At 43.4% G+C, this 121,896-nt stretch overlaps 5 protein-coding genes and 2 pseudogenes across 8 annotated transcripts; 2 read left to right on the forward strand and 5 right to left on the reverse strand.

Annotated features, from left to right (window-relative positions):
• Positions 1 to 25,640: 25,640 nt before the first annotated feature.
• LOC142832413 (RNA-binding protein EWS pseudogene) lies at positions 25,641 to 27,670 on the forward strand (annotated as a pseudogene).
• Positions 27,671 to 33,509: 5,839 nt separating this feature from the next.
• On the reverse strand, positions 33,510 to 48,960 carry LOC142832414 (putative ankyrin repeat domain-containing protein 26-like protein). Its single transcript, XM_075942817.1, has 8 exons — positions 48,707 to 48,960; positions 45,061 to 45,178; positions 44,151 to 44,324; positions 42,722 to 42,828; positions 41,773 to 41,839; positions 41,192 to 41,224; positions 34,625 to 34,721; positions 33,510 to 33,514 (listed from the first exon to the last, which is right to left on the reverse strand). Exons 1-8 carry the CDS (start codon positions 48,958 to 48,960, stop codon positions 33,510 to 33,512), a joined length of 855 nt encoding a protein of 284 aa, XP_075798932.1.
• Positions 35,042 to 36,204, reverse strand: LOC142832220 (N-alpha-acetyltransferase 11-like). Its single transcript, XM_075942528.1, has one exon. The coding sequence runs from the start codon at positions 36,202 to 36,204 to the stop codon at positions 35,545 to 35,547; it is 660 nt and encodes a 219-aa protein (XP_075798643.1). The 3' UTR covers positions 35,042 to 35,544.
• On the reverse strand, positions 36,303 to 36,553 carry LOC142832222 (thioredoxin-like protein 4A pseudogene; annotated as a pseudogene).
• A 13,652-nt stretch (positions 48,961 to 62,612) lies between the features above and the next one.
• On the reverse strand, positions 62,613 to 92,119 carry Clhc1 (clathrin heavy chain linker domain containing 1). Of its 2 annotated transcripts, XM_075942526.1 has the most exons (12): positions 92,064 to 92,119; positions 86,975 to 87,234; positions 83,046 to 83,233; positions 81,731 to 81,864; positions 79,108 to 79,309; positions 78,909 to 79,021; positions 78,345 to 78,429; positions 75,458 to 75,564; positions 74,467 to 74,641; positions 72,345 to 72,547; positions 65,918 to 66,097; positions 62,613 to 62,937 (listed from the first exon to the last, which is right to left on the reverse strand). In XM_075942526.1, the coding sequence occupies exons 2-12, from the start codon at positions 87,149 to 87,151 to the stop codon at positions 62,744 to 62,746; spliced, it is 1,758 nt and encodes a 585-aa protein (XP_075798641.1). In that variant the 5' UTR covers positions 87,152 to 87,234; positions 92,064 to 92,119; the 3' UTR covers positions 62,613 to 62,743. The 2 variants fall into 2 exon arrangements, with proteins under 2 accessions (XP_075798641.1, XP_075798642.1); XM_075942527.1 differs by lacking the exons at positions 78,345 to 78,429; positions 78,909 to 79,021.
• A 352-nt stretch (positions 92,120 to 92,471) lies between these two features.
• Positions 92,472 to 94,497, forward strand: Rps27a (ribosomal protein S27a). The gene is made up of 5 exons (XM_075942529.1): positions 92,472 to 92,647; positions 93,021 to 93,075; positions 93,389 to 93,474; positions 93,784 to 93,915; positions 94,309 to 94,497. The coding sequence occupies exons 1-5, from the start codon at positions 92,600 to 92,602 to the stop codon at positions 94,456 to 94,458; spliced, it is 471 nt and encodes a 156-aa protein (XP_075798644.1). The 5' UTR covers positions 92,472 to 92,599; the 3' UTR covers positions 94,459 to 94,497.
• Positions 94,498 to 95,175: 678 nt separating this feature from the next.
• Mtif2 (mitochondrial translational initiation factor 2) lies at positions 95,176 to 116,782 on the reverse strand. Of its 3 annotated transcripts, none has more exons than XM_075942523.1 (15): positions 116,555 to 116,782; positions 114,898 to 115,005; positions 111,142 to 111,367; positions 110,606 to 110,717; positions 107,470 to 107,641; positions 106,868 to 107,028; positions 105,565 to 105,741; positions 104,743 to 104,882; positions 101,862 to 101,986; positions 100,183 to 100,387; positions 99,614 to 99,866; positions 99,020 to 99,160; positions 98,100 to 98,264; positions 95,933 to 96,073; positions 95,176 to 95,367 (listed from the first exon to the last, which is right to left on the reverse strand). In XM_075942523.1, exons 1-15 carry the CDS (start codon positions 116,710 to 116,712, stop codon positions 95,195 to 95,197), a joined length of 2,457 nt encoding a protein of 818 aa, XP_075798638.1. In that variant the 5' UTR covers positions 116,713 to 116,782; the 3' UTR covers positions 95,176 to 95,194. The 3 variants fall into 3 exon arrangements, with proteins under 3 accessions (XP_075798638.1, XP_075798640.1, XP_075798639.1); XM_075942525.1 differs by having other exon boundaries at positions 115,778 to 116,584; XM_075942524.1 differs by lacking the exon at positions 114,898 to 115,005 and having other exon boundaries at positions 116,555 to 116,725.
• Between the last annotated feature and the right edge of the window lie 5,114 nt (positions 116,783 to 121,896).

Consider the following 121,896-nt stretch of genomic DNA (forward strand, 5'->3'; position numbering starts at 1 on the left):
CTGCTGCCTCCCCCCACAGGGTGTCACCTGCTTTATCTTAGGCGGGTAAGCGCCAGACACTGGGAGATACTGCTGCAAAGACTGGCCACCCCAGAGCTAAGTCTCAGACTGCCAGACACTGAGAATCTTTTGGCAGCCCTCCTGACAATTACTTATTCAAGACTCATCTTCCACAAAAGGCTGTGAGCTTCAGGACACTGGGGACCATGTGCCTTCTCGCTACAGCCTTGGAGTCAGCAAAGGACCTGACACCCACAGCACTAAGAGGACAGTCATCAGATTCAGTTTAAAAGGCTCCTCATGGATGCACTGTCAGAGCACCCAGCAAGAGAGCCCACTGGGTAGAGACAGACGTCCAACCAGATGTCTGCACTTGAAGAAAGGTGAGATCTGTGGCAAATCGCATGCTGAAACCTGCATTTCTCATCGCAAGGCTGACTGGAGAGTCTTTCTGGGTCTTTATGATTTCGGTCCAATGAGCAAGTGTGAACTGTCTTGTGTGAACTGTCTAGTGTGAACCGTCTGGTGTGAACTGTCAGTTTGACAGAATCTAGAAGCAACTGGAGGTAATCACTCAGGCCAAGCCTATTCCTATGGGGACTTCCTTGACTGTTAATCATGTGCAAGGTCCATCTCAATTGCCGGCGAGACCATTCCTTGGGCAGGGGATCCTGGACTCTCTAGAGTGGAGAGCAAGCTGAACACTGGCTTGCACGTGTTCATTCCAGTCTGTGTCTTAGTTGTGGCTGCCCAAGCCCCTGCTGCCTTGACTTCTTTCTGTGAGGGACAACGGCACCTTGACCTGGGAGAGAAAGTAAACCCCTTCTCCCGTAAGTTGCTTCTGTCAGAGTATTTTATCAGAGAAACTAAGATAGCCAGGAGCCAACCTGTGCCGCTGTGCTGACTAGAGATGTGACATGAGACATTGCTCTCACCAAGAATGAGTTTATATTAAACAACCATCAGGGTAGTGATCACCACAAACAGGTGGATGGGGGGCTGTCCTCACATATGCAGTCTTATTGGTGATCACATGATGCAGAATTTCACAACTATTTGCATGTTGTATAGGGAAAAAAACAAACCTTTCTAAAGAGCTAATGATAGGTCCTGGGGCATTCTATCATGTTTCAGTAAAACCAGCAGTTACTCCCCGGTTATCAGAGGCTGCGATCACTGAAGGGGTTGCCAGCAGCCCAGCAACTAAAGAACTACCCGGATGGATCCTGATCTTGCCAATGGCAACGCCTAAGTGGCTGGGGACGTTTTCTAGAGCTTAAATCTACAATTTAAGTCCATGGAGAGACATGATGGTTAGAACTCTCTAGATGGTTAAAACTCAACAGAATTTAGAGTCACCTGCCAGTGACAGTTAGGGGACACTGAATAATCCTGTGGTGGTAGCAGATGCCAGAGCCAAATTTCTGAACGGCAAAGCCTTCGCAGGAGCGGCAGTAGGGCAGCGCAGACCTGGCTATGCTGAGAACCATGGAAACTGTTTTGCAAGCTGCTACACTAAGCAGGTAATAACACTTCTCACGCCGACTGCAGTGCATAAGCAAGACAGGTTCCAACTCATCAGCCGCCACACCCACTGTCTGAAAACATCACAGAAAGAGTGAGGAGGCACATGATGGGATGAACCGGGGCAGAGTTAACAGCTTCTAGGTAAGTTACATGACCAGAAAACCGGGCCTCCTCGACTCAGCCGGGTAGAAACAAAACCCACATTTTGTGAAACCAAACAACCCCCCTTTCCCTCCCAATCTTGGTCAGATGGGGTCATAAGAGCGATGCTACATCTCTGGGGTATAAAAGGGGAGAAAGGACTCATGTTAGGACATGTGGGTCTCATACAACCCTTTCATGCCCTGAGCTCTGGTGTCATCCTTGGGGCTGGAAATCAGAAACACGTCATCTTCCACACAAGGGGGTTCAGTTTCAGAGGACGGCTCAGCCAAGGGCAGAGAAAGGTGACACCTCGCTTTGGACACATCTCTGCTCAGCACTGAACTCTGCTGCAGCCTTTTCTGCTAGGAGCTGAGGATCAGGGACAACCAAAATCTGGAGGGAAAGAGGAGTCAATCTTTCATACTTAAGAATTCAAGACGGGGGCTGGAGAGATGGCTCAGCTGCTAAGGGTTTTTGCTGCTCTTAGAGAACACAGGTTTAGTTCCCGGCTCCCACATGGTGGCTTACTGCCATCTGCAACTCTGGTTCCAGGGCATCCAGCATCCTCCCCTGACCTCGCAGGCACCAGTCATGCATGCGGTACACACACACACACACACACACACACACACACACACACACACACACACACACACATTCGGGCCAATCATTCATGCCCGTAAAATAAAATAAATAGATCTAAAAACAGAATTCGAGTAATAACGTCTAGCAGAATGACTGACCCATGAGAGTCACTTGAAAAGTGGTGTTGGAGACTAATAAAGTCTCATATAAAAGCAAAATTATAAAGTCTCATATAAAAGCAAACTCTGTTATGCAAAATGATTTAGGAGCAGAAAGGAACAAGATAGTGACTGAGATTATTAGTTGGGTTTCAGTCGGCAAGATTTGCCAGGCCACGTGGGCTCTCCCATAGCGAATGCTCAGGCCCGGGTAACTGCTGGGCTTGGAGTCGTGAGTAAATGGTCTTCATTCTCATTGAGTTACTTCCCACAGCCTTATGATCTGCAGCAGGCAAGTATCCACCTGTTTTCAGGAGCAGGAGAAACTGAGGTTAAAAAAAAAAAGATCACCTGGCTCTCTGTGAGTCAGAGGCACCTCCCAGAATAAACCAGAGTCCACAAGCTCTCTGCTCTCGCTGGCCTGGACCGGTTGTAATCAAGGATTCGCTTTGGTAGAAATCCCAGTGTGAGGTGAAGGCTGAGGCGCCTGCAGGGGCGACCCCTATGTTTTTGGTAATCAGGAAGCCCCGTGTCAGTCCCTCCTCCACTGGCTGCATCTGGTTCTCACAGGGGGACAAGAAGCATGACAAGCCCCAATCCCACAGGCGACCTTCTTCAATGGGGCCTCCCAACCCTCACAGGAATTCGTTCACTCTGGCTGCCTAGCCCTCAGATCCTACTTCCTGCCTCACCCATGCAGTTCTGGAGAACTGCACCCGCCCAGCAGGCTATCAGATGAAGTCATCAGAGCCTGGATCAAACCAGGCTGAGTTCCTCTCTTTGTCGTAGAGAGATAGCAGTTACTCCACAGGGAAGCCGGTCTAACTCCCTTGCAAGACAAACCCACTTTGGATTTTGTCCCCCCTACTCTGTAGATCATTCTCCTCCTTCTGGGATCCCTGTGTGATAGCCGCCTGAAGTCCTCAGGAGAAGGAGGATGAAGCCTATTATGGCTGTCAGAAGCTACTGAAGAATTAGTTCCCTCATCTCCAACTGTCCGTCACATGGACGTTCCAAATTCCCATTAGAACAAGTATCGCCAGCTGGTGGTGGCGCACACCTTTAATCCCAGGACGTGGAAGGCAGAGGCAGGAGGATCTCTGTGAGTTTGAGGCCAGCCTGGTCTACAAGAGCTAGTTCCAGGACAGGCTCCAAAGCCACACCAAGAAACCCTATCTCAAAAAAAAAATAAAAATAAAAAGCAAAAAAGAAGAAATCTTTGGGATGGATCCAACTGAGCAGTGCACTGACAGTGGGTGGGGCTTTCATAAACAGGTCTCGCACGCCACTGACAGCAGAGTGATCTGAACACAGGACAAAAGTATCGGAATGAATGTTCCTTGCTGGAACTTTATGTTCTTATTTTACACCTTTGTGTTTTTAACTGTGTTGCTTGGACGTGCCTGAACATCTCTATGGAGACCAGACTGACCTCTGCCTGACTCTGCCTTTACTTTGCAAGTGCTGGGCTCAAAGGTGTGTACCACCCACTATGCCTGGCCAGCCTTAAACTTACATCTTAAGTGATTATTTACCAGCTTTTCTATAAATCTAAGTTCCCTTAGAGAAGCCACTAGAACTTAGCAGTGTTCCTTAAAGAAACACAGAACTAAAGTATCTGTCTCAATAACTTTTTCGTGCAAAAATAAAATGCAGAGGCTGTTAATTGTTACCTCATTTGAGGGACCACAGACATTCCTCTGTAATCAGGGAGAGGAAAATCAAAGCAATGTTTTGGGATGAGTTCAAAAAGCTAAGGAATCTACCAAAACCTGGAAGATTCCCTGGGCTTGAAAGACTGCTGCCCCTGCCACTATGGGAACACACGGGCATCAGCTGGGGCTGGAAGCATTGTTATTAGAATATATGTGTGCTCGACCTGATGTCTTCTCTTGCCAGTTTGCTACCTTAATCTACTGCAGCGATCCGGCAGCTCGGCAGCACGGGCACATTCATTCCTCATGCCAATCCTCTGTGTAAATGTTTGCTTTAACCCAAATCTGCAGCTTCGCTAAGATTATGTCATCTGAGTTCTGTGCCGGGAGAGCTGGTAGCCCCTGCACCCTGTCCTTGCCTCTGGCTTCATACCTTAGATGTCCCCCAGGCCTTTCTGTTGTGCTGGGGACAGTTCACAGTCTGGGTCTATGAGAGGACAGAGAGCAAGAAGGCCAGACGCCCCTACTCTATCTGCCATGTGCCTTATGTGCCGAAGGTGCTTGGTAAGTATTTTTAGTAAACCAGTCTACCCGTTGTCCAAGAATTCATTAGACACATTCCTGTCCCTGACGCTTGCTGAACCTTTGCTTCCTGCCAACAATGCACTCGCTCCTTTTCATTTCTTCAAATCCCTCAGGGCCAAAACCGAGCTGCCTGAGATATTACAGAACCCTGTCCTCCTGACAATTAACACACTGTAAAAACGTGCGAGTGTGGGTATAGATCTTATCTCCTTCGTTAGAGCAATGCTCGGGAAGCTTCATCTAGGTCAAAACCACTTATGGGAACTCCCAGAAGGAAAGCTGGCAAAGGTGAGAAGGGAGATCGGGTAGGGAGATCGGGTACCGACTCCTCACCGCGAAGGTGAGGGCCGGGCTCTTTCCAAGCCTGAGACACCAACGAGAGGTGTGTAATCTGTGTGACTTGCTATCAAACACAAGAGCAAAGGAGCCAAGTCCAAGAGTTACAACTAGAGACGGTTAGCTGAGAATAACGCCCTCGCTTTAGGCATGCACGTTCCGATGCTGGCATTGGCAGCTGAGGCTCCTGCTTCAGTCAGCCAAACGTGGCCCTTAAGAAAGTGCCCCCCCAGCTATGTCACTGACGCCTTTGGACAGAATGTTGACTCCTTTATTATGACATACCCAGCTTTACCCAGAAACCAACAGGGTTACACAGATGGTGGGTTTTCACCTAGGAAAACAAAGCAAAATAAGGAAAAACAGCAAAGCAGAACGAGGGGAGGGAGGGTCTCTCTGCCGGTTCAGAGGCTGATGTGAGCTCAGGTCCAGCGGTGCTGCAGAGATGGCACCTTAGCATGGAGGGTCCCGCCGCACGGCTCCCAGGGCTCCCAGTAAGAGTGTGCGCACTGGGCCAAGGGTAGCTAGCGAGCCTGCCGGTGCAGTCATTCCATCTTCTTTCATTTCTTACTGAATTTCTTTTCAACCCCTAGTAAAAATACAAAACTATCCAAAGACAATCATGCTGAGTCGGAAACAGAGTGTCCTCCAGTAAGCCTTTCACGGGCTCCTGTCTATTGGGGGCCGGGGGTGGCAACTGTGCTCTGAGAGGATTCCCGGCAGCAGGAGTGGAGGGTCTGGGCCTGTGTCTAGGACCCTGTGCAGGCCCTGCCAGCTCGCCAGTATAGAGTTCAGACAGACAGACAAGGAGGAAGTCCAGAACGGTTCAAGCTCTTACCCTCCTTGCTATTTTATTTCTATTAAAAAAAAACTTGGGGGGGATGGCAGTAAGGTAATTCAGACGACAGCTTGTGGAGGTTCTCTCCTTCCATCATGTGGACCACAGGGACTGAACCGGGATTGGTGACAAGTGGCGTTATCCACCGAGCCATCTCACTGCCTCGCCCGACGGTGAGACAGGGTCTTACTTTGTAGATCAGGCCGGCCTAGAATTTATGTCACTCCTTCTGCCTCGGTTCCCAAGTGCTGGGATTACAAATTTGAGCTACCATGCCTGGCTCCTCCTTAGTGCTTTTCAAGGCAAAATTATACAGGGGAAAGGCCAGTCACCAGTCACCACTGTCCCTATAAAAGCCTGCCTTTCTTATCACATGCAGAGATGGAAAACTAAGCTTATTGGGTGAGTTCTGCTGTAGTTTTATTCTTTTCGAGGGAGTTCTGAACAGTGAAATAAAGTAAGGTTCAAAAATGAAATAAAGTCATGGGGTGGTGCACGCCTTTAATCCCAGCACTCGGGAGGCAGAGGCAGGCGGATCTCTGTGATTTCAAGGCCAGCCTGGTCTATATAGTGAATTCCAGGACAGCCAGGGCTGTTTCACAGAGAAACCTTGTCTCAGGGGGGAAAAAGGAAGGAAGGAAGGAAGGAAGGAAGGAAGGAAGGAAGGAAGGAAGGAAGGAAATAAAGAAGGGATTGAGCTAACTCAATGGTAGAATACATGCATGCCTAGCATGCATGAGGCCCTAAGTTAGATACCTAGTGAACAAAAGAAAAAGAAACAAGGGCTGGAAAGATGGCTCAGTGGTTAAGAGCACTGCCTGCTTTTCTAAAGGTCCTGAGTTCAATTCCCAGCAACCACATAATGGCTTACAACCATCTGTAATGAGATCTGGTGCTCCCTTCTTGCCTGTCGGCATGCAGGCAGGCAGAATACTATATACACAGTAAATAAATCTTAAAAAGAAAGAAAAAGAAACAAAGCAAAACCCAGACCCTCCTAAACAAAAGGGCAAAGAGATTCTGCTCCATTAGCTGTGGTCCAATTTCAGATCATGTGATTGTAGGAAACAGGAAGCAAAACCCCGTAGTAGGACAGTGAATTAAAGTGCCACATAAAACCCAAACAGCAGCCAGAGATAACAGGAAGGACACATGGTTGCTCATAAAATCATCAGGCAGTGGAAGCAGGTGCTGAGAGGAGAAAGGCCAGCCTGGACCTTGTCACAGCCCAAGAAGCAGCTCTCTGGGTGGGCGGGCCGGCCGGAGCTTGTCTCTGCCCCAAGCCTGCGTGTATCATCTCAGGGCAGACAGACACCTGTCTTGTCCCAGCTTGAGAAGTATAATAGCAGGTTTCACCCTGCGCCTGATCAGACAGGCTGCCCTGATGGAGCTGGAGGCCAGCTTGGGGAGGAGGCACAACACACAGTGGTACAGCTGCTAGGTGGACGAGAAACGTCGGTCTTGAAAGATTTTGCCCAGGTTCTAATCAGAAAAACCTGGCCTTGAAATGGTTCCTTGGGCAGCAGGAAGGAAAGGGACCGGGCTGAGTAGTTAGTTAGTGAGCCCCCTTGGGAACTGAGAGAAGATTCCTTCCCAACCCCCAACTCAACTGTAGTGTTCAACTTTACCCCAGGTTCGCCGGTCACAAATTCCAGAGTCAAGGTGGGTGTAAGTCACCCACAGGCTAGCCATGGCCCTCAAGGTCCAGGCTGGTGGGAAGAAATCCACGGGCCTGGCCAGCATTTTGTGGCACCGTGGGCTGGTGTGTTCCATTGTGATGAGCATCTGTGTAGTGGAGAAACGGAAAAGGAACAGGAGCGGAATAGTTTGCGTGCTGTGGAAAGAGCAGAACAGAAGAAATGAGGGCAGCGAGCAGCAGGCTGAGGTGAGAGGCCTTCTTGTCACCTAGGGTCAGGCTGATGTCCAGGCCCAGCTGCTGTCAAGGACCATCTCTGGGTCTGTGGCTTCACAGCAGCCAGGTCTGTGTTGGCGTCCATGGCTCATGTTGCCCTGAGAGCTGTGCAGATTCCCAGTGTCTGAGCCGCCACCTGGGACTGTGTTGGTGTGCGGGAGTCATGCGTCCATGGGGCCATGCCAGTCTGGGTGGTTTGGGCCGCCATCTGGAGCCATAGCGACATCTAGACCTAGGCTGTTGCTGAGTGCCATGTCAAAGGTTACATGCAAGCCTGGGGTCAGGGCTGCAACTTGTGACCTGGTAATGTCTGGGGGCTATACCACCGCCAGAACGATCCTGATCTGAGTAGCCTAGGATTCCACCCAGAGCCAGGGTTTTGTCCAGGCCCAGGTTGCTACTGAGGGTCATGTCTGGGTCTGTAGTCTTGCGACATCTGGGGTTTGTGCTGATGTCTGTCACCTGTGTAGCTTCGGGAGGTCAAGAGAGCCATGCATGATGTAATTAGAGGACCAGGCAAGCAGGCCATGCCCTTTGCTGACTGTAGGATAGCTGGCTCTGCCCCCTGCTGGATGCTGCGGCAACAGAGCTGGCCCTGACGAGACTGGACCCCTGCACTCAGGAGAGAGGGCCTCGCACCGTGGGAAGGGCATACGGAAACTGACTCTGCCCCTCACCTGAGAGGGGCGGCCCTCATTGCCTGGACTGATCTGGGTGTGACCGCCCAGGCCCACAACGGGTTTGGCCCACCCTAACGTCTACCCCATCCATGACCTGCTGGACTGGTCCTGCGAAATGATAACCACGGGATCCCCATGGGATATCCGAGGAATTTCAGCGAGGATCCAGTGATAATGGTGCGTCAGAAACCAGAGGCCTTGAACCAGACCAGTGATTCATTGCAACAGACATTTGCAAGTAGAGTCGATTGGACAAAGGGTCTACCGTGTGACACACCGCAGCTCCCAGTGCCAACCAGTCAAATGAAGAGATGCTGAAGAGATGGGGAAAATGGAGGAGCCGAGAGGTTTTTTTGCTTGTTTGTTTTTCTTTTTGTTTGTTTGCTTGTTTTGCTTTGCTTTTTAAATTTTTCTTTGGGGGGCACGGCGGGGGTGAGGGGAGGATACGGAGGGCCTCGGAGGTGAGTGGAATTGGGGTACATGATGTATAATTCCCAAAGACTCAAAAGAACAAAACGTAACAAATTCCAGTGCTCCTAAACTACCCTCAGCCAGTGATGTCCCAGACCCGCTAAGTCTGTGTCTGAACTTCGGTAAAAACAAGCCTATCAAGAGAGATCTGTACTAGTAGGCCCCGCCCATCCCGTAAAACAAGCCTATCAAGAGAGATCTGTACCAGCCAGGCCCCGCCTAGCCCGCCAAAGGGAGAGACTTGGCGGGTGATAAGGCTTCCTATGTTAGGAAACACAGCTTTCTATCTACAGAGCCTGGGCACGTGAACAGTGCGGCCCCCTAGCGAGGAGGAGTGAGGGGTTCGGGGACAGCTTTGGAGCGCTTCCTCCTCAGAGGCCCTAGGACATAGAAAAGGGGTAGCCTCAGCTCTGGGTCAGCACATAACCAATCTGACTCCATGTCTACCCACATGAGCAGGACTGTTCCTACAATGTAGCTCTGAGGCCACTGAGGAAGGCAGATGTATTCATGTGAGGGGGTGCAGCCCTTCCCCCGAAATCTGTCCAAGGAGATAGGCTCCAATTCCTCTACTTCCTTCCTCAGAAAGGAAGAGCCCTTGCAAAAGCTGTGAGTCCTTCACGGCTCCCTCATCCACAAAGTCATGGCAGCAAGCCAACTGCACAGACTATAATGAAGTAACTTCATTGTAATGAAATGTTCATGCACCAAAAGGACACGACTCGGAGCGGTTGTCCCTCTTCCCAGCAGAGATTTGTGGATTTTCATGTGTCCCTGACCCTTTGTATATTCTAAATATAACTTTCTCAATGCCAATTACATATCAGCTCCTACAGTCTCATTTCTGGCCCTCAGTTCTGAGAAATACATACATATATATATACACATATATACATATATATACATATATCATTATATAGCCCGGTCTGTTCTCAAATTCATCCTTGATGGAGGAAGGTCATTGGTTAATTATAATAAAGATACTGCTTGGTTAAAACATAGGTGGGAGGAGTAAACAGAACCGAATGCTGGGAGGAAGAGGAAGTGAGCTCAGAGGCCATGCTCCCCTCTCCCGGGCAGACGCATGCGATGAAGCAAGCCTCCAGGTCAGACATGCTGAATCTTTCCCAGTAAGACCAGCGCTACACAGTTTATTAGAGATGGCTTGATTGGGATATTGGAATTAGCCAGTAAGGGCTAGAGCTAATGGGCCAAGCAGTGTTTAAAAGAACACAGTTTGTGTGTTGTTATTTCGGGGCATAAGCTAGCAGGCGGCCGGGGTGCTGGGGACACAGCCCCGCCACTCATATTACAACACATCCTCCTGCTCGGCAGCCTCTTGAACGCACGCACCATCACACCCAACCTCTTGTATACCGCTGTCGTGGTACGCACCGTCACACCCAGGCCTGCAGTATATCAAGCACTCATGCAGTGTTTACTAAATACGCAGCTCGTTTTTAAGACCTTGGCGGATCTGTTTCTAAAACCGACTTCTTTCATAATCACCAAATGCTTCCAACGGTTTCTCCATGCTGCTAACTTCACAAAGAAAAATGTGCCTGCTAACCTTTATTTCTGCTTCTCAACACAGTAGGTCATATCTCTGGGGGAGGGGTAGTTCAATCATACTCTGCGGGTCTCTGATGCAAATATATTATCTTCCTATAAGAAGCAGTCCTAAGCTCAGCTCCTCACCACACACTCCAACACTGAAGCAATGTTAAGAGTCAAAGCCAAATTGCTGTGCTAGCAAATTATAAATGTGGACGCCCTTCTCCGACCTTTTCAGCTTAGACACAGACAATGACAAGTAAGTACCCCAGTCAGGCTGGTGGGGGCAGCCCAAGGAAAGGGAGTCAGAATCAGCAGCTTCCAAAACCAAATATTTTAAGTCAAAATCTCCACACGGGTCCCGGGCCATTGCAGCACAATGCAGCGTGATTACAGGACAATCTAAAAATCAATAATGAACGGGCAGCCAGTACAGCACCTATGAAAATAGCCAACCAATGGTCTTCTCCTTCGAGAATCTGGCAGCCACCACCGTCTGCAGCACTAGCAAGAGAGCTCTCGAAACCAAAACAATATCCAGGGACTGAGAAACAGTGAGAGACAAACCAGCAGAAACATGGGCGTCTCCTTCTACAAAGTCTTGAAGCACCTCTGTAAGACACGTCCCCTCAAGGCCTGTCACTCAGCATCTCCCTCGTCATGGCTCTATTAACTAAGGACAGGGAGGAGGAACAGCTCTTATAAGCCTACACACCATCCAATGCCTGCCCACCAGACGCATCTGCTCAACCCCCAGCCCACAGTGTGGGAAGCACAGCAGGAGGCTAGATGTGGGACCGACCCGGAAGCAGGGTAGGTGGAGAGAGATGCAGAAGTGCTAATTACCGGGGACTATTGCCAAGCGTTCGCGATGCCGTTGAGTCCTTGGCCTTCTAAAGGAAAGAGCACGGTGGAGGGCGGCCCTATGGAGTTCCCTCACCAGCACCTCTTCCTGGAGCCCCCGAGCTGGGTCCCATTTTCAAAGTCCCAAGAGACACCAACTTCCTAGAACTCTGCCTCACATTCCTCTTCCGTCTCCATTACAGTGGGAGAGAGAACACTGGCTTGCATCTGCTTGGCAATCGTTTACAAACAACGTTCTTGAGGATCAGGCTGCTTCTGATCAGATAGCACAAACAGCTGGTGGGTACCTAGCAACAGTAATTCCTGAAGGAGGAAACAAAGACATGCCACCCCCACAGAGGCGCTGGACTCAGGACGTGGAGGCAGTGTGCCTTTAGCCTTGGACCAGCTCAGGAGGGGACCCCTTCGGGACAGGCAGGGGTTCCTGAACCGCTCTGCCAAGGGAGAGCCCTTGGCTCCTTTGATTCTTTCTCCGAGTGTTGTGGAATAATCTTTTTGTACACTCTAGAGATGTGTCATCCTGACTGGTTTAATAAAAAACTGAATGGCCAATAGCTCGTCAGAATTTTCAGGCACACAGGACGCTGGGAAGAAGGGGGGAGTCACCAGCCAGATGGAGAGGAAGGAGGCTGGAGCGTATAGAATAAAGGTGACTGAGCCACATAAAAGAACATAGATGAAAAGATATGGGTTAAATTAAAGTTATAAGAACCACTTAGGAACAAGCTCAAGCTATATTGGCCTTAATTAATAAGAAGATTCCATGCCATTATTGGGGAGCTGACAGTCCCCAGCACACATAAATATCTGTTTACATCAGAGTCTAGCATCTCAGACAAGTCCCAAAGTCTAATAAATGAGGCCATGCATGTGTGTCTGCTTTCCTCCTGGATCCTAGCTTCGGAGCGACTGGCTGCCAGAGGCACTACCTAGTGAAGTACAGAGTCCCCATTGACGAATGACTCCCTGCTGATAGCCTGGGTGGTACCCACGGTGCCTACCAGCTTCCTCTGTCTCCTCCTCACAGAAGGGGAAGACTTCTTTCCCACCCAGGCCACAGCTGATGCACTTTGAAGTGAAACCTGACATGAACTCCCCGGCTCATGTGTTCATGTGTGCCTTGTGTGGTTGTCATGACACCCTACAGAGTTGCACAATTCCCTACTCCCTAGGCAGACCCAGCCTGCAGCTCCTTAGGCAAAAAAAAAAAAAAGGCAAAATGCTATTAAAACTTGAAGCAATGGATGGGAGACTCACACCTCAGCCAATGCGTTGCCTGTCACCTTTTGACAAGCATCGGACTTCTACATCCCCTCTTGTCCTTAGGGAGCAGGGGTTAAAACAAAACCTCCAAAGATCAGACCCAGTCAGTGGAGAATTACAGAGTCCTGCCAATCCACGAGGTAGAAAATGAGTTTCTTGTATAGCAGGCAGCGTGAAACGTCTTCTAAATAAAGAGATGGGAGCAGCCAAGATGCGGCTCAGGGCCCTTCGGAGGCACGTTCTACACCACCCGCCGACGGGACTGCTCATTGGGTCCTGCAGGCACCACCTTCTGCCTTCCATTTGCTGTGTCATTCTCCGTCTTCATAGGCCGTCCACCGCGTGCGGAAGACAGCACTAGAGCTGGCCTGAGAAATCATTTCTATTTTGTAGTTGATAAAATTAAAACAAAGCGAAGTGGCACAGGCATGTCACTCAGAAGGCAGATGGCGGTCATGAGGCGGGAACCCTGGCCTTAGCTGCTGGCTCCTGACCACTCTCTCCCACTTCCTCTGGGGTCTCAGCCACCACTCCCTTCCCCCCTCTTCCCTGAATGAAGTCATGGGACATTTGAGAGGAGACAGGATTCGGTGTGCACCCAAGTCCTGGACCTGCCATGGCTCAGCGAGGACTTGGGGGATGAAGTATTTATATGGAAGCAGACCTCGCATTTCAGATCAAATGTCTGCTCCTTCCCGAATTACCTCACAGTAGAATAGACTAATGCCAGTGTCCGCTGCTTGCTCCCTAGTCCCCCAAGTCACTGGAAGGTCACTCTAGCATGCATGCGAGCTACCCCACCACTGAGTCTGAAAACAACTATTGGGGATTTATAGCCCCAAGAAGCTGGAGATGCCGCCCTTAGCTGCATAGCTCCCGTGCTGTCAGAGGGCCCTGGCCTAGTTCTGTTTATGTTGCTGTGAGAAAAACCAAAAGTAGGCAGGGTGGTGGTGGCGCACACCTTTAATCCCAGCACTCGGGAGGCAGAGGTGGGTGGAACTCTGTGAGTTAGATACCAGCCTGGTCTACAAGAGCTAGTTCCAGGACAGGCTCCATAGCTACAGAGAAACCCTGTCTCAAAAAAGCAAAAACAAAAGCAAAACCAAAACAAAACAAAAAACCCAAAAGTAACTTATAGAAGACAGGGGTTTTATTTGTTTGGCATTAGTTGAGAGGTTACAGTCCATCATGAAGGAAGGCCAAGGCAGGAGTCATGGAGACACACCACTTACTTACTTGTTCCTGTGGGTTGCTCAGCCTGCTTCTTGTACAACCCCGGACCACCTGCCTGGGCTGGCCCCTCACACCATGGGCTGGCCCCTCACACTGTGGGCTGGCCCCTCACACCGTGGGCTGGCCCCTCACACCGTGGGCTGGCCCCTCACACCGTGGGCTGGCCCTTCTCACATCAGCTATTCATCAGGAATATGCCACTTTTCCCAGGTGACAAAACTAAGCAGCGTAGTCCCATGGGACTCCTCATGAGGATCACTCCGTGGGCAGAAGCCAACTTCCTGTGTACAAGACAGGAAATGAGAGAGCAGGGGGTTCTCAGAGGGTGGGCGGGGGACAAGTGCTCTCACGGGCAACTTCTGTTCTACTCTGTTCAGAGGCAGGGTTGGCCCCCTTTAGCTAGCGATGGGTTCTCCACACATCTCGTCTTTTTCAGCTCATTAGCTTGGTGTGTCTTGTGGAATATTTGTTTAACTCTGTAAAGATGTGTTTCTGTTTTACCTTGCCTGTCTAAGGCACCTGATTGGTCTAATAAACAGCTCAATGGCCAATAGTGAGGGAGGAAGTATAGACAGAACTTCCGTGTAGGGAGAGTAAGTAGCAGGAGGAATTTGGGCTCAGGGAAAGAAGAAAAGAGACACCAGGGGCCAGCTAGCCAGACCCACAGGAAGCACGAAAGTAGAACATACAGAATGAAAGAAAGGTTAAAAGCCCTGAGGCAAAACATAGATGAATAGAAACAGGTTAAATTAAATTAGGAGACCTAGTGAGGCAAGTCTAAACTAAAGCCGATCATTCATAATTAATAAGTCTCCATGTCTTTATTTGGGAGCTGGTTGGCCGCCCAATGAAAATCCCAACTACAGACATGAGTGCATTCAGTTCACCTGTCTTTTGTATCCCAGGAGATCCTGGATCTGCTGCTATACAGGATAATACTGAGGAGGACTGTGATAACATATAAAAAAATATGTTTGTTGTTGGCATAGGGGCTTGAACTGTGGGCCTTGTGAGCTTTAGACAAGTACTCTGTTCCTGAGCTATATCATCCACCCCTTTAAAACCATCTTTTGTTTTGAGACAAAGTTTCAAGAAGTTAAGTAGGCTACCCTTGAATTAGATTTGCAGCCTGGACTGGCCTGTAATTTGTAATCTTCATATCTCACCCTTTATCAGCAGGCCTGGCTTTTGAAATGTTTGCTGTAATAATACGTGATAATGATATAATTCATCATTATACTGCTGATTAGACTTATTTACTTGTGTGTGAGTGTGTATGTGTGTGTGAACATATGTGTATATGTGTGAGTGCATGCATGTGTGTGTGCATGCATGTGTAAGTGTGAGTGCCTGCATGTGTGTGTTATGTGTGAGTGTGTGTGTGAATGCATGTGTGTGTGCATGTATGTGTATATGTACGTGTGAGTGCCTGCATGTGTGTGTTATGTGTGAGTGTATGTGTGCATGCATGTGTGTGTTATGTGTGAGTGTGTGTGCATGTATGTGTAAGTGTGAGTGCCTGCATGTGTGTTATGTGTGAGTGTGTGTGTGCATGCACACGCACACAGATGTTTGCAGAGGTCAGAAGAGGATATTGGTCCTCTCCAGTGCTAGAGTGACAGCTGATTGTGAGCCACGTGACAGAGGTGCTGAGAATCCAGCCAGGGTCCTCTGGAAGAGCAGCATGTGCTTGTCACCACTGCGCCATTTCTGTAGCACCCAGTACTGGCCATTCTTCATTCAACCCACGTCTATGCAGGCTCAGTTCCCACGAGGCTGACCCTTGAGAAATACACCACCCAGAGCTTCCTGCTAGCTGCCACTGGGGGGAAGCACTTCTCCCAAAGTCCCTCTCTGCTTTGGTGGCCTGTTCCTGACAGGAGCCCACAGCCATGTGTCCCGGAGTGACTACAGCCTCAACAGAGTCTCAGCGTTCAATAGCCCTGGTTCAGGGTCTCTTTCCCTCTCTGTCCTTTCAACCTAAGAAGGTAATAACTTCCCACGGATGAGTCTCTGGGCACCTCAACATTCCTTATTTGTTCCTTTAACACTAACTGTCTACACACATTTACGACCATCCCTTTATTAACCTTCTAAGCATTGAGATAAATTCTGGTTTCCTGTCAGGCCCCTAACTGACAAGTCCACACGTCTGGGACCTCCAGCCGCTGGTCATTCTGCTGCCCTTTCCTTTCTTGGTAATGGAAATATGTTTATATCCAAATGGCTGAAAAGGTCAACCCCACCCTCAGTCATTACTCGGAGCTTAGACCAAAGTGTCCAACGCTTTCAAATTCCAGGCAAAAGGAGCTTGCCCTTCCTTCCCCCCACCCTCCTGGAGGCAGAGGCCTAGAACATTCTTATAAAGGAACTCAGCGTGGGCTGCCAGCAATCTGACATCAGGATGGAAGAGCACAGAGAAACCTCTGAGGCTCCACATTTTCTGGAATGTAACGATTCTGCTGATCCCCTGTATTTGGCAATAGCTATTCCAATTTCGAGGCACTTAAATCACTTCTTTGTTCTTTTGGCTGTGTAACGAGGGCACCATTGAGAGTCTGGGGGAGAGTTGCTCTGTGTGTGCGTGTGTGCGTGTGTGTGTGTGTGTGTGTGTGTTTTTGTCTTTGCCTTATTTTGGACAAGACAAACCCACTTACTTGAAAGAATGACAAGACTCTTAGGAATTTTCTCAGGCAGTAGTCTCCAGCTGACTCTTCCTCAAAATGGTGCTGCTTCTGCCCTCAATTTTTAATATTAAAGAAATGGCTCCTCTCACAACAGGAGAGGAGTCTTCTGTGGGAGCTTCAGGACCCTCATTTTCACCCTCCAATTCCCTGGTCACTGTAACCTTCTCTGCGACATCACTCAGCAGTGGCTTCTGTGACCTCATCCCATGTTTATTTATGAAGGCCTGGCACGGACCAGAGGAAAGAACAGTAACCAAACCCTGTCTCGGCTTTTCAAGACCTCAGGGCAAATAAACAGACCTTTGGATTCAGATGCTCTGGGGAGTTGTGGAGGATGGGTGGGCAGGGTGGGGAGGGGGTTGCTGGTGCTGATCCCTGATGCTCCTGATGAAGAGCAGTCTAGGGCAGGATAAGGTTCACACCTAGTCTAGGGCCAGGATCAGGTTCACACCCAGCCTAGGGCAGGGGCCAGGTTCACACCTAGTCTAGGGTAGGACCAGGTGCACACCTAGCCTAGGGTAGGAATCATGTTCACACCTAGTCTAGGGTAGGGACCAGGTTCACACCTAGGCTAGGCCAGGGACCAGGTTCACACCTAGGCTAGGGTAGGGGCCAGGTTCACACCTAGTCTAGGCCAGGGACCAGGTTCACACCTAGTCTAGGCCAGGGACCAGGTTCACACCTAGCCTAGGCCAGGGACCAGGTTCACACCTAGGCTAGGCCAGGGACCAGGTGCACACCTAGGCTAGGGTAGGGGCCAGGTTCACACCTAGTCTAGGCCAGGGACCAGGTTCACACCTAGTCTAGGGTAGGGACCAGGTGCACACCTAGGCTAGGCCAGGGACCAGGTTCACACCTAGTCTAGGGTAGGGACCAGGTTCACACCTAGGCTAGGCCAGGGACCAAGTTCACACCTAGTCTAGGGTAGGGACCAGGTTCACACCTAGGCTAGGCCAGGGACCAGGTTCACACCTAGTCTAGGGTAGGGACCAGGTTCACACCTAGGCTAGGCCAGGGACCAGGTTCACACCTAGTCTAGGGTAGGGACCAGGTTCACACCTAGGCTAGGCCAGGGACCAGGTTCACACCTAGTCTAGGGTAGGGACCAGGTTCACACCTAGGCTAGGGTAGGGACCAGGTTCACACCTAGTCTAGGGTAGGGACCAGGTTCACACCTAGGCTAGGGTAGGGACCATGTTCACACCTAGGCTAGGCCAGGGACCAGGTTCACACCTAGTCTAGGGTAGGGGCCAGGTTCACACCTAGGCTAGGCCTGGGACCAGGTTCACACCTAGTCTAGGGTAGGAACCAGGTGCACACCTAGGCTAGGCCAGGGACCAGGTTCACACCTAGTCTAGGGTAGGGACCAGGTGCACACCTAGGCTAGGCCAGGGACCAGGTTCACACCTAGTCTAGGGTAGGGACCAGGTTCACACCTAGGCTAGGCCAGGGACCAGGTTCACACCTAGTCTAGGGTAGGGACCAGGTTCACACCTAGGCTAGGCCAGGGACCAGGTTCACACCTAGTCTAGGGTAGGGACCAGGTTCACACCTAGGCTAGGGTAGGGACCAGGTTCACACCTAGTCTAGGGTAGGGACCAGGTTCACACCTAGGCTAGGCCAGGGACCAGGTGCACACCTAGCCTAGGGTAGGAATCATGTTCACACCTAGTCTAGGCCAGGGACCAGGTTCACACCTAGTCTAGGCCAGGGACCAGGTTCACACCTAGGCTAGGCCAGGGACCAGGTTCACACCTAGTCTAGGGTAGGGACCAGGTTCACACCTAGTCTAGGCCAGGGACCAGGTTCACACCTAGGCTAGGCCAGGGACCAGGTTCACACCTAGTCTAGGGTAGGGACCAGATTCACACCTAGTCTAGGGTAGGGACCAGGTGCACACCTAGGCTAGGCCAGGGACCAGGTTCACACCTAGGCTAGGCCAGGGACCAGGTTCACACCTAGGCTAGGCCAGGGACCAGGTTCACACCTAGTCTAGGGTAGGGACCAGGTGCACACCTAGCCTAGGGTAGGAATCATGTTCACACCTAGTCTAGGCCAGGGACCAGGTTCACACCTAGGCTAGGCCAGGGACCAGGTTCACACCTAGGCTATTTGCCACACCTCGGAGGAAACGTGCTTCCTAGAGGAGTGTCCATGCCTGGACAGCTACACAGACAAGCTCAGCTCTGCTCTTAGACGCCCAAGTCTGCTTTCTCACCAGCCTTCTCTCTCCAGCTTCTTCCTCTGTGGTATATTTACTCCGTGACTCATTTCTCCTGGTCTTTCCTTACTGAGTGAAACCAGCAGCATGGAACAGAAAAGACCAGACCTCCCTGAGCGTGAGCGTCTTTCAAGGGCAATGTGTGCTCAGTCTCATCCAGAAAGCAGGGGAGTGGGGGCGGGGGGAGAACAGAAGTCTAAGGAAATAGATCAACGAGAGGAAAGAGCCAGGATGTCACTTTGTGGCAGAGCTCCTGTCTAGCATCCCAAGGCCCTGGTTCTGTCCCCAGAACTGCAAAGGAAAAGGGCACCAAGGATGACAGAATGAAGCCAGCTGGACAGGAAGGCTCTCCCCCAACATTCCCAGTCGGTGTGAGTCCAATCCTCATTTGCTTCTGTTTACCTCCCTGACGAGCCTTCAGCCTTCAGGCAAACTCACGGTAGGTAAACAGAACTGCCTTCCAGTGCCCCAGAGTCCCTAGCACCACCCAGTGCCTCAGATTATACCACAGCTAACCCCATATCGTGCATGTGGTGGGGAGAGGAGGTTCTCAAACACTGGGGTAGAAAGGGTGACAGAGATCTCTTGTTTAGCTGTTGACAGGGGTTTCTGTCCTGCCCGGTCCCACAGCCGTCCAGTCCCAAAGAAATACACAAAGGTCTACATTAATTATAAACCAAAAAGCTACGGAGAAAGCCTGTCTCGAAAATCAAAAAAATAAATAAATAAAAATATGACGAAAAGGGCTGGAGTGATAGTTTGGCAGTTAAAAGGACCTGGGTTCTATTCCCAGCGCCAGCATGGCAGCTCACACTCACCTAGTTCTATAGTATGTGGTTCCCTCTTCTGGCCTCTTTGGGAACTGCACATAGATACTTAGGCAAAATTTCACCCACATACACAGACTATTAAAAACCTTAAAATATATGACTAACAAGAACAAGCCCTCATTTCTTCCCCCACAAAAATTCAAGAAGCCAGACTCAGTGGTTCACAATCATAATCAGTACAGTGGCGGTTAAGGCAGGAAGAGTGGGTGAGGAGGAAGCCAACCTGAGACAAACATCTGAACTGTTGGTTTGCTGCCACCTAGTGAGTCAGACCTGTAATAAATTCTAGTAAGGCCTACCCCAGAAAAGGTCTTATGCGGGCCACTGTACATCCCTCTCGTGTGAGTTTACATGAGATTTCAACTACGTACAAGTTAATACAGGGTGTCGTGTTTGTTTTTAGTAGGTAATCAAGAAACAACTGTTGTTGGATGCTACATGGTCTTGAGGCCTCCTCTTCCCGTACCCAGAAACCACTAGAATTATATGACGCAGGAGAGAAATGAGCTGGCTTTGTGTGAGTTCTTAAGAATAACTACTTTTCAGAGAGTCCAGTTTGATCACATGCTCTATCAGTTCCAGTCCAGTTGGCCTTGCTGAGCTCCCATTAGATCAGCCCTGCCATCTCAGTGGCCTGAGGCTCACCTAATTAGGCTAGGCTGGCTGACCAGTTAGTCCCTAGGATTCCCCTGTCTCAGCACCGGAATTATAAGCACATGCCAACACCCCTGGCTTTTAATAGGGTTCTGAGGATTGAACTCAGGTCCTCATGTTTAAGAAATAGCATTTTAACACTTTACCAACTGAGTGTGTATAAAAAAGCCGTGTGTGCCGACATGCCAGCTATCCCAGGTAGACCGTAATGAGGGGTCCAAATGAGAAGCCGAAGGAGAGAGAACATGACCAAGGAAGTCAGGACATGCACTAGCACGCGTAGGAACATATACACACGCGCGCGCGCGCACACACACACGCAGGCAAGCATATGCACACAAGCACACAAAACTCCTTTTACAACTTTTCTTGTTAAACCAATATCAGCCTTCACAGTCACCACCATCAGCAAGTTACTGTCTCAAATAAAAACAGTTTATTCCTGGGCTAGTAAGGTAATCCATTGGCAGAGCACTGGGCTGATGGAGGAAGGTCATTGGCTAATAAAGGAACTGCCTTGGCCCTTTCTTATTGGTTAGGACATAGGTAGGTGGAGTAAACAGAACAGAATGCCGGGAGGAAGAGGAAGTGAGGTCAGACTCAACAGCTCTCCGCTGGGGAGCAGACGCTTCAGAGAGAGACGCCATGCCCCGCTCCCGGGCAGACACATGCGATGAAGCTCCAACCCAGGATGGACTTAGGCTAGAATCTTCCCGGTAAGACCGGTGCTATACAGATGATAAGAAATGGGCTAGTCCAGGTGCGAGAGTTAGCCTAGAAGAGGCTAGGTGGAAATGAGCCAAGCAGTGATTAAATGAATACAGTGTCTGTGTAATTATTTTGGGTAAAGCTAGCCGGGCAGGCGGCTGGGGTGTTGGGGATGCAGCCCCGCCGCCACCACCCTTATCACTACACTGGGCATGCACAAGGCCCTAGGTTTTGTGTGAGCGTAAAAAATAAATCAGTTCATCTTTTAGCCCTTTGATTGTGCACCAGGACGCACTTCCATGTTCTTCTGAGTCAGAATGTCCATCTCTCAATAGCTCTGTCTTCACTCTATACACGCTCAAGGTTTGTACTGACTTTCTAACATGAAGCTTCAACACTATTAGTGTTCTAGCACCCAGGCAGAGAAGGCCATGCTGTGGCCCCTGCTTTTACCCTGGCTATACCTTTCACATTAGCAAAACCTAACATTACAGGCAAATAGACTGATTTCAGCACATTTCCAGTCATATTTCTTCAAAAAGACTATTTCAGTGTTATTAAAAGTTCATTTATAGGCTGGACAGATGGCTCAGCAATTCCCACTCTTCCAGGGGTCTAGAGTTCTGTTTCCAGATCCCAACTGCCTGTAATTCAAACTCCAGGAGATCTGATGCCTCTTCTGACCCTTCCAATCTCCTTGGGCACCTGAATTCATTTGACACATATTCCCACAGACAGATAGATGCTGCTATGAATTATAAAGTAATTAATCACCCTCATATCATAAGGTCAACCCACCAGAGTCAAGAAATCTATATGGAGGAATAAACTAAAATTTAAGGTTTTATAAACGAAGACTGCTCGTTCATTTCCCGACCACCCGGAAACGAAACTAAATTAATTACAACACTGTTTGGCTAATAACACACACACACACACACACACACACACACACACACACACACACACATATATATATATATAAGCTAACTTTTACATCTTAAATTAACCTATTTCTATTAATTTGTGAATCACCATGAGGCTATGGCCTACCCATAAGGTTCTGGCTAGTGGCTGGCATCTTTCTCCTTTGGCAGCTACATGGCATCTCCTTGACCCTGCCTACTTTCTCTCTATATCTGTTCAGATTTCCCGCCTGGCTTTACTCTACTAAGCCATTGGCTGAAAGAGCTTCTTTAATAACCAATGATAATAAAAAACATTCATAGCATACAGAGGGGAATCCCATATCAGCAAGGCAAGTTGGAATTATCGCCTTGTGAATAACGTGGCTGTTTCCTGCTGTATATTTCTCTGTAGCTTATCCCCTTCTGTTACAAATTTGGGATTTATCTCCCACAGTTCAGCACTAATTGATCATTTATCGGGTACAATTTCTCCTATGCATTTGGAGTTTACGGATTACCTCCCCTAGCTATGTGTGAAAACAGTTACACAGTCAAGAAACCTACTTCCCTCTATGAGGTCTCTGTTCCTGTCTTCAGTGTCAACAAAGAGATCTGCCTTTCTGCAGTTATCTTTATTGGCAGGCATTTGGTCAGCGTTAAGTGTCCAGGCAAAAGGATTCATTTAAGACATTCCCAGACATCCAAGGACAGAATTGCTACTGCCTAAAGCTGTTGATTAATAGCTGCTCAGACAGAAAAAAATAGCAAGTTTTGGGTTTACCTCACTTATAGATAAGAAAAGTGATAACCTAAAACTAACTTTGCATTAAAAGGTTCCTAATTCTTCACTCTCGTCTTCACTTCAGTTTTCTGGTGACTTTAGTTCATGAGATTTACTGCTTGTGTTTTACTATCAGAGATAGCAGGAAAAATAATTAACTGTCTACCCACAGCCTGGAGGAAGACAAACCTTCACTGGCCCCTCTGATAGGCATCAAGCTTATCCGATAATTTAGAGGCTTGGGTCTCCTCTTTGTTTAACCTCTTAAGAGCAATAGGTGTAAACTTCAAATGTAAAAGGCCCTCAGAGCTCACTACAATTGGAAGAATGTACTAATGGATCAAGGGCCATAAACTTCACTTGTCTGTTTACATAGGTTGCCTGGTTACTCTCTAGGCCTGCAAGATCTTGTGGGTCTTTATAGCTGGGTAAGAACAAAGAGAGTTAACAGAAGCAGGGACAGAAGCTGGAGCACAAGTTGGTGCAGAAGCGTCCCAGAAATGATCAAAAATAGGAAAATGAAGACGGAGGAAGAGGAAGAGAAGGAGAAGAAAAATGTAGCAGAGAATTGGAATTGCAGTTAGAATTGAGACAGAGTTAGAGCTAGGAAATTATAGACAGGACAGAAGAATAAGAATGGAGAACAATAAAGGGAGAACAACTGAGAGACGTGGATAGAAAGGACATGTCAACACAGGGTTTCTTTGTAGCTCTGGAGCCTGTCCTGGAACTCACTCTGTAGACCAGGCCGGTCTCGAACCCATGGAGATCCGCCTGCCTCTGCCTCCTGAGTGCTGGGATTAAAGGCGTGTCCAGCTCATGAGTAGATTTCCTAACCCTCAGATGTTAGTCCTTTTGCTTATTGTCGCATCTTTTATTGAACCCTGAGAGAAGACTTTAGAGGCTGACCCTTTAAAGTTTTCGATAATATGTACACATAAAAATAAACATTTTTCATTTATAAGATTTTCACTCTATGAACAATCTTTCATGGATTACATCTCATATAAAGAAATAACCGTAGCCCGACTGATGTCCTGTTTAATCTGTGTGTCACCTGGGTTTAGGATGTGTCTGTGCTTTTGTACGGTATCCTGCCCCTCCCCCAATCAAGTCCCCCTCTCTCCTCAGCCCAAAGACAATCAGGGTTCCCTGCCCTGTGGGAAGTCCAAGGCCCACCCACCTCCATCCAGGTCTAGTAAGGTGAGCATCGAGCAACTGTGATCCGTAATGAGAAACGTTTCTTTAGTCAATGGGCTCTGGTGAATGCATAGACTCACACCTGGCCGAAGTTTAGAGAATGCATAACTGTGCAGTTCTCAGACCTCAGCAAGACATCTGAACTACAACACCCTCCAAGGCTCAGGGACTACTCTGAAAGAGAGAGGCAGAGGTTGTAGATGGTTTCTGTGAAATGGTGTCAAGGACACAATGATCATCACACACAGGAAGGGGTTCTTAAGGCCCCACCCTCAGTGAGGAACTTTTCTCACTTAATGTGTGCTAGGGGATGGGATGCCATAAAATTACAGGAAAAGGAAATTCACGTAAGCAGCCACACTTTAACTCTTTGGATTTTAAGGCCAATAGAGTAGTTTGGGTGGTGCTTTTTACTTATGTTAGAGTTGAGTATGGAAACCTCAACAAGGCTGGTCTGTGACTTAGAAAATCCACTAAAATTCATTGACGCCTATTATTGAACTCCAGTTCCCAAAACTGTAATGGCAGTCTCAGATACCCAGAAACGGGCTCAACCTGGACTTTGGAGGATTTTTTGGAGGATAGATAAAAGCCAACATTCCTTAAAAACTTGTGAAACTAGTTCCTCTACCCAAAGGTGTCATTTCTCTTATCACTGGAAGTAGGGAATATTGGCTGCCTGTGGTGTCTATTACCATCATAAGGTACAGACCGGCCTCCAGGCTCCTTCAGTAGCACAAGTACCTGCTGTACAGTTCAAAGTCCATGCTAGTGTTCTAGATCTTCTACCCTCCTGCCCTCCCCTAACCTTCCTCTAGTTCAGAAGAATCCCTACCCCAGCTTCTCATTCTCTTTCTAAACCTATCTCTCTGTCTCCTCCTGTCTCTATGTTCCTCTCCCTCTTTCTGTGTCTCCTCCTCTGTCTCTCTCCCTCTGCCTCTCCTTTTTCTTCTTTCATAGTCAGGTGTTCAGCCAACATCTGTTTGTGGTCTGTCTGATTTGATATGCCACTATCTTTTCTATCCCTGATAGGTATTATAGAAGCTTTCTCCTTAAACATGTCACCAAGACATCATGTCAACAGTTTGTACAATACCAAGAAACAGTTTAAAATATTTTTAAATCATTTTAATGAAAAAACTATACTGAAATCAGTATATACGGTGTCAAGAAATATTGAACATTAAACTTTAGAAATTTTTTAAAATATTCCTGAAATTGTCATTGTTATTGGTAGCTCCTCATAGGCTTCAGCGGCAACTAAAAAGAAAAGCAAGAATTATCAGTAGTATCAAGAACATCATTGGTGGCAGCGTCAGGATGAGCAGTAACAGAGGCATCACCAGTAGAATCTTATGTAGTGTCATGTCACAAGGAATGTCGTTGTATTTGAGAAGTGGTGACAATGTGGAGCCTTATTTCATTGGTTTTATTCTCACATGTTGCTTCTTTGGGGGTGTTTATTTCCAAAATGATGCTATCCACATAAGTCACAGTTTATAAACAGAGAAAAATAGAAACTAATATCTAACAGTTACATTTCTCTGCTTAGCCATTCAGACAATACAAGTTTCATGTTAGATGTATTTTCAATATGATTGGAAAAGATAAACATTTTTTCTAGTTTTAGGTAATGGCTAAAGAGTCCTATATATAGCACAAAATTTATTTATGATATGTATTGGTGCCAAAGAGAATTGAATTTCTAGTGCATAAATCATCATCTATTTTAAAGCACTGCTGTGGTCGGACTTACCTTCTTAAACTCATTTTAATGCATGTCACATGTTAAATTAGGTTGAATGCCCACAGCATCACTGTTGATACAAATCTCAGAAACCATATTCCGGTGGTTAACATCAGCAGTGCCATTGTTGCTTCCCAAAGTGGCAGAACCTTGGAGTGAGTTGCATAGTGGGTGTATTCAGCTGGATTGGTAGCGCTGAAATACTCATTAGCACTCTGAGGGTCGAAAGCGTCACCTGGCACATGAACAAGAGCAGATTCCTGGTCAGTAGTGAAGCTATCACGCTTGTGTTCTCTTCTAAGCAAGTTTCAAGAACAGGGTCAGAATGTTGTCGAGGGGGAGAGAACGAGGAGGAAGGAGAGAAAATGGCGTCCGCAGATTACAGTACCTACAGCCAAGCTGCAGCCCAGCAGGGCTACAGTGCTTACACAGCCCAGCCAACTCAAGGATGCACAGACCACCCAGGCCTATGGGAAACAAAGCTATGGAACCTATGGACAGCCTACTGATATCAGCTCAGAGCACTGCCACCTACAGGCAGACTGCATATGTGACTTCTTATGGACAGCCTCCCACTGGTGATACCACTCCAACTGCCCCCAGGCATACAGCCAGACTGTTCAAGGATGTGGCACTGGTGCTCATGACACCACCACTGCTCCAGTCACCACAACCCAAGCCTCTTGTGCAGCTCAGTCTGCATATGGCACCCAGCCTGCCTACCCAGCCTATGGCCAGCAGCCAGCAGCCAGCAGCCGCTGCACCTGCAAGACCACAGGATGTAAAGAGCCCACTGAGACTAGTCAACCTCAATCTAGAACAGGGGGTTATAACCAGCCCAGCCTAGGGTATGGACAGAGTAATTACAGATATCCCCAAGCACCTGGGAGCTACCCCATGCAGCCAGTCCCTGCACCTCCACCCTATCCTCCTACACATCGTATCCTACACATCCTATCTTTCTCTTCACAGCCAACTAGTTAACGATCAGAGCAGTTAATCTCAGCAGAGCATCTATGGGCAACCGAGCAGCTATGGACAGCAGAGTAGCTATGGTCAACAAGGCAGCTATGGGCAGCAGCCTCCCACTAGTTACCCCCCTCAGACTGGATCCTACAGCCAGGCTCCAAGTCAATATAGCCAACAGAGCAGCAGCTACGGGGAGCAGAGTTCATTCCGACAGGACCACACCACATGGTGTCGGGGGCAGGAGTCTGGAGGATTTTCCAACCAGGAGAGAACCAGAGCATGAGTGGCCCTGATAACCGGGAGAGGAGAAGAAGGGGATTTAATCATGGAGGCATGAGCAGAGGTGGGCGGGGAGGAGGACGCGGTGGAATGGGCTCTAGAGAGCGAGGTGGCATCAATAAGCCCGGTGGACCCATGGATGAAGGACCAGGTCCTGATCTAGGCCTTCCTATAGATTCTGATGAGGATTCTGACAACAGTGCAATTTATGTGCAAGGTTTAAATGACAGTGTGACTCTGGATGATCTGGCAGACTTCGGTAAGCAGTGTGGGGTTGTCAAGATGAACAAGAGAACTGGAGAACTCATGACCCACATCTATTTGGATAAGGAAACAGGAAAGCCTAAAGGTGACGCCACAGTGGCCTATGAAGATCTGCCAACTGCCAAGACTGCTGTGGAATGGTTTGATGGAAAAGATATTCAAGGAAGCAACTTAAAGCTTCTCTTGCCTGAAAGAAGCCTCCAAAATTAGCAAGTGGAGTGGCATGCCACCTCATGAGGGCAGAGGGATGCCACCACCACTCTGTGGAGGTCATAATAGCCCAAGAGGTCCCAAAGGAACCATGGGTCCCATGGGAGGCATTGGAGGAGAGGAGGGGGCTTCCCAACATGAAAACCCTGGGGCTCCTGAGGGACCCCCTTGTGGAGGAGGAAATGTCCAGCACTGAGCCAGAGATTGGCAGTGTCCCATGGCGGGCTGTGGAACCCAGAACTTGACCTGGGAACAGAATGCAATCAGTGTAAGGACCAAAACCTGAGGGCTTCTGCCCGCTACCATTCCAACCTCCAGGATGTGATCGTGGCCGAGGCGGCAGTGGTGCCATGCAGGGATGAAAAGGTGTCCTTATGGATCGTGGTGGTCCTGGAGAAATGTTCTGAGGTGGCAGAGGTGGAGAGAAACATGGCTTCTGAGGTGGCCATAGCTTGGACCGAGGTGGACTTGGTTGAGGAATACGACATGGTCCTGAGGATCTTCCTGGACCATTGATGGAACCCATGATAGAAAGAAGTGGTGGACCTGGAGGTCCTGGAAGGCCTGCATAAATGGAATAAGGTGAGCACAGTCAGGAACTTAGAGACCGGCCGTACTCGAGAGACCTGAACAGCTGCATGGATGACCAGATTTATTTGTTTTGCACCAGAAAATATTTTAAATGTATAATTCCATATATATAATGTTGACCACAACATCATGATTATTACTCTCTGTACTTTAGTATTTTCACCATTTCTGAAGTAACATTAAAACAAGTTAAATCCTAGTGAGCAGAGTTTTTATTTGATTTTAAAGATGCTTGTTTTAGACTTAGCAATGGGAACCCCTTGTGAGCATACTCAGTATCGTTGTGGACTACCAAGGGAGCCTCAAATTGTAACAAGGTTCATGGTTGTGATTGTTTTCAAATACATTCCAAATGTTTATTAACTGTCAAAAACAAATGTTGCAGAGGGTCCATGGTGTCACCAGTGTGGCTACCAAGAGCAAGCTTAGGGTCAGCATGTGGTCTCCCCCTTGCATGTCCAGTGTAAGTCCTAAAGAACGTGTGTGATCCATTGTGGTGTCGTGAAGTGCAATTTTCTCAGAATCCTGAAGAGTGCCACCTTCGTGACTTGTACCTGGAAATGAAGGTAATTCAGTGTCGGCAGTAGGCTGGGGCACGATGCCATCATCATAATTTTCAGGAAGAACTCCTTCAGGCTTGGTTTCTTCAACCTTTAAGGAAATTTTGAGATCTTAGTTTTCATTAAAAATGTCACTGATTTTTATTCACTTTAGAAGAAATTATCTGTTCATGCCAGAGTCTTGATTTATAGGCCTCAAATATTTGTTGGCACAGGGAATTTTATCACTATAACCACTAATATTGTGTAACCTTTGATTCCTTTCTGTTTGATTCCAAGGCCAGAGATTGAGAATCTTGAAATGGGACCTGCTCAGCTTTATGTGGGGGGGGGGGGTGGGGGGGGGAAGAGGAAAACCTTCACAAGGTGGATCTCTATTATCAGCTGGTGAGGCTGTCCTGGTGGCATGCAGCGAGGATCAGGCAATCTTATAGACCCTGGTGGTCCTGGAGAAATGTTCCGAGGTTGCAGAGGTGGAGACAGATGTGGCTTCTGAGATGTCCATAGCTTAGACCGAGATGGTTTTGGTGAAGGAATATGATGCGGTACTGGGGCTCCTCCTGGACCATTGATGGAACATATGGAATGAAGAGCAGGTGGACCTGGAGGGCCTGGAGAACCTGCGTAAATGGATAGAGGCGAGAACAGTCAGGAAATTAGAGACCGGTCCTACTGCAGAGCTGCATGGATGACCAGATTTATTTTTTGAACAAAGAAAAGGTTTTACGTTTATAATTCCATATTTATAATGTTGACCACAACATCATGAGTATTACTGTCTGTACTTTAGTATTTTCACCATTTGTGAAGAAACATTAAAACAATTAAATGGTAGTATGCTGAGTTTCTTTTCCTTTCAAGATGCTTGTTTGAAGACTTGACAATGGGAACCCCTTGTGAGCATTATCAGTATCATTGTGGAGAACCTAGAGGGCCTCTAATTGCAAAAAAGTTCATAGTTGTGATTGTTTTCAAATACATTCCAAATGTTTAATAACTGTCAAAACTAATGTTGCAGAGGGTCCATGGTGTCACCAGAGTGGCTACCAAGAGCAAGCTTAGCGACAGCATGTGGTCTCCCCTTACATGCCCAGTGTAAGTCCTAAAGAACGTGTGTGATCCATTGTGGTGTCGTGAAGTGCAATTTTCTCAGATTCCTGAAGAGTGTCACCTCTGTGCCTTGTACCTTGAAATGAAGGTAATTCAGTGTCGGCGGTAGGCTGAGGCACAATGCCATCGTCATAATTTTCAAGAAGAATTCCTTCCGGCTTGGATTCTTGAACCTTTATAGAAATTTTGAGATCTTACTTTTCATTAAAAATGTCACTGATTTTTATTCACTTTAGAAGAACTTATCTGTTCATGCCAGGGTCTTGAATTATAGTCCCCAAATATTTCTTTGCTCAGGGAAATTTTATCACTTTAAGGACTGCAATCGTGTAACCTGTGCTTCCTTTCAGTTTAATTCAAAGCTGAGAGTTTGAGAATCTTAAAAGGGGACCTGCTCAGCTTTATGTATGTGTGGGAGGATGGGAGGAAGACAGAGAATAACCTTCACAAGGTGGCTCTCTGTTTTCACCTGGGGAGGCTGTCCTGGTGGCATGCAGCGAGGATGTGGCAGACTTATGGACCGTGTTGGTCCTGCAGAAATGTCCCGAGGAGGCAGAGGTGGACACAGAGGTGGCTTCTTAGATGTCCGTAGCTTGGACCGAGGTGGCCTTGGTGGAGGAATACAACGCGGTCCTGGGGCTCCTCCTGGACCATTGATGGAACAGATGGAATGAACAAGAGGTGGTCCTTGAGGCCCTGGAGGACCTGCTTAAAAGGAAAAAGACGAAAACAGTCAGGAACTTAGAGACCGGCCCTACTAGAGAGCCTTGCTGGGCTGCATGGATGACCAGATTTGTTTTTGGATCCAGAAACTGTTTTAAATTTATAATTCCATTTTTATAATGTTGGCCACAACATCACGATTATTACTCTCTGTACTTTAGTATTTTCACCATTTGTGAAGAAACATTAAAACAATTAAATGGTAGTTTGCTGAGTTTTTTTTCCTTTCAAGATGCTTGTTTGAAGACTTGACAATGGGAACCCCTTGTGAGCATACTCAGTATCATTGTGGAGAACCTAGAGGACCTCTAATGGCAACAAAGTTAATAGTTTTGATTGTTTTCAAATACATTCTAAATGTTTATGAACTGTCAAAACTAATGTTGCAGAGGGTCCATGGTGTCACCAGTGTGGCTACCAAGAGCAAGCTTAGGGTCAGCATGTGGTCTCCCCCTTGCATGCCCAGTGTAAGTCCTAAAGAACGTGTGTGATCGGGCTGGAGAGATGGCTCAGTGGTTATGAACACTCACTACTCTTCCCGAGTAACCGGTTTCAAATCCCAGCGCCCATATGGCAGCTCACAACTGTATGAAAATCCAGTTCCAGTGGATCTGACACCTTCACACCAATGCACATAAAATAAAGCCAAATAAACCATAAAGAAATTAAAAAAAAGACGTGTGTGATCCATTGTGGTTTCGTGAAGTGTAATTTTCTCAGATTCCTGAAGAGTGTCACCTCTGTGACTTGTACCTTGAAATGAAGGTAATTCAGCGTCGGCGGTAGGCTGGGGCATGATGCCATCGTCATAATTTGCAGGAAGAAATCTTTCCGGCTTGGTTTCTTCAACCTTTATAGAAATTTTGAGACCTTAGTTTTCATTTAAAATGTCACAGATTTTTATTCACTTTAGAAGAACTTATCTGTTCATGCCAGTGTCTTGAATTATAGTCCCCAAATATTTTTTTGCTCAGGGAAATTTTATCACTATAAGGATTGCTTTCGGTTAATTTATGCTTCCTTTCAGTTTAATTCAAAGCTGAGAGTTTGAGAATCTTAAAAGGGGACTTGCTCAGCTTTATTTGTGTGGGGGCAAGTATAGGGGGTAGGGAGAGAATAACCTTCACAAGATGGCTCTCTGTTTTCACCTGGGGAGGCTGTCCTGGTGGCATGCAGCGAGGATGAGGCGGACTTATGGACCCTGTTGGTCCTGCAGAAATGTCCCGAGGAGGCAGTGGTGGAGGCAGAGGTGGCTTCTTAGATGTCCGTAGCTTGGACCGAGGTGGCCTTGGTGGAGGAATACAACGCGGTCTTGGGGCTCCTCCTGGGCCATTGATGGAACAGATGGAATGAACAAGAGGTGGTCCTTGAGGCCCTGGAGGACCTGCTTAAAAGGATAAAGACGAAAACAGTCAGGAACTTAGAGACCGGCCCTACTAGAGAGCCCTGCAGGGCTGCATGGATGACCAGATTTATTTTTTGTATTCAGAAACTGTTGTAAATTTATAATTCCATATTTATAATGTTGGCCACAACATCACGATTATTACTCTCTGTACTTTAGTATTTTCACCATTTGTGAAGAAACATTAAAACAATTAAATGGTAGTTTGCTGAGTTTCTTTTCCTTTCAAGATGCTTGTTTGAAGACTTGGCAATGGGAACCCCTTGTGAGCATACTCAGTATCATTGTGGAGAACCTAGAGGGCCTCTAATTGCAACAAAGTTCATAGTTGTGATTGTTTTCAAATACATTCCAAATGTTTAATAACTGTCAAAACTAATGTTGCAGAGGGTCCATGGTGTCACCAGTGTGGCTACCAAGAGCAAGCTTAGTGTCAGCATGTGGTCTCCCCCTTGCATGCCCAGTGTAAGTCCTAAAGAACGTGTGTGATCCATTGTGGTGTCGTGAAGTGCAATTTTCTCAGATTCCTGAAGAGTGTCACCTCTGTGCCTTGTACCTTGAAATGAAGGTAATTCAGTGTCAGCGATAGGCTGGGGCACGATGCCATCGTCATAATTTTCAGGAAGAATTCCTTCCGGCTTGGTTTCTTCAACCTTTATAGAAATTTTGAGATCTTAGTTTTCATTAAAAATGTCACTGATTTTTATTCACTTTAGAAGAACATAACTGTTCATGCTAGGGTCTTGATTTATAGTCCCCAAATATTTCTTTGCTCAGGGAAATTTTATCAGTATAACCACTGCTATCGGTTAACCTCTGCTTCCTCTCTATTTGATTCAAATGCCAGACTTTGAGAATTTTAAATGGGGACCTGCTCAGCTTTATATGTGTCTGGGGAGGGTTGTGGGAGGTGGGCAGAGAATAACCTTCACAAGGTGGCTCTCTGTTTTCACCTGGTGAGGCTGCCCTGGTGGCATGCAGCGAGGATGTGGCAGACTTATGGACCGTGTTGGTCCTGCAGAAATGTCCCGAGGAGGCAGAGGTGGAGGCAGAGGTGGCTTCTTAGATGTCCGTAGCTTGTCCCGAGGTGGCACTGGTGGAGGAATACCACGTGGTCCTGGGGCTCCTTCTGGACCATTGATCGAACAGATGGAATAAACGAAAGGTGGAACTGGAGGCCCTTCAGGACCTGTGTAAATGGATAAAGGCGAGAACAGTCAGGAACTGAGAGACCTGCCCTACTAGAGAGAATTGCAGAGCTGCTTGGATGACCAGATTTATTCTCTGAACCCAGAAAATGTTTTACATTAATAATTCCGTATTTGCGATGGTGGCCAAAACATCATGAGTATTACTTTCTGTACTTTAGTATTTTCACCATTTGTGAAGAAACATTAAAACAATTAAATGGTAGTCTGCTGAGTTTTTTTTCTTTTCAATATACTTATTTGAATACTTGACAATGGGAACCCCTTGTGAGCATTATCAGTATCATTGTGGAGAACCTAGAGGGCCTCTAATTGCAACAAAGTTCATACTTGTGATTGTTTTCAAATACATTCCAAATGTTAATTAACTGTCAAAACTAATGTTGCAGAAGGTCCATGGTGTCACCAGTGTGGCTACCAAGAGCAAGCTTAGCAACAGCATGTGGTCTCCCCTTACATGCCCAGTGTAAGTCCTAAAGAACGTGTGTGATCCATTGTGGTGTCGTGAAGTGTAATTTTCTCAGATTCCTGAAGAGTGTCACCTCTGTGACTTGTACCTTGAAATGAAGGTAATTCAGTGTCGGCGGTAGGCTGGGGCACGATACCATCGTCATAATTTTCAAGAAGAAATCCTTCCTGCTTGGTTTCTTCAACCTTTAAGGAAATTTTGAGATCTTAGTTTTCATTAAAAATGTCACTGATTTTTATTCACTTTAGAAGAAATTATCTGTTCATGCCAGGGTCTTGATTTATAGTCCCCAAATATTTCTTTGCCCAGGGAAATTTTATCACTTTAAGGACTGCAATCGTGTAACCTGTGCTTCCTTTCTGTTTGTTTCAAAGCTGAGAGTTTGAGAATCTTAAAACGGGACCTGCTCAGCTTTATGTGTGTGGGTGGAAGATGGGGGGAAGTGAGAGAATAACCTTCACAAGGTGGCTCTCTGCTTTCACCTGGTGAGGCTGCCCTGGTGGCATGCAGCGAGGATGAGGCGGACTTATGGACCGTGTTGGTCCTGCAGAAATGTCCCGAGGAGGCAGAGGTGGAGGCAGAGGTGGCTTCTTAGATGTCCGTAGCTTGGATCGAGGTGGCCTTGGTGGAGGAATACAACGCGGTCCTGATGCTCCTCCTGGGCCATTGATGGAACAGATGGAATGAACAAGAGGTAAAACTGGAGGCCCTGGATGACCAGCTTAAAAGGAAAAAGACGAAAACAGTCAGGAACTTAGAGACCGGCCCTACTAGAGAGCCCTGCAGGGCTGCATGGATGACCAGATTTATTTTTTGTATTCAGAAACTGTTTTAAATTTATAATTCCATATTTATAATGTTGGCCACAACATCACGATTATTACTGTCTGTACTTTAGTATTTTCACCATTTGTGAAGAAACATTAAAACAATTAAGTGGTAGTTTGCTGAGTTTCTTTTCTTTTCAAGATGCTTGTTTGAAGACTTGACAATGGGAACCCCTTGTGAGCATTATCAGTATTATTGTGGAGAACCTAGAGGGCCTCTAATTGCAACAAAGTTCATAGTTGTGATTGTTTTCAAATACATCCCAAATGTTTATTAAATGTCAAAACTAATGTTGCAGAGGGTCCATGGTGTCACCAGTGTGGCTACCAAGAGCAAGCTTAGCGTCAGCATGTGGTTTCCTTCTTGCATGCCCAGTGTAAGTCCTAAAGAACGTGTGTGATCCATTGTGGTGTCGTGAAGTGCAATTTTCTCAGAATCCTGAAGAGTGTCACCTCTGTGCCTTGTACCTTGAAATGAAGGTAATTCAGTGTCGGCGGTAGGCTGGGGCACGGTGCCATCGTCATAATTTTCAGGAAGAATTCCTTCCGGCTTGGTTTCTTCAACCTTTAAGGAAATTTTGAGATCTTAGTTTTCATTAAAAATGTCACTGATTTCCATTCACTTTAGAAGAACTTATCTGTTCATGCCAGGGTCTTGATTTATAGCCCCCAAATATTTCTTTGCTCAGGGAAATTTTATCATTATACCCACTGTTATCGTGTAATCTCTGCCTCCTTTCTGTTTTTTTTTCCCTTTTTAATATTTTTATTGTGGGGGGGTCAGAGATTACAACTTGATTTCTGCTTGTCCTTTACTTACGATTTACAAATTCTGCTTGTGCCGAAGTCCAACACCTATCTCCTCCCACCAAAAGGGAACAGTCTTCTTCAAAGAGGGAGGGCAGGGCATGGGCAGTTTCCATAGAAGGCAAGAGTAGGTAACTTCCACCAGACAGAGGCAGAGGGCATAAGGACTACCGATGGTCCTGCTTACTCAAAAATGAAAACCCAAATAATGGCAAACGCTGAAAGCTGGGGAGTTTCCTGAGTTATCACCACTTCCTGTTTGGCATTCTAGGCAAAACCCTACAGCATACACACAATCAGTACAGGACAACTGCAGACCGAATACAGCAGCCGACAGCATGGGAGAAGCCAAGGATGGTGCTGCCATGGCAGTCCTCAAAGTCCCTTGGCTCCTGCACAGCAGCTTCTGTGTCCTGGAGTGCCTTCATGATTAGGCTATGTGGAAGGCTGATGCTAAGCGCTGACAATGAGAAGCCATTTGGGTCACTGTGGTGACTCCAGAGTAGATACTGCAGAGCAGAGCCAGGGTTCCCAAGAAAACTGTGGCTAAAATGCAAGAACCTACAATGCTTGAGCGGGCTCTAGGAGGTGGAATCCAAGTCTTGCAAGCTGTCTTGAACATCAGCACCGTCTTTGCTGTCACTGCCACTGTCATCTCCAGCCAGGTTCTGCTGACAGGCCTCTTCGGAACCAGGAAGTGTGCTGCCCTGATTCTCCTTGGAACCCAGAACCACGTATCTGCCCTTCTTCAGCACCAGCTGCCGTCTCAGCTCCTCCGCCATCTGGGAGAGGTCTCGTTTCATGGCGTACGCATCTTCTCCATCTGCATAGTACTTGGGCTCCACCTCACTAACCTGGAAGTTCAGGGTGTTGGAATAAAGGTGCAGGGCCGCCCTGTTGCTCTTCCTCACATGCAGGGATACATACTTGGCGCTGAAGTTCTCGATCATGGCCCGTGAGGCCTGGTCCATCAGCTTCTGCGCCAGGCCGAGGCGCCGGTGGGAACGTTTCACAGCCAGTGAGGTGATGTGTCCATGAGGGACATCATCGGGGTCCTCCTCCATCTTGGCCAGGACGTAGCCCACGATCTTGCCATCCTCATCCTCAGCAATGTAGGAGAGCTGGGGCCAAGAGAGGCCGTGGTAGAAGTAGTACTTCATCTGGTAGTTCTCGGGCAGGCACAGCAGGTTGCAGTGCTGCATGTTCATCAGATCATCGGGCCGAGCACGGCGGATGTTCATATTGGCAGCAGATAGGCCTGTCGGGCTCGAGAACCACAGAGGATGCCAGGAGCACAAGCGACACCAACACCGTTTGCTTTAAAACAGCTGGGATATCTTCACACAAGATGAGAAAGATCTCCCACTATCTTCCATTTCTTTTCGGCGATGCTGTACAGAACCTCGTCCATCTTCATGCAAGTGGGGTCCCAGTCGTGTCCGAAACGAATGACGACCACGCGGTCCTCCTCCGACAGGATGGCCTGGTCTACCTGCCAGCCATTGTGCAGATGCGGGAGCATGTACGACATCTTGAGCGGGCCTGCGCGGCCGGAAGCCGCGAGCTGCCTCGTGAGATCCCACGCGGCTCGACTCCTGGCAGCACCAGCGCCCTCCCGCGCCCCGGAACCTACGGACGTACGCACTCCCTCCTTTCTGTTTGATTTAAAGCCCCGAGTTTGAGAATCTTAAAACGGGAACTGCTCTGGTTCATGTTTATGTGTGTTTGTGTCTGTGTATGTGTGTACATATGTATGTGTGTTTGTGTTTGAGAAGGGCAGAGTAGAACCTTTAGGAATGGCTCTCTCCATTTTCCTGTTGTGAGATGATCTTACAGTGATTCAGCTGCTCTTTGTTTTTCATTCTGGATGGTTTGTAGGTTTCATGGCTGTTCTACTCTTGGCCTCTAATCTAGATATCAGCATTTTGGCATTATGTATTTCAGACACTTGCTGCTTGTTGTGTTCTGAGATGGAACCCAGGTCATAGAGTTACAAGGTTAGTGCTCTGACCTGTTGGCATGTGTGTATGTGTTTCTGTACTTGTGTGTGTGTTCTAGCTTTTCAATGAAAAGATGACTCTGTTTGAGAGGGGAGAGAGTTGAAGATAGAAATAGAGTTTGGTTTTTAGCAGTTCACAATGAATATGGAGTAAACTCATTGAGATGTTAGGTTTTCCTTTTCCTGGGCATAGCATCATCTTTGTGCCTTTGGGGCCTGTGTCCTTTCTCAGCATATCTGGCTGACCTCTTCATGAAGTCTCCTACTTAATATTCTGTTAGCATGGGGAACCGACATTGTCTCGCTGAGTTTGGTGATTTTATACTCATTATACTGCAATTACCAGATAATGGATTCTGGAGAACTCATGTGTTAATATAGTTTTATGCAATTCTAACCTCAGAAAAGTGATGTCTGCTTTTATTTCATTCGCATTTTTGAAGGATAGAAACCACTGATGTTTTGCTTTAGTTGCCTCAAGAATATGCTAATATCTTAATCTGTTAGTGATATTGTGTTTTGTAGTCTAATCCTTTGCTTATCCAAGATGTTGTTCCCTTCGTGCTCAGGAAACTCTCCATGGTTGCCACACTCATCACATTACCATTGACTTTCTGTATCAGCCAAAAACCTCTGCATTAGTCTAATAATTCTATTTGTATTAATCATGTTACTTTGTATGCTAATGAATTTTTACTGAAATCTTGGAAGATGTCTGGCATGTGAATGTCTGCTCATTAAAATCTCTTGAGATCTATCTCCCTGCTAAGACCTCCCTTGATCTATTACTCAATTTGTTCATACATAATAGCTAATAATAATTTAGAAACCAAATTGGATTAGGCCTAAAAGACAGAACATTTGAGTTTGGTTTTGAAAATATTAAAATTACAGTTACCAATGGTTTCATTAGGTGTAAGAGTTATGTCGAATCTGCTGCCCCTGTCTCTCCTAATGTTGAACTGAGATGCTTCAAGGTAATGAGCTAGCTCTTAACCATTTGTATTGGAGATTGGTAAGTGGTGTAAGTAAGGTCTACAGACAGAACTAGCTCTTTTACTTGCTTTATACCTTATCTTGAATTTTGCATGAAAATTGATGGAGCTAGAAAACATTATTTTGAGTGAGGTAACCCAGACACAGAAAGACAATTATCACATGTATTCACTCATAGGTGGTTTGTAAACATAAAGCAAAAAAAGCCAGCCTACAAACCACGATCCCAGAGAACTTAGACAACAATGAGAACACTAAGAGAGACTTGTATAGATCTAATCTTCATGGGAAGTAGAAAGAGACAAGCTCTCCTGAGTAAATTGGGAGCATGGGACCCTTGGGGGAGAGTTGAAGGGGGAGGGGAGAGACAGGGAGGGCAGCAGAGAAAAATGTAGAGCTCAATAAAAATCAATAAAAAAACACAAAAGAAAATTGACCATTTCCTTTACATTTTCCAGTTTTGTGAAGTACAGGTTTCAAGTATGATCTGATGATTCTCTGGATTTCCTCAGTATCTGATGTTATGGCCCCCTTCTCATTTCTGATTTTGTTAATTTGGATATTCTCTACTTTTCTTTTGGGTTCTTTAGGTAAGGGTTTGTCTATATTGTTGATATTCTACAAAAAAGCAGCTCTTTGTCCCACTGACTCTTTGTATTGTTTTCTTTGTTTCTATTTTATTGATTTCAGTCCTCAATTTGATTATTCCCTGCCATCTCCTCCTCTTGTGTGAGTTTGCTGTTTTTATTCTACAGTTTTCTAGAGTGCTGTTAGACTGTAGTGTGAGATTTTTTTGGGGGGGTTCTTTATGTAGGTACTTATTGCTAAGAATTTTTCTGTTAGTACTGCTTTCAAAGTATCTCAAAGAATTGGGTATGTTGTGCATTCATTTTCACTAAATTCTAAGAAGTCTTCCTTTATTTCTATTGAGAATTTTTCAGTTTCCATGAGTTTGTGGGATTTTTGCAATTAGTGTTGTTGAATTCCAACTTTAACCCAAAGGTGATCTGATAAGATGTGGTTATTTCATTTTTTTTATCTTGAGATTTGCTTTGTTACCAGGTATGTGGTTTAATGTAGAGAAACCCACAGAAATAGCTGACCCAAGAAAGTGGGAGCTCACTGGCTCTTGACTGACAACTGGGTAACCTGAATATGACCAAACTAGGCCCGCTGAATATGGATGACAGTTATATGTCTTGGACAGCTTTGTTGGGCCACAGGAAGTGGGACCAGGTTTTATTTATCCCTAGTATGTGAACTGGCTTTTTTGGAGCCCATTCCCTATGGAGGGATACTTTGCTTAGTCTAGATACAGGGAGGATGGCCTTGGTCCTGCCTCAAGGGATATGACAGACTTTGTTGACTCCACATGGGAGACCTCATTCTCTCTGCAAAATGGATGGGGAGAGGGTGGGAGAGGATAGGGCGAGAAAGAGGAAGGGAAGGAGAGGAATCTTGGATTGGTATGTAAAATAAAAAGGATTGTCTTAAAATAATAAAAGAAAAAATGAATAAAATAAATAAAAACACTAATGAAGGTTATTTCTTTTATACTTGCTGTGACAAAATGTCTGACAGAGATTATTTAAGGAAGGAAAGAAGGAGGGAATGAAGGAAGGAAGACTAATGGCTACAGGAACCTCCTGTTTGCCTTCCTTGCTATAACTGAATGACTTTCCCTCCAGCAGTTGAAGTAGGGAAAGCAAACAGGGAGGCTTTGTTTGTGGCAGTGGTCTATTGCTTCTCACATGCTGGTAGACAGGGAAGCATACAACCCAGAACTAGTTCCAAAAATAGGGATGACCATTATGACCCACCACAGACAACATTCTGCTAGCTAGACCATATCCCAAAGGTTAACCAGTCTCCTAAATGCTAACAAAGTATTCAAACATTGAAACATGTGCTATCCCTTCTTTCTCTGTCTCTCTCTTTATCTTGCTTGGTGGTGGTGGTGGTGGTGGTGGTGGTGGTGGTGGTGGTGTGTGTGTACGTGCCTGAGTGCATGCATGTGTGAATGTGTGCATGTGTGTGTACATGCCTGCATGTAAAATTACAGTTATGAATTAGCAGCAAAAATCATTTTACAATTAGGGTCACCCCAACAAGAGAAACTGTATTAAATGGTCACAGCATTAGAAAGATTGAGATCTACTGCCTAAGAAGGTGACTAGCTAGCATGGGTAATCCCAGGAGTGAGGGTATGAAGGAGGTGAAGGATATATTTGAGGCTAGGTTCCTCATTTCTGACACTATTTGCAACTATGCAGACATAGATACACAAAGGCATCACTCCCCTCATAAGCAATTATGTTACTTTTCAAGTTATTGGGAATTACAAACATTCATGTTTTTTTCTAGAGTATTCAGGCATTGCCTCTCCCAGAGAACTTAGGTTCATCACTGATTTTCTCAGAACTGCTTGTTCCCTCTTCTTTATTGTGGTGATCTTGTTAAAATATAGAAATTGTTTCTGTATGTTCTGCAATGAAAAGACAGAGGATCGACTCTCCTGGTTTGATTAGGAAATGAACTCTTTTGATTTGGGGTGCACAATTTCAAAACTACTTTATCCCTTACCAGGACAGGGTATTGAAAGATGGAAAGTAGAAACTATTACTTAAAAGTAAAATATCTGCTAATATGCTTATCTATTTACAAATTACTATGATATCATCAAGAAGTAAAAAAATATTTCTGCTAACTAGATTGAGAAAATCATGAACTGAGAAACTGGGTTTTTCCTAAATTTCTGAATCTCATGTGAGATGATTATTAATTTTAATAAGCCCCTTTCATCAGAGTTTCTCTTCTATGTTTGGGCTGCAAAATCCATGTTATTTTCCATTTGTAAATAAACTCTCGCTTACTAGTGTTCTCCATATCATAGTATCTGTGAAACTGCTTTAGAGAAACCCATTGGTCCACTGAGTCACATTCAAAAGTCATTAATATTCAACTTCTGATTCACACAAACCCTTACTTTAGGGCTCCAGGTTACAAACAGGTTTCCGAACCTCCAGCAGTGCATGGTGATGAGGTCACTTTAATATGAATAGGTAAATGTCTAATTACAACCCTACAATATTGTAAATGTGTGAACATGATACAAAGAATCAGAGTGTACATTAGTGTCAAATACAGAACAAATATCCAGAAATCAAAGTGTTACTATATGGTAATTGAATCTTAACATCCACAACTGCTGGCTAATTGGGGAAAATACTTACTGTGTGACTGGAGGAAGAGAATTCATTATCCTCCTAGTGGAATCAAATAGAAAACACGCTGTAATCTCTTCATAATGAAACCTTGGTTGAACACATTACAAATAGCTAAATTTCCACAATTTCTTGTTAGTGTAAACACAGAAACAAAGAGATAAACAGAGGAAATGCTCTTATCTGTGATCCTGAAATAGGAATATCAAAGGGAAGAGAAAACCTACCTGCAATTATGCTGAAGGAAAAGACACCTGGGTGATGCCTGGACCACTGCAATAACTGGACCCATTAAAATGTATTCAGGTGCATTACCTCGGTCGTTTTTAAAATCAGTCTAATGTGTATTTATTTCTGCAAACCATCCTTGGTCAAACATCAGGCACCTTCCTGTGTTTCCAGCTCATTGTCCTCTTGGGCCACTGCTACCTGCAAGGACTTACTGCTCACTGGAATTTATAGAAAGGATGGTTCACAAATACCAAACGCTTTTCTCTGACCAAATCTCCATATAAAACTGTGATAGGTGGACTGCTGCAGCATTTTAACAAAATTCATAAGACAACGAATTTCACAAAGGAGAATTTTACCTTAATAGCAGAGGTACTGCCCTTGTCCTCTGTTCTAGATTCAGGCACATCAGGATTTTCAGAGATCCTTTAGAATACAAACATGTAGTGGTGAGTGGGTTTGGTCCTTAGAGAAACTCTGTTGAAAGATTTCTTACCTGCATACTAAGTAACATTTTTGCATTTATGTAATTCAACATTGATCCCTGTCTTAAAGTTTTTTGTTGCTTTTGTAGTTTCAACTTATTGCAATCTATGTAACATTCAGTGAAGACTCAGTCATAGTTCTATTTAAAAATAAAAATTTAAAAAGCCAGTGGTTTTGGAGATGGCTCAGTCAATAAGATGTTTGCTGCCCATACACAACAACCTGAGTTTAAATCCTCAGCATCCACATAAAAAACTGGGCATAGACACATACATGCACATGTCACCCCAGTCCTGTGTGTGGAAGAGACAGGCTAGCATTTGGGCTTATTGGCTGCAGACCAGCTTCAGGGTCAATCAGAGATCTTATGTCAAGTGGATAAGTTAGAGAGTGATACAAGACACCAATATCCTCCTCTTTCCTTCATGTCTGCACAGAGAAATATGCAAAAAATATGTAAAGTACAAACACACACAGAATGAAAACCACTAAAATTATAAATTTCAGTGTTGAAAATAAAGTTGACACTTTTCAATGTAAACAACATTAATGTGAAGTTTCTTTAACTAGTAGAAATTTGCCAATCAAATCAGATAAGAAATGACAAACTTGTTTTTAAATGGGAAGCTGAGCCCTCGTACACACTGTTCCTTTGTTTATGTTGGAAGAGTCTCTTTTCCTGTTCACATTCTCTATGAGCTAGGCTTTCTCAGTATGTGCTTCTGAGTTGAAGCCATATTCCCTCTACTACTTTAGTGTTCATTATTTAAGCAATGTCACCCTCAAGAACAGCCCTAAGATTGTAAAAAGAAGAAACTGTACCTATTTGGCTTCATCACCGAATGTGCCTCTGCCCCGTTCTTTATTAAAAACTCGGCCATTTGGTGTTGCCTTTCGTATAGCGCGAGTTTATATGGGGTCATCCCATACTGTAAGGAAAAAAATCCATTTAGAAATTACATGCTTCTCAACTGAAAAAGTATCACTGATTTTGTAAACAAAAGTCACAAAAGGATAGATTTTCCTTCAGCCCTTGCTGCAGATTCATACACACAGGTGCTCCCTTCCCTTTGACACACCTTCCCCTGTCCAACACTGCCTGTGAACACCACTCATCTCCAGAACTTCCCACAAATGCTCGCTGGTTCCAAGCTAAGGCTCCATGGAGATATGCCTCCATTTCCCAACCCTAAAACATTGAGTTAGATTTGGTGTGCCTCTGTTGAATGAGTGGACTCAAGTGGCATCTCTGGAGCAGTTTCTCAATCTGTCTTTCAAAACTATGTTTTTCCCTAAACTAAAAATTATCTCACAAACCACACATCATTCCCTATTATAGTGGTCCAAAAAATACTGGAGGACGATCCCAGACTCAAATGGTATGTAAACACAAAGAGTGCTTATTCTTCAGAAATAGCCAGCATGCAGTCCATCACCCATATAAAATGTTAATGAGGACCTAGGACAAAGACATTCATGCCCTTTTAAAATGGGGAAATGGGGAATTCTAAGTATCTTTTTTATAATTGGGCAGTCAGGGAGTAGTTACATGAGGTGCGCATTGATTGTACAAGACTAGTAACAGTTTCATCCGTTGTTGGATTTTTCTGTCACATATGGTCAGTAGTAGCCAGATCCTGCAACTCTGGGTCTCCCAGCCTTATAAGGCTAGGTTTGGAACTGTTTAGCCAGTTGGCTAAACTTGACTGGGGAACTTCCTGGATTCAGGCTTAGGTCATTAATTAAAACGGAGTCACTACTTGTCTAAGATGGAGTCACATTTTGGCCCCTTCATTATGAACATAGAAAATTTGAAAAAGTTAAATAAAGATGTCTTCTCAGTATGTTTTCTTCAATGATCCAATTTCCACATTTGCCTGTGTGCATGTGACCTTTTCACTCTAGCCTCATCTCTGGGAGACAAACCACATCAGTAGCTTCTTAACTGTAACAGATTTCTGGTGTTTTCTACAGACATTTACCTTAACATTATTTTTTATTGTTTGTGTGTATGTGAAGTACGTGTGGGCCCGAGTACTTTACTTGTTCAATTTTAAAGTAAAGCCCAAGTCTGAAACAAAATGTGCTGTGCTGAGTTCCTTTAAGTTACCTGCAAAACTGTAAAAAACAGATTGGGAAAAATGTTTGACTCTGAACAGATTTAGTGAGTCTGCTTGAGCTTCAGAATGTGGAAAGTGATCTGAGTGTCATTGCTGGAAGTACATTGCGAATGAAGTTGAGTGATTTTTACCTTTGTTTTCGCGTCAATATTTGCCTTATATTTAAGCAGTTTTGCAGCAATTGTGATATTTCCTCGGACAACTGCATGGTGTAGAGCTGCATCCCCGCCGAAATCTATGATGTGGGGATCTGCACCCTGTGTGAGTAGTATGGAGACACACTCCACGTTGTCCATCTGGGTCGCCTGTGGATATTGTAGAAAGAAAGAGATACTGAATTCAAGAAAGTCAGGATAAGCATTCCAACAATTGCATTGAATAGTTACCCTTGGATCAGACCAATTGTTTAGGTTATGCATATTATCTCTTTTTTGAGACTAGGGCCTCTCAAGTACCCCAGGCTTGCCTAAATTCATGACCTCCCCACCAAAGTTTTCCAAGTGGTAGAATTTCAGGGGTATGCCACCACACCTAGATATTAAAGCATTTCACCAGCACTGTTTGGCCATTGTTGCAGTGGGGGAGGTTGCTTGTTCATTTGCTTGTTTTGATAATTTGACACAGGCTGAAGACACTGGGAAAGAAGGAACCTCACTTGAAGGATCGCCTCTACCAGACTGGACTCGGGGAAGTCTGTAGAGCATTTTCTTGATTGAGGTTGATATGGGAGGGCACAGCTTCCTAGGGGAGGTGGCATGACTAGGCAGGTGGTCCTGAGTAGTATAAGAAATCCGAGCAAGCCTTGGAAAAAGGCATGGGAAAGCAGCATCCCCCCATGACCTCTGCTTCATTTCCTGCCTCTAGTCTTGATTGAGCTTCTGCCCTGGTTTCCTTTAATGCCTGACTGTGATGTGGAATTGTAGGCCGAATAAATATTTCTTTTCTCAAGCTGGTTTTGGCCAGTGTTTCATCACAGTAATAAAAACCAAACAAGGATAATATCTAATCAATTTTATACGAAAACTCTTGCCCGATAGCTACCTTAATTAAGGGTGTGCAGCCTTTGTCGTCCTGGATATTGATGTCCGTACAGTCGTTGGATAGTAACCATGCTACCACGTTGGGATGATTGTGGGCACATGCATAGTGCAGTGAAGTCCTACAAATTGAGAGGACATTTTAGGAAATGAAAGATTACTATGTAAAGGTACATTCAAGTGTAAATACTATATGGCAAAGTGAACTTCCTTCTGATGTAAAAGAAGAAACTAAAATTTTCTTATTTACTTATTTCTCTACTTAGGTGTTCATTTGCTGTGCTAGGCATATAGTGCATTTAGTGCACTATATATATAGTGCATATAGTCCCAGTCAAGGAAAGTGCTCTATCACAAGCTTCATCCTTCCTCAGAGCAGCCTCTCTGGATTACAGGAGAACACCTCTTAGAATGAACTAAGCTTGGATTTGAATCCTACCCTAATCACTGTTGGTTATTAGTTACCACGTAGACTTCCTATGAGCTCCATGACTCAATCTCTCCATCTGTAGAATGGGGATTCAACACTGTAGCTGTCTTACACAGTGCTGCTGTGATTTTAAAACTCACATCTTCAAGAGCACATACAAATGCTTCCAGCATCTGACACTGACACCTCAGTGTTTGCTGGATATAATTATGATTGGTCTTCCTAATGGTAACAAACACAGTATTTCAATGAAGAGAAAGAACAGAATTATACCTATAGTGGTGCGGGAGAATTGTCTGTATTCTGTCTATCATGTTTTAAATTTTTTTTCAAATATTTACTGATTTATTATGTATACAATATTCTGTCTGTGTGTATGCGTGAAGGCCAGAAGAGTGCACCAGACCTAATCACAGATGGCTGTGAGCCACCATGTGGTTGCTGGGAATTGAACTCAGGACCTTTGGAAGAGCAGGCAATGCTGTTAACCTCTGAGCCATCTCTCCAGCCCCTGTCAATCATGTTTTAAATAAATGCTGATTGGCCAGGCAGGAAGTATAGGCCGGTCAACCAGACAGGAAGCAGAGGTGGGGAGATGAGAACAGGAGTATTCTGGGAAGAAGGAAGCCTATTCTTCCCCAGTCCAGCCCAGACCACCGAAGAAGTAACATGTGACCTGCCCCCTTGTAAAAGGTACTGAGCCATGTGGCTAGCACAGATAGGAATAATGGGTTAATATAAGCTACAAGAGCTAATAAGAAGACTGAGCTAATGGGCCTCTCAGTTTTATAACTTACGGTGGGTGATCTCTGTGTTATTTTCTCTGGGACTAAATGGCTGGGGGACCAGGTGGGACAGAAGCCCCAATGAGCGCAGAACTCATGTTATACTACAGCAGATGCAAAATTTTTTATTCAAATAACTTTACAATATCTTAAAACTCTATTACCTAAGCTGGCCTTGAACTTGGCAATCCTCCTAGTAGGTAGGAATGCAGGCAGTTCCACTGCACCTACCTTACTCTTTATTTCACACTTTAGCATCACTGACATCTGCCACTTATAATTCATGATATTTGATGACTATAATCAGCAATGCTTTCTACTTTTCTGCCATACAAAATAAAAGGTCGTCATGTAATCCATTGTGCCTTATATCAAATGAAACGACACAATCCACAGGCCCATGATAATTCTAAAGGTCACATGTGTCTATGTAAATTTCAGCTCTTAAGACTATGAAATGTAAACAGATTTAGAATAGAAATAACAACAAACAAAAATCTAAATCCTCAGTCATCAATACTTTGACGTTTTCATTTCTCAGTGCCCAGATGTAATGTTTCTATGTTTGCTACCAACAGAAACACAGCATAGTTCTCAGACAATAGACAGACTATCCATGTTAATACAGACACCAGAAGGTAGCAAATGCCTTTGTCTGAAACCTCTCAATGTGTCCATGATCTAGCACCATAATTGAGCAAATCTCTCGAGAAGGAGATAATCCATGGCTTCATAGCTCCCTTGCTTTGATTTCCAAAAAGCTTCTGGCCAAAAAAATACTAGGGATGCAATTGGGCATCTTTCATTTTATTCAATATTTAAATATATAGAATGTAAGGAAAGTTGACTGGGCAGAGAAACATGAATATTTTCAGGATGAGAGGATCTTGAGAGCTAGTAGATGTGTATGCTGTACAGTAGATATCTAAGTTACACGTGGGGAGTAAATGGATTGGCAGAATGGGTAAGTATAGCTGGAGAATTCAGAGTTCTGAATGGATACATTTATTAAGCAAAATAATACTTTGAAACAATGATTTACTATTATTTGTATGACACTCTAATTTGGAAGACTGAATAACTATAGACTCAATAACCTCACAACTCCAGACATGATCAAGAAGCATGTGAGCTCTGGAGAATCTACTGTTGAGGGCCATTATTTCCTGCCTATGATCTAGTGAGAAATAAGAAACAAGGACTAGGAAAGAGGGCTGCAGTGATTGTTTAAACTCAGTTGCTAAGCACTCACCCTGCAAGCCTGAGACACCGACTTCAGAACCCCAAGCACCTTGAGAATCTGGTGCTGAGATGTGGATCCAGGAGGATCCCCAAAGCTTGCTTGCCTGCAAGTCTAGGTGAGTCAGTATACTCCAAGACAATCAGTCAAACACAGTGGGGATTTGGGTGAGAGAATCTGTATCAAAAGCTGAGATGTAGAAACCACAGGGTAGTTCATCAGGTGAGGGCACCCACTGACAGACCCAATGGCCTGAGTTCAATTCCCAGAGCCCACAACATGGCAGAACACAACTGTCAAATACTGTCTCTCCTGAACTTCACGCACTTACTTGGCATGTTTGGGGCACATGAGCCCCACACACTTATGATTTTTGTAATGTGATGAAAAGAAATTTTTGAAGAGAATTTCAACCACTAGCCTTCACGTATGTACCAAAATCAAAGCACACACAACAGATATATAAGGGGCAGGGAGACAGAGTTATAGTTCAAGTTGAAAATTTCCTTATGAGATTCCTCAGCGAGCATGAAACTGACATATGTTTTCTTTTCTTTCTTTTTTTTTTTTTGGCTTCCAGTGGACATCTTATGTGATAAATTTCATGATACAATTTTCTGTGTTGCATATAACAGCATTAAAAACATATACATTAAGGGCTGGAGAGATGGCTTGGCATTTACAAGCTCTAGTTTTTCTGTAGAGAACCTGGGTTTGATTCCTATCACCCATATAGCAGATCACAACTGTCCATAACTCCACTTCCAGGAGATCCAACACCCTCTTCTTATGTGTGTGTGTTATATTGAAAATACATGCAGGCAAAACACTCAAACCTATAAAATTTTAAGTGCACACATAAAAAAAATGTATGTGGTTTTCTTAGCTAAATCCCTTTAAAGCACCCAATAAAGTGCTCTAAAAGAGACAATGTAAAAGGATTTGTAAACTAACTGAAGATTTTTGTTTTGCTTTCTTAAAGAAGGCCTCAAAGCTGCCCTTCCAAGGTGAGCAGGTGCCTACGAGCCTAAAGCAGGCACAAAGCCCAGTGGTCTCCATGAAAGAGCCTTAAGCAGTATGACCTCTGCCCTCCCTCAGGCTGCAGATCTAGAAAGTATGTTTCTCCCTGGCAGACCCTGACTGTCCCCAACATTTTCCACCCGTCCTGCCCCTCACCATCCCTGGGCCCCATTACCTTCCTCTTCTGTCGAATTCATTTATGTGGTGTTTGTTGCCATTGATGAATTTTTGAACTAATGCCACATCACCCACGCTGGCCGCCCTTTGTAGCTGCCCCACAGGGTCATACCCAACTAGATACAGTTGAAATTGCGGTCGTTTCCGACCAAAGCGCCCATGACCCAGGCGTACGGGCCACAGGCGGGTGTACCAGCGAGTCCGCTGAGGGACTCTAAAAGTCAGGGCATCATATTTGAAGTCGTCCTGCATGTTGAGCCTCAAGGCTCTGCAGACCCTCCCGGCCCTCCTGGCCCTCCGGGCCCTCCCGGCCCTCCCGACCCACCCTTCCTTCCCCTTTAGCCACCCGTACCCTCCCAAACCCAATAAGAAATGTTCAAAATCCTGATTAAGTTTCCCCACTGAACCAAATAAGCGTCCTGCTAGGGCAGATCCTTGGTTCAGTGTGAGCTGAACTCTGCTTCCTCCTTAGCAACACAGTTCCATGGGCATAGTGATGCGCTGTGAGCACACAATGGTGCTCAGCAGCTGTGCACCATGTGTATTCTGCGCATTTCAGACTCCACCAACAAAAGCATACAGTACTCAGCTCATGTAGACAAATATTGTATGTTTTCTCTTTTAAGGATGTTCCCTTTTAAGGTTCTGATATGGCAACTACAATCATAATACACAGAGGTTTGGAACCTACAAAGGGACCAGGAGGGAGGAGAGTATCTCTCAAGGAAAGGAAGTAGTCTATAGTGTTTGGAAGCTAAAAGGAAAACTAGAATTGGATGGTTTAATAAAAGGGGGATGGGACACAAAGGTAAAGAAGGGAAAATAGAGAGGGACAACCAATACTAAAGGTTCTTCGAAAAACTATATGGAAACCGAGTACCCTAAAAGCTTCCTATACATATGTGAAAGGAACCCACATTGAGACAAAAAACAACAGAGGAGAAAAGGCTTCCACTAGACATTTGTGCCACCAAATGAAACCTCCAGTGCCAGGAACAGGTTACCGCCTGTTGAGTCATTAACCAAAGAGACCCATGGAAAACAGCAAACAGCACAGCTATTGCCAAAGGCTCTTGGTTGCTCACAAAACCTGATGTTAGGGTCTTGTTTCTAAAGGTGACACTTCTGTCACTGAATATGGAGAAGTTGAACTGCTGTCTAACTAGATTATTCACCTACTAACCAGAGTTCAGGGTACTGGAAGGTACTCTGTATGCTCCTGGAGGAGAAAGATAGTCCTCAATACCTCTCAGCACAAAACCTTCAACCTAAAACCACACCTACATGAAAGGAAGCTCACATACATCTGTAAATTTATTTCTATGGGATCTAGCACCCTCTTGTGTCTTTGCAGGCACCAGACATGCACACATACATGCATGCAGACAAAACATACAGACATGAAAGAAATGTGTCTATAAATATTGAGACGTAATCTATGTAGTAAGTTCACTCTTTTCAAGTATACAACATAGTAGTATTTTTTAGTATGTTCTTAAAATTATGCAACCATCACCCTATTTATTTTAAAAATATTTTCATTGTTCGAGACAAAAACCCTTTATGTGTGAGTGGTTACTCTTTGTTCACCCAGACCCCACCCCCTATCAGTTACCGATATAACTTTTTGCTTCAAGTTTCTCATTCTGGGTATTTAATAGATATCAAATCATCTAATAAAGAAGTGTCCCATTCTTCAGTCCTTTGGCTACTTTCGACTGAGCTTAATGTTTGTGATATTTATTCATGTTATAGGATGTATCAGCTCTCTACCTCTTTTCATGGCTAGAAACTAGACCATTGTATTAACACACCACCCTTTGTTTACCCACTCATCAAGCAGTAGGTATTTAGGGTTTCACCCTTCTTTCTTTTGTAAATGATCAGGCGCTAGTGGCTGCACTATCTTCATCTACAATTTCAGCAATAACATAGCAGGTTCCTGTTCTCCAGTATCTTTACACTTTCCCCCTAAACAAATGCAGACAGATTGTAAAAATATATATACAGCTTTAATGGAGAAATAGACTTACAGAACCACCGTTCCCGTGGAGACCAGGAAAGTAGAAGAAGCAGCTGGGAGCACGCTCGACAAATTTATAGGCAAACATTAGCCCAAGGCGAACACGCCCCCTAAGGGGCGGGACTTATCACTACATCTCCCCTTTTTGTCTAAATAAGACAGAACTAAACCAAATACAACTATATACAATAATAACAAATAATAAATATAACAAACAATATTGAGAACAAAAGTTTTGCTAAACATTCTATCTCAAGGAATCTAAATAATGTAGAGAGTAACTACAATTATATAATCTTCAACTCCATCAAAGATCTGAGAAGGGAATAAATATTACTTAACAAACAAGATATATCCAAAATGTGCAACAATTGACAGAGACAACTGACTACCTGCGCAATCACCCAAAGTCTCGTTTGCAATGTTGAGTCAACCAACTTTGGCTAAGGCCTAACATAACTGGCATACCATTATTAAAGGCAAGGAACTTTTCAAAACTATCTTACCCTGTCTTGGCAGGATATGACAGTCCTGTTTTATCCATTGATGCATGCTCTGTATCTCTGTCAGTGGTTGAGGTATGGGCATTTCTTTGCCCAAAGGCCAGTTCTGCCAAATAGAAAAGCTCCAGGTGGAGTGTCTTTGGTGCTCAACATTCTCTCGGGAATAGAGCGGTGTTGCCAGGAGCAATTGTGTCTCACTATCATGAAACTCTGAGTTAGATTAAAGGCCATTTTCTATAGCTCTTTGAAGAGGTTGAAGATTATTTATCTATACTAAGTATAATCTCTATATATCTAGAGAATCTGATTAGTCTAATTATAAATGACAAACTTAGATGACTATCTATATAATTCTCAATAGCTATCTAACTTAAAGACTAAGACAATAAACAACTGTGTAACAAATGAGGATAATGACCTCCAAATATAAACACTGTACAAATATACATTGCAATATGGTAAATATATATATATCAATACACAAACATTATATAAGTATCTTAATCAGAGGTAGAAATGTACACTGCAATATGGTAAATATATACTATATATATATATAAATACAATATATGTCAATACATAAAAAATGTTTTAAACAGAGATAGACACATGCATGCATACAATAGTCAATATAATTTAGCTTTGTATCAATATACAAGATTCGATACCAATATATTTGTCTAAAAGCAGTAACTCACAATTATAAATCTATTATCCCATCATTCCCTTTTTTTTTCAAAATGACCCCTGAGCTTATAAAATTCCTCCCCCAACCTCCAAACCCCTAAATGATGTCCCTAAACCCAGGGGCAAACTTTACTGGGAGAGGGGACATAGTCCTCTAGAACTACTTCCAGCTGTCATGGGGGCGACGTTCTTTCTGGGGGATTCAGTGATAGTAAAATGATGGTTAAATTTCAAGATCAATGTCTTTTAAAATTGCAAATAGTCTCTGAGTATTTTGTGGAGGTCTGGCCAGAATGTTGTACAAGATGTGCTCCATTTCAGCTAACCAAGTCGGGATCGCCTTGTGCAGCTGGTACCCAAAACAGGTCTTGTAGTAGCGCTATCAGCATCATGATGTCATATCAACCAGGTAGAGTTGATGTTGTGGGGCCCCATCTTCTTCCTGGAAACTTCAAATGTCACTTCAGGAAAAACTCATTGTTCATTGTGAAAAACTTAAACATTGATCATATAGACATATATAGACATATATATATATATATTCAATGAAAGGCATGATAGATATATTCAATGAAAAGTATGATAGATATGAAGAAAAGCAAAGATGTTTTCTAAACTCATATTTCTTTCTGTCCCATATCATGGCTCTTGACATGAGACAGAAAGTCCAGAAACTGGGTTTTTCTCTTACTAACAGGCTTGGAATTGGAGAGGGACTGAGCCAGAGTCCAACTTCAAAACCAGCTCTACATATTTATAAAGAAATGTTTAATAAGACATATATGTATATATATATAAATTAATACTTACAAAATGTGTCCATCCATCAGTAATTAAATATTCAGGGTCCCTTAATTTCTTTGAAGATGAGTATTTTCCTGTGGAGATAAGAAAAGAACCTTGCCCCCAACCTATCTGTATTTCTTACCATCAGTATGCTTGCCATCCTTATGAAAGAATTGTTATTTATCTTTTCCAAATGGCTTCTCTTCTTCAAATCGAACCTTTATTAATTTTGACGGTATCCACAATTTTTCCTCACCTGTGGAGACAAGAGCAAAACCCCTTCCCCAACGCAGCACATCTCCTGGCTTCCATTGTGAGGTCAGCACATCCTTGAAATAAACTGGTTGATTTAGTTCAGTAGACTTTTCCATTATCCAATGTCTTTCTGCAGCCGTTGTTCCCTTCTCATTAGCGTTGAGAAAATTCAAGGTTAACAAAGCATTATGTAACCTATTTCTGGGGGTGTTTTCCACCCCTTTCTGTTTGTTCAACATATCCTTTATAGTTCGATTTGATCTTTCTATGACTGCTTGACCTGTAGGATTGTATGGTATACCTGTAACATGCTTGATATTGTAATAATCAAAAAACTGTTTCATTTTCCTAGAGAAATAAGCAGGACCATTATCCGTCTTTATTTGTGTAGGTATACCCATGATAGCCATGACTTCTAATAAATGAGTGATTACTGAATCAGCTTTTTCTGAATTTAAAGCAGTTGCCCACTGAAAGCCTGAATAAGTGTCAATGGTGTGATGAACATATTTTAATTTGCCAAATTAAAGGATTTCATTCCTTTGGGTGCCCTTTGGATTAGTCCCTGCAGGCAGTGGCATTTGGTTATAGAAAGAGCAAGTAGGGCATTTCTTTACAATCTCCTTAGCTTGTTGCCATGTAATTGAAAACTCTTTCTTCAAACCTTTGCTATTAACATGATGTTTTTTATGAAATCCAGAGGCTTGTAGCACACTACCAATCAATAATTGATCAATTTCTGCATTACCTTGTGCTTGAGGACCTCGCAGACCCGTATGGGATTGGATGTGTGTTATGTACATAGGGCAAAGCCTGTTCCTGATCAAATCTTGAACCTGCAGAAACAATGAGGTTAGTTCTGTATCATCAGGTATAAATTCAGCACTTTCAATATGGAAAATAACTCTTTCTGCTTATTGTGAATCAGTGACTATATTAATTGGTTCTTTAAAATCCCTTAGCACCATAAGAATGGCATATAATTCCGCCTTCTGGACAGAATTATAAGGACTTTGTTCCGCCTTACCCAAGTCTTCTGATTTGTAACCTGCCTTCCCTGATTTATTGGCATCAGTATAGAATGTATGGGCTCCAGTTATTGGAGCATCACAGACGATTCAAGGAAGAATCCAAGAAGTTCTCTTTATGAAGTTAAGCCTCTTGCTTTTTGGATAGTTGTTATTAATGTCTCCCAAAAAATTAGCACAAGCTCCTTGCCATGGTTCATTATCTTCCCATAATTTCTTTAGTTCATCAGCAGTGAAAGGCACTATAATTTCTGCTGGGTCTATGTCTGCTAGTTGACAAAGTCTCAGCTTGCCTTTTATAATTAACTCAGAGACTTTTTCCACATAAGTTTTCACTTTCTTACTTGGTCTATGTGGTAAAAAGATCCATTCCAAAATAATATCATCTCTCTGCATTAAAATTCCTGTAGGAGAAATTTTTGATGGTAGTATAACGAGAATACAATCGAGCTCTGGATTCACCTTGTCCACATGTGCCTTTTGTAATTTTTCCTCAATCATTGTCAGTTCCTTTTCTGCTTCAGCTGTTAATTCTCTGGGACTGTTTAAATCTTTATCACCATCCAAGGTTTTGTTCAAATGAATTATTAGATCAGGTGTTATTCCAATAGCTGGTTGTAGACTGGAAATGTCTCCTAACAGTCTTTGAAAGTCATTAAGAGTCCGTAGGTGATCTCTCCTAATTTGTGCTTTTTGTGTCTTAATTTTTTGCAAACCTATTTTATAACCTAAATAATTATCAGAATCTCCCTTCTGAATCTTTTCAGGAGCGATTTGCAATCCCCATTTAGATAAAAGTATCTTTATTTCTTCAAACAGTCTGTTCAAGGTATCCATGTTTGAATCGGATAACAAAATGTCGTCCATGTAATAGTATAATATAGATTTGGGAAATTTCTTGCATATTATTTGCAATGGTTGGTTCACAAAATATTGGCACAGGGAGGGGCTATTTAACATACCCTGGGGGAGGACGGACCACTGGTACCTCCTCGAAGGTTGAGAATTGTTATAAGTAGGCACTGTGAAGGCAAATTTTTCTCTATCTTCTTTTTGCAAAGGTATAGTGAAAAAAACAATCCTTTAAATCAATAACTATAAGAGGCCATCCTTTTGGTAATAAAGAGGGCAAAGGAATTCCAGATTGCAGAGGGCCCATAGGTTGAATAACCTTGTTGATGGCCCTGAGATCTGTCACCATTCTCCATTTACCTGATTTTTTCTTAACCACAAATACAGGAGAATTCCAAGGGCTGGTAGATTCTTCTATATGTCCAGCATCTAATTGTTCTTGTACCAGCTGTTCTAAAGCCTGTAACTTTTCCTCAGCTAAAGGCCATTGCTTTGTCCATATTGGTTTCTCAGTCAACCATTTTAGAGGCAAGGCTGTTGGTATCTCTGAAGGGACATCAATTGCTTGTTCTTGTACAGCCCAAATGGCTGGTTTTCTCCGTTTGTAATATCTTTTAATATTATTCTCAGAAATATAGGCTCTAGAAGTAGCAGGAATGTTAATTTCGGTATTCCATTGTTGCAATAGGTCACGACCCCATAAATTCATTGCAATATTGGCTACATATGGCTTTAATTTTCCTATTTGTCCCTCTGGCCCTATACATTCAACCCATCTCATGCTCTGCCTTACTCGAGATAGGGTTCCAATTCCCAGGAGCTGAACACTTACATTCTGAAGAGGCCAATACGGATGCCAAGATTCTGGGGTAATGATACTTACATCAACACCTGTGTCCAGCAGGCCAGTAATAAAAATGCCATTTACACACACTCTCAGTTTAGGTCTTTGATCATTTATAGAAGTTTGCCAAAACACATGTAACTTATCTTTCTGATCATTATTGCTTGTAACGGTAGGCATGGGGCTTCCTAATTGTCCTGATGAGGCACGTTCTCTGCAGAAACTGGAAATGACTGAACCATGTTTGCCATGGGGGCCTGTGAGGCCCCCCCTCTCACGTTTCCCGACTGTATCAGGTTGCCTTGTCTATCTCTTGTAGACCTGCATTCATTCATCCAATGTCTGCCTTTTCCACATCTTCTACATAAACCTGAAGGCTGAGTCCTCCCATTTCTGTTATTTCTAGAAGATGCATTATTATTATTATTTCTGAAAGATGCATTATTATTATTATTTCTGAAAATCCGTTGTCTACAATTCCTTTTCATATGACCCATTTTGCCACAATTAAAACATTTGGTATTCTGGTGTCTCCTTTTACCATTGGAAATTGCTTCTTCTACCCATGCTTCAGTGCCATACTCAAATGTATCAACATTGAGTGTATGCAAGACCCATTCTTCCAAGGGCGCTGATCTGAGCTTTAAAGGCCCCAAAATCCTTTTGCATTCCACATTTGCATTTTCATAAGCCAAAGACTCAATCATTATACGTCTTGCTTCTGGGTCAGATATCCCTATTTGTACAGCCTTAGTTCATCTTTGTAAAAAGTCACTAAAGGGTTCTCTCTGACCCTGTTTAACTCTGACAAATGATTCCATTCTCTGTCCTGGGTCTTGTACCTTGTCCCAAGCCCTTAAGGCTGCTGTAGTACACATGGAGAGTGTGTTGTCATCCAAATTAGCTTGTTCCTGAGGGTCAGAAAAGAGCCCTTCACCTAGAATTTTATCTAGGGAAATGTCAATTCCCTTCACTTTTTCCTGCTGTTCTAAAAGTCTAGCCTCTTGCCTGAATAAGCATTTCCCTTTCAATTGCGGTCCACTCTCAAGTACCGCAGAGCTCAGCTGGAGCCAGTCCAAGGGGGTTGCTCTGCTTGTCGTGGCCCAAGATCTTAGCATCTCTTTAACAAAAGAGGCTTGCATCCCAAAAGTCATGACAGCCTGTTTAATTTCCTTGAGGTCATTCATATGGACAGCTCCCATGTATCCTCCTTGATGACCCTAGGGTTTCTGGAACCAATCACCTTCTCTGTTGTTATTACTGGAAAGGCAGGTAGAGCTTTGTGGAAATTGTCCTGGAGAGATTTACCCACAGATGTAGTTAAAATTTGCCTTTCTCCCCTTTGCTCTTCTTCATCAGAATTTAGAAATTCCTCAATCTTTTCAATTCTATTCACCATTGCCTTCTGCAATGTCTGAATCTCCTGTCCAGAATTATGTTCCAAAGCCTTCACTGAGGATTCTAAAGTATGAAGTTTGTCCATTAGAAATAACATCTCATCTTTGGACATAATTTTTATGGCGTAAACCGTGCCTTCTTGTATTGACAATCTTTCCATCAATCTGTCATAAGCTTTAGACAAAATCCGATTGTCACATTCAGCAGTTTTGATTCTCTCAGTTAATGTTTCATTTCCTACAGAAAGGGACTGAAGCTTACAATCCAAATCAGCTGTTCCCTCTTCCATAGTAATGAATTTCTCCTTAATATCAGCCACTAATGTTTCAGTTCCTACAGAAAGGGACTGAAGCTTACAATCCAAATCAGCTGTTCCCTCTTCCATAGTAATGAATTTCTCCTTAACATCAGCCTGGAGAACTCCAAACTGATTCTTGAGAAGATTGTTATCAGTCTGGAGAACTTCAAACTGATTCTTGAGAAGATTGTTATCAGTCTGGAGAACTTCAAACTGATTCTTAGAAGATTGTTGTCATTCTCAATTGTTTTTAAGCCAATCTCTGCCTTAAGAATCCTGGATTCGTCTCGTAAAGACTTTATCATATTTCTATTATCAAACCATTTGGTGCCAATGAAAACTACGAATCCCAGAAGGATCCATAGATGTGGGGTGATAGGCACCTCTTGTAAAATCTCCCACATGGTACAATTAAAAAAACTGTTAAATTCTTGAATACTAACATGTTCAGACATTTTATTTATAAAAGAAAATTTTTTACCTGCAATGATAGGTTCCTGCCAGTGGTGGTCTCTGTGTTTTTGGAGCCTGTCCTGGAACTAGCTCTTGTAGACCAGGCTGGCCTCAAACTCACAGAGATCCTCCTGCCTCTGCCTCCCAAGTGCTGGGATTAAAGGCATGCACTACCACCGCCTGGCAGGCCTCAAACTCACAGAGATCCACCTGCCTCTGCTTCCCAAGTGCTAGGATTAAAGGCGTCTGCTACCACTGCCCGGCCGGCCTCAAACTCACAGAGATCTGCCTGCCCTTGCCTCCCAAGTGCTGGTATCAAAAGCGTGCACCACCACTGCCCGGCCAAGTCACTTTGTATCAGACCAAATCTGCCACTGTGGCAGCTTTTGTTGCAAAACCGCAGGTACTTGAGCTTCTGCTAATTCAGGCAGTGGGGTTCCGCTGCAAAACTTAGCCAAGGCAGGCAGAATGGGCCTGTGTAGCCAAGTATGTCTCGGACTCGGCACTGGGGCCGGAGTCACAAACTAAAAAACAGCACCTGGGAGGGTGCTGTGTTAGCTAGTGGGCTACCCGCTTGAGTCGGGGGCAAAATAGCCCCACGTTGGGCGCCAAAATGTAGCAGCGTAAACGAATGCAGACAGATTGTAACAATATATATAGCTTTAATGTCGAAATAGACTTACAGAACCACCGTTCCAGCGGAGACCAGGAAATCAGAAGCAAGGCTGGGAGCACGCTCACCAAATTTATAGGCAAACATTAGCCCAAGGTGAACTCGCCCCCCCAAGGGGCGGGACTTATCCCTACAAGACAGGTCTTACTAACTTACACTAGTATCAGATCCCCACAGATACTTGGGCACACCAAGGAGAGACTGACATGGATTCATAAGGCTGTGGGAGTACCAGTAGATGCTGGCAAAAAAGAAACAAGATGAGACACATCCATAAGAATATCTTTAGGGGCTGGAGAGATGGCTCAGAGGTTAAGAGCATTGCCTGCTCTTCCAAAGGTCCTGAGTTCAATTTCCAGCAACCACATGGTGGCTCACAACCATCTGTAATGAGGTCTGGTGCCCTCTTCTGGCCTTCAGGCACAACGCAGAAAGAATATTGTATACATAATAAATAAATAAATATTTTTTTTAAAAAAGAATATCTTTATTTTGTGTGTGTGTGGAGGTCAGAGGTTGACCTGAGGTGAACTCAGTTACTCGCCACTTTATTAATTGTTGAGATGGGGGTCTCTGCTGAACCTAGAGGCTACTGTTTTGGCTAGACTACCTAGTCAGCAACCCCTGAAGACACTCCTGTCTCTGCTACCCCAGGACTGCTATTACATGTGCTACTCCTAGTTTTTTATATGAGTGTTGAGGATTGAAAGTCAGGTTCTCATGCTTACACAGAAAGCACTTTACCAGCTGAGCCATGCCCCGTGTCCAGTACCGTATGTGTGTGCGTGTGTGTAATGAATGCAGTTTTTATTAAAGAATACAACCAATTATAACTTATTAGTTATTGATAACTTTGTATATCCAGTATTCACTGATTTAACTTTGCTAAGTGCTTTTTTCCCCCAGGAGTGAATGAAGTTGATGAGTTGTGCATATTCTGTGCACAGGAGCAAGTTCAGATAGCAACCAGCAAGACTTCTAACTTACGTGTTAACAACCTAACATGATTCTAGTCACCGGAAAAACAGTGGCTGGGGTAGCAGACAAGTGAGTCCCTGAGGCTCACTGACCAGATGGCCTCATCTCCTTAGTGAGCACCATGTCAGTAAGAAACCTTGCCTCAGAAACAAAGGGGATGGTGCCTGAAGGACGACACCTAAGGCTGTCCTCAGGTCCCCACATAACAAGACACACACACACACACATGCTTAATCAGGGTGGCTATTGCTGGGAAGAGACACAGTGACCATGACAACTCTTATGAAGGAAAACATTTAATTCTGGTGGCTTACAGTTCAGAGGTTCAGTCCATTATCATCATGGTGGGACAAGGCAGATTGCAGGCAAACATGGTGCTGGAGAGGTAGGTGAGAGTTCTACATCTTGCGCAGGCAACAGGAAGTAGTCTGAGACACTGGGCATAGCTTGAGCATATGTGAGACTGAAGCCTGCCCCCACAGTGACACTTTCACCATAAGGCCACATCCACTTCAACAAGGCCACACCTCCTCATAGTGTCATTCATTCCCTATGAGCTTTATGGGGGCCAGTTACATTCAAACTATCCCACAAACATAATAAATAGATTAATTAATTAAATGCTTTAAAAGTGATTAATGGTCATTTGTTAACCTGGTATTTAGGGGAAGTCCTAAATGCTAAGAAAATTATACTTACTTATGAGTCTGTATATATACCTACCCCCAAACAACTTGAAAAACAAAGAATAAGACATGCAAACAGATTTCACAGCCAAGCCATGAAGAATGGCCAAGGGAGCACTGTACAGATACACGCTGGAAAAACTTACGGTCTATGTATGGTGTAATGGTAGCACACTTACAGAATGGAATAATGAGAATGAACAACTGCAACTATAAACAATATGGAAAAATATCACAAAAAGTAAAATGCAAAAGCAAGTAGACCCAAAAAATTGAATGCCTTATTTTGTTTATTTAAAATTCAAACGCAGGAAAAGGTCATTAATGGCAGGAGAAGTTGAGTAGCTTTGGGAGGAGGACAGGAGGCTGGAATATTCTGGAAAGATTTTATCTCATCATGTGGAGATTAGTTATACAGATGTGTTTGCTTTGTAAAAAATTCTAAAATGTGTAACATAATTTTGTGAATGTAAGCAAGAGTGAAGAGAATTTACAAGGTTAATATCAAATATGAAAGTTCTAGGTTTGCCTAAAATAGATTCAATCAGCAACTGTTCATTGAACATTGATTTTGTGCCCAGTACTATTTTTTATTTTGGTGAAATAATGGAAAATGTTTGTGTCTGAATTATGTTTTTCCCAAATTTACATGCTGAAGTCTTAGCCCACAGTGCAACAGAATGTGACTTTATTTGGAGATATAGTCAACTTATAGTGGGTGAACTCTAACTCAATATGAGTGATATAATACATATATATATATATAATAAGAAGTAATTCCTATATATGTTTATTGTTGTATATTTGCATATTATATCATTTATTTTTTATATATTGTGTTACACACACACACACACACGAGACAGCCTCACTCTGTAGCTGGCCTATGACTCACTGTGTAGCTTCGATTGCTGCAGCCTGTGGAGTGCCAGGATTACACACTTAAGCCGCCATGCTCAGATTTAGACACAGAAATCCATAAGAAGAAGAGGATGTAGAGAGACACAGAGAAGATCCCTTAGGCCCTTCACAAGGAGTCAACTCTGTAAAATGTGATGGAGCACACTTTTAACCCCAGTACGCTGCAGGCAGAGGCAGGGACATTGCAGGTTTTGACCAATCTCAGCTGTATACCATGTCTAAAGCCAGCTTGAACTTGCATAGTGAGACTCCATTTCAGGGGTTGGAGGCACAGATGTGACACACGAACGGGAAGCTGTTCTGATTGGCTGAATGTCTACTCTACTTGACTGGTACCCATGCCATACTGATTCTTAAATATTTTGAATATTATATCTATCCATAATAAAGAATTCTAAACTTCTGGGCAGGAGAGATGGCTCAGCAGTTAAGCGCACTGGCTGTTCTTCCAGAGAACCTGGGTTTGATTCCCAGCACCCACATGGCAGCTCACAACTGTCTGTAACTCCTGTTCCAGGGAATCAGACTCCCTCATACAGACATGCATGCAGGCAAAACACCAACGTAGATAAGTTTTAAAAAATAAAAATACCCCCCCCCAAAAAAAGAATTCTAAAATTTCAAATACTTGCAATTATTTTTTAAAAATTATCTCTTGTTGTCTTTTGGGGTGGGTTTTGCTTTGTTGTTATTCTATTTTGTTTGGCTTCTGAGACACTCTCACTATGCAGTCCAGGCTGATATTGAACTCATCACCTTTTTGCTTCAGCCTCCTGAGAACTAGGATTTTAGGCACTCAACACTGTACACAGTACAAAATGATTATTTTTAAAGATCCATTTTCCATGCCCAAGAGTACCCAAGGCAATCTGTCTGGTCTTTCCTTTAAGTAAAAACATGCCAAGATTCTAAAGCTCAGTTGGAATCTGACCTTTTCCGCTTATAAAATGGCAAAGGTTATCATCCGTACGTGTGTGTGTGTGTGTGTGTGTGTGTGTGTGTGTGTGTGTGTGTGTGTTTGTGTGTGTGTCCGTCCATGTGTGTCCATGGATATGCAGACAGACATCAAAGACTGGAGCCCTCCTTGAATCAGTAGGACAAACTTAGTCTAGTTCTTTCCCAGCACACTCAGTCTTCAAGTAACATCTCCTTTTCTTGCAGAGGCAAGCTTGAAATATCTGACATTTAGAAAGTCAGTGCAAAGGGAGAGCATCGCCCACACCTTCTTCAGTTCCAGGGATCAAATTAGATGATGAGAAGGTAGCCAGCCAGGCAGTGGTGGCGCAGCCTTTAGTCCCAGCACTCGGGAGGCAGAGGCACGCGGATCCCTGTGAGTTCGAGGCCAGCCTGGTCTACAAGAGCTAGTTCCAGGACAGGCTCCAAAGCCACAGAGAAACCCTGTCTCAAATTATGCTATCTTTACGCAGAGCTATACTCTTGGATTTGCTCTAGATCTGCTATAAGAAGTGACCACATGGTAGGAAGGAAGCAATGGTTTCAAGGTCAAACTTGAACATCATAAGGGAAGTGTCATTTATTGCTGAGAGCATTATACTTAACATTTATTCATGTTAACTATGCTAAAACCAGTTTACCCAGCCAATCCTATAAAATGTTGTACAAGCGCCCTCAGGTGGACAAAACGTAGAACTACCAAAAAACATGTTCCATTAAGTTGATGGAATCATCTTCCAAAATTTCTGAAACTCCAGCCTGGGATCGAAGAATGGACATGATGTCACTAGACAAATTTTCAAAACCATTCTGTAAACAGATATTTGCCATATCTTGCCATTTTTCTAAGGAGCAAAATGGATCATCCATCATAAGATGCTCTATTTCATCTGAAAAAGAAATAAAGCATTACACTATAGAATTCCTCTTACTTGACAATCCACACTTAGCAAGCCTTCGAAAATGAAGAGACCCCATTTCAATACAGCTATTCTCAAGCCGGGCCTTGGCCCAGAGTTTGTGCTATGACACGTGCTCAGGTCCAGACCTTGCACATTCCTGAACGCCAGTTTCTTCTCCTTAACTGCATCCGCTCAGCCCTCTGTGTTCCCCTTCCACCTCACTTGTCTCCTTCTTGTAAGGTAGATGGTGTTGAAGGGTATAAGGCAGTGAGCTCAGAAAGTGAAGAGCGGGGGCCCCTTCTTAACAGTCCGTATGCACTCCTGGAAACAAGTGCATGCTGAGAACCTCACACTTGGATTCTCATGACCCTTTAAATAGCTTCATAAACATTTTAGTAGTGCTGCACGAGGACTTAAGACACTCCTTAGCAATCTATGCATGCTTCTTCTACACAGGCCTCGTAATCATGAGGTATCTATAATCAATATTGTCCTAAAAAATGAAATCAGTTTACTTTTTTACAAATCTCATATGGGGGCTGGAGAGATGTCTCAGAGGTTAAGAGCACTGGCTGCTCTTCTAGAGGACTCAAGTTCAATTCCCAGCAACCACAAGGTCATTCACAACTGTCTGTAACTCTAGTTCCAAGAGATCTGACACCATCACACAGATTAACATGCAAGTAAAACACCAATGAACATAAAATAAAAATAAATAAATCATTAAAGAAATCTAACATGATTACTTTTGAGAGAAAACTGATAGTAACTCTCGTTGGTATTTATCACATATTTATTTACTCTATGTACGAGGGATGCACATGAGGTTGTAGATGTATGTGTACAGGTGTCCACATGAGAGAAAGCCTTAAAAACTACCAGCCTTCTATTTCTGAGATAGGGCTCTCACTGGCCTGAAGGAGTTACAAATGTGCGCCAGCATGCCTGACTTTCTCACACATGTTCTGGATGAGAACTGACAGAGCCACCTCCTAAACCTAGTATTCATCAGCTCATGGAACCAATACTTACCTATCATCTGCACTGCTTATAAAACTTGGTTACAGAAGATTTCTCTTTTGATTACTATCATCACTACTATTTTATTTTGAGCACAATTGTTATTTTCCTATTAAATACTTTAATCATTATTTGTAATGATAAATTCAGAATATTAGATTATCTTCCTCAATATATTTCCAGGTAACTATTCTTTCTTTGGCCTTAGACAATAATTTGAAAAGTTATCTGCTTAAGCTTCTATATAAAATTAATGAAAAGGGAGGATATGTTAAATTTTAACAGCTCTTCAACTTCACTGCAAAGTTACATTAAGAAAGAATGTCCCAAGCCGGGCAGTGGTGGCGCACGCCTTTAATCCCAGCACTCGGGAGGCAGAGGCAGGCGGATCTCTGTGAGTTTGAGGCCAGCCTGATCTACAAGAGCTAGTTCCAGGACAGACACCAAAGCCACAGAGAAACCCTGTCTCAAGAAAGAAAGAAAGAAAAAAAGAAAGAAAAGAAGGAAGGAAGGAAGGAAGGAAGGAAGGAAGGAAGGAAGGAAGGAAGGACCTCATAAATATGTATATAATGGATCTGGAAATTAAATTATCAATATCTAATTAATATCTAATATATATAAATGATAATGATAAATTACATAAAGCTTTTGGGGGGCTGTTCGAGACAGGGTTTCTCTGTGTAACAGCCCTAGCTGTCCTGGAACTAGCTCTTGTAGACCAGACTGCTACTCAAACTCACAGAGATCCACCTGCCTCTGCCTCCCGAGTGCTGGGATTAAAGGCGTGTGCCACCATTGCCTGTCATATATAAAGTTTTTATAAGAGTGTTGCCTCTTTCAATGATTATGGCATTCTCATTGGGCTTAGTAAAGATTTTTCATTCTAATTCCTTCATGGCAGTCTTCACATTTATAAACTCTAAAAGTTAACTCTGGAAAATCTGAGTTTAATCATCTTGGACTTCTCCATAAATAACTCATTACTATCTCTTTCGCAACAGCACTTGAAGCTCCTTACTTATGGTAACATATTTTCCTGAAAATACCTCTTGCCTTCAAAGAGAATGAACTTTGGTCAGATCTTAAAATCAAGTTATAATATGCCTTAAGATCATTTAAAACTATGTACTCAGTCCGGTGACTTATAGTGTCCTCAGCCTGTTTTAAGTTTAACCTGCCTCTAAGAAAATAATGAAAGCGACCTTAGTGTGCCTTGGCCTTCCCACTTCATCATGTTTTACAAGTGAAGCTAAATGAACAGTTTTGACCTTAAACTGTGTACTTTCCTATGCCTCTGTCAAAGGTGGGGGGGGGTTGTAATAATAATTTATCCAAAACAGCAAACAGGGCTGGGTGGTGGTGGCGCACACCTTTAATCACAGCACGAGGGATGCAGATGCAGACTGATCTCTGTGACTTTGAGGCCAGTCTGTATCTACAACACTAGTTCCAGAACAGCCAGGACTGTCTGGGAGGAAAAAAAAAAGGAAAAGAAAGAGAAAAAAAGGAAAGAGGAAGGAAGTTTGGAAGGAAGTTTGGAAGGAAGAAGGAAAGAAGGAAAAAACAGCAAACAGGTTGAAAGCAACCTTAAACAACAACAAAAAAACCCCTATAAATACTGGACGCAATGTTTGCATACAGGTTGATAATATCTGATTGTGGTTTTGAGCTGTTCTGGGTCAATGACATAATTTCTTCCCTTGTAAAACTGTTAAAGGTTTCTTCTCATTCCTTTCCCACACCATGTTTTCTGTGGTATTCAACAAACACAGTGCAAAGCCCTCTGTTAGGGACAGACAGGCAACAGACACACACACCAGGCAGCTGACAGGCCACGGACCACAAACTACAGACACGACACGGGAGAGTAGTGGAGAATTCGAAGTTGGTCTAAAGCATACTGAGCAGAAGTCTCTCTCATTCCTCAGTGCATCACAGGCTCACTCACCTTTCCCGCCTTTACTGATCTCCTGAAGCAGCTTAATGCCAACCTTTTTCATGTCCACAGAAAACAGATGAAGCACAGCAAGTGCAAAAGATAAAAATGGTGGTTTTCCATCCCTCTCTTGAGTAAGACATTTAACTAACTCAGTTTGGGGACACGCTGTTATTAGGTTTATCAGGTCATCTGAAAGTGAAGATGAAAACCAAATCTCACTATCCTGAGGTGACAATCACCTAGACATAAACAGCCCATGTGTACTCCTGCCAATCAGCAATTGTTCCCACACTTCCAAGGCTCCCTTTGATCCAAGTTCTAAACTCAACAGTATTCTATTTTAAACAAAGTAAGAAAAAAGAAAGGACAATTCAGAGCAAGGAGTATCTGAAAATATAAAAATATATATTAAATAATATCGAGGAAAAGGACTCTGTGGGCAATCAGAGACTTGACTTCTAAGCACAGACCCACCAGTCACTTGTCTTTGTGACTCTGTTTTCACACCTCAAAAGTACTAGAGTTAGAGTTGTAGAGAATTTGTAAGATTTTATGCAACACACCAGGTGGTGGTGGCAAACACCTTTAATCCCAGCACTTGGGAGGCAGAGGCAGGCAGATCTCTGTGAGTTCAAGGCCAGCCTGGTCAACAAGAGCTAGTTCCAGGACAGGCACCAAAGCTACAGAGAAACCCAGTCTTGAAAAACAAACAAACAAAGATTCTATGTGACACTAGGTTGTATTTATCTTGTCTGTTTCTTAGTAATAAATAATCACTGTAGTTGGCTTTTTAAAATTATTTGCCTATGTGTGTGCATGTATGTGCGTTTCTTTTTGCTCACATACAGACCAACATCTAGGGAGTCTAATATCATCTTTCCTTCTGTGTGCTGCATAGAAAACAGAACCCAGAGTCATTTCTCCCCTAAAAGTATCAAGTATTTGGAAATTCAAAACTGAAGGTTTTAAGAAGCAATTAATACCCAGGCAGTGGTGGTATACTCTTTTAATTGCAGCACTCACGAGGTGGAAGCAGGCAGATCTCTGTGAGTTCGAGGCCAACCTGGTCTACAGAGCTAGTTCCAGGACAGCCAGAGCTATATAAAGAAACCTTGTCTCAGAAAAAAATATTCAAATGATTAAGCAAACAAACAAGAAAACATTTTCTTAGAAAAGTAACAAGATAATGGGTTGAATCATTCAGTTGTTTTTGGTTTGGTTTTGGTTTTTCGAAACAGGGCTTCTCAGTAGCTTTGGAGCCTGTCCTGTAACTTGCTTAGTAAACCGGGCTGACCTTGAACTCAGAGAGATCCACCTACCTCTGCCTCCGGAGGGCTGGGATTAAAGGTGTTTGCCACCACCACCTGTCTGAATCACTCAGTTTTAACATCTAAAATTAACTCATTTCTTTCTATTCCACTCAATAGTTATTCAAACTTCTCTCCTGTAAATTGATTTCTTTCCCAATATTACCTGCAGGAGTTGATGTCTAATTAGAAAGAATAGCATTTCTAATCTGCCCCTTTGCTTACTGTCCTTTAGATCTGCTTTCCCACTCTTTGCTGGTGATGTGTCAATCATCTTATCTCCCATGTACTGTCCTAATAAAAACGTAAGCTTGTTACTTGCTTCACCCACAAATGCCCAGAGCAGTGGTTCTCAAAAGACTGTCTATGGTCTACAATGTCATAGCTCCTAGGTTACTTGTCTTTCTTTTTCTCTTTCACTCTTCTACAAACACACAGCAGTATTTTCTAGAGATCATATGTGTGGTGTTACAGCAGATACGATGAGCCATCTATTTTTAAGAATCTTCTCTTTGGGCCTGGAGAGATGGCTCGGCGGTTAAGAGCATTGCCTGCTCTTCCAAAGGTTCCTGAGTTCAATTCCCAGCAACCACATGGTGGCTCACAACCATCTGTAATGAGGTCTGGTGCCCTCTTCTGGCCTGCAGACATACACACAGACAGAACATTGTATACATAATAAATAAATAAACATTAAAAAAAAGAGAATCTTCTCTTTGTGGGGCACTAGGAAAGATCTATCTCCCTCCTCCAACAGTCCCAGCGACAAACCAAACTCAGTTCCACCAAAGTTCCCCCGGAGAATCCACGAGTTTATTAGGCTTATTTATAAAAGCATGGTGATGGGTGACATCAAGGTGACCACACTGGACAGTCTTCACCATGCACTAACAATGGCTTTGCCATAGACGTCTAGTCTTCTCTACCCCCTGAGACATCGAAGCCATACGCAACCAGAGCAGAAGCGCACACTGTTGGGAGGTAGCTGATACTCAGAGGAGGCTCTACCACCCTCCTGGCTCCCTCAATAGTCAGCAACCCCACTGTAATGATCGTCCATAATTGGGCCCATCTGAACTCACGAAGATGTTTGGTTGGGGGAAAAGAGATCAACACCTAGACATTACAAAGAAATAAAAATGTAAAATAATTTTACTCTTTTGACTAAATTTTTAGATTCTGGAAAACAAAGTTGTTTTTCATAAAATTATTTATGACAACATGTTATGGGTTTATTATTGCTACTTTAAATAAGTTGCTAAATATTTCACATTTTCTTTTAAATAATATATATATATATATATATCCATAAGTGTGTGTGTGTGTGTATAAAATCACTGTAATAGTTCAAGTGAGACCTGAGAAAAGATCATTTGAGAAAATGTGATCTAGGATAAAACAGTTTCTAGATAGATGCTTACTAAGTTCACTTTAGTGGTGGAAAAGATGAGCAAACAAATAATTTCAGGCATTTTGGTTATGCTTCTGAGTTTTGCTTTTTGGTAGAGTGTCTTGGCTATGTATCCCCGGCTGGTTTGGAGCTTGTCATATATACCAGACTGACCTCAAACTTGTAATCTTCCTGCCTCAGCCACCTAAGTGCTAGGACAATAGGTGTGTACTACCATGACCTGCTTTCATTTCAGGCTTTATTCCAGAAATGGCTAAAGGGAAAAAATAACTACAATCTTTATTGTATTTATTGCTGTGGTCTTGTCTTAAGAACAAGGTGTCATCCCACCAGGAGGAAAACTTTCTGATGGGAAAAACCTCGTTAGGAACGGCCATGAGGCTACAGACTCTGGAATATCTTTTGTTTCTGTCTGTAACCCCACATGTGTTGCTGCAAATGTCCCTGTATCATAATGTGTTCATCTCATGGATACCTCCTCATCTACTGGGCATTTTATCTGTGATTGTCCAGAAGGTGACACCTCCTTCAGCCGCATTGTCTAATTGATATCAACAATGTTAGCTGATACAAAATTCTGATGAATAACAATGAACACAAAGAATTACTACACAGTCGGTGTCTATGAGTCCCCCTAGGAGCTGCTTTAGACCACGGCTCAAGTTGACAATTAGGAAAACAGTTGAATTTTCCCCAGTTGCCAGGATAGCTGTGCACTATCAGCTGACCTAAAACTTCAGCGTAGCTTTGGATTAGACCAGATGCCTTGTTAATAGTTTTTAAGATAAACTATTCCCAGAAAAGCAACCTAGCTTACAAGGACTTATAGCTGAGCTGTGTGATTTGTTAAGCCAGAGTTAAAAGTGCAAAGCAAGCTAATTGCTACACACACTTTCTTTGCTAGGTCTGACTGATGACCTAGAACAATAATTAATTACAGTTTTTGCTCAGAATCACTGTGGGGAAAGATTTTCTAACTGGCCAGAGCTACAAAAAAAATAATTTGACTTCATAGATCTGAGAAAGAGCTACAAAGTTCCTTTTTTTTCCTTCAGTTTTTTCAAGACAGGGTTTCTCTGTAGCTTTGGAGCTTGTCTTGGAACTAGCTCTTGTAGACCAGACTGGCCTCAAAGTCGCAGAGATCCACCTGCCTCTGCTTCCCAAGTGCTGGCATTAAAGGTGTGCCCCACCACCACCCAGCACAAATTTCATTTTTTTATGGTCTGAAATTACACACAGGCAGAAAATACATTCTAAGATTTAAAACGCTTTTAGTGTCACCATGCCTCAGATGGTGCCAACTGAGTTGTTTCTAAGAGATTTATGGTAGCTCAGGAAAGTTGACCTGGGTCTGTACTAGTACATTTATGGGGCCCTGACTGTCTTTTGTCCAAGACAACATGATACCCCTGAATCCAAGAAATCCCAGTATTTTACGACTCCTAATCACAGATTGTTAGTTCAAAATATTCATACACTCAAAAGTAGAAGTTATAGTACATAATTTCCTTATATTCTTAGACTCCTCAGTAGCTTAGGTTCATAGTGCCTTTAAAATCCTTTATAGACCACCTCTCTAGATAGATGACAAAATGACAGGCCCTTTCTCTGCAGCCACAAGTTACAGCCACCAAGTAAGGAGCTGACTGTGACATTTTAGATTTATTGCGTGTGAGTTATCGGGATGACTCTTTTTATCATTTCCTTAAGAAATGGAATGTGAGCTCAGTGGTGGTGGCGCACGCCTTTAATCCCAGCGCTCAGAGGAAGAGGCAGGCGGAGCTCTGTGAGTTTGAAGCCAGTCTGGTCTACAGAGCGAGTTCCAGCACGGGCTCCAAAGCCACAGAGAATCCCTGCCTCAAAAACCAAAAAGAAAAAGAAAAAAGAGATGGAATATGACCTTCAAATATAACTCCTATATTGCTTGAACAATTTTGTTGGGCATATATAGCTGTAAAGAACAAAGAAAAATTCAACATGTGAGAAGAAAGAAAGACATCATCAAGAGAACGCATGAGTGTCTTTTTTCCTAACCCCCTCAGATAAAAAAGTCTCAGATTGTGCTATGGACTTTCCCTTTGAGCCCTGTGTGCAGCCTGGAAGCTGGATCTTCAGGGGCTGCAATACTTTACATCTAAAAAAGATATATACTTTTGGAGCATAATGTTTTCAGGAACTGTCCTTGCTTTGCTTGGTTTTGGTTGTTTTTAATTTATAAATATAAAATTGGTCATTTAAATCTAAGAAGAAACATGTCTTTGTAAAGCAGGCTAGCCTTGAACTCACAGAGATTTGTCTGTCTCTAACTCTGAGTACTGGGATTGAAGGTGTGCACCACTACCTGGCCCACACCCAGCTTCTTTTTTTAATATTTATTTATTTATTATGTATACAATATTCTGTCTGCGTGTATGCCTGCAGGCCAGAAGAGGGCACCAGACCCCCTTACAGATGGTTGTGAGGAGCCACCATGTGGTTGCTGGGAATTGAACTCAGGACCTTTGGAAGGGCAGGCAATGCTCTTAACCTCTGAGCCATCTCTCCAGCCCCACACTCAGCTTCTTAACATAGGTTATGGGATGGGAGCAGATTCAGGTTGTTAAGTTTGCAAGGCAAACTTTTTTTGTGGACTAGGCTATCTATCTCCCTAGGCCTGAAACATCACATTTTGTTTCATAAATATTCCAACCATAATATTCTCATATTTTATATCTAAACACTAATATAATTCTTTCAGATGAAAAACAGCACAGAAACTGAATCTGTATTCTTAATTAGTAATATAATCCATAATTCACTCAACAAATTTAGAGAGTGGTACCCACCCACTCTACCAGACTGCTCTGTTATTGTATAATTACGGGAAACGCCCCAGTGTGCCTTAGCCTCTCTGGGAAAACATGACCTGCTCTGTCTATAAAGCAGATGTTAGAAGTGATGTCACTTCAGACTCAACACAAGGACGAAGAGGAACAATGCACAGGAGCGCAGCTCCTACTCAGCAATGCGGTAATGGAAGACACGGGGCTTTCAAACACACACTTCACCAGTACATGTACTACTTGAAAAATGATCAGATTCAACAATCATATATCCTTCTTCCTGGAAAATATGGCTTAAAGCTGCTGTTTCGGTCTGCTTTGCAACCTCTTTCTTTTTTTATATTGACTTATTTGTTTCTATAACTTCTCAAAATAGAAGGGGGAAAGCCTGGGAAATGGGAGGTGCCAGAACTGCAGGAACCTTAAAGTCACTGTGGCTGGGACTCACAGCCAGAGATCTGCTCACTGCACTGGGGTCGGACTACTATGCACAGTTCTCTCAGGTCACATTCCGCTACCAGCCGGGTATCAAAATTCTGAAATTAGTGTCATTTCTGTAATACTTCATTCATAATTATTATAGTACATTGTTATACATACATTATATATGAAAATTTCAGTTATTTTAAAAATTATGTAGTATGGTCTATCATATGAAGTAAATTTGTCTTTAATATTACATATTTCTAGTAATAGCCTCACATTAAATGTTTCCTTTGAGAAAATGCAGAATGCATATCATAAAATTCAATTACACTTAGTTTCATGTAAACTTACAAAAAAAATCTCCTATCAGTGTGTATAAAATACTTCATAAGCTTAGTTTCAAACAGAGCCAGCTGCTATGAAAGACGTCAGAGGTAAGCTGTATGGAAGGAAGCAGGCGTTTTACTCACCAAAGGTGAAGTCCTTTAACTGTTGAAGCTGTTCCATGGCCTCATGAATCTGACCCTGTTTACACAGGCAAAGAAGAGCTTTCTTGTGTAAACCACATTCGTTGTAGATAATCTGAGCTAAAGCCAAGCAGTTAGGCTTGTGGTATGTGTTCTGCTCCCCATAAGCAAAAACAATATCCCCAGCCTTCTGAGAAAATGTCAGCCTGAAGCAAGCAGATCATCAAGGCACATGTCAGGGAATTCTTGATGCATGGCTGAGACTGAAATATTGAATATTCAGGACTCTAAGAATGGATTATAAATAACCTATAAGCAACTGGTGATGAGTAGAAATTAAGCACATTTGAGATTGGCAAAATCAAAAGAAATCAGCACTTACTAATTTGGAAAGGTATTTTGGTAAAATTGAGATCAAATTTGTTAAGGTCTGTAAGCAAGACTTAAACTCTCCTGCAAAGACTAACAGAATTAAAATTGGCAGGTAAAGGCCAGGCAGTGGTGACGCACGCCTTTAATCCTAGCACTCAGAAAGCAGAGGCAGGTGGATCTCTACAAGTTCAAGGCCAGCCTGGTCTACTTGGTCTAGAGAGTGAGTTCCAGGACAAGCTTCAAAGTTACAAAGAAACCCTGTCTTGGAAAACAAAAATAACTAACTAAATAAATAAATGAATAAATGATTACTAGGTATGATGCAAAGTCTTCATGCAACTGGAGGGGGGGTCTCGGTGCTTTTATAAGTTACCCAAAGTCTGTCTACATTCTGCAGAGTATACTATAAACTTATTAGACGTTAGATAGTGGGAAAAATTTTGGCTCATAATTAGATTTGCAAATATTTGTACTAAAAGGAAAATTCCATTTCCACATCATATCCTATTTTCCTGAAGTCCTCATGTCCTCCACCCCAACATCCATCTCTAAAGTATGTCAGCACCGTTAATTTTCGTGTTCTAAATAATAAGAAGGAAAGTGTGGGGAGTGGTGCACTATCCATGAGGAGAAACCGAGGAAGCAGTTCTTTTCCAACAGTTGGACTGCATCACTTCATTGGCTACAATGTTTTAAAGTGAACCAGCCATCTGCGCTATCACAGTAATGCTACCTGGAAACTCTCAGCATAAGCCAGAAGAACATCTGGGCACAGTCAGAAAAGTCCCTTCTAATTAGTGCTTACAAGGGATTGTGCTTTAGTCACATATTTTAACTAATGGCTGCAAAGCAGCAGGGCTCACATAATACTGGTAGTGTTTGTATACTTCTAACAACATGCCAGTAACATTAAAATGAAATCCTGATACCTCTACAAAATGTCTTGTGATTTAACATGCTAAAAAAAAAAAGGACTCTGTATTTATTTGGGTAGAGAGTAGAGGGTAGTTCAAGAATCAGAAAGCTCACTTTTTCTTTATAAACCAGCCAAGCTGGTAGATAAGAAAGGCTGGGCCAATCCCTCAAGGTGGAACAGCTTCAAGCATGATTTGTCTGTGGGGTGCAGCTAAGGCTTTGCTATGTCCTTCTCTGTCTGTACTCAGCTTTACTAGGAAGCCCAGTCTCCTTCCCACCCACCCCATCTCAGGCTCTGGTTCTAGAGAGGCGAGCCTACAGACACTAGCACGAGGCTGCCACCTGCTGGCTTCTCATGGTTCTTCCTCACTATATATTGTCTCCTATGTTATTCTACGAGGGGCTATAGCTTGTGTAGAATCAGGTTCCTTGTCTTTTCCTTCCCAAGAAGTGTGCGACTGACCAACCCTTCTGTATCCATGACACTCAACTTCCACCTGCTACTAAGTTCCATGCTTTATCTTGTGAGCGTCACTGAAGTGACTGTTAGTCTGCGCTCTTTGTGTCTGGGCCTTCAGAGACACTTTCTAATTAATTTCAACAGGGAACTGAAGTAAATTCTAAAACACAGCATTTATATCAAAGCATTAGCTGGATGTAGTGTGACAAGCCTATAATCCCAGCAGGTAGGAGACTACGGCAGAGGGATTAGACCTGGAGGCCAGTCTAGGCTACACTGGGAAAGTCTAGCCCACAAGCAACAAACTTTTCTACGTCAGAGAAAAACAACCATATTAATCATATGTCAAAATTAAGTTAGCAGCTTAAAATTGCTTACTTTTCCTGGGTGATCCAATGGGTAACTAAATCAAGCCGTTTTTCAGACAGTCCACATTTGATTCCCTCCACGGTTAGGTCAGCATTAATAGGGCGTTTGAAGGCCTGACTCGTGCTAAATATAGCCTCAAAAAACAAGAGTAATGGGAGAGGCTTTCCTCTAATTTTTCCAACAGCTACAAAAAGAAAAAAAAAAGAAGTTTGAGTCAAATACATTAAGAATGAGTTTGCCTTTTCTTATTTCATATTACTACTTCAATTTCTTTCCATTTTCTAGCCCTTTAACAATGGATACAGAATACAGTTTACACTTTATAACAGTATCGCTATGTATTGCCGTGTGTCACTATGAACCACCATGTACTATCACTATTATCATCACTATGTAGGTCACGTATGGATGGAGATGGAGACTATAGTGATTTACCTGCAAGTCAAAGGATGCCAAAGTTGCTGAAAGCTACCAGCAGCTTAGATACTTCCCCATTCATAGAAGGCAGTACATGCCTGTAACCTAGACAACTGTCTGTGGCTGGAGAGGTCACAGACCTTAGAGGAGAACCTCCTATAGCTATTTTCATAAGCCAATAGAATTTCTTACTGTATTCTAAATACTTATCTACACAGATAAGTGTAGCTCTCACTCCTCACCAAAGAAGCTTCATTTTGCAGCAAATGGAGATTACTACAGAGATCTGCAACTGGTCTGCATTTTTGCAGAGAAAAGAGACTGAGGTGCCTGACCCCAAATGATACATCTACAGCGTAACCCTAAAGGCTCAGGAAAATCACAGAAGAGGGAACAGAAAGATCATAAGAACCAGAGGCCCAGGACTCTCTGCTGATACTGTTTTCTAGATATGACAGCTAAGGAAGCAGTAAATGATAAAGGGGAGGGGAATGAAGGCCTAGCCTCTCCGTAATATTATTTTCACTCTATTAAGAAAAAGTAAAGTATAATTTACATATGTATTTCAGAAAGATTTGCTTACCCTTAAATTTATTCATTGTCCCAATATTTTGAAGAATTCTTCTTGGACTGTTTGCTGCAAAACAAGCTGCCTTCTCATATTCGCCAAGGGAGATTAACTCATTGAACCTACAGCCATTGCATTTCAAAATATATTACAATGATACACAAAAAACAGATATTAGAAACTAAGTACAGTGGTAGAGTGAAAACAAAGCAATAAGTTATAACTAGACTTATCCACGCAGGAGGATGTCCAGTTCTTCTCTGAGTTCTAGAGTTTGACTGTTTGTCAGGGTTAAATTCTCACCTTCTCAGTAACTTTGTACCTGTCCCTGCACCTTGTCCCCACAGGCCTCACGTAGAAACCAGGAAGGAAGAACACAAGAGCTATCTGCTTAGAAACTCAGCCTGGGAAACAACAACACAGATGCAGCCCAGCGGGAGTACCAGGAGGAGTTCAGAAGCCAGTCTCCCTGTGACCACAGAGATAATAATAGCTCAGGAAGCCTTTACTCTTCCTCTCCGCACAGCAAAGGTCCCACACTAGCTGCCAGGGAAAGAGAAGTCATATGGAGTTGCAAAGGAAAGTTGAACACAGTGGAAATACACCAGAGAAACATGCAAATGCATAATAAGACTTGCAATCTTGGGGACATTGTGGTCACGCCTTTAATCATAGTATTCGGGAGGCAGAAGCAGGCAGATCTCTGTGAGCTCGAGGTCAGCCTGGTCTACAGAGTGAGTTCTAGGTCCACCAGGGCTACACGGAGAAATCCTGTCTCAAAAAACCAAAACCAAAACCAAAACCAAACCAAACCAAACAAGACTCAGAATTTCAACAAAAGTGCTCCTCGTATCTGAAAACCTGAGAGTACTACGAACAGCCACGGTAGCTGGAGTCAGCTGGGAAAGGGCATGGTCCGTGAAGTGTTTGCCTCAGCGCCCCCACTGCTGACAAGGCAGAGGATCCCCCAGTGCTTGGTGAAGCTTGGTGACCTGAACTGACCTTAGCGACCCACGCAAAGGTGGATGGAAAGACCTGACTCCACAAAGCTGTCCTGGGACCCTGACATGAGTGCAGTGGTATGTGCATGTGTACACTACAGTAATAATAATAACTAAGTAAATAAATAAGATGGAGAAGCAATTAAAGAACGGCACTTAAGCCGGGCGGTGGTGGCGCACGCCTTTAATCCCAGCACTTGGGAGTCAGAGGCAGGCGGATTTCTGTGAGTTCGAGACCAGCCTGGTCTACAAGAGCTAGTTAGTTCCAGGACAGGCTCCAAACCCACAGAGAAACCCTGTCTTGAAAAACCAAAAAAAAAAAAAAAAAAAGAACAGCACTTAATACTGACTTCCGGCCTCTGGACTTGTGCACCTAGTCACCCGTGCATGCACAAAGTTCACAAAAATTAAAAATTATATTAATTTTTGGAGAGATGGCTCAGTGGTTAAAAACACATACTGTTCTTGCAGAAGACCTGTTTGACTCCCAGCATCTACACTGGGTGACTCATAAGCACCTGTAACTTCAGATCTAGGGGATCTGACTCCTCTGGCATCTGTGGGCACTGAAATTCATGAGCACAGACTCATGTATGTACATATACTTAAAAACAACAGATATTTGAAAATGATATTAAATTAAAAATCCTGGTAGACTCAGGAAAATCTATAGTTAAAAAAATAACCTTTGAATCATCTTTACCCACTTCTTTCTACCACAACAATAAACAAATCAACAAGTGGAAACTGCTTAACATTTATCATTTTGGATATTAAATATGCCACTTTCATTACCCTGATAGCTTGTAAATTAACCTTAGAATAGCTTACACCTATCTCAGATTACACATATAGAACAGGCATTAGTTCACTGCTCCCTGGTCTTAGCTGTGGATATACCACTCCAGCCGCTTCAGGCCCCTCGCTCCTTGACCTCACTACGGTGATGGTCTGTAACCTGGAATCTCCCACTAGAGCAAGGGTCAGACTGGCTCAGCAAGGTAAGGTGCTCTGCACTATGCCTGACAACCTGAGTTCCATTCCCAGGATCCACACGGTAGAAAGACCAAACCCGCTGTCCTCTGACTGCTAGGGCCCCTACCTACCCCCACAAAATAATAAATAAAGTGTAATTAAAAATAAGCCAGGTGATGGTGGTGCACGCCTTTAATCCCAGCACTTGAGATGGGGGGCAGAGGCAGGTGGATCTCTGTGAGTTCAAGGCCAGCCTGGTGTATGAGAGCTAGTTCCAAGACAGCCAGAACTGTTTCAGAGAAACCCTGTCTCAGAAAACAAAAACAAAAATTAATTATTAATTAAAAAATTATATAGTAATAAGTAACCTAATATATCATAGAATAAAAATAATTACAAAAAGAGATTACACTAGCTACAGTAGTCTAAAATTATCTGATAAATTCATAGATTTTTATAAAAATCTATGAAAAAAAGAAAATTCTAACTTTTTTCTAATTTGTCAAATGCAACACAAATTTTTTCCTTCCCTCCCCCACAGTTTGCCCTCCCTCCACCCACCTCCTGTCTACTCCTCCCCCTTCACTCCTCCTCCAAGAACAGAATTTTTAAATTACAAAAGACAAACCTATAAGCCACAGGTCAGGAGGTGGGCAGGAGTTTAACTTTAAGGTCAACCTACACTACATGCTGAGGTTTGGGGTTAGATGGTATCTCAAAACAAACAGGCCCAACTCAGGAGGCAGAGGCAGAACTCTGTGAGTTCAAGGTCAGCCTGGCTTACAGAATGAGTACCAGGACAGGCTCCAAAGCTAATCAGAGAAACCATGTCTTGAAAAACCAAAAACCAAAACAAGACAAATAAATAAATATAACAACAAAAACCCACCCCAAACAAACAAACCCAAAATACAAATGATATTTGCCTTTCGATGTAGTAAAGAATAATTATAGCTTCTTTTGTTTTGCTTGGGTCATCTTCAAACAGCTCATCAACAATGCTTTCATCACCTAAACAGTGAAAGGACAATCTGTAATGGTGAGCTAGGCTATTTTACTGCTTTGGTTTCAAACAACACCAACCCTTTCCTAAAGGGGGTCACTTTTCTACCTAGCCTCATTCTCAGGAATACCCTCAGGCTTGTTTCTCTCTGTCTCTCTCTGTCTCTCCTGCATGTCTGTGTGAGGGTGTCAGATTCCCTGGAACTGGAGTAAACTGTTTGCGGCACTGTGGGTGCTGGGAACTGAACCCTGGTCCTATGGGAAAGCAGTCAGCGTTCTTCCCCACTGAGATAACCCCAGCCCCAGGTCTCTCTTTGCCTTACCACGTCTACTCTTTCATCAATCATCTGTCAGGCGCTGAAGGAAGAAACCCACAGGGTAAGAGAGAGCTAGAGGAGGTAGTGTATTTTAAAACTCAGCCTAGAAACCCTTTATTGCTGGGGGAGCACCTTCTACTGCTTATGCTGATGTAGGAGACAGATAACTACCGAAGATTGCTTTGGTTTTCTGAATTTTCTCCAAGATGTCTTCAAATGGGATTCTCATGTTATGCTTCAGCCATGAAGTAAGTGTGTGTGAAATAACCTGCAGTCTTTGATGGCTGTAAAAGAAGAGCATCACCAACACCCTGAGCTAGGACCACTCAGCGGAAGGTGAGAGGAAACCTAAGCTAACTCATGTTCATACCGAAACTTCAGGTCTTTGTTCAGACTTTCGGCTAAATCTCGGCGTTTCAGTAACACAATCATTTCCTCATCCAGGTCAGCCTTCTTTTGGGCTGGTACATACTCTGTTGACATATCTTGCTTACACTTTATATATCTATCTTCAAGATGCTGCTTATATTTATTGAGAGCATCCAGATTGACAGAATCTTGAAGAGTCATCCCTAGAGGAAAAACAAACAGGAGAGAGTCTCGTGGAGGATGGTTTACTACATGATAAAATTCAGAAATGGAAACGGGAACTTAAAGCTTTCTGAACATAAATACAATTATCACAATATTTTAATGCTAATAGTTTTTTTGTTTTTATATCTCCTTGTTTATTGTGGTGCTGAGAACTCTGGCTTTATGCAAATTAGGCAAATTCTCAAAGCCCAGCTGAGTTTTATAAATTCAGTGAAAATTGACTGTTCCTAGAACATATAAACCAAACATCTAATGACCGAGCTAAGATTAGGCCAACAAATTTCTCTCAAACCACATCTTCTACTACTCTCCAAGAACTAACCATGGGACAATGGTTTGGTTTTTTTCAACACAAACTGATGCAAACCAAATTTTGGAATGTCTCTTATTCTTAAAATGTCCCTTCTGTTCATTACACACATCTCTCTTTCTCTCTCTCTCTCTCTCTCTCTCTCTCTCTCTCTCTCTCTCTCCACACACACACACACACACACACACACACACACACACACACTTCAAATGCCTTCCTTTCTCATCTGGCCAATTACTGACATTAGGACCCACATCCAGGTGTAGTGGTACATTGGGGACGGAGTGGGGGGGGAACGGGGAGACACACAGGTGGATCTCTGTGAGCTCAAGGTCATCCTGATCTACAAAGTAAGTTACAGGACAGCCAGGCTACATAGAGAGAACCCATCTTTAAAGTAACTAACCATCTAAATAAATAAATGACACGTACCCAGGGCTGGAGAAATGGTTCACTGGTTAACAGTGCTGGTTCTTTTACTAGAAGACTGGTCAATTTCCAGCACCCACAGGATAACTCACAACCTCCTGTAACTTCAGTTCTAGAGGCTCTGATGCCTCTCCTGACCTCTACGGGCACCAGGTGTGCATGTGGTGCACAGACATACATGTAAACAAAATACACATACATATAAAATAAAAAAACAATAAAAACTGGGGCTAGAAAGATGGCTCAATGGTTAAGAACATTGGCTCCTTTTATAGAGGACCTAGGTTCAATTCCCAGCACCTACATAGTAGCTCACAAGCGTCTGTATGTAATTCTAGTTTCAGGAGATCCAAAGCCTGGCCTCCAGGCGCCAGGCATTGCACATGGTGCACAAACACATATGTTTTAAAACCCATAACATATGTTTTTAAACTCATAAAATAAAATTTTAAAAATAATAATAAAAACTAAAACAGTAAAAAAAAAAAAAGGACACACCAGAATTTCTCCACCCTCAGGATCAATCCTTTTGTATTTTAAGCATTCCCCCGCCCCCAATCTTCTTTGAAGTTAGACAATGTGCTGTGTATTCTGTTTATTTACATTTATTATTTGGAGTTTGTTAGTCACAGTTTCACATTTGAAAGTAAATCTAATCTCTACTATTACCAAATACAAGAGGATTTGACAACTGGAGTCAAAATTTTGTAATATAGAATAATTACCACAAAACACAGCTTCTTCAGTTTAGGTGAAATCTGTCTTCCTGAAGTTCCCACCTACCGGTTCTGCCTCTGCATAAACACTAAACAAAAACCCTTTAAGTTCTGAAGTTACTGACCTCAGATTACTATCCTGTCTTGTGAGTCAGTCTGTTCATCATGCTAATCTCTCTGAGTCCTGGATGAAGCCAAGAGATACTCCATTTACTAAAGCCCTGAAGACATGAAACCCGTGAGTGTGGACGTCACCATGAAAAACATTCAGCAAACTTTATACACTATAATTTTTAATAGACCAGTGGCTCTCAAATTTTAGAGTGTATCAGAATAACCAGAATTTGAGACAACAGCACCCAGTGGACTCTTTCATCAAGTCTCTGACATAGTAAGTCTGAGATGAGATCTAAAGGGGTGTGTGTGTGTGTGTGTGTGTGTGTGTGTGTGTGTATGCAGCAGGTGTACATACACACATGTGTAAGTACATGCTCTATATCATGTGTCTTCCTCCAGCCGAGCAGCTCCAAGGATCCACTTGTTTCTGCCTGTCTGTCCACCCCAGCACTGCTCTAGAGTGGACACCGGCTCTCACTAGGGAGAGGGCTCTGAACGCTCAGTGCACAGCAGCAGACATCTGACTAGTCCATCAAACACAAGGATTTCTACTTTTGATCATTCTCAAGGGTTGCAACATCAACGTGGGAGCATCATGTGAGATCGCCAGACTGCAGTCTGGACATCTTTCAGAGTTGCTTCAAGTTTGCTCTTTCCTGAGTAGCTACTAGGACCCTGTCTAAAGTTGCTTGTACAACACATACATTAGAAGATTATACAATTTTTTTTTGTAAAAAACGTTTGCTGTTTGTGTAAGAGACAGCCAGCTGGACACACTGGGGATTTCCCTGAAACAGGGCTGTGAAGGAGACGCGGAGATGCTGCACCTGGGATGGGTCTCCAGAGCTGCCTGGTGGAAGCACAGAGCTTCACTTCTTTCTTGTCATACTTTGCCCTCAGCTGTCTCATCTCGTCTATTTGCGACTGAATCTCTTTGGAATTATTTTCAATAATCCTCACTCTGAAAGAAAAAACAGAAATGCTTTTGTGTGCCTGTCGCAACCAATTTAATTCTTGAATCACAATATCTAAAGTAAAACAGGCTAGATTGTTGCTTGATTTGGCTCTCTATGAACTAGATGTTCAGAAAAGAATACCTGGAGAAAGCTGACACACAAATAGGAAACAATTCTGCTCAGAATGTCAAGGAAAGCAAGTACTATTATTTCTAACCCATTGCAAGTCAACAAACATTAGCTATAATCTGTTTACAAACACCATCTATTCCGTTTAGTAAAAACAACTGCTACAACTGAAAAAGTATTTTTAATTTTCTTTTTTCTTTCTTTTGAAAGGATCTTATCATGTAGCTAGATTTGGCCTTGAATTTGTGAGCCTGCTCCTTCAGTGCTGGATTACACGTGTGAACCACTTCACTAGGCTTAAAGAAAAGCTTTAAACAATCAAAAGAAGAAGAGAAAGGAAAAGAGAACTGTTACTTTGCTGGGGGCTATTGCAACAATCACTACAAATCTTGAGACTTAGCAACATTATCTTCTCATCATTCTGGAGGCCAGAAGTCCCAAAGTAGTATGACATCTAGTACACCACACTAAAGTATGAGAAACTAGTGTTTACAAAGTTGAGACAGGGGGATTACTGTAAGTTTGAGTTCAACCAGAGCTACAGAGTGAAACCTTATCTCAAAAACATTGTTTTTCAAAGGGCATTTTATTATTTGGTGGGTCACTTCTTATTGGGGAATCACCGGAAGGAGTGCTGTAATTTTGAGGGGAATCATGAACTTGTACTGTCAAATCGCCCATGCATGAAATGACCTCCCACTTTCATGATACCACAATGTACCTCCACTATACTAAGAGGGATCATAAAATCCTCAAGCAAAAATATTTAACAGTTTTACTCAAAATACATAATAATACAGTTGGTAGAAGGGAATATAAAACTACAGCTTTAACATTTATAAACAAAAAAAAACATCAAATGTAATTAAATGTAGGCATGGTATAATTCTATTACCTTAGCACTTGAAGGCTGAAGGTCTTGAGCAAGGCCAGCATGGTGAATACACAGTTAGCTTAGGCTGAATAGTGACACCCTGTCTCAAAATAATAAACCAAACAGCAGGACTAACGACCAACAATTATTAGCATCGAGCCGCATGACATGATACTGACTCACTTTGCTTCAAGTTGGATGGCTCTTCTCTGGTGATACACCAGTGCTGTGGGCTCTGCTGCCAAGACTTTGAGTTTCCCATGAAGATAAAAAGCAGTTCTTCGGCCTTTCTTTATTGTCTCAATAAAGGCATCGTATTCTTTTTTGATTGAAGTAAGAACGGACTTGTATGAATTGACATAGTCTATTACCTGAAATAAGATTTCTCTGTCTGTGGTACTGAATTTTTTTTTTAACAGAAGATACTGTAATCAAAAGCTTTCAAGCAGATTATTTTTAGGTGAGTAAAGACTACTAATTAGACATATAAACATCTTACAGCAAACTAAACATGACTATGCACTAAAAACAATAACCACCAAATACATGCTGTGAGTCACTGAACTCACAGGGATCCACCTGCCTCTGCCTCCCGAGTGCTGCGATTAAAGGCGTGCGCCTCCACCTCACAGCTGCTGGGTGTGCTCCTAACCACTGAGCGATCTCTCTTGCCCCCATTGAGATATTGCAATCTGAACTCATTCACTTCCACTAGGAAAATCAGAGTTCCTGCGTTCCTAATTGTATCTCTGACTTCAACATGTCAGAAACAACTGTGAAAACCCTTATCACTACATACTCATGGTTTCCAGTAATATTTGAGCAAAACATCTATCAGGAAGGATCACAGAGGAAAAGAACAACAGTAAGTTAATAAAGAAACTAAGTGCCTGCAGAAAAGACAGGTCTCAATGCAAGGGGCTGAATCCACGGCGCACACTGCTTTGTTAGGGCTCTTTCCTTAATCTTGTATATGTATCACTCATACAAAAATAAATTATCAAAATTTTATTTTATGGCCGGGCGGTGGTGGCGCACGCCTTTAATCCCAGCACTCGGGAGGCAGAGGCAGGCGGATCTCTGTGAGTTCGAGACCAGCCTGGTCTACAAGAGCTAGTTCCAGGACAGGCTCCAAAACCACAGAGAAACCCTGTCTCGAAAAACCCAAAAAAAAAACAAAAAAAAAAATTTATTTTATTTTTTTTTTTTGTTTTTTGGTTTTTTGTTTTTTCGAGACGGTTTCTCTGTAGCTTTGGAGCCTGTCCTGGAACTCCCTTTGTAGACCAGGCTGGCTTCGAACTCACAGAGATCTGCCTGCCTCTGCCTCCCGAGTGCTGGGATTAAAGGCGTGCGCCACCACAGCCCGGCCAATTATCAAAATTTTAAAAAGGTTAAGAAATAAACAGAAAATTTACGTTTTTCACATACTGATGATATATAGAGAATAAACTTTCAAATCTGAAATTATGTTTGTTCATCTTTGCGACATTTCTTGGGTCTGTTACCCTCCATGAGTTTTCTTTAGGTAAATAGTATCTAAACAAAGATATTCGGGAAGATGTGCATTTTACCACATGTGGTCTAGAGAGGTCGTTACTCTGGAGATGCAGCTTTTCCCCATACGCACACCACCTGTGCCCCAACCAGGAACTTTCCTGAGGAAAGGCTTCTCACATTGGGTCTCCTGCTCCCTGCTCCTGCTCACCTTGTCTCACATGCTCCTGTAAGGCTCTGATAATGCAGCTCAGACACATTAGAGGGTGTTAGAACACCTGCAGTGTCAGTGGGCCAGAAGAGACGGGTGGCAGTAGAACACACAGAAAAGCACTAAAGTGGAGGACGCAAACTGGCGCACCACCCGCAGAACAGAGCTGGGAATGTCACCTTACACACAGAACGTTTAAAAGTTGGGGACTTCTTTACCACCAATCTACTGATAGCTCCTTGGAAATTCTGCTAGACTAAGACTACAGAAGCCCCGTGCCTTAACGGCAGGTTCGCTGGGTTGGCTCTTCATTCTCCTACAGCCTCCACCATTCCCTATCTGCTCACCTAGCCTATATGATTCTTTTAGAATATTTTTCCGACCTCTACTTTTCTTCATTCCTTTGGTGGGCATGCTACTTTCTACTTTCTTGTTTCCCTTTCTCTCTTTTTTTAAAAAAACTTATTTATTTATTATGTATACAATATTCTGTCTGTGTGTATGCCTGCAGGCCAGAAGAGGGCACCAGACCTCATTACAGATGGTTGTGAGCCACCATGTGGTAGCTGGGAATTGAACTCAGGACCTTTGGAAAAGTAGGCAATGCTCTTAACTGCTGAGCCATCTTTCAAGCCCTCCCTTTCTCTTCTTTTCCTTTGGTTTCATATGTCTCAAGATGACCTTCAACTCACTACATAGCTAAGGATGACATTAAACTTTTGATATTCTTGCCTCCACCTCCCAAGTGTTGGGATTACAAGTGTGCACCACCATGCCAGAGTTAAACCATGCGGTAATGAGGACTGAACCTAGAGCCTTGTGCCTGCTGCCCAAGCTACATTCCCTTTCTCTGTACTTACTTCTCCTAAGAGTAAGGAATTCGGATTTTAAAACACTCTTCTTTGGGCTGGAGAGATGGATGGCTTGGTGGTTAAGAGCACTGGTTGCTCTTCCAGAGGACCCGGATTCACTTCCCAGCATCCACAAGGCAGCTCACAACTGTCTGTAACTACAGTTACAGCTGATCTAACACCCTCACACAGATATGAATGCAGACAAAACACCAATGCACATAAAAATTAAATTAAAAAACTGCCTTTTAAGCATATTCATCATAGATAATGAGTTTCATAATGACATTTCCATACATGTGTTTTAATTTTAATTCTCTTCCTTTTCCCAAACACTTGCTACTTCTACCTTATATTTATTTATTTTGGGGATTCAATGAGTTTAATTGGATCGCTTATATGAGCATAAGTGAGAGAATATTCATAAGAGCATAAAGCAACTGACCAGTGACTACAATACTGAAGAAAATGTCTCTTTCCCCAGCCCCCGGCAACCACTGATGGCCTAATGATCCTCAGAAGGAACTAGGCTTTTATTCACACAAGAAACAAAACTCAATGGAATGTTTAAAAATCAACCAAAACACTGAGTTCCCCAGGCAGGCCATTTCTGTGAGGTTGAGGCTAGCCTAGTCTATGTCGTGAGTTCCAGGCCACCTAGGGCTACATAGTGAGCTTCAGAAAGGCTGAGTTCTGATTCTGCCTTGTGTGTTTCACTCTGGGACAAAAGTCTAAGCTGCATTCTTCCTCCAAGAAGCAGGAAAGGATGGTGATTCACTTTTGTTGTCAGGGCATCTTCCAAAGGATGGGACAGGAAATGCTAGGCAAACAATTTAGAATCAATGAACAAACTGCAGTTGTTCAAGAAGAGACAGTAATTTCCAAAATTGCAAAGAACAAAATCAGACATGCCATGTAAAACTATGACATTTTCTAATTGAGTCCCATTATTTCCAGGGCTAAAATCAGCCAAAGCCTTTATGCACCAGATCTAGACTTCTATCAGGACTCACATCGTTTAGATGAAACTTCCGGTTGATTTATTCATGGATTTTGACATGAGTCATCTTGCTGGTGGCCTCTAATTCCTGGTTGCAAGGAATCTCCCAGCCTCCTTACCAGCTAGGATTACTGGCATGTGCCACAGCAGCTGACTCAAGAGGTTTCATTTAGCATGTCATATCATATCTAGACCAAGATTTTAGTGATATCAGGGATAAACCTAGAACATAAACTACTAGCTCTTGTTCACAATGCAAATTCCAGCAAATCAGATGGCACCTTAACAGGAAAGGGTAAAAATGATTACCAGAGGGCACAGCCAAGTTGGTGACAAAAAATATCTTGCTAAACTAAAATAATTGACTCTAAGTAGCAGTCAGGAAATGTAAATGCAGCACCGAGCTTTCCCCATTCATCCTTGTTTAACGAACTCTGGATTCTCCAAAGAGTATACAGAACGTGGCCGACAAGGCAGTAGTATTTCTGAGGCAGAGGTTAAGCTAGGTAATGTATAGTTTCCTGGAAATGTCCTGTCTTAAAGAGCATCATGGTACCTTGTCAAAAACATTTCGGTATATGGTGAAATACTCGTCAGCAGGTCCTTCCTCGTTGCAGCCCACTCTCTTGGTTTCTGTAATTATGTATCTTTGTATGCTTTCCAAAAACTCCTTGTCACTTCTACTAATGATGGGAGGAAGAACTGCATGTTTGTTTACTTCCTGGAGTGACATAAATCTTAATCTGTAAGCTTGTTCACTGGAGAAAAATCAAACTTTGACCTTCTTTTGCAACAAAGCCAAAAAACTTAGTGAGCCTGAAATAAAACATGACCATCAGTTAGTCTATAAACCTACAAATGTTACATCAAAAGTCAATTTAAAAATATGCATTTTTCAGAAAAAAAAATTCTTAGGGATCTGTCACTGAGATAAATATTTCAGTCAAAGAATTAAAATGCCCATGCTATTCTACAGACATTTGCTATATCCCCAAATACGTCAGGCAATTAGGAACTCTCTCTCCCCTTAGGGCCAATGAGAAGATTCATCAAGCAGAGGTAATTGCCAGAGAACCCGAAGACCTGAGTTGATACCCAGAATCCAGCTCAAGGTGGGAGGAGAGAGCCAACTGCACTAAGCTGTCCTCTGACTGCCACACACAAGCCCCCTGCCCAGTTATGTACACAAAGGATGGCCAAATGGAGAAAACAACCCTTCCCTTAGAAACCAAGCAGATTCCTCTGATAGTATCATTTAGGTGATAGCTTCATAGGTTTCAACACTTTACAAACTTTGTACTTTACAATGCCGGGGACTAAATCAGGGTCACGAACATGCTAAGTAATTAGTCTACTAATGAGGGATACCCCAGTCCCTCTTTTTAAAATTTTTGTATTACATTTTAATAATTGTAAGGATGCATATGAAATAGTAAGTAGCTGTGACTCCACTCTTCCAATGGGAGGTTTGTTTCTTTCATGTGGGAACTACTATGTGTGCTTCTTGCCGATACAAACAATACTTCTCTACCTCAGTGTCTGCCTAGCCCTGTAGCACCTCTCCCTCACTCAGTGGGCACAAATAATTATTAGGTGAGTGAGTTTTGTTTTGTTTTAAATTGTTTCTTGCAAACCTGGCAGGTCTTAAACTCCCTGTGTAGCTGAGAATGGTGCTGAAGACCTTCTGCTCCCACTTCTCAGATGCCAGGACTATAGGCATGCACTACATGATTTAATAAATAAACGAAACCCCAACAACAACAAACATGAGTTCTGGGGCTGGAGGGCGGGCTCCCCAGCTAGGAGCACTGAGTACTGATTCCCAGCACCCACATGGTGACTCCCAAAGCACACATGCCTTCTCCCCAAACACTCAGGCAGACCTCTTTAAACTCCACACACAGGGCAGCAGAAAAGGCCTTGCTGGGAGAGTTTTCAGCAGGGGAAAGTGTACGGATGAGGCAGGGTGACGGTGAAAAGAATGAAAATTCATGAAATAGATTAAACTATCCATGAATAGAAACTGAAAAATTTTAAATTCCCTCTTGGCTATGGTCAGAAATAGTTCGATCTCTGTGAGTTCAAGACCAACTTGGTCTACACAGTGAAATTCAAACCAGTTAGGGTTACAAAGTGAGACTCTGTCTCAAAAACAATAAAATGTTTAGTTTTTTTCTAAAGAGCTCTAAAGATAGCATTTATTGCATAGTATGAAATTCCATTAATTATTTAGCCATCCCCATTAAACACTATAAATAATGCTGCTTTGAATAAATGTTTCAGCTAACTTTATGTTTTGGCAATATAGTTAATAACCAGTTATCTGAAATAACATATCAAACTTTAAATATCACAAAGATAAGAACCAGGAGAGCAGTCTGCATGGTGGTACATGCCTTTAATCCCAGCACTTGGGAGGCAGAGGGCTAAGTTGGTTGACATAGTGAGATCCAGGCCAGCCAGGACTCCATAGTGAGACCTTGTCTCAAATAAACAAATTAAAATAAAAAAATAAAGGAGACATCACAATAATTTTAAATTACAAAAGACTAAATTTATCTTTACACTGATGAGTTGGATAACAAAAGTCAATTTACAAGAGGACATAAAGTAGTCCCACCAGAGACACAAACAATGTATGGTTAAAATCTTCTTTAATTTAAAGAAGTTATTTAGAGCCTGGCAAGGTAGCACATGCCTTTCATCCCAGCACTTGGGAGGCAGAGTCTGGTGAATCTTTGTGAGTTTGAGGCCAGCCTGCTCTACAAAGCAAGTTCCAGGACAGCTAGGGCTGCTAACACAGAGAAACCCTGTCTGGAAAAACAAAAAGTTACTTAGTGTCTGTGTATATGTGGGTGGGCGCATGCTTGTCATGGTACACACAGAGGTCAGAGGACAATTTATGGGAGTCGGTTCCACTCCTTCCCTGTGGAGGAACTGAACTCAGAAAGCACATTAGCTCACTGAGCCGCGTCATTGGCCTAAAGTTTCCTCAAATAGAACCAACTTGTTTACTCATCAGTTAAACCACTAGTTTTTGCAAGGTCTATTTTGTATTTGATGGCTAGGGATTCAGCAGTAAGATAAGGTTCTGATTCCTCAGAGCTCACAGTCTAGTGAGCCAGTCAGAGTACAGGTAGGTAACTGCAAACAGCACATAGAGTCAAAGAAGGGAAGGGCCCAACTGTTGGGCACGTGTGGTCACATCCTCAAGCGCTGGTGGTCTATCAATGCCCTTTAAGGGGTCAACAACTTTTTTCCCTCTGACTATTTCTTATGTCTTCGTCCCTCATGTTTGAAGGTAAAGCATTTTATTCTTTGTAGTGCTGGATATCAATTCTAGGGCCCACACATGCTAGGTCAATACCCTACAACTCAGATAACCTTTAACCCCGAGGTAAAGTATTTGACTAGGGTAGATGACACTTTTCTCTACGTCCACATTCCTGTGGGTGTATGCAGATGTGGGGCCAGGAGGATCATGTGTGTGGGGTGTCCTTGGATCATTCTATGCCTTAAAAATTTTATAAGAGGCCATTTTTTTTTTTTTTTTGGATTTTTCGAGACAGGGTTTCCTTGAAAATTTTTCCTCCGTAGTTTTTGGTTCCTGTCCTGGAACTAGCTCTTGTAGACCAGGCTGGCCTTGAACTCACAGAGATCTGCCTGCCTCTGGCACCCAAGTGCTGAGATTAAAGGCGTGCGCCACCACCGCCTGGCTTGGATTTTTTTTACTAATTAATTATGTATACAATATTCTGTATGTCTGCAGGCCAGAAGAGGGCACCAGACCTCATTACAGGTGAGTTGTGAGCCACCATGTGGTTACCAGGAATTGAACTCAGGACCTTTGGAAGAGCAGACAATGCTCTTAACCACTGAGCCATCTCTCCAGCCCATCTACGCCTTATTTTAAAAGTGTTCTATCATTTAGTTGGTTTAGGGGTAGGGAACACTGTAAAAGGCTGAGGGCGACTTGCTGCAGTTGGTTCTTTCCACAGATCCCAGCCCTGACAGGATCAATACAGGTCAGAGTCAGTAGTTTACCCAGAGGCAATACCTGGTTCCAGTAAAGACCACAAATTGAGACCACCCAGGCGCCACCCAGGAAATTCCTACGGTTCCAACCAACCATTGTAGTTAGGACCACCTGCCAGCACACACCCGTCGCTTTTCACCAGGACACCCCTAGATAAATGTCAGCCAATCAGGGGTCCTGAATCTTAGAAATCCCTCACCCCCACCTTTGCTACTACAAAAACCCAACTTTAACTGAGCTCAGGGCTTTCCTATCACTCTAAAACGTTGAACAGACCGAGTTTGCAAACTTGTGTAAGAATAAATGGCTCAAAAAAAAAAAGCCGGGCGGTGGTGCCGCACGCCTTTAATCCCAGCACTCGGGAGGCAGAGGCAGGCGGATCTCTGTGAGTTCGAGACCAGCCTGGTCTACAAGAGCTAGTTCCAGGACAGGCTCCAAAACCACAGAGAAACCCTATCTAGAAAAACCAAAAAAAAAAAAAGAATAAATGGCTCTTTGCTTTTGCATAGGGGACTCGGTCTCCTGGTTGGTTTGGGCGTGCGGGGGTGGGGGGGGCAGAGAGACGACGACACTCTCCACCATTTGGATCCCCGCACAGAACTACAGATGTCAACTCTCTTTACTGACTGAAGGCTCAACCTTATTTTAAAAGACATTTGTCACGTGGCTATACTGCCGGTTCTCCTAACCCGCAACCTCTCACTGAACCTGGAGCCCAGGATTTAGCTACTTTGGCTGTCTAATGAGCTCTAGGAAGTTTCCCATCAGGCACAGCACCTTTTTTTTTCCCCAGCGGGTTTTGGGGTTACAATATAGACTTTTGCATATCAAGCATTTTATATACTGAACCATTTCCCAGCCCATTTCTACTTTTCAAAATGTGTCTTTTGGAGGTAGAAGCGCTAGTAGATTAAAAAGAGGAAAGAGCCAACACAGTGTTAGGAGGACAGAGATAAAAAATCACACCAAACAAACAAAAAGCAAAGCAAAACAAAACAAACAACAACAACAACAAAACCCACCACCACTACAACAGCAAAAAAAAAAAAACAAACAAACAAACAAACAAAAAAACCCAAAAAACCCGGGAACGGCTACGTTTAGGGTTAGGAAGAAATGACATTAAGAGTCTGCACTGGGTTTGTGAGGTGCAGAAGGGACTGGGCGAGGGCACGGCCTGCTCCTAACTGGTCTGTTTTGCCTATTTCTCCAGGACAGTACATGCTCCTAAGTATTTTTCCCAGGATGGACAACCTCCACGCCCGAGCTTGCAGTCGAGGCCTAAACAATCATTCTGCAGGTATCCTTACAATCCGGCTTTTAAAAGGTGCAGAGATGAAAATTCCGATACATTTAACCGTTTCACACTAGGACGGCGCGTGCGGCTCAGAAGCTTCCTCAGACTGGAGAAAAGGTAGCTGAGGGCCAGGAAGGGAGGTGCAAGGAAGCGGCCGCACCCGCTCTCTGGAAGACTTGGTGTGGGCGCCACTGTCCTGGGGACGGCTGAGGACGCCCTTCTCTCGGGGGCCAGCACAGCGGAACCCCGCGGCTCCTCATTAACCCTGCCTTTCTAGGCATTTCCGGCGCGACCCCATCCCCAGGTCCTCACCTGAGTCCCTAAACCTGCTTAGAGACTGTAACCAGACAGCCCGCCCGGAAGTGTGGAACTGCATCTTGGGACAAGTAGTTTTAGCAAGAAGAAAGCAGCGAAAAAACTACAATTCCCAGCTAGACTTGTGTTACCTCTATTTTCTCGTGCTAACAAGCCCCCTGTAAAGAAAAGCCCCTCTTGGGCACATCGACTGTATAAAAGCGCCTTTTGAAACATTTTAAAGTGGAGCACACCGTTTCGGGGACCCAAATGGGAGAAAGAGCGTAGAGAGATGGAGCGCCCGCTAGTCTGGCACTGCGTTAGACAGCCGCGGTTTGGCGGCAGCGCGCAGGCACGAGCGTGGACGCCTAAGGGGCGGGTTCTTCGGCCGGGAAACCCCGTAGGCCCGCGAGGCTCTTCCTTTCCGATCCGCCATCTGTGGTGAGTGTGTGCTCCGTGGTCCGGCTCCGGCCGGTGGCCTTAGGCGTCCGCTCTCACCGGGGTCGTCGGCTCTAATCTGTCTCTTTTCGAATGCAGGTGGCAGCGCCGCCAGGATGCAGATTTTCGTGAAGACCCTTACGGGGAAAACCATCACGCTCGAGGTATGGGCCAGGCGGCGTGAGAGCCGCGGCCTGGCGGAGAGCTCAGTCCCGCCCGAGGCTTGAGCGCGTCTCTGAGTTCGAAGCTTGGCCGTGAGCCGAGGATGGGTTGCTTACAGGCGCCAGAGTTGGGTTTTCGGTGCCGAAAGTTGGCGGCGACTGCCCCGTTCCAAGTCGCAGCGCAGGCTTGAGCGCGTGGCTGGCCCCAGCGGCCGGCGCTCGTCCCGGCCTGGGAACGGGGTTGGTTTGTAGCACTCCCGGGAGGCTGTGCACTGCGTCGCCCGCCTTGAATAGGTGCCGGCTTTGTGTAACGTGGACATTGGCTGAGATCGATGTTCTAGTTTCTTAGCTTTTAACTGTGTTTTAAAACTTGTAGGTTGAACCCTCGGACACTATAGAAAATGTCAAGGCCAAGATCCAGGATAAGGAAGGCAAGTGATGTTTTGTCTCTAGAGAAATCCATGGTTATGTGACCTAGGCATATTTGCTCTTAGGGTAGAAAATGGATTAGCTTTGGAAACCGCATGATAATTTTTTTTCTACGTGTGAATTTTAACAATATTTTCTCCAGTTTACTGTCTCACGGAGGCTGTTAGCATGTATTAAATGTTCAAGCACGTTCAGACATGAAAAGAGTTGAGTAGTTAAGTCAGTGGCCACTGTTCGCAGTTGTTTGATAGAGGGGTATCTGTAGCTTGGTATGCGCCTAGTTCGATTAAGCCCGGTATTTATTCTTGCAATTAGGAATTCCTCCTGATCAGCAGAGGCTGATCTTCGCTGGCAAGCAGCTGGAAGATGGCCGTACTTTGTCTGACTACAATATCCAAAAGGTTTGTTTGGGGGGGAACTTGCAGAAATAGGGAAGATGAGATTAGATTCCATGCGAGTCCACTAACATTGAGAAGCACTGCAGCTGGTTACTGTTGAAATGTGATGATGGTTGATCTTTTTGATTTGTGGGGAGAGGTCTGCTGTTGTCCAGGAGGGTCGTAATGCACTCCTGAGATGCTCCCACCCCCAAGTGCAGTGTGGGTGGGGTGGTTGCTGCTGGTAGGCACAATCACACCTAGCAGTTGACAGACTGGAGTCAGGATTGTTGATGCTCCAGGGCTTGATGCCTCCTTGATCCTTCACAACAGGAGTCCACCCTTCATTTGGTGTTGAGACTTCGTGGTGGTGCTAAGAAAAGGAAGAAGAAGTCTTACACCACCCCCAAGAAAAACAAGCATAAGAGGAAGAAGGTGAAGCTGGCTGTACTGAAGTACTATAAGGTGAGCTGCTGAAGTGGGGATCAGCAAAATCTGCAGTCGATCTGGAACACGTTCAGAGCAGTTGACTTACAGAAGTTCTGACTTGAACACTAGAATTTCCTAGTGTTTTTACTTGTGAATATGTTTGCATGTGAGTGAAGAAGGCAGGGATGTCAGATCCCCTAGAGTTGGGGTTGTAGGTGTGAGCTGTCAGATGTGGGTGCTGGGAACTGAATGCAGGTTCTCAGCAAGGACAGTTTATGCCCTCAACCACTAAACCATCACTCCAACCCCTAAAAGGCACTAGAAATTATTGGTGTTGTAAGGTCCAGCGGTTAATAACTTGAGTCACTTAAATCAGACTTCAGGGTGTGTTTTGTGGAATTGTCTTAGAGTAAGTTTTTGTTTTTTCAGGTGGATGAAAATGGCAAAATTAGCCGTCTTCGTCGGGAGTGTCCTTCTGATGAATGTGGTGCTGGGGTTTTCATGGCCAGCCACTTTGACAGACATTATTGTGGCAAGTGCTGTCTGACTTACTGCTTCAACAAGCCGGAAGACAAGTAGTTGTGTATGAATAAATAAAAAGACAGGAATTGATGTTTAGTGTTGAGTTTTGTTGTATGTTTAAAGACTGTTTCTTGGGCTATGTGACTAGTCCTTTTCGTTCCTGTCTTAGGTGCCAGCTGCCTGGCTTGCATTGACTTGAGCCAGAATTTTTTAAGGGATTGGGGGATGTCCTTTGCCTTAGAGAATGATTAGTCTGTGTTGATGGAACTAGACAGGCCACCTCCCGATCCCTTTGACCTTGCTTTAAGATATGAATCTCACCCCACAGATAAATTGATCACTTGAACTAGAGAGATGGCTCAGAGTTAAGAGCACCGGCTGCTCTTCATAGCATCCCGAGTCACAAGATAGGTAATATCCAGAGTTTAAGGAAGTATACTCCCTGTTGATGTATGCGGGAGGGGTCAATTTGGGGAGGGGGGATGTTCATTGGTTTGGTTTTTTTTTTTTTTTTTTGAGACAGGGTCTCTGTAGCCTTGCCAGCCTTGATTCAGGTCTGCCTCTGGCTGGGATTAAGGTATGTGTTGCCTTGCCTGGCTCATTGTGAATTCTTAACTCTGATAAGGCAAAGATATTTGCTATAAGAAAAAGCTAGGCGTGGTGGTGCATGTTTAAAATTTCACAACTTGGGAGGCTGAGGCAGGAGATTGCTTAACTAGCCTGTGTTAAGTATCAAGACCCCGTCTTTAAATAAAGGACACGAAACAATACATTTATCATTTTTATTGTACTTTTAAAATCCTGGGTCCCAAGAAGTCTTAGCTGGCACTTCATTTTCCTCATAACAAACAATTTCATCTCCCACTTTGAATTCTACTTTTTCTTCATCTAAAGTAAGACCACAGTCCATCCCGGTTTTGATGACTGAAACGTCATCTTTATGGTGTTTCAATGAGGTTAATGAGCCTTAAAAAAAGAAAAGGCCACTGTTAGTAAGAGATACCTACTAAGGGGTACATGGTTTGGTGTAACTTGGTTTTTTACTTTAATGTGGGTTCTGGGTATTAAACTCCAGTTGTCAGGCTTATGTGGCAAGTGCCTTACCTGGGGATCTATTTGACTGTGCCCTTCCACACAATATAGACCTTAGGTAAGAGTAAATACCAAGGAAGTTAAAAAAGTACTTAAAAGTTGACCTGATCAGAAATCTCCCATTTTAAAAGTAGTCTAAAACTGTACTCTTGAGGTTGTATCAAAAAATGCACAAAAGATGGCAGGCAAATCTGAAGACCAGCCAGGGGGTGGTGCCCTGATGTGTAATGTTGGGGACCTTGGGACCAGAGGACAGTACAGGGGCTGAACAGAACAGGTGATTTTTTTAACAGAACCAAGACTAATCTCGGGAGTGTTGTCAGAGCTGAGGAAATGGCACAAGCTAAGGCTAAGCAAGAGAAAAAATGCATACGTTTTGGATGTTACCCAGTTAGGACTTGGTGATTATGATTTAGAAATAGGTTTTAATATTGCTTACCCTTCCAAATAACTTGTCCATTTCGGATTAATTTAAACTTCTTCTGTTTTTCTAACTGACCCTTTTGAACTCTGCAGCCAGCCACAGGAACTTTTCTCTTCCCTTCTGTTACAGCAAACGTAGCTAGTATGCAAGCCTCCCCTTTAGGAAGAACACAATGGAGGAAAGTGTCATGTGTAAGTTCCCGGCTAGCCAGCACTACATATTCGTACCCTGTCTTAGCCGAAATTGGTCTGGGAAATAGTATTTCTTTGATACCACTAACTTAATTTTCATAACCAATAATTAGAATTAACAGGTGGAGAACCCCAGGGGCTGCAGAAATGACAGTTAAGTGACCCTCATTTAATGTCAGGTGTCCACCCACATGGCTCATGAGCTTCTGTAACTCTAGTCCCAGGGATCTAGCATCCTGTTCTGGCTTCACAGGCACTGGCCAGACCTGTAGAGACTGCACCCATACATAGCTGGGTGGTGGTGGCGCACACCTAGCGCTCAAGACAGGTGGATCTCTCTGAGTTCTAAGGCAGCCTGGTCTACAAGAGCTAGTTCTAGAACTGTTAGGGCTGTTACACAGAAAAACCCTGTCTCCAACAAACAAAACCCCACCCATACACATAAAAATCCTTGAGTATTTCTCTGCTCCATAAAAATCTACTGTTCCTGGGCAGTGGTGGTGCACATCTCTAATCCCAGCACTTGGGAGGCAGAGGCAGGCACAGGCAAATCTCTTGAGTCTGAGGCCAAGTTTGGTCTACAGAGAGTTCCAGAATGGCCACATATATAGAGAAACCCAGTCTGAAAGAACAACACTGGCTTTCCTTCAATACATTTTCTTTTTTGGTTTATTCGAGATGGTTTTACTGTGTAGTCCTGGAACTCACTCTGTAGACCAGGCTAGCCTCAAGCTCACAGAGATCCACCTGCCTCTGCTTCCTGAGCCATTGCCTGGCTCAATCTATTTTCTAATGCAGACTGTTGCTATCTTTAAATCATTTCAGTTTTTTTTCCCCATATACTGAACACTAATTGTAACTCAAGTTCTAACATCAAAGTGACCAGTTTTGAATGTTTCCTGACTGATGGTGTCAGTAATATTTGGTGTGTCCACTTCTGGAAACCCTCAGTTGGCTTTTCCAAATTACTCTTGGTATAAAAACAACATTTTTGTATATGGTTCATATTTAGCCTATAGTAAATCTATATAGACCCAAACTACAAAACCAGATCTTATAAGGGAACAAACGTGGTAAATGAAGTTGCTGTTGTTCACATTTTAAAAATGGTAAGGTCGGCCGGGCGGTGGTGGTGCACGCCTTTAATCCCAGCACTTGAGAGGCAGAGGCAGGCGGATCTCTGTGAGTTCGAGACCAGCCTGGTCTACAAGAGCTAGTTCCAGGACAGGCTCCAAAACCACAGAGAAACCCTGTCTCAAAAAACAAAAACAAAACAAAAAAAAAAAACAGATAAAAATGGTAAGGTCAAAAGGATAGATGAAAGAATTATTCCAGATTAAATAGGATTACAAGAGACGTGACAACTGCGTGTAATTTATGAGCCTGATGGGCCTGATCTAGGTGAGAAATCTGCTTTAAAAAGTACATTGTGGGGCCAAGGCACATGACTTGATCCCAGGGCTTGGGAGCTGAAGGATCAGAAGTTCAAGGCTATACTTTGGTATACAGCTGGGTACAGCCTAGGTTACATAATACCCTGTCTCAAAACTAGATAAAATTTGATCATAGACTGGATTAGACTATTAGAGTTAATACTTAACAATTTTAAATAAATTTGGCCATCAATCCGTCCAAGAATATGCTAGAATACTTGAAAATACATACGTACTATTTAATATGCTTTCAATGTGTATTCACCTGTCAGTCTCAGAGCAAAACCAAAAGCTCCTCTATGACCCTGTATTACCATTATTGTTCATGTGTAGACTTGAGGCAAGTTCTCAGTCCCTTTGGTTTTATATCCTCTGGGCTTGAATGAACTCTGTCACCATACAAGTCACATACAAGTTACTGAATTCTCACCTCATGGTATCATTTTTTCTACAACATAAGCCTTGTATGGAACAGCAAATCTATTTCCCTAAGCTTTGCTTTTAGGTCCTATTTGCAGCAGCTGAGGTAAACATTGGAAAGCTGCAGCCAGCACTCACCTATCGGGTATTCCTCCAGCCTGTGAGGCAACCTGCTGCTTAGTTCCTCCTGCAGATCTTCAATAAGATGGTAGATGATTCTGTGAAGTTTAATCTTAACTCCTTTCTGTGCAGCTGACTGCTGGATAGCTTTGCCTGCATCCACGTTGAAGCCATAAATAACACCTAGCAAGCAGGGACAAGATGAGCACACTAGCACAAGCATCAGGACAATCACTTATCTTTGAGGCAGGAAGTCAAATCTAAACTGTTTTACTTCTTTGTAATTACATAGCTATTGTGTGACTATTCTCATGAAAACTAGCAAAATTTTAATTTTTTTTTTTTTTTTTGGTTTTTTTCGAGACAGGGTTTCTCTGTGGTTTTGGAGCCTGTCCTGGAACTAGCTCTTGTAGACCAGGCTGGTCTCGAACTCACGGAGATCCGCCTGCCTCTGCCTCCCGAGTGCTAAGATTAAAGGCGTGCGCCACCACCGCCCGGCTTAAAATTTTTATTATTGGATTTTATAAATTGCACCATGTTTAAAAGGAAGTTTTATGACTTAAAACAATGTTTTAATTTATTTATTGTGACTATTTTGATTGCGTGTATAATGTGTAAGCATGCATGATGGTGAGAGGGGAGTCGGCTTTCCTGGAACTGGCATTACAGGGTCACAAGATGAAGTAAAGCACTGGATAGATGGCTAACAGACAATGAACACTCAGAGGGTAGTGAGAGATACCTGGAGTGCGTGTGCTGCTGGGGACCAGGCTAATAAAAAAAAACAAATCAAGGTTGCATTGGCCACGACAGATGTGATTACTGATGCACTAGGAGGAGAATGCTAGCCAATGATCAGCCAATCACAAGACACAAGTGAGAAGGTACAGAAGATGATGGGTTCACACAGATTAATATATAGCCCATAGAATCTTTACCATCAAATGTCTCAGCAAAGTTGACATCATTTTCACTAATGTCACCCAATCCAAAATGTACCAATTCTAGTTCACATTCATGCGAAGCATCATACGTATCAAGAAGGTTCAAGATGGTCTCCACAGACCCATCAACATCACCTACAGATACAGCAAGAGTTTAAAATGTGTTAGTTGTAAGAGGCAGGTATGTAAAATGAAAATCTATTTTAAAGCCAAGACAGGAATGGTGTTAATAACTAAAACCACTTTTATTTAAGTTTAGAATTATAAGAACTTACAATATACAAATACAAAGAAATTTAAAGAAACATTTTATAATGAAATCAATACAAGATATGCTTGTTCAGAAAAAAAAAATTTTGAACATCAAACCACTGAAAAAAAAATCAAAGTAGAAACCTACTTTGATTTAAGGGTTTGTTGGGGGCAGTGCACATTTGTAACCTAGGCATTCAGAAAACCCAGGTTAGCTTGGGCTATAAAACAAGACTGCCACCCCCGCCCCAATAGATAAAGGAGAGGGGTTCTAAATTATGAGAACAAAAATAATTTAAATGGTGAGTAGAAAAGTAAAAACCTTCAAAAACTTACCTTTAATAATTAAAGGAAGTACATTTGAGTCCCTTTCTGCCTTTTCCTTGGGTTTTAAGGGTCTCTGTTCTTTTCTTTCAAGGTACTTCATATACGACCTCTTCTTCCAGTGCAGACTGCCATACTTTGCACGGGCTTTCCGGTGCTCTTCTTGGTGTTCCTTTCGCATTTCTTCCATTATTTTCAGGTCATCTTTGCCTTTTTCCTCTTTCTGCTCAGTCTTCCTCCATTCAACAACTTCTCGGGCCCTTGGCTTTACAGAGAAAACTGTTATGATTTTACTGAAACAGACACCAGTGTCTGCTGGGTTAAAAGCTTGTGTTTTCCCTATTAGGAGCTCAACTCATAAGTTTCAAAAAAATAAAACTTTAGGAAATTTGTATTAAAACAGTTTTAAAACTATCTAAAAAACACAATACTACAGTTAAATTCTAAAATGGTACCCTGGTGTCTTTACAGCCCCTTACAAACTATAATTAATATTAGCACTCTTATTTAATATTAAACATTATAGACTGCTACATAAAGCCATCATTAGTAGCTAACATTCAAGAATTAGGATTGCATACCTCAGATTCTACTTCAAGGATTTCATCTCCTGCAGAAGGGAGGTCTTTCCAGCCTATGATTCCCACTGGCATGCTGGGATAGGCCTCATTAAGTGTTTGACCATTCTCATCAAACATTAGTCGAACTTTCGCCCAACTCTTCCCAGCAACTAGAATTGAGCCCTTTCTCAGAGTTCCTCTTTGAATTATAGCTGTTGTAACAGGACTAAAATGAATATAAAAAGTAAATATTCTTAATGCTATAATCAGGATGTAATTGTACTTTTTAAAACATTTTTCTTTATGTGCATTGGTGTTTTGCCATGGGTGTTGGATCCCCTGAAACTGAGATTACAGACAGTTGTGAGCTGCCATGTGGGTGCTGGGAATTGAACTCGGGTCCCGTGGAAGAGCAGTCAGTGCTCTCAACCACTGAGTCATCTCTCCAGCCATCATTGTACTTTCTTAAGTAGAGCAAAAAGTAGTTTTATGGAGCATGTGCACATATGCGTGTGCACACACATGTATGAATATGAACATATAGGATTAATTCCCTTCTCAATTCCTCAAGAAGCTTTGGATACTATAAAGACTTTTACTTGGCCAAGGATTTATCAGGGTATACTTGCCTAAACGTGCAAAATCCCAGACTTTTGTTTTTCAGTGTGGTTGTGTTGGGTGTATTTATGAGTCTCAATGTTTCACTTGCATGCATGTATGTGTGTCTGTATATGTATGAATGTATGCATGTATGTGTGCACCTCATGTTTGTCTGGTGCTCTTGGAAGCAGGCATCAGATCCCTGGAATTACTGCTATGAGGCACCATAAAGGGGCAGGGAACTGAATCTGGTCCTTTGCAAAACCAGCAAGTGCTCTTAACCGCAGAGCCAATTCTCTAGACCCTCGTCTCTTAATCTAGTCTGGCCCTGACTCTTCCAGCCTCAGTCTTCAAAATGCTGGGATTAGAGACATATGCAACCATACTGGGCCAGGCCTCAGGCTTGTCCTCCTCATGACAAAAGCCAAAAACAAAGCAAAGTATTCTTTACAACAGCCAAGGAGTAAAGAAAAAGGAGTAGAAGCAGCCCCACATCTTCAGCAGACGGATGGACAGCTTGTTAAAGGACATAGGAGGGAACCTAAACCCTGCTAACTGAATCGAGGCAGCGTGAATGGGCAAGTGCTGTGTGACTGCCCCAACAGAGCATCCAGGCAGGGAAAGAGCCATGCGCAGATTGTTCTGACTCAATCCTACCCCCCTTTCTACCCCATCCCACACATGGCTATGAGACTGCTCATAGCTGCTAACAGTGTACGAAACAATGAGAAAATCTCCTGTGCTTCCAGGCAGAACATTCAAGAAGAACATGACATTACAAAGACCTTCCTACACATCAGACTTCTGGGTCAAGTCAAAGAACTAGAAATTAAAATGTAACAACTGGCATTGCACTCTCATTCACTGCTAGTCTACTGCAAATACAAATATCTGAGCGGTGGGGGCGTGCAAACCAAGTTAACTACTCTAGTCATCTAAGTGTGATGACAACTTCACTTTTGTGTTCTCGGTACTAGTGCAATAGAACACATTGAAAATACATTCTTTGAAACCATGGCTCAGAAACTAAAGCTATGCACTATATATATTGTCACACAACCTCTCAAACAAAATTATTAGTGTCGTTTAGTAATCACTACCCTCTTCCTTTGTCGGTGAAAGACTCTATCACCGTCCCTTCCACTGCACCCGTGAAATCTGCTTTCAGTTCCAGCATCTCCGCGAGAGCAATCGTTGCTTCTGCCAAAGCCATCAGATTGTCTCCCTGTAACAAAGAGTTAGTACACGTCAGCATAAGAAGGATGAGGAATCCTGACAGCTACAGTTTTCTTTTTAAGAATTAAAATCATGGCCGGGTGGTGGTGGCGCACGCCTTTAATCCCAGCACTCGGGAGGCAGAGGCAGGCGGATCTCTGTGAGTTCGAGGCCAGCCTGGTCTACAAGAGCTAGTTCCAGGACAGGCTCCAAAACCACAGAGAAACCCTGTCTCGGAAAAGCAAAAAAAAAAAAAAAAAAAAAAAAAAAACCTGACTCAAGGACTAATATTTAACTAATATTTGGTTTCTCAAGACAGGGTTTTTCTGTGTAGCCCTGGCTGTCCTGAAACTCCTGCTACAGACCAGGTTGGCCTTGAACTCAGAGACTCTTCCTCTGCCTCCTGAGTACTGGGATTGAAGGTGTGCGCCACTACTACCAGGTAAGGCATCTCATCGTCAAACCCATGTCCTCTTTCTGGTAAAGAACTGAATCTGGAGCCTTGTCAAGATACAGATTACTACTGAAGTATATCCACTGCCCCTTTTTATTTCATTTTGAGAGAGTCTTTCAAAATTGCTCAGGCTGGCCTCAAACTTGCCTTAGCCTTCTGGGTCATGCCTGGCCAACTCTAAATATTTTAACCTTACCACAGGGAGCTTGGCATCTTACTTTGGAACACTGTAATGTAGGTCATATTTTATAAACAGAAGAGGAGCTAGACACAGTTTTACTATTGAAAGAAGCATAATTCCTAAGCATCTTAGAGGGACCAAATTTTGGGAAAATGGGAAAATAGGTGAAGTAAAAACTAATTAGAAAAAAATAACGGCATCCAGAACTGTCCCTTCAATGAATGAGGACGGTCATTATGAGGAACCTGTGAAATATGAAAAGAATTAAAGAATGGGCAAAGGAAATCATTACTCAGTAGCAGCCTGAAGAGAACGGGTAGTTGTTGACCTAGAGGAGAGTTACAAGTTCTAGATCATAACTAGAGAATAAATATAGTTATGGTTTCCATCCAGAGAGAAAATAATTGGTAATTTAAAATAAAACGGAGCTCAACATAAATGGTATTAGTAAAAACCAGAAGCATCCCATGGGCAACAACAAGACCAGCCTGTACAGTACTTTGCTTCTTGCTGTGGGAACACATGTAATGAGCGATTCAAGTTGGGCCGATTCTGCCTGTGTGAGCGTGAGAAAGCTGTGACGGCAGGAGCACAATGAACAGACGATGGCTGTGGTGCTCGGCTTGCATCCCCACAAGCGTTAGCTGCATCTAGACACATCACCGGCTACTAGCAACTGATGGCTGCGGGGCAGGGCACCGGTTTCCCTCAGGGGTGTGGCAGTGGATGGGCTGCCCTTGCACCGGTGGAAGGTCCTACACCATCACATGCTGGCAGTACTAAGTGGACTCATGTATTTAAAAAAGGTCTTGATGGGCACTGGTGATGGACACCTTTAATCCCAGCACTCGGGAGGCAGAGACAGGCAGAGCTCTGTGAGTTCAAGGCCAGCCTGGTCTACAAGAGCTAGTTCCAGGACAGGCTTCAAGACAGGCTTCAAAGCTGGAAGAAAAAAAAAAACCCATCTTGAAGGTGGCAGGGAAAAGTGGTGGTGGGGAATAGGAGGAGGCAGAGAAAATACATTATATATATAAGCCAGGTGGTAATGGCTTATATAGGCAGAGGCAGAGGCAGGCAGATATCTGAGTTTGAGGCCAGCCTGGTTTACTATAGAATGAGTTATAGGATGGCCAGGGTTACATAAAGAAACCCTGTCTCAAAAAACAACAAAAACCCAAAATGAAGGAAATTCTCAAACAATAAAGTTTCTTGAGAAGGGATCTCACTGTGTAGCCAGCCCTGTTACGTAGACCAAGCTGGCCTCAAACTCAAAGACGCACCCATCTCTAACTCCCAAGTGCTGGGGTTAAAGGCATGCACTCCCACATCCTGGCAAAAACAATAAATATTTTTAGTTTTCTTGAGACAGGGTCTCAGTATGTAGACCTAATTGGCCGGAAACTCACTATGCAGACTAGCATGGCTTCACACTCACAGATCCACCTGTCTCTGCTGGGGATAAAAGTGTGTGCCATTATGCCCAGTTCAACAATAAATTTATTAAAAAGAAAGAAAAGAAAAACGACAATCCCCCATAGATAATCCCAGAGTCTTATCTCTTCGGCAATTCTAGATACTGTCAAATTTACAAATTTAAAAAAATTAGCTAATAATATTAGTAATTTTTATGTATTTAAATCCCTCTTAAGTACCCAAAGACCTATTCTATTGCTTTCTATTTAGACAAGGCATGAAACATAAGTACTTTTTGTTATCAACTAGTCACCAGTTCTGCTTAAAACACAGGCTTAGGACAGGTGTGGTGACGCACACCAACAATCCCAGCACTTGGGAGGCAGAGGCAGGGGAACTGCTATGAGTTCCAGGCCAGCCTACTTAGTGAGTTCTAGGTCAGTCAGAAGAGAGACCCTATCTCAAAAGAAAAAGGAGTGTTCTTTGGGTAAGCACTGCTGTTAGGACACCCAGCGCTCACAGCTGCGCACCGTCCTGAGACAGCTGCACCCACCCGAAGTGGGGACACATGGGCACTGCTGTAGTAAGAACACTGAGCGCTCACAGCTGCGCCCCGTCTTGAGACGGCCGCACCCACCCGAAGTGCAGACACATGGGCACTGCTGTTAGGACACCCAGCGCTCACAGCTGCGCACTGTCCTGAGACGGCCGCACTCACCCTAAGTGCGGACACATGCACGGCTTGAACATCGCCACCGTAATCTTCACACACCACATCATAAGCCAGGAGCTCTTTCTTCACTTTTTCGGGATCAGCAGCTGTTTTGTCGCATTTATTTATCGCAAGGATAATAGGAACTGGAAGAGCAAGAGTTAGGGAAAGTGCAGATGAAAACTCCTTTAATTCTCGGCATTCATTGGGAGAAATGCCGACATGCTCTGGCTTTCTCTTCACTCGACGGATGCAGATATTTAAAAGACCTATTTTAGACTCACATTATCCTACTCTGTCGTCTGGACAGAAAGAAAAAGAAAGGCTAGAGAGAAGAGTCAGGGGTTCAGAACACTGGCTCAGGTCACAGTGGTGACACACTCCCTTAATCCTAGCACTCAGTTCGAGACCAGCCTGGTCTACAAGAGCTAGTTCCAGGACAGGCTCCAAAACCACAGAGAAACCCTGTCTCGAAAAACCAAAAAAAAAAAAAAAAATCCTAGCACTCAGGAGGCAGAGGCAGGTGTATCTCTGTGAGTTCGAGGCCAGTCTTGTCTATAGAGTGAGTTCCTTTTTTTTTTTTTTTTTTTTTTTTTTGGTTTTTCGAGACAGGGTTTCTCTTGTGGTTTTGGAGCCTGTCCTGGAACTAGCTCTTGTAGACCAGGCTGGTCTCGAACTCACAGAGATCCGCCTGTCTCTGCCTCCCGAGTGCTGGGATTAAAGGCGTGCGCCACCACCGCCCGGCTATAATCTTTGTAGTATGCCTCTAAAAAGAAAAAACAAATGGCAATGTCCTACATTTTGAGTTCAGCAGGGCACCTCCCATACCTTGTGCTTCTTTGGCATGCTGAATAGACTCTATAGTTTGCTTCATCACTCCGTCATCTGCAGCTACGACCAACACCACAATGTCAGTCACCTGAGCGCCTCTGGCTCTCATTGCTGAAAAGGCAGCATGTCCGGGAGTGTCAAGAAAGGTTATCTTTTCTCCAGAAGGCAGAGAGACTATGGAAACAGAAATGCGAGGACACCAGTTACTCAATTTACTTTTCAACATGAAGGAATACGTGTGTGTGTGTGTGTGTGTGTGTATATATATATATATATATATCTCACACATACCATACACACATACACACACATACATACATACACATGTATATATGGAGCTAGGGTCCTTGTATGTTGCCTTGGCCAGCCTGGAGCTTGCTATGTAGATCAGGCTGGTCTTGAACTCATAGAAATCTGCCTAGCAAGTACTGGTATTGAAGATAGTGTGCTAACATACCTAGTTCACTAGTTTTTTAAATTTGATTCCGTCCACTAATTTTAACCAGAAGAACACAGATGGAAATTTCATAATGAAAACAAAATACAGTGAAGCCATGAGATCTTCCTTTTCATGTTATAATTCCAAGCCAAAAGTCTTTGTATTTCGAGGATATAGCTGCTTTGATAAATGTATTGATTGATTACCATTCTGGAGAGAGAACCCACCAGTAACTAGTTGTATAGTGATCACTTTTTTATTTACATATTTCTTTTTATTCTTTAGATTTTCATAGATGAATAATGCATAGTGATCACTTCTACATCAGCAAACTGCAGCTATACAAATATCTTGAGCCACAAAAAAGCAATTTAGTAGACAGTTGATAGCTTCCAGTTTGAGTGTAATAGTAACAGGTGTAAACCCTAGCTATGTGCTCTGGACATGTTACTGAGCCCCTGAGGGGCTTACAGGTCATAAAGGGAATACTAATACCTGCCTCATGATGTTGTGTGGTGAAAAAGACAAAGCACAGAAGATGCTTAGCAGAGTAAGTGCAATGGTCAGCGCTCAGTAAACGTAGCTACCATCTAAGTGTCATTAAGAACACCATCCGCTACATCTTATATTATATACACACAATTAAAGAGGCGAGGCGTATTAAACCCAAAAGAGCAAAATAGCTTTGCTTGCACAGCAAGTCCGAGATAACTGTTCACTGCCCGCTCAGTACTTGCTCATCCCAGTGGCTTGACGCAGCCTCTTTACTTTGAATCTGTATACTTCACAGCACGGCATTTGACTAAAGATAACAAGTAAGTGGGGTTCCCAAGCACATTGCAATGTTATTTGTGTCCATACCAAGAAAGGCACCAATATGCTGAGTGATGCCTCCAACTTCCATTGCTGCCACTTGAGTTTTTCGAAGTTTGTCAAGTAACGTCGTTTTCCCATGATCAACATGACCCATTATAGTAACAACTGGGGACCTTGGTGTTAATAAAGCTGGGTCTGCCTGGGGCCTACAATTAACAGCAAAGAGTTTCATTTCTTAAATGTCAGAAATAATTGTGAGTTGGTTCATAGCTATCACTACAAGCTACCATTAACAACAGAATACAACATCCAGGTTTGATTAGCCATGACGATTTATCCCGTTCACACAGAACAACTCATTTCAGAACAGCCAATGACTCACGTTTGTTATAGGGTTGGCTTCTTCCGATTAGTGGGTGGAGCTGAATCAAGATTTAAAATTCAGACTAATACATGTACTCAGCAAGCTATGAAAAAATCACACTCAATTTCATAAAAAACTGAATATAGTTTCTGATGCTTTGAATAAATATTAACTCTATAGTCACAGACCATTTTAACCACAAAAGAAACTTCAAAGTAAATTTTCGCTAAGACGCCGAGTAGAAGCGCGGTGAAGTATTAGTTAACATGCAGGTAAGTTTTACCTTCTTACAGCATCTTTGTTTTCTCTTACTTTCTCCTGTTTTAATTTGCTCCATTTCAGCTTCATTCCTGCCTTCTTTATAACTTCTTTGATCCAGACTTCATCTAAATGTGAGTTTGCTTCTAATGAATCTATGTCAATGGCAGTGTTCAATAAAGCTTCATATATATAATCTGGTTGGGATAAAACACAATCTCTTATAATCATGAATTAAAAGGTTTAAAAAGTGAGTTCTGGGGACTGGAGAGAGACAGCTCAGCAGGTAAGAGAACTGGCTACTCTTACAGAAGACCTGAGTTATTTACCTGTAACTTCAGTTCCAGGGGTCCCATGCCCTCTTTTGGCCTCTGTAGGCACCAGGCACATACATGTGCTATAAAGACACACGTGCAGGCAAAACACCCGTGTACATTCAAAAATAAAGTAAAATAATAAAAAAAAATCATTCAAAAACACAGTGCTTCAGTCTGTGATGTTTCTCTGTGTATAAAAAGAAAGGTATCTGTGAGGATGATAAGAAGTTTTGTGTCTCCAGACTCCCAACATAGTGTAGGAGACACAAAACCACTTATTTTCATCACACATAGCTTTATTTATTTATTTATTTATTTGGGACAAGGTTTCCCTGTAGCTTTGGAGCCTGTCCTGGAACTAGTTCTTGTGGATCAGGCTGGCTTCCAACTCACAGAGATCCACCTGCCTCTGCCTCCCAAGTGCTAGGATTAAAGGCGTGCGCCACCACCGCCTGGCATAATTTTGTATTGATTTGTTTGTTTGCTTGGTTTTTCAAAAAGACAGGGTTTCTCTGTAGCTTTGGAGCCTGTCCTGGAACTAGTTCTTGTAGATCAGGCTGGTCTCGAACTTACAGAGATCCGCCTGCCTCCACCTCCCGAGTACTGGGATTAAAGGCATGTGCTGCACCGCCCGGCATAGCTTTATTTCTATACACAGAGAAACATCACAGGCTGAAGCAGTGTATTTTTGAATAATCTTTTTATCATTTAACTTTTTTTTTAACGTGCATGGGTGTTTTGCCTGCATGTGTGTCTGTTTAGCACATGTATGTGCTTGGTGCCTACAGTATTAGAAGGTATCCCTAAGTAAGCAGAATATATGTGGTGAATGTGTCTATAGTTCTGGTACTTAGGAGACTTAGTGAGGAGTTAGAGGCTAGCCTGAGCTACACAGTAAGACCTTTCTCAAGAACAAAGAAACAAACAAAAACAGAGAGAGAGAGAGAGAGAGAGAGAGAGAGAGAGAGAGAGAGAGAGCAAGAGAGAAATGAAGATTCATTTTAGTGGCGTGTTAGTAAATAGGGAAGCTGTTAATAAAAGGCTGGGCAGTGGTACACGTCTTTAATCCCAGCACTTGGGAGGCAGAGGTAGGCAGATCTCCGTGAGTTTGAGGCCAGCCTGGTCAACAGAGTTCTAGGACAGTCCCCAAAGCTACAGAGAAACCCTGTCTCAGAAAGAAAGAGAGAGAGAGAGAGAGAGAGAGAGAGAGAGAGAGAGAGAGAGAGAGAGAAAGAAAGAAAGACCAATAAAGGAAATTTATAGGACTCTCCAGCTCCCATCACAGAATTCCTTCAATCACAGTTGATCTCACGTAGCCAACATTTGCCACGGCTGCAGATGGCAAGAGATGGGTACTACGACACCATGAGGCTGTGTTTCCACTAGACAGATAGGATAGATAGGTATTAATAACCCAAAGGCAATGAAAATAGTAAGTATTGAACTCAGGCTGCATACACACTTCGACATGTATACATGATAAATAAATACGTTAACTTTTTAAAGTTTTCATAAATTTTAACTACCTTTGTTTATGACTTATTTATTTAGAGACCAGATAACATGTAGGTTAGGTGGGTGTTGAATCCCTGATCCTCCTGGCTCAACTTCCTGACTGCTGGGGCAGCATGCGAGTGCCATTTGAAAATGGGAGTCCTAGCATGTTTAGGACCCTGAGTTCAATCTTTAACACTAGAAAAGAGGAAGGAGGGAAAGAGGGAGGGAGGGAACCGGGGAGGGAGGGAGGAAGAAAAAGACGGAAAGAAGGAGGGAAGTATAAAAGTATCATTTAAAAATGTGTAAATTTTTTAAGAAGAAAAGCTAGAGTTATTCCCACAAATATATCTCTTCTGGTCTTAATTTGTCAAACTACTGAGAAAAAGGAATCAGAACGTTACAGTAAAACAAAGGGAAATTAGGAACAGGAGAGACGGTTCGGTGGCTAAGAGCACTGGTTCCTCTTCCAGAGGACCTGGGTTTGATTCCCAGCATGCACATGGCCTCCTACAACAACTGTCTATAGCTCCATTTCTAGGGGATCCTATGTCCACTCTGGCCTCCTTCAGCACAAAGACATGCAGGCAGGCAGGCAGGCAGGTATGTCTTTGTTGTTGTTGTTGTTGTTGTTTTGTTTTGTTTTTTTGAGACAGGGTTTCTCTGTAGCTTTTGGAGCCTGTCCTGTAACTAGCTCCTGTAGACCAGGCTGGCCTTGAACTCAGAGATCCACCTGCCTCTGCCTCCCAAGTGCTGGGATTAAAGGTGTGCACCACCATCGCCCGGCCACTTGGAGCTCTTTATGTAGACCAGGCTGGCTTTGAATTCACAGCCTCCCAATTGCTTGGATCAAAGGTGTGTACCTCCATATGTGGGGCCATAGCCAATTCTCTTAACCTCTCCATCCATACAGCCATACATCTCTCCAGCCATACAGAAAACCTTTCTCATAGTCACTGATAAAAAGCTAAAAGAGCGACACTTGGGATGGAGTCAAGAAATGATTAGGGTTTGTAACCTAAAATGAAAAGAATTGGTATAACTTAACATTTGAAACACTAATCCAGCTCACCCAGGATGCCTTAACTTCACTGCAAGTAAAACCCAAAGTTTAGCCCGGCAGTGGTGGCGCAAATGCCTTTACGCCTTTAATCCCAGCACTGGGATTAAAAGTGGCAGAGGTGGGTGGGTCTCAGTGAGTTCAAGGCCAGCCTGGTCTCCTGGTCCGTGAGGTCCAGGAAAGTCAGAACTGTTAAAGAGAGAAATCTTGTCTCAGAAAAAACAAAACAAAAGCAAAACCCCGATGCTTTCACGCCCCAGGATGTTTCCTTGTGAAGTTTTCGGGCTCACCTACGTCTTTTGCCATGGCTTTGGCCAGTTCCTCCACAGTCATTCCGACCCATACTTCCACGTCCCTTTTAGACTTCACTGGAGACAGCTGAGATCTTGATGGCTTTTTTTCCTATTAAAAAGACAGAACACATAAGCGAGAAGGAAAAAAAAATACATTCCTCCCCTCCCCGCAGAGACAGAGTTTCTCTGTGTAGCCCTGGCTGTCCTGGCCTGGAACTCAGAGATCTGCCTGCCTCTGCTTCCTAAGTGCTGGAATTAAGGGTGTGCACCATCATGCCTGGCTGAAGGAAGAAAAATTTAAGTGACAATTTAGATTTATTTTGTAATATGTACCACAATTACAGTTATTCCCATCAGCAAAATTCTTGTAAAAACTTAAATTGCTCAACAGTAAGAGCAGAACCACCTGTTCTCACAAAGATCTGCATAGAATATGGCCTCATACAACATTCTATAGATGATAAAATGCTCAAAAATATACATAGTTCTAAACTTCGGATCAGGTAATGGAGATGATGGATATCTGCAACAACCTTCTTTGTCACAAAAAGCCTGTGCTGTTGCAAGGCGACACCAGCGAGCATGTCCGCCTGCCAGGGCCGGGCGCACAGCTGCTCGGCCCACACTGGAGAAGCCGGTGAGAAGCCGGGCTTCCACCGCGAGAGCAGTCCTTCCTGACTCAAGCTGCGCAGTTGCCTACAGACAATGTGGAGTCGCAGCAAGTGTTCCAACTTCAGTAGCTTCCGGTTCATGCTTCTCCTAGGGGGAAAAACAATTTTAAAACAAAATTTTGGTTAATAGTTAAATCAAATTAGCAAATAGGAATTGAAGATTTACTATATGCAGATCACGTCACAAATGAAACTGGGTTTCTGCCCTCAAAGGACTCATGGTCTAGTGAGAGATGAGATTCTATGCCAAGTCCTCTCCTGACAACAGCTATTACTAACTGCTCTTGTTACCATTGCAGTGCGATTGACAAACACTTCACAGGGGCCAGCGGTACAGCCCGCTTTCTCACATGCTTAACGCTGCTCAGTATGGCACAGGCAGGGGATCCTAGCACTCAGGTGGAAGCAGAGCTCAAGGTCCGCCTTAGCTACAGTTTGTGGCCTACTCTGGCTACATATGACACTGTCTAAAAGCAAATAACTATAAATTTTTTATTTTTCAGGGGCTTGGAGAATCATAAAATACTTGTTTAGCATATACAAGAACCTGAGTTTGATCACACATATAGACACACACACACACACTCTCAGTTAAATACTTCAACGTTCATTTTAAAGCCTTTTCTCTCTACTTATATTTTTTCTTATATAAGTGAAGTTACATTATTTTTTTTCGATTTATTCCTGTTTTGCCTTTGTGTATGTCTGTGTACCAGGTGGGTGCAATGTCCCCTAAAGCCAGAGAGGCATCATATCCCGGAACTGGAGTTCCAGACAATTGTTAGCCACCATGTGGGTCTCCCGGAAGAGCAGCCAGTGCTCTGAACTGCTGAGTTGTCTCTCCATCGCACTATGTTAGCTTTTAAAATCTTCAGTAAAGGGGCTGGAGAGATGGCTCAGTGGTTAAGAGCATTGTCTGCTCTTCCAAAGGTCCTGAGTTCAATTCCCAGCAACCACATGGTGGCTCACAACCATCTGTAATGAGGTCTGGTGCCCTCTTCTGACCTGCAGGCATATAGACAGAATATTGTATACATAATAAATAAATAAATATTTAAAAAAATCTTCAGTAAAGAATATACTGTTGTTTTATAACATCAGTACTATTCTTTTTAAAAAGATCTATCTATCTATTATGTATACAGTTTTCTGCTTGAATATCTATCTATTTATTTATTATGTACACAGTTTTCTGCTTGAATGTATGCCTGCAGGCCAGAAGAGGGCACCAGATCTCATTACAGATGGTGGTGAGCCACCATGTGGGTGCTGGGAATTGAACTCAGGTCCTCTGGAAGAGCAGCCAGTGCTCTTAACCTCTGAGCCATCACTCCGGTCCCAAGCATTATTCTTTAATGTTACAAAAAGAATAAAAACTATAGAGTAAGCCGGGCGATGGTGGCGCACGCCTTTAATCCCAGCACTCGGGAGGCAGAGGTAGGCGGATCTCTGTGAGTTCGAGACCAGCCTGGTCTACAGAGCTAGTTCCAGGACAGGCTCCAAAGCCACAGAGAAACCCTATCTCGAAAAACAAAAAAAAAAAAAAAACAAAAAAAACAAAAAAAACTATAGAGTATTGCCGGGCGGTGGTGGCGCACGCCTTTAATCCCAGCACTCGGGAGGCAGAGGCAGGTGGATCTCTGTGAGTTCGAGACCAGCCTGGTCTACAAGAGCTAGTTCCAGGACAGGCTCCAAAGCCACAGAGAAACCCTGTCTCGAAAAAAATCAAAAACAAAAAAACAAAAAAACCTATAGAGTATTGCATTGAATTTACCTTAATCGTATAGAGCAGCAGTTTTCAACCTGTGGGTTGCAACCCTTTTGTGGGGGGGGTCACATATCAGATATGCTGGAAATGTACATAATGATTCATAACAGTAGCAAAATTACATTTATGAAGCAGTAATGAAATAATTTTATGCTTGGGGGTCATCACACCATGAGGAACTGTAGAACCACTGCTGTAGAGCTATCTGGAACAAAATTCTCAATTTTGATGTTGTCTGAAAATTCTTTTAACTGTTTCTCTCATCATATAATATGGTATTTCTACAATAAACATAGTTTATATTGATAGAGGATTTATGAATATCAATATTTTATAATATTTAGAAATAGCAACAGCATAAGATATGATCAAAGAAATGGAAGTGAGTTTGCTACATAATAAGACATTAAACTATGATCTTAATGGAACATTTCAATTCATCGTCCTCACATGTATTCTGTGGCTCTGGAAGGGTAAATACACTGACTTGTTTGAGACAGACCTCACTGTATTGTTAGGCTGGTTTGGAACTCATAATCCCCGGCTTCCACTTCTACAAGCTGTGATGTCCACCATGCCTTCCCATGAATGCTTTTGGGTTTTTCTCTTTTTTCTTCCCTTCCCTTCCCTCCCTCCCCTTCCCTTCCCTTCCTTCTTTTCTTTTTGTTTTCAGATAAGAGTTTCTCTGTGTAGTCTTGGCAGTCCTGGAACTTGCTCTGTAGACCAGATGGGCCTCAAACTCAAGAGATTCACTTGACTCTGTCTCCTGAGTGCTGGGGTTAAAGGTGTGCATCACCACCACTCTGATGTGGGATGCCCCTCCGTGTGCTGTGCTGGGAATACCATTGGTTAATAAAGAAGCTGCTTTGGGCCGGGCGGTGGTGGTGCACGCCTTTAATCCCAGCACTCGGGAGGCAGAGGCAGGTGGATCTCTGGGAGTTCTAGGCCAGCCTGGTCTACAAGAGCTAGTTCCGGGACAGGCACCAAAGCTACAGAGAAATCCTGTCTCGAAAAAAAAAAAAAACAAAAAGAAGAAGAAGAAGAAGAAGAAGAAGAAGAAGCAGCAGCTGCTGCTGCTTTGGGCCTGTTGAAGCACAGAATAGGGTAAGGCAGAAATTCCAAGCAGATAGAGGAGAGAGTAGGTGGAGTCAAAGAGAAGCCATGTAGCCGCAGGAGACAGACGCTGGACACTGGACAGAAACTTACAGGTAGGCCACAACCACAGAGCAATACACAGATTAAGAGAAATGGGTTAATTAGGATATAAGAGCTAGCCAATAAAAAGTGTGAGCTAATAGGCCATGCAGTGTTTTAATTAATACAGTTTCTGTGTGCTTATTTTGGGTCTGGGCGGCTGGGAAATGAATAAGCAGCCTCCATCTACATCACTTGGCTGTTTGTTTTTAAAAGAAAGAAATGATAGCCAAGTGTGGTGAAGGTGACTGTAACCCTGCCAGTTGGGAAGCAGAGGCATGGAGATCAGAAATGCAAAGCCAACTTTCAAATTCATTCAATGCAGAGTGAATTTGGGGCCAACCCAGGCTTCAGGAGATCTTGTTTCAAAAAGTAATAAAACGAACAAAAAAATAAACCCCACTGTTGGTGCGATGGCTCAGCAGGCAAAAACAATCTTCAAGCTTGACAACATGGGTTGTCCAGAATCCATTTTAACATGGAAAGGTTCAACTCCCCCAAATTGTCCTCTAACCTCTACATGTGGTCCATGACATGCACATGACATACCTGCATATATACACACAACATACATCACAAATGCACAGAAAAAAAAAACAGATAAAAGGAAAGAAATAAGAGTCAAAAAGGACACAGTAAAGTCGTGAAGAAAGTACCTGGAGAGGTAACCAAAGAACCTTGGGTGGATACCTGCTCTGACACAAATCAGCATTATCATGGCAGAGCAAGTCACTCTTGTCCTGTGGACATCATTTTCCTCATCTCTGTAAAAAGAAAGTAAAAGTGTTCAACTATCTGTCCTGTCTACAACGAGGCCACAAAGAGAACATGAGATGATTTACTTGTTTCTCACTGATAACTGACATGCTTTGAAGATTCACCACCATTAGTCAAAAACATCCACAAGTTACTCTCTTGCTCGTTTGGACATAGTTCTGAGGCTTTGTGTTCAATATAGTTAGCATCTTACCTTCTCACCCAAGTAAGGATCAAAAGTAATTCTGGCTTCATTCCAAATAAATGAAGAAAGACTTAGAAATTCGAGCCAGGCCTGGCAACAACAGCCAAAGGCTGAAGCAGGAGGATGACAAGTTCAAAGCCAGTCTCCATCCTTGGCTACATAGGGAGCTCAAGGGCAACCTAGATATATCAGACAAACCACCACTCAGAAGAAAAAGAGAAAGAAAAGAGAACAAAGAGGAGGGAGATGGAGTGTGGGGGCAGGGAGGAGAGAGAGGAAAGAGAGTGCACGGACCTGAGGTTCAATCTGCGGTGTTGAGGGGAGAAAAGAGGCCAAAGCGATGGCTTTGGCAGAGCACTGCTGCTTTTGAGACAATTTAGCTCAATCCCAAACATCTGCTTTGGAAGGCTCACAAGTCCACTACTCTAGCTTCAGGGGAATCTCACTTTCTTCTTGCTTCTATGGGTAGGCAGGCATAACACACACACACACACACACACACACACACACACACACACACACACACACTTTTTTTAAAAATCCAATAACCAAGCATTTACATGTCTATCATATACCTCAAAAAGCAAGTAGGCGTATGCTTCTGATCTAAGAAGTGAAAGGACGTGCTCAGAGAGTAGAGGATTCCTTAAATCTTTTTTTTTCTTTTGGTTTTTCTTGAGACGGGGTCTCACTATGTAGTTCAGGCTGTCCTGGGTCTCACTATGTAGTTCGGGCTGTCCTGGAACTCACTATGTAGGCAAGGCTGGCCTCGAACTCAAGAAATCTGCCTGTCTCTGCTTCTAGAATGCTACCACTTAAAGCATCAAAGGCGCGTGCCCCTACGCCCGCTTTTAAATGAGTTGTGAAACCAGATTGACAAAAGGGCACGGATGAATGGAATGGTAAAGACCACAGGGCAAATCAACACAGAAAAATGTAATTGAGGAATCAGACACATCAGGAAAAATAACCCAAATCTCAACCCTGGAAGGAACCTTGGTTGTTAAATATTCCAAAGCCTCTCATTTACAGAGGACACTGGAATTCAGAGGGGTCATTCCCTACTGCCATAAGGTTAGTGGCCACCCGCACTGGAACTCAGGTCAATGCGAGGAGAGGGTGGGTATGCTGCAAATGCCGAGCTGCATTAACAGAAACGTCTGAATGGATCAGCTACAGGTTTTAGAAAGGAAAAAGTAGTTGTGAAAACCAAACCCCGCCGCCGCCACGCGAGCCACCGGGGAGGGTGCACCGGGGCGTTCGTGGTCACTCATCAAGCCGCGACAAGTGACACTGGCACTCGAGACCACCCTCGCTCAGAGACTCCACCCTCGCTCAGAGACTCCACTCACTCAGCTCCCGGGCGAGACCTCTTCCGGACCCAGAATTGTGGGTCGGTCAGTCCGTCCCTTCTGCAAGGTCCCCGGTGAGCTTCCGGTCCCGCCGGAAGCGCCTTTCCCAAGGCATTGGGGGCTGTTTGTGGCTGGCGGAGGCGCTCGGCGTGTCTCATCCCTCCCCGGGGAGGACGTGTCCTACACACACACACGGGAAGGACGTGTCCTACACACACATACACACACGCGCGCGCGCGCGCGCGTCTCTGACAGGAAGGAACCGGTGTCCGGTGGCTATAGAGAGCACTAACAGGATTTAAGGAGTCACCTTGCGGGCACGGTAGCCCCGCCCATTCCCAGTGTATGGACCGGGAGGTGTTTTGTCAACGCTCTGTGCCTCGACTTCTTTATTTTTCACATCATAATTCAGTGACTTGTTGAGAGCACCTTGCTCATGTAAACATTTTTTTTTTGATTTTCGTTGTTTTTCTCCACTTTGGAGTCTTTTTGGAGCCGTCACCACCCGTTGAGGTTAACTCGTTTACATCTAACACTTGCACAGAATAATGGAAAAGGAAAGTTTCTTCCCCAAAGCACGCTTACACTTACCTCCCATTGTCTACCCTAACTCAGGCCTCTCAACCTACTCCTTTTCCATTATTTATTTGTTTGTTTGTTTTTTCGAGACGGTTTCTCTGTAGCTTTGGAGCCTGTCCTGGAACTAGCTCTTGTAGTCCAGGCTGGCCTCGAACTCACAGAGATCCGCCTGCCTCTGCCTCCCAAGTGCTGGGATAAAAGGCGTGTGCCACCGCCGCCCGGCCCTTTCCCCTTTTTTAAAAATTGTATGTATATGGGGTGGGAGACGATTTGTGGGGGTCAGTTCTCTTTCCACAAGGTCGAAGGGATAGAACTGAAGAACTTAAGCTTGGCAGTAAACTCCTTTACCCAGTTAGTCATCTCAGCACCCACTTCCCCTTCCCATCACAAAGGGTTACAGTCAATATTAATTAATGAGTAAAGACTCCTGGAAATCTTTTTATCAGAGTCTCCACTGTTCCCACACTTGAAAATGCCTTAAGTTCATTCCAGTTCTAACCATTTTACCTACTGTTCAAAAACATCTAATGGAGTTCATTTTCTGCAAGCAATTCTTTGCTCTCACTTGCTTTGGTAAGCAATTGAGAAACCAGTAGAAATACTGTTGATACAGCCTACTAAAATTAACCTCCAGCCATTTGTTAATTTTCCTGCATCTGTACAGACACTTCGTCTCTTCAACCTCAACCACACCTCCTGTTTGCAGTTCAAATGCTTTTGAACTATCATCATTCCCGCAAACCTCCAGCCTGGGGTCACTGTCTTTCCCGTAGACATTGTGTGTACTGTTTTCAGCTTCTGCTTCTCAGGCCTCTTTGAAACTCCTTAACTCTGCTTTAAACCTTTGTGCATCTTCAAACCTTTGCAGCCATTCTATATCTATGCAGAAACACATACAGATGCATTTACCGGGAGTGTGTAACCTATGACTAAGAATTAATGTTAGTGCCAGGCGGTGGTGGCACACGCCTTTAATCCTAGCACTCCGGAGGCAGAGGCAGACGGATGTCTGTGAGTTTGAGGCCAGCCTGGTCTATAAGAACTAGTTCCAGGACAGGCTCCAAAGCTACAGAGAAACCCTGTCTTGAAAAAAAAAAGAAAGAAAGAAAGAAAAAGAATTAATGTTAGTACTTAAGATTGTAATAAAAGGGAAGTGGAGAGATGGTTTACGGGATAAGAGCACTGGTTGCTCTTCCAGAGGACCTGGATTCTATTCCTAGTGCCCACATAGCAGTTCACAACCTTCTGTGACTCAGGTTCCACAGGGATCTTACGCCCTCTTCTGATCTCTGCATGCATGTGGTATACATACATTCAGGCACATGTACATATACCAAAAAAAAATTTTCTTTTCTAGACAGGGTTTCTCTGTGGTTTTGGAGCCTATCCTGGAACTAGCTCTGTAGACCAGGCTGGTCTCGAACTCACAGAGATCCGCCTGCCTCTGCCTCCAGAGTGCTGGGATTAAAGGTGTGCACCACCATCGCCTGGCCCGAAAAAAAATTTTTTTTTTTAAGAAATGAATAAAACTTAGGTTGAGTTGCTGACACTTTTAAATGAGTTTCCTTTTTAAAAAGAAAGATTGGAAGAAAAGCCCATGGGCCAGTGAGATGGCGCCTGTGCCCACACACTGGGAAGGCAGAACAGACGCCTGCGAGTTGTTCTCTAGTCACCATATATGCTGCTGGCACACAAATGCCACACCACCCACCCACTCCTGCCACAAGTAAACACACTAAAGAACCTGTGGGCTACTTCATACATTGCTGTCGACAACCCCTGTATCTGTAAATTTAATGTGCAATAAATCCTGCCATTGTGAAACGATGTTGCTGCCTGCTTCTGACAGTGTACTCGGGTCCAGCTGTACACTTCTCCATCCTTACTATAGGAGCTAATTCTTCTGAGATGACTCTTTTTTTCACAATCTTTAGAAAACAGTTTTCCTGGAATGGGGTAGAAAAGATGATGCTACACACCACTTAGTGGTTTTGGATATTTGTGGGTTTTTTGTTAGTTTTGTTTTTTTTTGAGACAGGATTTCTCTGTGTAACAAGTCCTGGAACTCACTTTGTAGACCAGGCTGGCCTCGAACTCACTAAGATCTGCCCGTCTCTGCCTCCAAAGTGCTGGGATTAAAGGCATGCGCCACCACTGCCTGGCTGGTTTTAGATATTTGTTTGTTTTTAATGGAAGAGACAATGTAAGCTACTTAATTATGCTCACAAGAATTTGAAACAACCATCTTAAAAAAGGGTATTTTAAATTTATGGGTATTTATGTGTATGCACATGTACATGTGGGTGTCTGGTGAGGCCAGAAGATGGCACTGGTTCTCCTGGAGCCACCTGTAGTAATATGGAGCTGCAGGGCTGCGTCCCCAACACCCCAGCCGCCTGCTCGGCTAGCTTATGCCCCGAAATAACAACACACAAACTGTATTCATCTAAACACTGCCTGGCTCATTTCTACCTAGCCTCTTCTAGGCTAACTCTCGCACCTGGACTAGCCCATTTCTTATCATCTATATAGCACTGGTCTTACCGGGAAGATTTTAGCCTAAGTCCATCCTGGGTCGGAGCTTCATAGCGTGCATCTTCCCTGGAGCAGGGAGCATGGCGTCTATCTGAGGCGTCTGCTCTGGAGAGGAGAGCTGTCGAGTCTGACCTCACTTCCTCTTCCTCCCGGCATTCTGTTCTGTTTACTCCTCCTACCTATGTCCTAACCAATAAAATGGGCCAAGGCAATTCCTTTATTAGCCAATGACCTTCCTCCATCAGCCACCTAGACATGGGTGCTGGAAACCCAACTCCACTCCTGATAGAGTAGCAGTGTTCTTCAGTACTGAGTCACCTCTCCAGTCACCTAGTTTGTTTTTCCCAGTTTAGTCTGCTATAGAGATTTTTGTTTGAAGCAAAATCACACTGCTCATATTCTTCTAAACATTTGCCATATCCTTAAATATTAATATGATTGACAGCATTGACACACTAGGAAAATGTCAGTTTATTTAACAGGCCCTTTTGCTGTTAGACATTTCTGCCATTTCTACATGGAATATAGGATCTTTTGTGTCTAGCTTTAGCCCTGTCTCCACTCACTCCATTGTGACATCTGATCATAATACGACAGGACACACTGCCTTTTCCAACACCTCCCTTCCCCAACTTTTATTGACTAGACCTCTGGCAAACTCGTGATGTTACCTTCGCCTAATGCCTTCTCTGATACATCTTCCCAGTCAGGATTCCCAAAAGGTCCTCAGGGCATAACTAGGCACATTTTCTTTAATCCATCCATACTCATTAAATATTTCAGTCCTCCTGTATGTTTGTGTTGAGAGAGAGAGAGAGACAGCATCTTGCTAGATTTTAAGGTCTTTGAGAGCAGAAAGCACACATTTCGTGTGCATGCAACATATATAATGAAAGATTTGTGGAGATAGCAGCAAGCATTAAAACAAATACTGTTAGAGCTGCCCTTATTTATTCAGCTGAAGAGCTAATATCTTTCACCTGATAAATCCAATGAAGCCCTCCCTGTCCTCTGGGTGTTTATAAATATCCCACTTTTTGGGGGGGGGGAGGGGGATCTTTTGATTTCCTTTGGCAGGTAGGCTATAGCTGTGATTTTTCTTTCACCAAAAACAGACACTAGGCTTCTTTGTTGATTCTCACCAGTGGTCCTCTCCACAAGTCGGCCTTACTGCCAAATGCCTACAGTTTTCAACAGCAGGCCTCCCTTACTGTTATTATGTGAAAATGCCACAGACTTCCTCTTATTTTCCTTTAAAAACAATTTGTTGTCTTTCACTTTTGAGATGCGGCCACTCCTGTGATTAAATAACTATTTCCTCTAGTCCATGCTAGGTACTTTTCAGTGTGACTGCTTTTTTTTTTAAGTTCCTGTGTGTTCCCCTGAGGATAAAGGACCATGACAAGCATAACATTTCTTTGTTCTTAGTGCAGGTGTCTGACGAATAGGAATGGTGATGCCAAGGCTATTTCACCACACACAGACAAATGAGCTCCATTTCACAGTACAAACCTGTGGTGGAAAAGTCTTCATACAGGATACTCGTTGTCCTGTATGCAGACTAAAGTTAAGACATCATTTTTATAGACGGGAGATAAAGGTAGTGATTTGGGCAGGGTGGAGAAGGTTACAATACAAAGATTTCAGAAACTAAACTGATGGACAGTTATGGCCAAGAAGGCATCCTGAGCTTATATAGCTGCCTGGTCAGAAAGACCAGGGTTTAGCATTTTCAATTTGTGACCCCTTTTTACCCAAGAGATTGGTACATGGCCCCAAGCACGTAAAATAGGTAAACATATCAACATTTACTAATAATAGATCATAAATTTTAAACCAGTTTTTGGGTATGCACATTTTTTGTCATTTGTTAATGAGGAACAAAAATTTATGTACCAATAGAATAGATATACTTTATTGTTATGTACAGAATTACATTTTTCTGAATATTTCATATTAGAGTTGGAGCATCTTCAATGTTTTTCAGAGTTGATCAATATTTTGATTTTATGAACATCAATACTGAGAACATCACATTGCTGTCATATGGGTGCTGGGAACCCAGGTCCTCTGTAAGAGCAGTAAGTACTCAAGCCGTTGCTCTATCCTTGAATTAAACATGCTTTTTTTTTTAAACTCTTGAGACAGGGTCTCATCTGTTGTCTTGGCTGGCCTGGAATTCTGTGTAGACCAGGCTGGCCTTGAACTCACAGAGATCTCTGCCTTCT

This window comes from Microtus pennsylvanicus, chromosome 12, assembly GCF_037038515.1.
Source record: "Microtus pennsylvanicus isolate mMicPen1 chromosome 12, mMicPen1.hap1, whole genome shotgun sequence".
Taxonomy (NCBI): Eukaryota; Metazoa; Chordata; class Mammalia; order Rodentia; family Cricetidae; genus Microtus; species Microtus pennsylvanicus.

What these genes read in the sequence shown, in the direction of transcription:
- LOC142832220 (XM_075942528.1), bottom strand. Translation starts at nt 36,204, where the DNA reads ATGAACATCCGCCGTGCTCGGCCCGATGATCTGATGAACATGCAGCAC.
- LOC142832414 (XM_075942817.1), bottom strand. Translation starts at nt 48,960, where the DNA reads ATGCAGGACGACTTCAAATATGATGCCCTGACTTTTAGAGTCCCTCAG. An exon ending in GAATTCGACAGAAGAGGAAG is followed by an intron (nt 45,179 to 48,706) that starts GTAATGGGGCCC and finishes CTCAATTTGTAG; the next exon opens with GACTTCACTGCACTATGCAT. An exon ending in ATATTGACGCGAAAACAAAG is followed by an intron (nt 42,829 to 44,150) that starts GTAAAAATCACT and finishes TTTTCCTTACAG; the next exon opens with TATGGGATGACCCCATATAA.
- Clhc1 (XM_075942526.1), bottom strand. Translation starts at nt 87,151, where the DNA reads ATGTCACTCCAGGAAGTAAACAAACATGCAGTTCTTCCTCCCATCATT. An exon ending in GCTCTGGAGACCCATCCCAG is followed by an intron (nt 79,310 to 81,730) that starts GTGCAGCATCTC and finishes TTTTTCCTCTAG; the next exon opens with GGATGACTCTTCAAGATTCT. An exon ending in GAAAACCAAAGCAATCTTCG is followed by an intron (nt 78,430 to 78,908) that starts GTAGTTATCTGT and finishes TTCACTGTTTAG; the next exon opens with GTGATGAAAGCATTGTTGAT.
- Rps27a (XM_075942529.1), top strand. Translation starts at nt 92,600, where the DNA reads ATGCAGATTTTCGTGAAGACCCTTACGGGGAAAACCATCACGCTCGAG. An exon ending in CAAGATCCAGGATAAGGAAG is followed by an intron (nt 93,076 to 93,388) that starts GCAAGTGATGTT and finishes TCTTGCAATTAG; the next exon opens with GAATTCCTCCTGATCAGCAG. An exon ending in CTGTACTGAAGTACTATAAG is followed by an intron (nt 93,916 to 94,308) that starts GTGAGCTGCTGA and finishes TTGTTTTTTCAG; the next exon opens with GTGGATGAAAATGGCAAAAT.
- Mtif2 (XM_075942523.1), bottom strand. Translation starts at nt 116,712, where the DNA reads ATGAGACACGCCGAGCGCCTCCGCCAGCCACAAACAGCCCCCAATGCC. An exon ending in TTCTTTGGTTACCTCTCCAG is followed by an intron (nt 111,368 to 114,897) that starts GTACTTTCTTCA and finishes TTTTCCCCCTAG; the next exon opens with GAGAAGCATGAACCGGAAGC. An exon ending in GCTGGAGGAATACCCGATAG is followed by an intron (nt 96,074 to 98,099) that starts GTGAGTGCTGGC and finishes TTCTTCCTAAAG; the next exon opens with GGGAGGCTTGCATACTAGCT.